This window comes from Balaenoptera musculus, chromosome 7, assembly GCF_009873245.2.
Source record: "Balaenoptera musculus isolate JJ_BM4_2016_0621 chromosome 7, mBalMus1.pri.v3, whole genome shotgun sequence".
Lineage (NCBI taxonomy): Eukaryota > Metazoa > Chordata > Mammalia > Artiodactyla > Balaenopteridae > Balaenoptera > Balaenoptera musculus.
The window spans coordinates 53202788-53346966 of NC_045791.1; the positions used below are offsets into that span (position 1 = coordinate 53202788).

At 42.6% G+C, this 144179-nt stretch overlaps 3 protein-coding genes across 9 annotated transcripts; 2 read left to right on the top strand and 1 right to left on the bottom strand.

Moving 5' to 3' along the window:
* Positions 1-16361: 16361 nt before the first annotated feature.
* Positions 16362-94716, top strand: METAP1D (methionyl aminopeptidase type 1D, mitochondrial). Of its 6 annotated transcripts, XM_036858890.1 has the most exons (11): positions 16378-16432; positions 66055-66186; positions 77307-77464; positions 79251-79400; positions 80805-80953; positions 81490-81532; positions 84802-84965; positions 91702-91799; positions 93128-93175; positions 94069-94147; positions 94278-94714. In XM_036858890.1, the coding sequence occupies exons 2-11, from the start codon at positions 66093-66095 to the stop codon at positions 94354-94356; spliced, it is 1062 nt and encodes a 353-aa protein (XP_036714785.1). In that variant the 5' UTR covers positions 16378-16432; positions 66055-66092; the 3' UTR covers positions 94357-94714. The 6 variants fall into 6 exon arrangements, with proteins under 6 accessions (XP_036714786.1, XP_036714785.1, XP_036714791.1 ...); XM_036858891.1 differs by lacking the exon at positions 66055-66186 and having other exon boundaries at positions 16362-16432; positions 94278-94716; XM_036858896.1 differs by lacking the exon at positions 94069-94147 and having other exon boundaries at positions 94278-94710.
* Positions 94717-99627: 4911 nt separating this feature from the next.
* On the top strand, positions 99628-103584 carry DLX1 (distal-less homeobox 1). Of its 2 annotated transcripts, XM_036858734.1 has the most exons (3): positions 99628-100322; positions 100988-101187; positions 102315-103584. In XM_036858734.1, exons 1-3 carry the CDS (start codon positions 100010-100012, stop codon positions 102567-102569), a joined length of 768 nt encoding a protein of 255 aa, XP_036714629.1. In that variant the 5' UTR covers positions 99628-100009; the 3' UTR covers positions 102570-103584. The 2 variants fall into 2 exon arrangements, with proteins under 2 accessions (XP_036714629.1, XP_036714630.1); XM_036858735.1 differs by lacking the exon at positions 100988-101187 and having other exon boundaries at positions 100010-100322; positions 102315-102521.
* Positions 103585-114077: 10493 nt separating this feature from the next.
* Positions 114078-117373, bottom strand: DLX2 (distal-less homeobox 2). The gene is made up of 3 exons (XM_036856969.1): positions 116711-117373; positions 116032-116216; positions 114078-115521 (listed from the first exon to the last, which is right to left on the bottom strand). The coding sequence occupies exons 1-3, from the start codon at positions 117114-117116 to the stop codon at positions 115114-115116; spliced, it is 999 nt and encodes a 332-aa protein (XP_036712864.1). The 5' UTR covers positions 117117-117373; the 3' UTR covers positions 114078-115113.
* Positions 117374-144179: the final 26806 nt, after the last annotated feature.

The window sequence follows — 144179 nt, forward strand, 5'->3', positions numbered from 1 at the left end:
TATTATTATCCTTCTATGGGGAAACAGATATAGAGGGCTTAAGTAAGGCAAATATTAAATGTATAGAACTGAGTTCTATAGGATAAGGTGCCAATAATGCTTCTCCCTGGGTACAGAGAGAGAAGCATAGGTGTAATTAGTATAAAATTACCAAAGTTTATGGGGGGATGTGAGTTTCAGGAGGCCCAGAACCCTTTGTGAAATTACTTTTGGAGATTATGTATTAAACTGAAGCTCCTGGTTAAAATAGAACACACATTTCTTTAAGGTCTTCCTAGTAATCTTGGTCTCACTATGTGAGTTTTCTAAGTAGGAAATGTTCCTAGTATAGAGTTGTTTTAAATAAACTAGTAACCACTTGTTGGGAGTAGTGCGGGTAATAGAAGGGAAACTAAATACAGCCTAAAACCTAAATGTTTGGCATCAAATATTAATTGAAGATAATTTGGAGGTTACCATAAACATTTTATAAATAATAATATAAGATAGAAATCAGTTCATAAATCCAGTTTACACACCATTGTTGAAATATATCTTGTGTAAAATGAGGTATATATCTGTTGTGATTTGATATAAGGTTACCAAGATGTTGAAGTCCAACAAGGAAAAAAACAAAGTAATGATAAATTGCTTAATATAGTCTTTATTTTATTGAAGTAGAGCTAAATAAGTTGCTTGATACAGTCATTAAAAGTAAAAGCTTGATTTTTTAATGTGTGCCAGTAAGCCACATATTGTATAACATCAAAAATGAGATGTAAGTTGAACTTTACTTTTAAAATCTGATGTGTTCAATGCTCAAGGCAAAATCCCAACTTGGACAAGCACTGTCTTATCCTTAGATCAGCTTTCCATCAGTAAAATCTGTCAAACATAGGAGAAGGAAAGTAACTAGTACCCTCTGGACACAAAATATCTGTGGCCAGCAGCATACCAATGGCACTAAACCATCCCCTTAAAATGAGAGTGTTGCAAACGTTTCAGGCAATCTCATTTCAGAAGCTTACATATAGATTAAATTTGTTGATTTCTGAAAGTGTATGCATGTACATAACTTGTACAGATAGAATGAACCCGTTCAAAGTCCTTCTGAAACTATATGAAAACAGTTTGTTTTCCATCTAAATTAGCAGATTTAAAATTTTTTTATTGAAAAGTTACAATTGATACCTAAAAATGAGCTCGGAGGAAGAAAATCAGTACAATCTAAATAAATTATCTTTCAACATCCTTTTTTATATAGAAACCAGAAAAAGCCAGTGTGATACCAATTTCTGTACATTGTTTTTAAACAGTGTTCTATGTTCCATGGTTAAAGATCTCGTTTAGCATTAATCTTTCGGACTTGAAAGGCTGTACCTTCATTGTGAGTTAGAAGAGTACGTCTGTTAGATCTGTACCTTGTGCAGGCTAATTAAATACCAGCATAGATGTACAGGACCGTGTGTGAAACCTAACACAGCCACCTTCTAGGTCTTAGCCGTCACTTTTCACCCTGTGGTAGTAGCCTTCCTCCGCTTTATCACCCACATACACATTGACTGTATTTACTTGCTGCCTTTACCTTTTTCCCTTCCCCCGTCCACCACTCTTATTTTTTTCCCCTATCTTCTCCAAGTTTCATTTTCTCTACGTGTAATATCATGTTTCCTTTTGAAGCATCAGTGTTTTTCATCTGTAAAATGAGGTTGTACTAGAATTATCTCAAGGCTCCCTCCCTGTTCTAAGATCTGTGCTTAATCCTTTCTACATCTTTTCTCATCACTCTTAAGCTTTTCTACTCAGATGTGGGTGTAGGTGTAGTATATGTCTAAAAGTATTTTTATAAATCACACAAAATTCAGTTTATACGTTAGTTTATGTGTGAGAGGAAAAAAAAAAAAAACCCCACTATATGTCCCTGTCTCCAAATTGCTGGGGCCTCAGCTTGCTGTACCAGAGTCTTGTCTATTCTGAAGATTTATCTGATCTGTTTTCTTGCCTACTAAAGGAAAGCTCACAGCAAAGCCTCCAGTGCCATATCAGAGAATTAATAGAATCACAGACCTCAGAGGTCAAAGTGATTTACTTCCTCAAATTTATTCTTAAGTTCTTTTTATTAGAATTGAAAAGCCAGTTCGAGAATATTAAATACTGATTAAATAATAAGGTACCCATAGTTCTTCCTTCTAAATGAAATTATTTTATATTTATATATTATCTCTATATACATTGAACATAGTAGCGTTTTCTTTTTAACAAACATTTCTAGTGTTCAAAATGGTTCTTATAGACGTACAATATTTCATGTTGCTGTGCCCATATTAAACCATTTGCCTAGGTTTTTTTCTTTTATTATTACAACATTCAAATGAATTAGTGTCTTCATGTATATATATTTTTGTATTTGTTAAGTATTCCTCAAGATAAATTCCTGGGAAATGCAGTTACTGAGTCAAAACGTAGGAATATCTCTATGGCTCAGTTATATAAACATGCCATATTTTCCAGAATGCTTTGTAAATTACTAACAGATATTAATGTGTATACTGGTTTTAACAGAATTCAGTGGTATGGGATGTTGATTTTGTTGTTGCCTCAATAGGTATAAAGTCTCAAATTTATATTCCTTTTGCTTAATGGGAAGGCTGAATATTTTTCCATGTTTTTGTGAAATTTTTTCCCTGATAAGAATTATCCACTTGATTTTTTCTCTCTTAGAATTACTTATTCAGTCTCCCAAACAGAATCTGTCACTCCCTCTCCTTTCTACTTCTTATTGCACTCCTGTAGTGACTTGGAAGCCGTAGACAAAACACTCTTATGTTTATTTATTAAGCTCCTTTGAAATACCTTAGCATATCAACAAAATATTTCAAAATGTTATAAGGTATATTTTAAAACAGGAATTTCATAAGTTGATTTAGCTTGGACACAATTGTAGTTACTAATCCAACCTTTCCATTTGATTTTTTAAATTTGTCTTTTAGGATCTACACTCTCATTTTATAGATGGACAATAGATCCAGAGGTTCACTTGCTTAAGGTCACACTGTGAATTAGTGGCAAAGCTAGGATTATATACCCTAGGCTCCTGGCTTCCACTCCTCCATCTCATCTTCCATCAAGTAGGCCAACCAAGTCTTAAGCATGCCAGGAGGGGCTTTTCTTTCATCACCATCTGGGAAATACCTCACTTGCATGTTTGCCCTAGTCACTAGACAAATACCCCAACTGCCCTCTTGTTTTTATAACCTATAGGAAGAAGTATTAGGAAAAAGGATGTTTATTTGTAATGACAAATTATTGGTGCCTCATTTGAAGTATGGCTTGAAGTTCCTCGTTTCCTCTCAACATTTTCAATTTTTCAACATCTACAACTTCTCTGTGTTTCCATATGCCTTTACATCTTTATTGTAATACATATTTCATTCTCCTTGTATTATGCATTGCAGTGGTGTTACACAGTGCATTAATTCATTGACTTAGGCAGAGCTATCTATATATATAAAAAGTAGTATGTGGGCTTCCCTGGTGGTGCAGTGGTTGGGAGTCTGCCTGCCGATGCAGGGGGCACGGGTTCGAGCCCTGGTCTGGGAGGATCCCACATGCCGCGGAGCGACTGGGCCCGTGAGCCACAATTACTGAGCCTGTGCGTCTGGAGCCTGTGCTCCGCAACAAGAGAGGCCGCGATAGTGAGAGGCCACGCATCGCGATGAAGAGTGGCCCCCACTTGCCACAACTAGAGGAAGCCCTCGCAAAGAAACGAAGACCCAACACAGCCACAAATAAATAAATAAATAAATTTTTAAAAAGTAGTATTCATACAGTACAAAAATGCAAAAGGGCATACTGTGAAAAGTTCCTTGCCCCAGTCCTCTAGAAACAACCACTATTTCTGAGAGCTTGCATATCTTTCAGAGATCTATGCATAAATGAGCATATATATATATTTTTGTGTATCATATGGTAACCTCCTACAGATATTGTTCTCTAACTTGCTTTTTAAACTTAATGATATCTTGGTTTTGGGGGTTTTTGTTTTTTTCTTTTTTTTTTGGCTGTGCCATACGGCTTGGGGGATCTTAGTTCCCTGACCAGGGATTGAACCTGGGCCCCCTGCAGTGGAAGCTCAGAGTCCTAACCACTAGACCGCCAAGGAATTCCCTAAACTTAATGATATCTTGGAGATCATTAGAGCTATGGCTGCATGGTATCCGTTGTATGGATATACCATAAGTTACTCTACCAGTCCCCTATTATTTAGGTTGTGTCAGTATCTTCCGTTACAAACAGTGCTGCAATGCATGCATGTTCTTGTACATGTGCTGTGCATACATGTGCAAGTATACTTACAGATTAAAGTCTAGAAATCATGGACTTTAGTCTGACCTCATTCTTAAAGTGACCATACTACTGTTCACAACAGTTAAAATTATTAACACCAACTAAGGTTACAGAAGCATAATACTGTATCAATCTGGAATCAGCTATGCAAACAAGAGCATATTGGACTTCTCCAACCATCCTCCTAAACTACTATAAATATGAAGTACCTTAAAGGCACGATGATAATGCTTAGGCATATGCACATGACTTTCTTTTTGTTTATTCCTTTAGTCTTGCTTAGCTCTTCTCAAACCTTATCACGCAGAAGAATTGCTCTACAGCAGGGTTTCTCCACCTCAGCACTATTGGCATTTTGGGCCAGATCACTCTTTGTTTTGCCAGGCTGACCTGTGTATTGGCTGGTTAATAGCACCCCTGGCTTCTACGCACTAGGTGCCGGCAGTACTATCCCCACCTCCAGCTGTAACAACCAAACACGTCTCCGGACATCGCCACATGTCCTCCGGGGGACAAAATCACCCTTAGTTAAGAACCACTGCTATATGGGATTGAAGATTCACCCACATTAAGCACTGACTGTTTTTTATTATGTAACATGGACATAGTACAAAATTCAAAATGAGTATTTGATAAGAAGTAAACTGCCCTCCCTTCCATGCAGTCACCTAAGTCACTTATCCAGAGGCAATTACTTTTCCCAGTTTCTCTTTTGTCCCTCAGAGTTAATTATCAGTTTGCAGACAGCCATCATTTTTTGTTTTAACACAAATGTTGATATACTACATGCAGTACTTGGAATCTTTTCCAGTTAAATTTAACTCATATCTTTATTAGTGCATATCAGAACACTTCAATTCTAAATACCTTGATTCTAAACAGCTGTTGGATATTTATTCCATAGTTTGGTTTCAATGTGTTTAACCCAATCCTATACTGATGGACATTTAAGGCAGTTTCCTATCTTCTGCTCTTACAAGCAGTGCTGCAGTGAACGTTCTTGTGTACACCTCATTCTGTACATGTGGTGGGGGTATGTATGCAAGACAGTGATGGAATCGCTGAGTGAAAAGGCATGAGCATTTTTGGGGGCTTCCCTGGTGGCGCAGTGGTTAAGAATCCGCCTGCCAATGCACGGGACACGGGTTCGAGCCCTGGTCCGGGAAGATCCCACATGCCGCAGAGCAACTAAGCCCGTGTGCCACAACTACTGAGCCTGCGCTCTACAGCCTGCATGCCAGAACTACTGAAGCCCACGTGCTGCAACTACTGGAGCTCATGCTCTGCAACAAGAGAAGCCACTGCAATGAGAAGCCCGTGCACTGCAAGGAAAGCCCCTGCTCACCGCAACTAGAGAAAGCCCGTGCACAGCAACGAAGACCCAATGCAGCCAAAAATTAATTAATTAATTAATTAATTTAAAAGGCATGGACATTTTACATTTTGGTACATTTTGCACACATTTGAGACAATAGAGAAATTTGAATATGGACTCTGTATTAGATGATATGGAATTTTGTTAATTTTCATCGTTGTGATAATGGTACTGTGATTGTGTAGGAGAATGTCTTTATTCCTAGAAGTCACATGCTAAACTATTTAGGAACAGAGTCATGACATCTGCAACTGACATTCAAATGGTCCAGGAAAAAAGTATGTTTGTGTAAATGGCACACACATGCATACATAGACATATGTACATAAACAGAAATGAAGCAAATATGACAAAAGTTTTAAATTAGTGAATCTAGGTGGGAGGGATATACAGGTGTTCACTATGTGATTCTTTCAACCTTTATGCTTTTATGCTTTCAAAATAAGACTTGGGAAAGATATTGCATATGTGAAATAAAAACAATACTATGAAAAAGGAACAATCAGTGAATAAGAAAGAGTTCTTAGAAATTTAAAATGATTGTTATAATTCAAGCAGCAGAAACTTGGGGTATAAAGTTGAAGAAATTCCGCAGAACATCAAAAAAGAGAAAATATGAGAGAAAAGAGAAATCAATGTGGGAAATCTGATAGCTGGCTTATTTTCAGACAGGAAAAGCAAACAGAAGGACATTATCAAAGAAAGGGAGGACAATTCCTCAGAGCTGCAGACATGAATCTTCAAATGAGAAGAGTTCACTGAAGGTGGAGCAGGATTAAATCATCACTAACATTTATGGAGCACTTACTATCTGCTAAGCACTTGTAACAGTCATCTCAGTTCGCACAACAACCCTCAGAGGCACACGTGGTATCCTCCTCGAGTGAGGTCGAGGGAGATTATTTCGCCCAACATCACACAGCTAGTAGGTGGCAGAGATAGGATTTTAGCCCAGGCAGTATAATTCACTTGCGTTTTTAACCACTATACCACTTATCTAAAAGGATCCACGTGTAGACTACATTATTATTATTTTTTTAAATGAATAGCCCAGTTTGCTTTTTTTTTTAAAGAAATTCACGTTCTTTTATTTATTTATTTATTTATTTATTTATGACTGTGTTGAGTCTTCGTTTCTGTGCGAGGGCTTTCTCTAGTTGCGGCAAGTGGGGACCACTCTTCATCGCGGTGCGCGGGCCTCTCACCATCGCGGCCTCTCTTGTTGCGGAGCACAGGCTCCAGACGCGCAGGCTCAGTAATTGTGGCTCACGGGCCCAGTTGCTCCGTGGCATGTGGGATCTTCCCAGACCAGGGCTCGAACCCATGTCCCCTGCATTGGCAGGCAGATTCTCAACCACTGCGCCACCAGGGAAGCCCTAGACTACATTATTAAATTTCAAAACACTGAGCATAAAATAAAAGTGCTAAAAGCTTTCAGAGGGGGAAACTTGGGAGAGGAAGGGGAATTTAAACAGCACCAGACTCCTTATCAGCCATACTTCATGCTAAAAGACAATGGAACAATGACTTCAGAGTTCTGATGGAAAATGATTTTGAATCAAGAATCCTACACGCAAGTGTGAGAGAAAAGAAAGGTGGTTTTGGAAATCTATGAAATCAGAAAACTTACTTCACACACTTTCTGATGAAGTTACTAGTCGATCTATTTCAACGGCATGAAGGTGAAATCAGAGCATGTAAGATGTGGAGTACAGGAAATAGTAAAACTATTCTGATTCCAATAAAAAAAATCTGAGGATGGCAACTGAATAACATGTCCGCAAAAGTAATTGGTCCAAATTAGAATAGGAAATTACAAAAAAAGTGTAAAGAAAGTCAGAGTCTAAATATAATAAACTATAATTGGCATGGCTTTGAGCAGTAACTAGAAACGAAAACAGTTCAAATTGGTTGAGTCGGGTCAAACTAGGAGACAGTAGGATGGGAGACTATTGCTTTTTGTTGTAAACCTTGTTATAATTGCATGTTTTTTAAAACCAAATATGTGTTACCTTGATATAAAATTTTGTTTAAATAATATTGTTCAGCAACTGAAGCTCCATATAATTGTCAAATAAAATACAACTGTAAACTAAGGAAATTTTAAAAACAAGTTTATCTGAAGCAGGTAAGTGGCACCTTTAAACAGTGAGATTGTGCTCAGCCTGACTTCCACAAAGCAGAATTTGCCAAAAGAAAAGACAGTAAAGAGCTTTCTTTAAAAAAAAAAAAAAAAAAAAAAAAAGGGCTATACTCAGTTCTTTTCTTTGGAAAGTGATTCTCCAGGGAACCATAGTTTACCATATACTTTATTTGGCTACCAAAAGCAAACTGTCCCCATCTTTGACACACTGGCCCTACGAATCAACAGACACTAAATGTAAAACCAATGCTTTGAAATTTTTCATGTCATAATTTGGGGGGCTTTTCATTAACCCTGTGGAGAAATATGCAGTAAAAGTGTAATGCGGTCTCATGAACATCTGAAGAGCTTTTGTGTGTAAAATGCTACAAGAAATGCCTCATAAATGTCTTATAAAACAAAAAATTTTTAAGACCTCCGGTGTTACAATGTACACAGGCTGGAAAAGGGGCGAATCTTCTCTCCTATGACCTTTCCGGGCCTCACTAGCTTTACCTTAAAATTGGAAGGGGTAGGGTTCTAGTTGGATTAGGTGATCTTTAAAGCCCTTTCCAGTTCTTCAACTGTATTCTCCCTCTTCCAACTCCATAAAAGACCAGTTGGAAAACGTGCTTTGGTTAGACTCTCAGTTCACCTGGACAGTTCTTTAGATCTTTAATGAATAATACTGGCAGGTGAATCTGTGCAGAAGTCTTGGGCTGCGCAGTGTGTTTGCCTAGCTCTCTGAATCCCCTTTGTGAAGGCTGTGGGGCCACCACAGTGAGGCTTGTTTGCTCTCTGCTCCTGGAGCAGCTGCCGCCTTTCTTCCTTTATCCTTTCTCCAGCAAAGGAAAACACAGTGACGTCTGTGTGTGCCTCAGATGAGGAGAATGCTCTCCAGACAGGTTATTCTCGGGTTAAAGTGGATGGGGGAGCACAGAGGGGCTCAGCTCAATGGGAAGAGAGGTCGAGGCAGCATCTGCCCCCTTGTTTGTTTCAACAGCTTCCGTCCTGAACACAGAATCTGTTGAGTGAGAGGCGAGTAGAAGAAGTTAAGAAATGCAATTTAAGCAGTAGTGCATTTCTGCTTAGTTTGTCAGCCAGTTTGGGGAGTGGAGGTGGAGAGTGGGAGAGGAAAAAGGGACACACAGGCTAGTTTTCTTTTTCTATTATTAAATCCCTTGTTATTTCATAATCTCCACTTTGGAGATTCTTACTGCAGTGTAGTCTGCATAACTGTTCACTGACCAAGGAGTACTGCTTCATACTTCTAGGTAGGAAATGTCAAAATCACAAATATTTTCAACCTCTGATCTTAGTGGTCCAACTGCTTTCTATATGAACTGGTCTCACATAACCCTACAGGACACTGTTTACTCAAACACACTACAGTAAACACAGAACCATAAACCCAGCAGAAGGGTAAGCAAAGACGAAAAAATAGGAGAAGGTAACCAGGAATGTACCATCATTTCAGGAGGGAAAGGGAAAAAACAGTAAGAGGAGTAATCTTATAGAAGGGTGGAAACATTGGAAGAAGAGAAACAAGGGCAGAGTGAAGGCAAAAGGAAAAGAGAATGTACAGTAGACAGCAACAAAGACATAGGTAATACTATGCATTCCTGTCCTCTCACATGTGCTTTGCCTAGTCTGTCTTTTATTCTATATAGATGTGTGACTAGTCACAGTAAAACAGGTAACTTCCCTTAGAAAGTTCAGCAAATGGTATATGCACAGAAAGAACTCTGGATGAATACATATCAACGTATTAACAGTGATTACCTGGGAAGAGCTTTTCTGGGGAACTTCTACTTTCTGTATTTTACACTTCCGTATTTTTTAAATGTTTTTAAAGAGCACATATTACATACATGTGTAAACAAAAATGAAAAACCAAAACAGACTTAAAAAAATTCTAACAATGAGATCGAGAGCGTTTTCCTTTCTCTTTTTTTACAAGTGTGGATTAGAGATGGTAAAGGAAGCATTATTTCCCTTTCACCTTCATCTTTGCAGGAAGGATTTTAACAGGTGCAAGTTCCTGGGAATTTATATAATTAGAGTTCAGCATTTTTCTCAGTTCTTGGCAGCCAGGGATAGCCAAAATCTGTGACCCCCTCACACCTGGTGTTGCTCCTAAGAGGCTTATAGTCTCAAGAGTACTTGGTCTTTCTTTATGGACAATTTTGTGAGCATGTTAGTCTCAGCTTTCCAATTGGCTTCCTAAGAACAAAAGTAGTATCACATCTCCTTGGAGCCTAGAGTAGGCACTTAAGTATTTATTGATTGGCTGATTGATCACTAAATTCTCTTGGAAACTTTTTGCCTTTCTTCCTTACTCTGCATGGAATTCTTCATTCTCCAGAAGTGTGTAAGCAGGTGCTACTTTTCCAGGGCTTACTAATTGAGAATGGATGATAGTCGATAACGGTACACGTTTTTATTTAGATTTCATGGGGCAAATACACCACTTCTGCTTTAACCCAGCTTCCATAGAGCCAGTGCCAAGAAATGAGGTCAGGGAAGCCCTGTCCCTCAAGATAAAACTCAACAGCCACTGTGGAAAATAGTGCGGAAGTTCCTCAAAAAACTAAAAATAGAACTACCATATGATCCAGCAATTCCATTTCTGAGTATATATCCGAAGAAAACAAAAACACTAATTTGAAAAGATACATGCACCCCAATGTTCATAGCAGCATTATTTACAATGGCCAAGAAACAACCTAAGTATCCATCAACAGATGAATGGATAAGAAGATGTGGTATATGTACAACAGAATACTATCAGTCATAAAAAAGAATGAAAGTTTGCCATTTGCAACAACGTGGATCGACCTGGAGGGTATATTATATTTAGTGAAATAAGTCAAACAGAGAAAGACAAATACTGTATGTTATCACTTATATGTGGAATCTAAAAGATAAAACAAACTAGTGAGTATAACACAAAAGAAACAGACTCACAGATACAGAGAACAAAAGAGTGGTTACCAGTGTGGAGAGGGAAGGGGAGAAGGGCAAGAGATAGGCGTAGGGGATTAAGAGGTACGGGCTACTATGCCTAAGGTAAATAAGCTACAAGGATACATTGTACAACACAGGGAATACAGCCAATATACTATAATAACTATAAATGGAGTATAATCCATAAAAATTTTGAATCATTATGTTGTACACCTACAATTAATATAATATTGTAAATCAACTATACCTCAATTAAAAAAAAAAAAGATAAAACTCAGATGCATCAGTGAGTGAGGTCTGGGACCACCCTCATCCTCTTCCTTATGGTCTTCCCATCTCTTCCCTCCCTTGGCCCCTGCCACCATTCCAGGTGGCCTGCTGCTCCAACAATGTACAGGCTGTTATGCTGAAGCACTATTTCTGCCTACAAATCTCCCATAATATCTTTCAAGCCAAGAGGTTGGAGCGGCTTTAAATGAATGTGGGCCAGACTGTGCCTGAGAGCAACAACTCCCTTGGGACAAAGTTTGGTCTTACCCTACAGCTAAGTTAGCCCTATCTGATCCCATTCCACTCTGCTTAATCACAGTGACAGGCTGCACGGGAGGGTGCAGCATGCTACTTGCTGAGCCCGCTTGGATTAGGCCTATAAATGGCTGGAGAGCCACAGAATCTTCAGAATTTCAATGTAGGAGGGGCTCAGGTAGGGCAATCTTGTTAGAAGGGGGCGGAACTTAAAGTTTCATTTGCCTAGGAATTACATGGTCTAGAAAACATCATTATACAAATCAAAAATGGGGGGTCAGGAGGGTCACACACGATGCCAGCCCCCCTCCCCTGCCTCCTGGCTTCCTCTTGACACCGCTAGAGACGAAGGAAGCAGGGCACAAACAGCACGGAGAGATCCTCTTGCACGTGACACTACTTTTCCTCAAGAAAACATGGAGCATTTACACATTTTCTCTAAGGGTCCCCCTAGGTTACCCAGGAACATCTCCATCATTATCTCAAGCGATTGGTATAGGAAACAACATTCTACCAGCAAGTTGGCTGAGAGTGCCCTAGAAACTTTCTGCCTGAACATAGAATCATTTGAAGCTGGACCTCAACTTTAGAGGGGTCCAGTCAGCTAAGACAGCTCCTTGTTATATGTGCAGATTATGTTTATGCAGGACTCCAAGTTCTTGGAAAGAACGTTCATTTGACTTAAAAAAAATGTAGAGTAGCCCCCGCTCACCGCAACTAGAGAAAGCCCGCATGCAGCAACAAAGACCCAATGCAGCCAAAAATAAATAAATAAATAAAAATTTTTAAAAGCTTTTAAAAATGTAAATAAATAGAAGTATTTCCTCACAATAAAATCGAACACATTGGAGGGCAGGATGGGAAATATTCTTCTCAAGCCATAGAGTAAACTGCTAAGAAACGATCCTGATATTAAACCAAAAGGCTAATTTTTCTGATTCAGATGGCAAAACTGAGAAGCAAGCTCAGGAAGGGAGAATGAAGGCACCTGAGGCTAAATGACAGCCCTACTGAAGCTGTGCAGGCCCCAGGGCACCAGTTTCCCCAGCAGGCACAGAACCTGCTTTGTGCCTAGTAGGAAACACCACTTTATTTCAGTTAGTCTTATGTGTTCATATGTACCAAGCTTCTTCTATAGATATGTAAGCACCTTAGTCTTTATTTTATAGTCTATGTTTTTAAGTACCTTGCATTATAAGTAATCTTCATAAGTACTTTAAAATCTAGACTGTGTAACAAGTTACAGGATGATGTATTACAAAGCAAAATTTATTTTTAAAAGGATTTACTGGGACTTCCCTGGTGGCGCAGTGGTTAAGAATCCACCTGCCAACGCAGGGGACATGGGTTTGAGCCCTGGTCCGGGAAGATCCCACATGCCGTGGAGCAACTAAGCCCGTGCGCCGCAACTTCTGAGCCTGCGCTCTGGTGCCCTCGAGCCACAAGTGCTGAGCCCGCGTGCCACAACTGCTGGAACCTGCGTGCCTGGAGCCCGTGCTCTGCAACAGGAGAGGCTGCCACAGTGAGAGGCCCGTGCACCGCAACGAGGAGTGGCCCCTGCTTGCTGCAACTAGAGAAAGCCTGTGAGCAGCAACGAAGACCCAACACAGCCAAAAATAAATAAATAAATTTATTAAAAAAAAAAGAGATTTACTTCATGTAGCATAATCCCTAGAGCATTTTAAATTGTTAATCTGAATTACAAATTCAGTTTCTACATTATAGAAACCAATATAATTTCAATTTTATCACAAACTTATATACAGCTTTTGAAAAAGTTATGTAATATAAGTCTAAAATAAACTATCATTAAATAGAAGAAGGAGGAAAGAAAAAAATGACTTTTTAAAAATGAGAATGTCGGAATTTATTTCTGATTTATTTCTTTAATAAAAGAAGATTAGATTTTAAAAGATGCTAATAAGACAATCTTTTAAAAACCAAGGTAAAAGACCTATAAAGCAATAATTAATCACAATTAATTAAAATATTTTAACATTTAAGAATGAATTTCTGGACACAGAAACTGAAGGTATTAGGAAGTTATACTTTATTTCTTGAACCCTGGTTTTGAAAAATTATTCAACTTTTTTTTTCAAGAAACACAAGTACAAAATCTGAATAATGGTGGGAGTTCAAATCAATGAAGTGCCACAAAATAATTAACCTTCATTTCACAGATGGGAAGATGGGCAGAAATGGAGTAGAGAAGTGAGTCAGTAGTAGTTACTCAACTAAATGAAAGCAATCTAATGCCCTAACACCCAGGATCATAGATGTTAGAATTGCCAGGGATCTTAGATGTCAGGGGTCCAGCCCTTTTTTATACCGTTGATCAGTATGCATATATCTCATAAATTGATGATTTTGGAGGACACATGCTGGCAGTTCTTAATCTTTCTAAGGTCAGAAGGATGTGATGAAAGAAGCTAAATCAAGAATCGGTGCACAAGCTATCACCTGTGCAAGTTCATATCTGCTTCATTTCTAGCTCATCCTGCATATCCACATCCTTGCTGAACTTATTGGAAATTTCCTCACTGGATTCCACTATGGTGGTGCCACCTGAGTTCTCATAGTGTTTCCTTTTCCTTTTCCTTCTAGTTGCAGGGGAATAAATTGTGCATTGGTTTTCCAAGGATTGGCTGAGCTGAATCACATGAACATGTGTTCTATTTCAGATGTGTTTGAAATTGGGCTTAATGCCTTCTGACATTTCTCTAGGGACGTCTAGGTTTCTTTTTTTTGCACACTTCTTGAGACTCGGTGTTCTGCTAACTCTCAGGCTCCTTTCCTGAACTCAGATTGTTGGCTTCAGTTACACTGAGGACAGATTAGCACGTTCAAAAACCTTCTCCTTGGAATTGATCTGCGTTTGAAAAAGGTGGGGCTTGAAGTCACCTGAAAGAGTACTTTTCATTCTCATCCTTGTGTATTTTATTTACCTCAGTGGAAAACATCTTTTCTTTTTATCTTTCAAGGTGACCCAAAAGCATACAAAACTGGGTCTCCAAGAAGTATAGATGTGTCCTCTAATGAACTACCCAAACTCACTCTTGTTTTTCTCTTTCTGACTTACTTCACTTTGTACGACAGACTCTAGATCCATCCACCTCACTACAAATAACTCAATTTTGTTCCTCTTTATGGCTGAGTAATATTCCCTTGTATATATGTGCCACATCATCATTATCCATTCATCTGTCGATGGACACTTAGGTTGCTTCCATGTCCTGGCTATTGTAAACAGTGCTGCAATGAACATTGTGGTACATGACTCTTTTTGAATTATGGTTTTCTCATATTATGGTACCTACATACCCAGTAGAGGGATAGTCTGTCATACAGAGTGAAGTAAGTCAGAAAGAGAAAAACAGATACCGTATGCTAACGCATATATATGGAATCTAAAAAAGCAGTACTGATGGACCTAGTGGCAGGGCAGGAATAAAGATGCAGACGTAGAGAACGGACTTGAGGACACGGTGGGGGGGGGAGGAAGGGGAAGCTGGGATGAAGTGAGAGACTAGCATTGACATATATACACTACCAAATGTAAAATAGATAGCTAGTGAGAAGCTGCTGCATAGCACCAGGGAGATCAACTCGATGCTTTGTGACCACCTAGAGGGGTGGGATAGGGAGGGTGGGAGAGAGGCGCAAGAAGGAGGGGATATGGGGATATATGTATATGTATAGCTGATGCACTTTGTTGTACAGCAGAAACTGACACAACATTGTAAAGCAATTATACTCCAATAAAGATGTGAAAAAAAAGTAAAAACATCAGGACTATGTAGTCATTAAAAAGAATCAGCTCTAAGTGTTCTAATATTTGATGTTTATGAGTGGAAAAGCAAGTTGCAACAGTAAGTATGTGATTCCATTTAAAATCTTTACACATATTTGCCTGTAAAAGGCATGGAATGACACACACAGTGGCTGACTAAATAGTGGGATTGTGGTGTGTAGAGAGGGTGAGGAAGGGGATTTACCCTTTCTTTAAAAAAATCATTTCTGAATTGTCTGGGTTTTTCACTGAGTGTGTAGTTAAATTCTTAAATATTAATTAGGAGACATCACACATGTTCACCAAGAATCCTTATCAATCTTTACTGCATTTGGAGACTGTTACATTCTTGGTTTGACTGGGTCCATGCAGAGTTCAATTCCTTCACCAGACATTCCTTGACTATCAGGTTCTTTGCTGGGTACCAGGCTACCAAGATGATCAATACCTGGTCCATGACAGAATGGAAATCTGCCCCAGAATGCAGATAAGAGGAACAGCGAGTTTGGTAAAAATGGACACTGTCATCACTAGGGATACATCAGCTCCCTCACTTGATTCATAACTGGCCTTCTGTAGGCTTCATCTTTCGGCAGCGCAATTGGCAGACGTCATCCTCTCATTGTTAAAAGTCAAATTTAGGATTAAGACTCCACTTAATACCGCTGAGCTCGAGGTGTCCTTGGGGAAGGAGAAGTCCCCTGAATATACCCACTGTGGTACCCAGAATAGATTTTGCAGCTGCACACAGATCCTGTCTTGTCTGTTGTCTCTGCTGAGTAATGTAGATTCTGGGACAGCAAAGGGGCAGCTGGTGACTTTGAACCAAATTTTACCTTTCAACTGAATCCAGGGAAATAATTTGCAACAAAGAGCAGACGATGCAAAGTGCTATGTTGAACGCTAGATTGTGCTTTATTTTTTCCTCCCAACTTTACGTTTCCATGCGCCAAAATGTTGATGCTACAAATATTGGATACCACGCTTACCTGACAGGCTTCTTCCATCCCACCTGGGCGCGGGGGCTCAGAGCGAGCGCGCGAACCGCGGCTGGAGCCCGTCTCTCGCGCCCGGAGCGGGCTCGGCCGGCCGCGGGTTCCCCTACTGGCCCCGGTGCCCGAGCCGCTCCGCCGCCTGGGCTCCTGCAGTCAGCCCCCGGCGCGCACGCGCACTCCCCCTCTGGCAGCCTCGGCGCCTCCGGTCTTCAGCAAGGCTGCGACTGGACGGCTCCAACGAGCAGGGCGGGGCGAGGGGGCGAGACCTCTCGGCGACGTGACCGACGCCAACATGGCGGCGCCCAGCGGCGTACACCTGTTCGTCCGTAGAGGTAAGCACCTGGAGGACAGCCCCGCGGGGCTTCTCACTGTCGCTCACTGGGTACGCAGTCGGGTTCAAAGGAATACACGTCCGCGATCAGACATCTCGGCGCACACGAATGTGCTTTCAGTTCTGCGGACACACGCAGACACACTGCCACAGGAACATACCCACAAGTGTTCATTTGTCACTTGCCCAGATCACGTCACTGCGTGGCATCTATTTGCAGTCCCTCCTTGAGATTTATGGGACATTGTCTGAGGTTTTCTTCGCCCACGTCAGTTGTGTGATTGCTGTAGCAAACTTTTTTATTCCTGCTGCGGAGCAATGAACCTACTGTAACTGAAATGCGCCTAGACACCCAGTTGCCGCAGAGAAAGCAACTTGTATCCGTTGGCATGATACAACACGTCTTTTGGGGAACTTGCAAAATGTGATTATTCTCTTCCATTGACTTAAAGTTAAGAAGAGGAGAAATTTTGTCTGGCTAGCTTTCAGTAGGTGTTACTCTTGTGGGAGTGGTGAGATTTTAGTAAATGTGCAAATACTTTTGCAGGTGAATCTTTGTTGGATTTGAACCGGTTTCTGAATCTTTGTTGGAAAGAACTAGGAAGTTGTTTCAAGGATGGGGGAAGAAGGGAATTAAAATATTTTCAAGGACTATTTAGGTGTCAGGAATGTAGGAACAACAGTCCTGTGAGGCAAATATTATTTTCACAGTAAATAGCTACCGTTTATTAAGTGCTTTTGAAGTACCTGATACTGTGTTAAGCACCTAACATATGCTAGCTACCTTTTAAAACCCAGTGAGTTAGGCATTATTCTCTGCTGATGAGAAAAGTGAGACAAAGAGGTTAAGTAATAAGACTAAGACTGCACAGATTGTAAGAGGCAAAATGGGCATTTGAACATGGCACTGATTTCTTTCTTTTTTTTTTTTTTTTAAGTGCTCATTCCTCTGCCCTGCATGGCATGGTCTCTTCACAGACGTCAGTGTGCAAAGTTCAGATGAGACAGGACAAGTATGATGAGCATGTGTGAGAAGTAAAAAGGAAGATGTTTCTAGAGAGAAAGGAGGTTGGTAGGCAGTTAGACCTCAGTCTTTCAGTGTAATACAGTGTTAGTGGAGATGACTAAGGAGCCACAGGAAGATATGAGGTGAGAGATGTGTAAAGGGAAGGTGATGTAGGCAGTATTTTGGACTGGTTGGAAGGGAGAGTGGAGGCCAGTGTGAGAGTACAGCCTTGTGAAAAGAGCACCAATTTACATCTCTTAAGATCTGGGTTCCAATCCAAACTGTTTACTAATCAAGTTACTTTTTTTCTGTTTCCTCTTTTGACAAGAATTAATGGCGTTTAGACTTCTTTTTTGTGCACTGCAGGTAATGGTGAAGAGGATCTGGGCAGATAGTCAAGGCAGAGGAGGAGCCAAAACACACACACACACACACACACACGTGTTATATACACACACGTATATGTATGCATATGTATATAATCTCTTTGCAGAGTATAGAAATAACATATTCATCTTTTTTGTCACTTATGATTTTGACAAATGGTGGTTCAGACAATCTTGGAAAAAGCTATTACAGAAATAGCTATAGTAACCCATCCCACTATACCCCACAAGAGGGTTATCTTCTGACTAGAAGAGGGGTATCTTCTGATTACAAGAGGGAGGGAAAATATGTCATCAGGAAGAGATTTAGTGATAGGGAAAGGCCCCTTTATGGGCTATTCATAATTAGTTTTATTATGCATTGCAGACAGGTTGTCCTGTACCACCTGCTCTCCGCCCCCCAGGGTTGAAAATGAAGGGTAAATTTATGAAGGGTCCTCTCTTTTCTCTCTTCCTCCTTTTCACCCTTTTAGATTGATGTAAATTAATCCACTATAAGGCTTTATGTGCCAGGATTTATCATCAGCATCTATGTGCACCTTTCCCTCTTGGAAAATGGGAAGAAGAGTTTTTTTTTTTTTAATTTATTTATTTTTGGCTGCGTTGGGTCTTCGTTGCTGCGCGTGGGCTTTCTCTAGTTGTGGTGAGCGGGGGCTACTCTTCGTTGTGGTGCGCGGGCTTCTCATTGCAGTGTCTTCTCTTGTTGTGGAGCACGGGCTCTAGGCGCGCAGGCTTCAGTAGTTGTGGCACGCAGGCTCAGTAGTTGTGGCTCGCAGGCTCTAGAGCACAGGCTCTGTAGTTGTGGCGCACGGGCTTAGTTGCTCTGCGGCATGTGGGATCTTTCCGGACCAGGGATCGAACCCGTGTCCCGTGCATTGGCAGGCAGATTCTTAACCACTGTGCCACCAGGGAAGTCCCAGAAGAGATTTTTTAACCTCTTAAGAAGGGCATAAGGTTTCTCTCATGACTCTCCAGCTCATTGTAGCTTTAATCACAGTACACCCTCTATATAGTAGTTACCTACTTCCTCTCTCCATCCCCACTCCTAACTAGATTGTTAATTCTTGTTGAGCAGGAACTATGTCTTATCTATGTGTCTGTCTTAATAAGCACAGTACCTGGCTCAAGAGCTTACTGAATTGAGAGGCTGTTAAGACTTGTTCTCTTCTGAGGAATTCCCTGGCGGTCCAGTGGTTAGGACTGGGCACTTTCACTGCCGAGGGCGTGGGTTCAGTCCCTGGTCAGGGAATTAAGATCCCGCTTAATATCCCGCAAGCCTTGCAGCTTGGCCAAATTTGTTCTCTTCTATCATGGGCTAAGGGATGGGTGGAAACTATAAGTAGTGACATTGGAAAGGGGAAAGGATGGATTAGTCTCTTGGAAGGTAGAGAGAAGGTAACAAGAACCTTTTAGGGATGAAGGTACTCCTGGTATTAGCACTGACACTAAATCCCTGATCATGGTGCAAAATCCCTACCCTGGGGCCCCAGGAGCTCTCTCCTTGCTTAATCTCTCACTCCCAGTTCCCACTTTATTAGAATCTTTGTTCCAGCTCTCGAAGCTGGCACATAAGATCCTTTACCCAGTGAGTATGGGAAGGAATGGTGAAGGCAAAGAAGGGGGCATATTTTCTCTTTTACACTCTTGTTCCTTTTATGAGCCAGTCTCTCCTGGCTTGCCTCCTGTTTCTCTGATTTTCCCAGACTTCCACTAGGCTCTTCTTCTACTTCTAGGTTTATAAATATTAGTGTTCCCCAGGATTCTGTTCTAAGCCCTCATCCCTGTTTCCTCTCTTTGTTGTCAGCAATCAAATTTACCTACCTCAATGACTGTCAAATCTATACAGTTTTTAAAAATCAACAGAGTATCCCCTGGAACTGAGCACCAGGTCTGAATGCCAGCTGTCTGTTAGGTATCTTTTCCTAGATGTCTCACAGGCCCTTTAAGCTCAACAAGTCCAATATGGAAATGAATATTTTCCTGCACATCTGCTTCTCCGCATATATACTCTGTCTCCATTAATGGCATCGCCATCCAGGCAGTACCTAAGTGTAAATATTTAAGGGCTTTTGGTCCCCACCACTGCCTTCAGTGTCTGTCCAGTGAGTCAGTAAATCCCATTTCTTGGATACCTCCAGTTTTCTGCATGGTTTGGGTACAATTCTTTACCATCCCTTGTAACTGGTCTCCACCTCAGTCCATCTTCTTCCCCACAACCAGCTGTCTTTCTAAAATTCAAATCAGATTATGATGCTTCCCTACTGAAAAAACCTCTGGGGACTCTTCATTGCTGGGATAGTCTGAATCCCTTAGCATCGAAGGATAGCACCATCTCAGTCTGGCCTCAGTTAACCTTTTCAGCCTCAGGTCCTGCCAGTTTCCTAACCTCATATCTCTGCTAAGGTTTACCATTGTGTACCTCCTTAATTGCTTTGCCTGCAATGTCTTTTTTCACCCAGCAAACCATTCATCCTTCAAGGCCACACTTAAATGCCATCTCTCCTTTGAAGCTGTATTTGCCTCTGCCCAGGCTAAACTAACCCAGTCTGCTTACATAGCACTCAGGGCATGCCTTTATCACAACACTTATTACCCTGTATCAGAGTATGCACACTTATCTGAAAAGTATTTGTTTACACCTCTATCTCCCTTGCTAGAATGGGAGCTTCTTAGAGACAAGAATCTTATCTTCTTCATCTCTGTCTTCCCAAAACCTGGCATACAATGTGTGCACATAGTAAGTACTCAGTTTCATAACCAAATGAAAGACCTTTCAGACTGCAACCTCCTGTAGAAACATTTGTTCACAAAAGTTATATGGTAGGCCTAAAGAATAATTTATCTCAAAATGTCAGTTTTTGTCATATGACCGGCCTAGTTAGTGACTTTATTCCCTGCCCCCCCCTTTAATAGTCCATCTCCCTCCAAGATTAATTTAAGGCAGTGTTACTTCTGTATACCTTTTTGGGCAACTGTGAGAATTCCAGGTAATTTGAGTTGTGAGTCAGACTTACTGGAGATAATTAGAAAAAAGAGGTTGGGAGGAGGAAGGGAAGAAATCTAAAAGAGAAGTGCTTAAGGCTTAAGCAGTGTAGTCATGGGAGAGATGAAGGAAGCTGATGGAAGTAAACCCTTGGACCTAATCACTATCCTGCTGTCCTTCCACAATCCATGTGGAGGGAACTGATGCCAGTGAGAGGAGAGGGGGCAGATTGTGGGCAAGTGCAGCAGAAAGTCTAAGAAAGGCACAGTTGGTGGGTGTGTAAAATAGTTTGGCCTTTCCAGAGGGCTGTGTGGCAATGTGTATCAAGGTGTAAGGTATACATACTTTTTACCTAACAATTCTGCTTTTAGGAATTTATCCTGAGAGAACAATAGGATGAATGTACAAAGATGGATAAATAAGAATGTAACTTTATAATCATGGTAATTGGGAAATATTCACCATAATCTGAAATGTCCATTGGTAAGAGAATGACTAAATAAATTATAGTTTATCCATGCAGTGGCGTGCTGTGCAGCCATTACAAAGATGATGTAGATATACTGTAGACTTAAAAAGTCATGGACCTGCATGGAGGAGAAAAGGCTGGTATAGAACAGTAAATCCCACTTACATAAAGTTTGTATCTTTGTTTCCTTATATGCATATATGCCCAAAGAAATATCTAGCATGATGCTCACCCAAGTGTTCATGGCTGTTATTTCCAGATGGTGAGATTGTACTGATTTTTACTTTCTTTACAATTGATGTGTTTGAATTTTATACATTGAGAAGATAGCATTTTTATTTTCCAAACCTTTTTTTTTTAAACTGTATAAAAGAAAAAACCAACCAAGCAAATACAAAAGATATCAAATGTTTGAATGGGACAAGGCCCAAGGGAAAAATTTCTTTCACTGTGCATATTCTCTGCAACAAAGCAAAATGTCTGTGTAATTTATAATATAGGAAAGGAACACCTTTAAGATTTCCATGATCAAGGAATGGTAACTGGAAATTACTTATATATACTCATTACTGTAATTTAAGATGCATATAATGCTACTAATATTTTATTATTCTTGTCTTTTTTTTAACAAATGTACAAATTTTTACAAGTGCTTTTGTTCATTTGTGACTCTAAGGCCATAGATTCTTCCACTAAGAATTTTCTTATGATAGTGGTTTTTCAAAAATTTAACCCCAGGTAGGGGAGGGGCTATTTTACATCATAAATTAGGTACTTTAAACTTTTGTCAACTGACCTGAGAACCTTACTGTTTTGTATAGCTTCAGTAGGAAAATGTATCCTCAGTTTCATCAAACCAACTTAGAAATCAGCTTTTGGGATGCAGGCCATGGGTGATTTGGAAAATATCAATACTATTAATAAGGAGCTTCCTGTGACTTAAACTCTTTTCATGTTGATAGCTGAGAATGGAGACGGATTTTTGCTATATGATTTTTTTTAACAAGTACCTTAATACAAATAAACTCTGTTATGATACGGCTTGTTACTACATAAATTAAAGCATACTTAACAATCAAATCATGGCCCTGAATTCCCTAAAGTCAGACTTGTCCCTCAAGCTATGTGTGCTCTTATGTTTTCCCTCTGCTTGAAATAGCTTTCTATAACACATTATAGAAACACATTCAATGGGAGACATTCATTGTCTCCCATTGAAATTATGAACTTTAATACACAGTACAGGGCATGTAGACCCTCAATGATAAATGCTGTACAGTCATTAACCAAAAAAAAAAAAAAAGTTGACCTCTATTTGTTGACATGGAATGATATTCACAACATATATTATTTGGAAAATGCAAGTTACAGAACAATTTAATACAATCTCATTTTGTGAAATCAAATACTGATATATCCATATGTGTCAAAGTGTAGCACATACAGAGAGAGAGAGAAAGAGAGAGAGAGAAAGAGAGAGAAAGATAGAATGGCATTCACCTACATAAATATTCACAGTTTTTATGAAATGTTCACTTTCCCCAAGCATTGAGGATCTTTGAAAATGCAGAGTGGGTGCTATGTATCTTTGGGAATTTGGCAAGATGGGAGGAGAATAAGATATATGCAAAGCTTCATTTGAACATTATCTTGTTTTTCAGTTAAAACAGTTTTTTCTTGTAGAGATTGGATTTTCTTTTTTAGCTTTTGAATGTGCAGAATTTCAAACATACAGAAAAGAGGAGCGAGCAGGACATACCCACCACCTAGTTACAATAGTCATCAATTTATGGCAGCTCTTGTTTCATCTTTACCCCCAGCCACTTCCCCTCCCCAAGCTGGATTATTTTGAAGCACATCTCAGATATATAATTTCATCTGTAGATTTTTGATTATGTATCTCCAAAAGCCAGGAGCCTTTAAAATTTTCTTCATATATTGCACTTATCAGTTCTAGAATTTACATTTGGTTCTTTTCTTATAGTTTCCATTTCTGTGTTGAGGTTTCCCAGCTGTTTACTCACGTCCATCTTTTCCTTTAAGTACTTGTACATGCATATTTATAACAGATGTTTTAAAGTCCTTATCTGTTAATCTGTCATCTGGGTGATCTCAGGGTCTTTTTCTGTTTTATTGCCTTTTTTTTCTTGACTGTGGATCACAGTTTTCTGTTCTTCATATACGTAATTGTGTATTCTTCCCAAGTGGATAATACCTTGTGGAGATTCTGCTGTTCTGCCAGGCGTGGTTTTCTTCTTTGGTAGGGCGGATCTGTTTGTTTTGCTCTTAGTCCTAGAGTGTGGCTCTTACTCTAGTGCAGAGTTCAGCAAACTTTTTCTATAAAGGGCCAGATAGTAAATATCTTAAACTTCTGTGGGCCCTATCGTCTCTACTGCAGCTACTCAAGTCTGCTAATATAGTACAAAGGCAGCATAGACAGTATATAAACAAATGAGCATAGCTATATTCCAATAAAATTTTATTTATAAGAAAAGACAGTGAGCCGGGTTTGGCTCACTGGCCTTAATCTGCCCACCCTTGCTCTGCATTTGCGTGGTTCTTATTCCACTGAGGGCCCAGTTGATCTTTCTGGTCCCAGTTGAATGCCTGTGGGGCTCAGTGAGGTCCGTCTACTCGGGTTGGGCTAAGACTTCAACTTCTCCCAGCCCTGCAACCTCTGGAATCTCTATTCAGCAGCCTTGCACCAACCGCTGTCCGGTAGGGCTTGTGCCTCTCTGTTTCCCAGAACCCTCAGTACCGCACAGATTCCAGCTGCTTCAGCAGCCAGCCCTCTGCTCTCTGCCTCCCTAAGTAAACAGTGAGGGGCTGTGCTTGGCTTGGACTCCATCTCCCAAGGCCACATTTGGGACGGTTTCCCCAGGCAGAACACTGGAGCCGATCTGGGCTCACCTTGTGTACTTATTTACCCTCAAGGTTCACTGTCCTACATTGTTCAGCAGCCAATGCCAAAAAATAGCTCCTTCACGTTTTGTCTAGTTGTCTAGTCATATAAGGCAGGAAGGAATTCTAGTACCAGTTATGGCAACATGGCTAGAAGAGGATGTCAGTTTTTTTTTTGTTTTTTTTTTTTTCAGTAAGTTTATTTTCCCAGTTTTTTTTTTCTTGAAATTTATTTGTTGAAGCAACTGACTCGGCAGTCTGCCCTAATGGAGCTTTCCGCATTCTGGATTTTGCTGATTGTATTTCCAGTGGAGTCATTTAAAATGTTCCTCTATTAACTGGCAGTTAGATCCAAGGCCTGACTTGATTTAGGTTACACTTTTTGTTGTTGTTGTTGTTTTGGGCAAGAATACTTCCTAGAGTGTTGCTTTTTGTGATGTTAGTGGCCACTGGTGATCATTACTTGGCTCCATTAGCTCATTAAGAGTTTGCAAAATGGTAATATTTTAATTCAGTCATTCCTTCTGCGTTTATTAGCTAGAAGATATCTATAGAAAGAAACTTCCTCATCAAGTATTTGACTACCCTGATAGACCTCATCCTGAAAAGTTAAATGTTTGCTTTGTTCTCTGTATTTACCAGTTTTTAAAATAACAGGTTTATCATCCAAAAGTGACCAATGAGTTGTGTTTAGAACTGTGTGGATTTATGTTTAATTGGGTATCTACTTCCTTCATTTTCTGAAAGTATATGAAAGGATCACGCAGTGTGGAAATGTAATCCTAAAGCAAGATTGCAAGATTATAGAAAGAAGAGCAAAAGCAATTGACAGAAATAGCATTTTAAAAAATGAATTTAGGGAATTCTTACTATAACAATGTTAAAGTGGGAGATTATAGAGTAAGAAAGGATTGAACATCCTCCAGTGTTTGTTGCAAGTTGAGTCCCACAGTGTTAGTCCTTCACATTGCAGCAAGAGGTTCAGTTTTGTATCTAGTGAAATGTCAGATCTTGTGCTTAGAATAATATGCTTCTTAATATCTAGAGAGTGATTATATATCAGAAAAAGCAACTGGTAAAGATCTGATTTTGGATCCTGTCTCTACAACTTATTATCACATGAATTTAAAAAGTAACGTAATTTTCCACTCAACTTTTCTGTGAACCTAAAGCTGCTCTAAAAACCATGTCTATTAAAAAAAAAACTTAACCTTTCTGAATTTCACTTTCTTCACCTGTTTTCAAAAAAAGAAAGGGTATAAAATTATCTAAGTCAAATGAAAATTAACAAATTAAGTGGGAGAACCTGTGAAAGTATCTAGCACAAGAAGTGTCCCTTTCCTTTTAGCAGATGTTCTCCATTGGTTGAAGCAATTACAAGGAAGCCCAGATTCAGGGAAGGGGATATAGAGTCCCTCTTGATGGGATACGTGTCAATGAATCGAGACAATCTAAGGCTGTTTCTTGAATACAGTGGGAAGGAAGAAGATGAACTCCTCAAATACATGCAAAATTTTGTCTATATGGGCACTTTCCTGAAGGAAAATATGCGTGACTTTCATTAATTTCTCGAAGTAAGATGATTTGAAAAAAAATAGCATCTCCCTTAGAATATCAATATTCTTTGATACCCCTCCCATTGAGAAGTGGGGTCTCACTTAGTTGCTCCACAGCACGTGGGATCTTCCGGACCAGGGCTCGAACCTGTGTCCCTTCCCCTTGAGTCTAGACTGTCTTGTGACTACTTCAACCAAAAGAGAATTGGGGAGGTGATGCTGTGTGACTTTCAAGGCTGTCATAAAAGGAGATGCAGCTTCTGCTTTGTTCACTAGAACAGTCATGCTGGGAGCTTCAGCTGCTTTGTAAGAAACCCAACTACCCTGGGGCTGCTGTGTTGTGAGGAAGCCAAGCCACTTGAAGAGGTTCTTTGAAAGTTATCCAGTCAGGAGACCTAATCTTTGAGTCATCCCATTGCAGGCACCAGACATGTGAATGAGCCTCCAGATGGTTCCAGCCCTCAGCCCTAGAGTCATCCCCAGCCAAGTCTTCTTTACTCAGGGCCTCAGATATCATGCAGCCTCAGACATTCATTTCCAAATTCCTGACCCAAATAATCCATGAGCATAATAAAATTATTAGTTCTGTTAAAACACTGTTAACTTTTGGATAACTCATTGCACAGCAGTATTAACTAGAACACTATATAATATCTAAGAGCCAGCAGCAATTAATTTTCAGTGGAAAACCTAAAGAACAACTTATAGGTAGTACATGCAGGCAGGCAGTCCCAAAATGTCTCCCACAAAACTTGGAGTCACCACACACAACAAGTATGGCTTTTCACCAGATATTTATTTATTTATTAAAAAAAATTTTTTTAGACTTCCCTGGTGGTGCAGTGGTTAAGAATCTGCCTGCCAATGCAGGGGACACAGGTTTGAGCCCTGGTCCAGGAAGATCCCACATGCCGCGGAGCAACTAAGCCCGTGAGCCACAACTACTGAGCCTGTGGTTTAGAGCCCGCAGGTCACAACTACTGAGCCTGCGTGCCACAACTACTGAGCCCATGCATCTAGAGCCCATGCTCCACAACAAGAGAAGCCACTGCAATGAGAAGCCCACGCACCACAACAAAGAGTAGTCCCCGCTGACCGCAACTAGAGAAAGCCTGTGTGCAGCAACGAAGACCCAACACAGCCAAAAATAAATAAATAAATAAATTTATTAAAAAAGAAATTTTTTTTTGGCTGCCCACACTGCTTTTGGGATCTTAGTTCCCTGACCAGGGATTGAACCTGCACCTCAGCAATGACAGCACGGAGTCCTAACCACTGGACCGCCAGGGAATTCCCTATCACCAGATGTTTATAATTTATTCATAGTCTAGATGAAGTTTATCAATCTGGAGTCATTTTTACCATAAGTGATATTACTCAGTATCATGGCTGACTTTCCACATTTGCCAGGTTTCCAAGGAGAACAGAACTAGAAAGTTAACCCAAGGTCAAATGTGTCAATAGAGAACTATCCATTGAGAAAAACAAAGTAAGAATATTAATATTTGACAGAATAGAATTTAAGGCAAAACGCATCAAAGAGGACAAAGAGGTTCATGGACCTTTTCTCTTTCTACCCTCACTATCCCCTTAATGATCTCATTAGTAGTCATATGACTCTAATAACCCATTAAGCTGTTGCCTCCCATGTTTATGCCCTCAGCCAAGACCTTTCTTGTAAATTCCAGACTCATACATCCATCTGCTTACTTAACATTTCCAAATGTCGAAATCAACATGTTCAAAACTCCAAAACTGGACTTCTAATCTCTTCCCTAAAATTTGCTGCACTCCAAAGACTTCCCTACCTTAGTTGTTGGTAATTTTATCCTGTCAGTTTCTCAGACCATAAGCCTTCAAATCACCCCCAATTCCTTTCTTTCTCTCATGTATCCAATCTGTCAAGAAATCCCATTGAATCTACCTTTTAAAAAAAATTTATTTATTTATTTATTTATTTATTTATTTTTGGCTGTGTTGGGTCTTCGTTGCTGTGTGCGGGCTTTCTCTAGTTGCGGTAAGCGGGGGCTACTCTTCGTTGCAGTGCGTGGGCTTTTCACTGTCGTGGCTTCTCTTGTTGCGGAGCAGGGGCTCTAGGCGCACAGGCTTCAGTAGTTGTGGCACGTGGGCTCAGTAGTTGTGGCTCGCGGGCTCTAGAGTGCAGGCTCAGTAGTTGTGGCGCATGGGCTTAGTTGCTCTGCGGCATGTGGGATCTTCCCGGGCCAGGGCTCCAACCCGTGTCCCTTGCATTGGCAGGCAGATTCTCAACCACTGCGCCACCAGGGAAGCCCCAAATCTACCTTTAAGATATACCCAGAATGCATTTTTGACACCCCACTGTCACCACCTGAGTTGAGTCACTATCATGTCTTACCTGGATTACTGCAGTAACCACTTACTGGTCTCCCTGCTTCTACCCTTGCCCTCTTATACTGGATTCTCAACACAGCAGCCAGACTGAACTTTTAAAAATGTTGTCAGATCATGTCATTCTTTCGCTAAAAACCTATTTCACTCAGAGTAAAAGCCAAAATCCTCATAACGTCCTGTAAGGCCCTACTCATAGCACTTAACACTTTCTAACACACTGTATGACTTACTTATTTGTCATGTCGTCTGTTGCCTACCTCCCCACATATATAGACTGTAAGTTTGGCAAAGAGAAGAATTTTTGTTTGTTTTTTTCCCTGATGTATCCCAAGTACCTAGAACAATGCCGGGCACATAATAAGCACTCAATAAAGATTTTTTGAATGAATGAATGAAAAGTGGCTAGTTAATAGTGATACCATAAAGTTATTAATAATGAATCTTTATGAGTCAAATAACATGTTAAAATACATAAAGCAAGAGCTGTTAAAAATAAAAGGAAAAATGGATAAAACCACAATCGTAATAGGAAACTAGCATGCCTCTAATTTGTCAATTTAAGTAGACATAATAAGGTTATTGGATTTCAGAATGTTATAATTAGTAAATTTGATTTAATATTAAAGTTGATACCTTGGATTAGGATTTTTTTTTACAAATATACACGAAATAGGATAAAAGATGGTTAAGTTTTGCCACTGAAAACCTCAGTAAGTTCTAGAAAGAAAAATTGTATAAACTACATCCTCTGATCACAAAGCAATAATGCACAAATTAATGGGGAAAGAGGAGATTTGACCCAAGTATTGTGGAAACACAAAAGGAAACTAGAGAGCAGGGGATGTGCCATTTACACTGTACTGGCCTTGGAATACACAGTTCTCGTCCTCCATGAGTTCACAGTCCTTGGTGGAATCAAACATGTAAATCAATTTTGCAACGGAATAAGAAGGATGCACAGATAGAGGTAAGCATATGATGCAATGGGATCATCCAATAGAGACCGAGGCGCCTTCACCTTCACAGAGGAGAAGGCTAGGCTGAGTCCTCCAGTGCAAGGAGGGCCTGGTCAGATGAAGGAGTCTAGAAACAGAGAGGCCTCTTGTCCAAAGGCAGAGAGAGGGGTGAGAGCCTGTGCAGCCTTCTGGGAGCTCTGCTGGTTTAATATGGCAAGCAAGTAAGTGAGAGCTAGGGAGTAGCCAGTTGGAGATGCTACTTTTGGCAGTAAATGTATAGGATTTGGGGACTACCTGAATGGGACAACTGAGGCAAGTGTGTGAAAAGGGGTAAAGATACCAGACTCCTGCTCCCTTAGGGATGGAGGAAATGATAGATGTGCATGTAGATAGTTTTTCACCTGGGAGAGGAGACAGAAAATTGAAGAAGCTCCTCGTCCCCCAATTACTTCTGTTTCTTTCTGTACATTTTTGCAGAGAGTAGAGATGAAATGACGTAGGGGGTTGGGAAATAGGAGGAAAAAATGATAAGGGATAATAGAAGGATTGCCCAGCAGTGTTGAGATCCAAGTGAAATTAGAGACCGTGTATCTGTAGTGACCCCATTCATTGCCACTGTGTGATTTTCTCCAAACGGGCATCATCCTGTGTGTATAAAAGAGTGAAGGTAGATAGTTGGATTGATTGGAATTTTCCAGATGGATGCACTGGAAGGACCAGGGCGTAAGAGAAAAGGGGAGTGGGGGGTTAGCAAGAGGGGGGTTGAACTAATGCATTCTAGAGTCTAGCCTAGGCTGGAAGTTTCCCAAGGTCATGGACCTTGTCTATTTTGTTTGTTTCTGGGCTCATTATTATTACAGTGAATAATCTAGAGCGTAGAAGTAAAAAGGGAAGAGACTGATAGTTTGGGGGGAGGAAGGAGTTGTCCTAAGACGAGAATTTCCAGCAAGAGCAAAGAACAGGTATAATGGGAATGAGAAGTGAGAATCTGGAAGATTTGGGGGTAGTAGTCTGGAGTTTTACCACAGAGGTGACTTCTGAACTGGGTTAGATGGTTTTTAGTTTAATTGGAGAAAGAAGCCTAATACCTATAACAATGCAAAACAGTATGATAGTGCTCTGGGAAAAAGAGGAAGGAAAGATAATTTGGGGCTGGAGTGATCACTTCACAGAATTGGGCCTTGAAGGATGAGTAAGGTTGTCAGCAGAGAGGCGGAGGGATGAGGGAGGGGCATTTCTAAGGGGGTAAGGCAGGGCAGCGGTGGGGAAACCATGTGAATACAGGAAAAGTCAAGACCTGTTCAGAGGGTTCTGGAATGGAGGGTTTGGCTGGAGCTGAGAGTTTGCGTAGAAGAGTTATGAAGAGGAAGATTAATAATACAGGTTAGGGCCAGGTGGTGAGAATGTTGAAGTTCGGCTTAGGGTTTATTTTATAGGCAGCAGAGACTGATGAAGGTTTTTGACAAATAAGTGAAATAACCTGCAGCTGGTGGTGCCCTGGATGTATTGAAGAGGGAAAGCTATCATATCATTTGGGAAATATTGGTGGAAACAAAGTGATGGGGGCCTGAATTAGTGCCTTGTCTGCAGGATGGAAAGGGAGAGATGGATGCCAGAGAAATGATACAGAGAAGGAGGAATCAGGACCTGGTGGTTAGAAAGGGGACCTGAGGAAGGAGAGGAGCTGTCAGAGCAGAAGAGAGGGAGTAGGCAGAAACAGAGAACCTAGTCAGGAAAAGAGGCTCAGGAGGAAATTTCGGGATGACTCAGTAAGGGTCAGTGAAATTGGCCACTTGGAAGTCATAGAGATTTAGACCAAAATTTTAGCAGTGGAAGGAGAGATGAAAAGTGATGGTGGTGGCTGCAGAGAAGTGTGGAGGTTCTTGGTTCTCTTTTTAAATAACAACTTCATCAAGATATAATTCACAGACCATGCAATTCACCTATTTAAAGTTTACAATTCAGTGGTATTTAGTGTATTCACAGAGTTGTGCAACCATCACCACCATCAATTTTATATTTTCATCACCCCTGAAAGAAACCTCTTACCCATTAGCAGTCACTCCCCAATCCCCCTATCCTCACCAGCCCTAGGTAACCACTAATCTGCTTTCTGGCTCTATAGATTTCCTATTCTGGACATTTCAAATACGTGGAATCACAGAATGTGTGGTCTTTTATGACTGGCGTCTTTCACTTAGCACTGTGTTTTCAAGGTTTATTCATGTTGAAGCATGTATCAGTACTTCATCCCTTTTTTAATTGCCAAATAATATTCTACTGAATGGGATATCACATTTTGTTTATCCATTCACCAATTGTTGGACATTTGGGTTATATCCACTTTTTGATTCTTACAAATAATGCTGCTGTGGACATTTGTGTACAAGTTTTGTGTGGACATACATTTTGTTTTTGACATAGAGGTCCTGGTTATGTTTAGACGCAGAGGGAAGGAAGGCAACTGGTAAGGAACAAGGACCACGGGAAATTTGGAGAGCAGGGGGCTTCCTGGAGAGAGAGCAGACCTGAAAGAGGTGAAAAGGAATAGAAGGAGGAGAAGGGGGAAAAGTCCCCTTGGAAGTGGTGAGAGTATCTCTACTTCTACAACAGGAGTGAAGGACGAGTGGGAATTTCTTTTTCTATGAATGAAAATACTTTGAAAATATATTTTCTGATTATAAAAGTAATACAAGGAAGGCTATATAAACAGAGGCTAAGAGTGTGGGTTGTCATATCAGGCTCCTTAGGTTCGAATCTTGATGCTGCTGCTTACTAGTTGTGGAACCTTGGGCATGTTAACCTATCCAGGCTTCAGTTTCTTCATTTTTAACATGGAGTTGAGACAAGTACTTACCTTACTAGGCTATTATGAAGATTAAAGAAATAATACCTGTGCAGCTGTATTAGTTACCTACTACTGTGTAACAAATTACCCCAAACGACAAACACTTACTATGTCACAGTTTCTGAGGGGCAGGAATCTGGGTGTAGCTCAGCTGGGGACCTATGGCTTAGGAACTCTCACGAGGTTGTAGTTGAGCTATTGGTGGGAGCTGTAGTCATCCCAGCACTTGACCGGGGCTGGAGGACCCGCTGCCAAGCTCACTCACGTGGTTCTTGGCCGGCCTCAGTTCCTTGTGAAGGCCACTTTCTTGCCACCTGTGTCTCTCCATCGGACTGCTCACAACATGGCAGCCTGCTTCTTCCAGACTGGTGATCCAAGGAGGGTACCAGAGTGCGCACTGTGGCAGAAGCCACAGTCTTTTATAACCTAATTTCAGAAGTGACATCCCATCCCCCTGCTCACACAGACCAGCACAGTGTGGCAGACCAGGGTGTGGATGCCAGGAGGCTGGGTCATTGGCGACCATCTTGGCTACCACACAGTTCTTAATAATAAGCCCTTAATAACTACAGTTGGCCCTTGAACCACACGGATTTGACCTGCATGGGTCCACTTATACATGGATTTTTTTTTTGATAGTAAATACTACAGTGCTACATGGTCCACAGATACTGAAGGCTGACTATTTATTTGCATATGTTCTCCTTCGAGGAGGGTCAGCACCCTTAACCCCCAGGTTGTTCAGTGGTCAACTGTATTCATAGTGGAAGTATTAAGACATTATAAAAGTGGGGCTTCCCTGGTGGCTCAGTGGTTAAGAACCCGCCTGCCAATGCAGGGGACACAGGTTCGAGCCCTGGTCCGGGAAGATCCCACATGCCGCGGAGCAACTAAGTCCGTGAGCCACAACTACTGAGCCTGTGCTCTAGATCCCACCAGCCACAACTACTGAAGCCCACGTGCCACAACTACTGAAGCCCACACGCCTAGAGCCCGTGCTTCGCAACAAGAGAAGCCACTGCAGTGAGAAGCCCACAGACTGTAACAAAGAGTAGCCCTCACTTGCCACAACTAGAGAAAGCCCGCGTGCAGCAACAAAGACCCAACACAGCCAAAAATAAAAACAAATAAATAAATTTATTTTTTAAAAAAATATATTATAAAAATGTATAAAGAAGAGGGAATTCCCTGGCGGTCCAGTGGTTAGGACGCGGTGTTTACACTGCTGTGGCCCGGGTTCAATCCCTGGTCGGGGAACTAAGATCCCCCAAGCTGAGTGGTGCCGCCAAAACAAAAACAAAAACAAAAAGTAGTATAAAGAAGAAAGTAAAAGTCACTCACAGTCCACCATTTAGGTAGAATTGGCATTTCTAAAATGACTTTTTCCCTAAGGAGGGCTACTAGTAATAGGACCATGATTTCTAAAAATTCCACATCCACAAGAGAAAGCTTATTAATTACTGAAATATTAACTTAGGAAAATTAACATTTGAGATCCTTTTATCTCTCACATTTGGAGTCTGCACATCACACTTGTTCATCCTTCTATTCAGCATTGTGATAATTCTGAATTTGGGACATCACATACCCTGTCTTTGTCATCAGTAAGATTGTGACTTTCCTATAAGATCAAATAGAAATAGGTCACGGATGAAAAGAACACCCTCACCGGACCCCCTGCCAACTGGCTGGTCCAGCTGAACACCAGCCCCTCTAAGAACTGATGTTACAAAAACAGCTCCCCTCTGTCGTCTTCTGTCATTTCTCCCCTACTTTATGCTCCGTGAATAGCAGCTGTTCAGGGTATTGCCGAGTGAGCACAGGGGTGCTGCAATCAGAAATGTGAGTGAGCGACACAGCAGGAGGAGGCTGGGGCCGAGGGAGGTGTGTTCTGGTGATACAGTGAGTAAGTGGGAGACACGACAAACCGCCAGACAGCAGTACGATGGCCCACTGGGGAGCGTGTGAAAGGTTATCAATTACCTCGATTAAAAAAAAGCCCCCAGAAGTCTCTTTCACCAGTAGAGAAAAATCACAGCTGCTGAGGAGAGTCTTGTCAAGTCTCTTAGGTGGATTGGTGCTTTGTGCTAGCTTCTTCTATAAAAGTCAGATAAATTTTCTAATACTGTTTTCTACTTTAATGTTATTGCTTTAATCATTAGACTATCACCAATTCCTTCAGGCAATAGGAAGCGATTGAAGATTTAATGAGATTCATATTGCTTGTCCTTAAATGTTGATGACTTCCTTCATGCATATTAATCATTCCTGACCTTGATCTTAAATTCCTTCCCAGCACAGATTCTCATCAAGCATACCTACTAGATCCCTCAGCGTTCACCAGGCACCTGGTTTGTTTCCAAACGTACATTAACTCTAATGTTCAGTGTACATCAGATTTTTCAGTACCCTTGTCTGATTTGTCTTCTAGTTCTTACTATGATTATAAATCTGGAAAAATTAGGGGGAGAAAAATCAGCATCCCTGAAGAGGGGATTTAGCCTAGTTTAAAAGACTGTTCTGTTCAGCAGACCTTGAACGTGCCTTAATTGGTTGTCTAGGTCAGTATGTCCAACTGGCAGCTCTCAGACCCCATCCAGGCCACAGAGTGTTTCTGGGTGGCTGAAGTGTGTGTGCTCCGGCTGGCGAGCAGCAGGACTCGGCCTTTGTCCCCCTGCTTTGGCGGCCCCAGCCTTTAGTTCAGGCCTACCCCCTCCTGCCACAGGGGCCTGGGAAAACCCGGCTGACCACCTGGTCTCCTCACGCCCAGCATCCGTGCGTCTGCATCCCCACCCTTGCCCCAATTATCTCCTCAGCCACCTTGGCAGATTTTCTAACCAACAGTCCTTGCCCGAACCAGTACCCAGGGAAGGAGTCGTTGGAGTGTGTGAGAGGAGAGAGGAGAGGGCTGAGGAGTCGGGAGGAAGATGAAAGTGAGAGCGAAGGGGTGTGGGGGAAAGAGGGAGAAAGGATCACATCAGTTGAAGAGAAAATAAATATGTAAGACCTTGAGGGTGAGGGAGTCTGTATACAAGGAGACAGAAGGAGTAGGAAGAACTAGGTAAAGAGGTGAAAGAGCTTGCCTACGGTGATGCTGAGATGAGGAACAAAAGAGGTAAACTTGCGTGTGAAAGAGGCCACCTGTGAGAGAATGGGAAGAGAAAATGGAGAGAGCAAAACAGCTCTGCTCCACAGAACCTGACCAGGCGCATCACTGGGAAACACGGTCTGACAAAGCATTTTTTTCAGATTTGTGAATATATTTATAACAAAAAAGTATTGTTATAAAAAAGTTAAACCACAAACAGACCCTTAGGAGATTACATTACATTAAGGTTATTTTAGGATGTCCCAAATGCTTGCTGGCGTGTTGATTGTTTTAAATGTGGCTCATCCCAACCAAGAAGTTGGACAGTATCGATTTTGATGATGTTAAGTGCTTAGCATTTTTAAAAAACAAATAAATGGAGTGCTTTTTACATACAAATGGAAGTTTTTCAGCTTCTTAAGTAATCTTCTGTTGATATCATTTAACTGAATAAGTCGGAAGATATCCATTTTGTGAAGTAGGTTTCTCATATTTAATGATCAAAATCTTTCTCTTTTAAAGATAACTTTTAAAAAATAGTCAGAAATTTTCATACCTTTTAACTCAATTATTTAATTCCACTTCAAGAAGTCTATATTCAGAAAATAACTAGAGATGCTGGCAAAGATTTCGTTTTAAGGATGTCTATTACAGTATTACTCATATTAGCGAAGAACTGGAAACTCCCTAAATGTCTAATAAAATAGAGGAATGATTAAATTATGATACATCTGTAAGATGAGAGAGACTATTATATAGTCGCTAAACTACTTGTTCTAATTCATCTCCACACTACACTCAGGTGGCCTTTTAAATAGCACATTGGATCATTTCACTTCCTCTTAAACCTTTCCTTGGCTTCCCATTGCACTCACCATGAAAATCCTGACCTCCAAGGCTTTGTCTTATCACCCCAACTCTCCAGTCCCTCCATTCCTGTCTACTGGCCTGCTTTTCAGGTGCTCTCATTCCCTAAGCCCTTTCCTCCCCAGGACCTTTGCACATGAACTTCTCTTCCCCAGCTGTTGTCTGGCTAAGTCCTGCTTGTTCTTGAGGTCTTAGCTTCATCAAAAGGATTTCCTGACCCTCTTTACCACCCCTGTACTCCACCCCCCAGTATACTCACTCATTGTGGCCTAGGCTTCTCCTTCATAACACATATCACGTTTTAAAATCATGTTCATTGTGTGGTGGTTCTTTTAATGCCCAGATCCCCTCTGAACTTTGTCATTTTGTTCTCCTTTCTGAGAGAGATCCTCAAGTTTATTCTCTGCCCCTTCAATTGAAGTTTTCCTTTCTGTTGTTGTATTTTTAATCTCCCAGAGTCTGTTTTGTTCCCTGAAAGTTTTGTTTAAAAATAGTATTCTGTTCTTGTTTCATGGTTGCAACATGGTTTCTTGAGTATATTATTAATATACTCACCATGGTTTCTTGAGTACATTATTAATAGTTTTCTAGGAATTTTCTTCTCTATATATTGTTTCCTCTGAGGTTTTTGTTTTTTTTTTTTTGGTGTTTATATTTTATATAAGAGACTTTCTCAGACATCTGGAAATCCATGGTTGCTTGCTTCTGTATAAGAATGGGGGATTTAAAAATCTGAGTGGGCTCATGAAAGACAAGGAAAGACTGAGAAACTGTCAGAGACTGTAGAAGACTAAAAAGACTTAACAACTTAACAACTTAATTACATTGTGGAATACTGGATTGGAGGCTGGCCCAGAAAAAAGGACATTAGTAGAAAAAATGGTGAAATTCAAATAAGATCCATACTCCAGTTCATATTAATCTACTAATACTAATTTCCTGTTTTGGATGGTAAAACTCTGGTTATGTACAATGTTAACGTTAGGGTAAGCTGACTGAAGGATGTGTAGGAACTTTTTGTACCTCTGTTTCCCTTTGTACTATTTTCAAAATAAAAACAAGACAAACTGAGTGGAAGCTCCGAGCAAGGGGTGGGGACAAGCTGCTGCGGGTCAGCTCGGCCGTGGGGTGACCTGATGGGGCCACTGAATGAGAAAGGGAGAGACGATAAGCAGGGAGGAACAGGTTCAAAGCAGCATGGCATAAAGATCGCCCTGGCTTCAGGGAGGAGAATGATTTGGAGGAGGACTCTAGAAACTGAGAGAACAGTAGGGAAGCATTTGTAACCATGTGGGGCAAAAGATGACAGTGGCTTGGACCAGGGTCGTGGGCGTGGAGAGAAGTGAATGGTTTTAGGAGCTGTTGGTGAGGTAGACTCACAGAATGGTTGTTGCTTGGATTTGGGTATGGGGATGATGGAAAAGGATGAGTGGTGGGTGACCCCCTGATTCCCAGGTTCTGGTTTAGGCAGTTGAGTGGGTTATGGTACCATTCATAGCGAACACTGGAGGGAGGACAAGGTTTGGAAGAGAATATGATCAATTTACCATGGAGAGTGTTAAGTGTGAAGTGCCCAGAGAGAGCCAAATGGAGATTTCCAGTAAGCGGAGGAGATGAACAGGTCGGGAGAGTTTGGGGAAGGGATCTGGGCTAGAGATGCAGATTTGGAAGTCATGACCATGTGGTGGCTATGTGACGGAACATATGTAAGCTCCCTAGGGGACGGTAGTAGCTTGAGAAGAAGAGGAGTAAGGACAGAACCCTAAGAAAAACTGATATATAAGGAGTGATCAGGGAAGGGAAGCCTACGAAAGAGGCTGAGGAGTAGCTAGAGAAGTAGGAAGGCTTTATGGTTACTTACCTTTTAGTTAATACTTTAAAGTATCATCAGATTCTGAGGTAAGTTTCCAGATTCAGTATGGTTGACTTCTCTCCTCAGCACCAACCCTGCCTTTCCAAATACCTTCCAGATACCCTCACATAGAGTCCTGCTGCTACTTGACATTCAGTAAATCCAAACTAAGTCTTCCCCAGACCAGAACCAACTTATCCTCTATTCTTTCCCCTTTCTGTTAATGACACCACTGTCATCAGAGTCATGTTTGACTCCTTTCCACTAATCTGTATGTGCTTAATCAATTATCAGGTTATATAAATTATACCTCTGCAGTCTCTGGTGTCCATCCCCTTTCTTACATTCCCTAAATTACCACAGAGGTTTAATCCCTCATTACTTTTCATCTGTCCTCTTGTAATAGCCTCTTAACTGTGCAATGTCCTGATTCTCCATTGCAATCCATTCTACCCTTTTAACTTCCCTAAAGAGTAATTTTTTAAAGATTTTATTGAAGTATAGTTGACTTATAATGTTGTGTTAATTTCTACTGTATAGCAAAGTGACTCAGTTTTGTATATATATATATATATTCTTTTTCATATATATATTCTTTTTCATATAAGAGCAATTCCTGATATTGGCATTAACCTACTTAAAAACTTTAATAATTTGCTTAATTAAATCTAAACTGAGCTCTTTAAACCTTTCAGAATATAGTCTTATTTTACTCTTCCAAATAAGCATACTCAATACTTTAGCAAAAACAAGACCACTCGACACTTCATATACTCCGGCCTTTCATAACTCTACACTTTTGTTCATGCTTTACCCTCAGCCTATTATGCTGTTCCTTTGCCCTTCATTTTTGTCAAAAGCCTCTCTGTATATCAAGAGCTACATCAAGCACCACCTTCTCTATAGAGCCTCTCTTGGTCTTCCCTAATAATTGCGATCTTGCCTGCCTGCCTCCCTTCTTCCTCTCTTCCACCAATATTGGAACCCTACCAGTTGGGGAAGTTGCAGGAAACCGAAGTCATTCTGGCTATTTCAAGCAGAAGTGCCTTTAACATGGAAATTGGGTGTCCATAATTGTTGGGAGGTTAAAGAAACAGCCTGTTGGCGGAGCGTGCCGGAACGACTTCCAGAACGGCTCCTCCTTTCCTCCAGAGCCAGCCCACCAGGGGAGCTAAGCTGCCACCACCTCCAACTGCTTCTGGATACTCACGAAGCCAATGTGGGATGCTAGGATGCTGCTCAGAAAACCCTTACATTTCCACATCGTGCTCACCAGCAGAAGAAAGAATAGCAGAAGCAGCAAGAATGAGGCCTCCATCACACTCCCCACTTCAGGTCTCCCATGAATGTTTCTAACTGGTAAGGTGAAATTCAGATGTAGAACCTTGATGTTGGGGAGTCTGGGAAACATAGTTCTCAGCTATTGAGTCTCCACAGTACAGAAGACAACTGAGGAGGAGGTTGGAATGCAGGCTGAGACGATCATTTTTTCCACGGACACTTACTGTGAGCCATGGGCTGTTATATTTGTAATAGTTTTCACACTAACCTTGTCACACCAGTGGATTATCAAGTCTGCTAGGATAGGAGTATGAATAATTCCTATACCCCCTCACAGTAAATACACAAGTTTCTATAGAGGGTAAGAACTAAATAACTATTTGCTATATGAGTGAAACGGAGTCATCTTGCCAAGAGTAGCATCATTACTTGGATATAAGGGAAAACTTTTTAATATTAACCCAAGACAAGACAAGGGAGTAATTAAAAGGAAGTCTAAAAAACTCCAGGGGAAATTTCAGTTTGTTTATGTAAAAAACAGAAGTTTAATTGAGATTCTAGCTACAAATTACTTCTTTTTTCTAACACTGAAGAGAAGAGAGCCTGTAGATGGTTCTAATGTCATTGAATAAGAAATGTCCTGTGGGGGAGGTGCAATTGCCATTGATGTTTGAAATGAGAAAACTTAGGGTAGTAGATGGAATTGAGTCCTGTAAACTTGTGTCTGCTTATTAAGAACAGAAATAGATGACTTACTGTGATGATTAAAAGAAAAAGAAAAGAAGTAAAAAAAAGTTACTAGAAAATAGATGCCTCTGGAAAATAAGGAGGACTTTCATGTCATGGATAGCCAAGGTGATCAACTTGACTTCGTGTCTATTGACAGACTTATGAGGATGTAAGGACTCTAATAATAAATTGCGGTCAAGGTTTGAAGGGTAACTTATTAAGATACAACAAATAAGATAAATTGTATTAGAAATCTTTTCTTTATCTGAGATAAGAGGCTCACTTAAGAGATACTTCCCTAAGTAGTGCAGAGGTAGGACCATAAAACTAAATGAGGAGTGGTAACTTCAGCTCTGGGTATAACTTACCATGTGACCTTAGGCAGGTCCCTTAGTTGGCAGCCTATGGCTTCAGCTGCCATTCCTTTGCTGATCGATCTCTCTGTCTATTCATTCCCCAAAGCTCACTGTCCTCTAGAGTTAGAGATAGGCTATCCCAGTGGTTCTAACTGTATTGTGCGTTTAGAATCACAAGAGTCTTTAATGTCTTCCCACAGTTCTTTAAACTCCTTATTTTAGAACACAAAGCTCTTCATATTTTGACCCTCAGCGTGCATCTCTAATCTTGTGATGGGCACTCTTCCCTCAAGCCATAACACCTATAGATTTTACAAAGACTACTCTTTGTGTGAAATGCATACACCACGACTATCTTCATCTGGCACTACATTTATGCTCATTCTTTAAAATTCATCTCAAGTACACTTTGATTGACATGCACCATCTCTTGGTTCCAGCAGCATCCTTAGCGTACCTCTAGTGCTGTACTGTAACCATGGGTTTATCGGTCTATCTTTTTTTCCCTTCTAGGCAATAAATTACTTGAACATGGGGATTCTGAGTAGTAGGTATGGAGAGGGGCCTGGGAATCTGCATGTTCAACAAGCTCCTTGGGGAATTCTGAAGGCTCAGACCTCAGTTGTTTTTTTTTTAACTATATCCTCTGTATATTTTATTTTATTTTTTTAACATCTTTATTGGAGTATAATTGCTTTACAAGGTTGTTAGTTTCTGCTGTATAACAAAATGAATCAGCTATACATATACATATATCCCCATATCCCCTCCCTCTTGCGTCTCTCTCCCACCCTCCCTATCCCACCCCCCTAGGTGGTCACAAAGCACCGAGCTGATCTCCCTGTGCTATGCGGCTGCTTCCCACTAGCTATCTATTTTACATTTGGTAGAGTATATATGTCAATGCTACTCTCTCACTTCATCCCAGTTTACCCTTCCCCCTCCCCATGTCAGACCTCAGTTTTAATTGGTTTCTAAGATCTACTTCAACTCTGAAATGTCAAGGCTTTTCTTCCTTGCATTTTTAAAAATAAATTTATTTATTTATTTTTATTTTTAGCTGCACTGGATCTTCGTTGCTGCGCACGGGCTTTCTCTAGTTGCGTCGAGCGGGGGCTACTGTTCGTAGTGGTGCGCAGGCTTCTTTCTCATTGCGGTGGCTTCTCTTGTTGTGGAGCACCGGCTCTAGGCACGCGGGCTTCAGTAGTTGCAGCACGCAGGCTCAGTAGTTGTGGCTCACGGGCTCTAGAGCGCAGGCTCAGTAGTTGTGGCGCACAGGCTTAGTTGCTCCGTGGCATGTGGGATCCTCCCGGACCAGGGCTCGAACCCGTGTCCCCTGCACTGGCAGGCGGATTCTTAACCACTGCGCCACCAGGGAAACCCTTTCCTTTCATTTTAACTGGTGTTGAGGAGGGGAGAAAAAGCTTTTGGGTAGCCGATTAAAAAAAAAAGACTGCCCATGCAGTCTTCTTTCATGCCCACTGTAAGATTGCTTATTATACTGAATGTAGGATAAGGTAGATAAGTAGAAATAAGATAAATTCCCTGATTTCATTTAAGAGTGTTGGCTTAATCTGTTCAACTTTTTTTTTTTTTTTTTTTTTTATTTATTTATTTATTTTTTACTGCATTGGGCCTTTGTTGCTGCGTTCAGGCTTTCTCTAGTTGCGGCGAGCGGGGGCTACTCTTTATTGCCGTGCACAGGCTTCTCATTGCGGTGGCTTCTCTTGTTGCGGAGCACAAGCTCTAGGAGTGCGGGCTTCAGTAGTTGTGGCACGCAGGCTCAGTAGTTGTGGCTCGCGGGCTCTAGAGCACAGGCTCAGTAGTTGTGGCGCATGGGCTTAGTTGCACCACAGCATGTGGGATCCTCCCGGACCAGGGCTCGAACCCATGTCTTCTGCTTTAGCAGGCGGATTCTTAACCACTGCACCACCAGGGAAGTCCCTGTTCAATTTTTTATTCATTAATTCTGAGACTGTTTGTTGAGGACTTGTCATGTGTCACTATTCTAGTCGTTTGTTGAACATCAATGAACAAAACAGACAAAAATCCCTACACTCAAGGAGCTTGCATTGATAGGCAATAAATAAATATGTTAAGTAAATCACAGAGTATTTTAGAAGGTGATAAGCAATGTGGAGAAAATGGAACAGGGAAGGAGGACTTTCTTTTACTTTGTCAGTGCTTAGTAATAAGTTACTAGAGAAAATAATTTACTTAATTTGAGCTGTTTAAATAAGCCATACTTTAAAAGGCAGAATTTAACCTGCACCCAATCAGAAGAGAGCTTGGGGTTTGCAAAATTCAAGTCTGGTTTCCGTTTATAAAATTGACAATAACTGTCTTTCCCATTATGTTATTATATGTCAGTAGGAGAGAAATAATTTAAGGAATTGCTCCCAAGGAGTCCTAGTAAATTATGTGATTTTTTTACCACTATAAAGAAAAAGGAAATAAGGAATTAAGCCACAAAGCAGTAAAAAGAAGTTTGTGTTTTATACTAATCTGCAAGGCTGATTTAATTTTATTATTTAAAAAAAAAGAAATCCACTTCATTGCAAAGCCTCTTTTCTTATCTCTCCACTTCCCCTTTTTAATTTTTGGTTTGGATTTTCATGTTTAGATAAAAAGTATGGGTCCTTCTAGAATTTATAGGGAAGCCTCATCATATGCATGAGAAGCACAGGACTTTAGCTTCACCTGTCTGGGGTGCTCAGGAGTAGGCTAGTTTTGTGGGGAGAATCACGTATCCATCTTTACTTTCAAATAACTTAATCAAAAGATCAAACATGTCACTGTAAACAGTCTCAAAAGTCAAACTAATGTCACCGGCAGAGTCAACTAAAAGAGTGATGAGTATTGTTTTGCACAGCAGTTGAAACTGTTTTCAAAGTCCTTCCACAATGAGGTAGAAAATGACTTTTCTCGCACTCCTTAAAAACTAGAACTGTGTGGTAATTCTGATGACTGTCAGTTCCTGTGGGGTGTTTACACAAAGGTACTTTTAAATGAAGAGTCATTTTTAGAGCAATTAGAGACAAGGCTAGACAGAGAATAGCCGGCTCCGGGGCCTGGCAGGTCGGGGTTAAGGTTTATTGACAGGACAGGGTCAGGCGACTGCTCAGCCACCACTGCCCCTCCTACCTGCCCTCCGGATACATCCAAGACCTCAGCCAGCCGGGGCTCCCTGCTGTAAGCCAAACCCCCCTGCACAACGTGGGAAGGGAAAGAAGAAAGGAGGAAGAACAGGCGAAGTTCTGCAGAAACATTACAGTTCAGTCTTGAAACACAAGTTTGAAAATATTTATGTCTATTTTTCTGGCCCAGATGTTGTGTCACTTTAGGAAGAAGAAACTTTAAAACATACAAAGAATTGTCTGTTCTTTCAACTTTGTAGTTTGCAGTTATTGCATCCTGCAGAAAGAAATTGCCTGGCCAAAGGAGTCTTTTAATTTCATTTTTCAGTTTTGAGTTACAGGTTTCTGGCAAGCTCCCTGACCACTACTGTTACCTGGTGGCGCCTATATTTCATCAAATTTAGACGTGCAGACTACCTGGATCCAGGCCCAGATGAACTGTTGGGACTGATAAACATGATCCCACCCTGCCCCCATGCATGCTCCTGCTTTTCCCTTTAAGGGAATCTAAAACTTTGAGTCCTTGCGTCCCCAAGGGAGTTAAGAAAAAATGTGTTCTGGTATTCGGGTAGTCGACTTTGCGCTGTGGTTTTCTGTGCTGCATCTCTGCTTGCCCAGAGGCTGGTGAACATCCCAGCCGTGCCCCACTTCTCCAGTGTTGGTGATTAATGCAGGGAAAATTTTTTGTTTTTAATAAAAACAAGCAGAGACATCTGTCAGTCAAGGCAGAATTTGTTTGACATCTTGTGATTGCTGCTTACAGAAAGAATGACAGCAGTTGTTAAACAAATAAGAAAAAAACTGCTGTTTATGGGTAGTTTGCAGATATCCTAAGGATATCCTTGTAACATTACTGCCTTCGCTCGTATAAGTAGAAAATAGTAGAATGAACAGAATCATTAATTTTTGAAATCTGGGTTGTATTAGATTTAAAGTAATAATAAAAATGGAAATATTAAGCAAATGTATTATTTTTAGCTGTGTAATATACTAGGGGCTTTTCCTTTCGTTAGAATATATTTCAAACATTTGTTTTTATGATTGCAGGGGGAGTATTAGCATTCAATGTAATTAAACTTAATTGCATTTCCTATATGAATTATTTTTAGTCTCTTTTTAAAATGCATTTATGATTCTTTTCCTCTATACTAGCTATTCCCATACGTTTGCCCTGAGAAAAGGTTATAGAAAATTTGTGTATTTGCTTGGAAACAGTCAGAAATCACGAATTAGATTTTAATTTAATTTAGAATTTTTGAAATGAAATTTTGCGATATAATCAAGTGGGAAAAGCATGAAACTTTTCAGGGTCTGAGGTTTTTGTTCTCATGCCATGTTCATGTGATCTAAGGAAAATACTTAATCTCTGTCTGGCCCAAGTCACTCTACTTGGGAAGTGTTACAGTAATTTCAGTCCCTGATGATGTGGAAGTATCAGATCACGTATTTCCATAGGTACTGGGTGAGAGTAGGGTTTGCTGGGAAGAGCAGAAAAGGAACTTCTGGAATGTTGGAAATAGTCTATAATCTTGATAGGTATTTGGTTACACAGGTGTATGCATTTGTCAGAACTCATCAAATGATATACTTTAAGATTTAAAGATTTGTTCATATCACAGTATGTGTATTTTACCTCAAAATCCAAAAAAAAAAAGGAATTCTAAACACATATTGAAGTTTGGTTAATGTTATACGTGTTGAAATATGGGGGAGAGGGTTACTGTCTTTGAAACTTACTTTGAAATGCCTCCAAAAGAAAAAAAAAAAGATGGATATAGAATGTTTAGAAATGTGATAAAGAGCAAATATAGTAAGGTGTTAATTGTAGGATCTAGGTAGTGTGAATATTTACCATAAAATTCTTTGAATATTTTTATATGTTTGAAAATGTTCATAAAATGTTGGGGAAAAAGTGAAGGTAAAAAAAGGAAAAAGTGAAGGTACTGGTTATTGCTCATTAAAGGATTTGTATACCTCCATTTTTTTTTTTAAATTAACTTTATTTATTTATTTATGGCTGTGTTGGGTCCTCGTTTCTGTGCGAGGGCTTTCTCTAGTTGCGGCAAGCGGGGGCCACTCTTCATCGCGGTGCGCGGGCCTCTCACCGTCGCGGCCTCTCCTGTTGCGGAGCACAGGCTCCAGACGCGCAGGCTCAGTAGTTGTGGCTCACGGGCCCAGCTGCTCTGCGGCATGTGGGATCTTCCCGGACCAGGGCTCGAACCCGTGTCCCCTGCACTGGCAGGCAGACTCTCAACCACTGCGCCACCAGGGAAGCCCATACCTCCATTTTTAATTCTACCCCCCGTTCATTCAAAATTAAGCCACTTGGATTAATATCAAAAGGGGGGAGGACTGTGAATGTGAGCCATTTAGATAAATAGAAAAATGTACCCACCTCATACTCTAGTTACTTTTGAAAGGCCGTTACCAAGCATGGAAGCCAAGAGTGTCTTTACAAACAAGAAGAGCTCTGAGAAACCCACATCATGCCCCCAACCAATGACCTCTCTGGGCAGATAAAAACTGGCCTCCAGACCCCTAACCATGGAAAGGGACATGGCCTCCTGACACATAATCTTCACCATTGGTAAGCAGGTAAACCCCCTGCTGTATACCTTACACTAAGGCCCTATCAAATGAAAATGGGCTTTCGGTTTTCAGCCAAATCTCAGGGATTTGGCCATGAACACCTCTACTTTTATCAGAATGCCAAGCTATCTCTTACATCCTGATAGAGGCCTCTTCTTAAAGATATCTTATGTGGGACCTCTGTGATACTTATGTTGTGTGATACTTTTAATCTTGAAGGGTCAAAAGGGTAAATTGGTTCTGGTGGAATTTGAACCAAACTTTTAAAAGCTAATGATAATACATTTTTAAATGAGGCCATGTTGCTCAGTTGGTGCTTGAACAGTAAACTGGAAAGTCAAGATTTGAGAGGCTCAAAGATCTCAATTCTTTCAAGGTCTCAAAATGAACTCTGGCCAGTTAATTATCTACATTCATTGATTTTCTCACTTGGAAAATGAGAAATGAAACCTGGCACAAAATGTCCAGTCAGGGGTTCTCAAACTTTATTGTTTGTAAGAATCATTTATGTAAGAAACTTTAGTGTGTGTAAAAATCATTTAGTTTGTTAGGGATTCCAGCTTCCAACACCTGGGTTTTCTGAATCAGTAGGTCTGGGGCAGAGCTCAGAAATCTGCATTTTAATAAATGCCTGGTGTGATACTGATGTAATTATTGGACCACGTGAAAACCAGCGTAGGTGTGTTTTGATGGGTACTATGTTAACTGATAGAATCTTGTATTATTTTAGCTTTTTCTTAGGGAGAATTTTACACATACAATAAAGTAGAGAGAATGGTAAAATGAACTTCCATGGACCCATCACCCAGCTTCAACAGTCTTAGTTCACTTCTACCCCTATCTACTCCCTATACACTTCATCCACGGATTATTTGCAGAAGCAAATCTTAGACATATCATTACATCCATAAATATTTTAGTAGGCAACTCTAAAACGTTAAAATATAAGTACTCTAAAAAATATACCATATTAAACCTTACAAAATTTGAGAATAATTCCCTAGTATCAAATATGTCTGTGTCTAGATTTCCTTGATTCTCTCTTTTTTTTCCCCACAGTTGATTTGTTGGCATCAGGAACCAAACACAGTCTACACATTGCATTTGATTGATGTGTCTCTTTAATCTTTTAATCTAGAGGTCCCCCTTCCCTCCTTTCTTTTTTTCCCTTGTGATTTATTTGCTGAAGAAACTAGGCCATTTGTTCTGTAGATTTTCTCAGTCTAGATTTTCTGATTGGATCCCCATGATGTCATTTATCATTTTTCTTTCCCCTGTATTTCCTGTAAATTCCATCACTTCCATCCTGAAGTTTGATCAGATTAAAGTTCAATCTGGGGGCTAAAATGCATCATTGGTCGTGTCATATACTTCCATCAGGAGGCACATGTCTGGTTATCTCTCTTTATGTCATGTTAGCAGCTATTGATGATCATTGCTGAGATCTGTTCTTACCTAGGGAGAGCCCCATATTTTGACTATAAGTAGTTCATGGAAGAACCTTCTCCCTCTCATCATGGATTTTTCCTTTTCTAAGTTAGGCTTTTAAAGCTTTCACAGCTTTCACAGTGAACCCATAGCTGCCTACTTAGACATTGTGTTTGCTACAAAAAGCAGAAAGGCTTTCTTGCTTTCACATCTTAGTCTCATTTTCACAGTATAGTAATCTTTAAAATTTGTCCTAGTGCCTTCAACATTTATTTCAGTTTCTGAGACATATTAAGATGAATGGATGACCACACAATTGAGCAGAAATTTGGGGGCCCTATAATGAAACCACAGTTGCAGGCAAGGTGACGTGGTATAAGTACAAGTGAGTAACAGCCTCCAGTTCTGTACCATCATCCCATCCTGAGGGGAAGGTGATGAGTTTTTAATAACTATATTTATTTACTTTGTCCTGAAAGCAAACATGAGGTTTCTGGATCAGGGGCAGACAATTATTACTTATAACAGTAACCATATTGGTTCCCTATACCCCAGTTTTCTCCTTGAGAGCAATGTGAAGGGGTCTAAAAGAATGAATTGGATATGCCAAGATCTCTCCAGGAACTGGGAATGAATGGGTTCATTCCTTCATTCAACAAACACGTACTGATGGTCGAGTGTATGCAGACACTGAGCCAGCTCTGGAGAGGATGGTAAATACTAGAGTACTCCCAACCTAATGCATAAAACCATATACCTCTGTGCCTAGAATTAGCCATCGAGTCTCATCCTATACTTATAGGTGATCAAATATATATATTTGTACATATGTGTGTGTATTTGATGTTATATATGTATGTGTATACAATTTTATACACATATAGGCACATGTGTGTGTGTATTTGATTTTATATATGTGTGTATATAATTTTATACATATATAGGCACATATAGGTGTGTGTTACTTGATTTTCCCCTCTGACTTACCTTATCATTTCAAAAATCATTTCCTTAAATCATAGAGTGGCTCATCTTATCTTTAGTTCTTCTCAGCCGTTTCTACCTTAGCGATGAGATCCGTATAAACCCAGCCCAGAATCCTGCCAAAGTGTGTTCTTAAGTGTTTGTTCTATCCTGAATTCTGTACCACCTGGAATTAAACCAACTCATTTGAAATGGCAAAAAAAAAAAAAAAAAATCTTTTTCTTCATTTGTAATTTATCTACAGATGTCATTTGCACTGACGTTTGCGTGAAGTCTTCTCATCTCCAGCTTCTCAGGTAGCAAGTGAATTAGCTACACTTTATACCCACTTTGGAGTTTGCTCATGTGACTAGCTTTTTTGAGGAGAAAGTGAAATCCAAATTGTGAAAATTAGACCCTGAGAAGAAAATCCCGGTGCAAAGTACTAAATATTTCCTCAGGCTGAAGAGACCTAAGGCAGGAGAGGGACAGACCCAACAGCTGCGGTAGGTGCTGTGGATTAGGTCTGGTGGAGCTGGCATCCTGATAGGGGAGACGCAAAGACACAATTAGACAAATGCGATAATTCCGCAACGGGAAAGTGCTTGGAAGGAAATAAACAAAGTTAAGAGGTAGTGAGTAACTGGGGAGACCACTTTAGAGAGAGCGGTCCCAGAAGGCCTCTCCGATGAAGTGACATTTGAGCTGAGGCCTGAAGGATGTGAATGAGCCAATGACCTGAGGAGCTGGTGAAAGAGCAGACGCAGAGACGAGAAAGGACTTAGTATGTCTGAGAACAGAAAGGGGGCCCGGTGGCTGGCTGGCCGTGAGTGACAGGGAGAGTGGAGTGTGAGAGGTAGGCAGAGGCCACACCACGCAGGACCATGTCAACTCTGAGAAGCTGGAATTAATGTTCTAAAAGCAGTTGACAAACATTGAAGAATTGTAAGCAGGAAAACTTAGTAATTATCTTCACGTAGGCTTTTTTCCTACACATGTGCAAACCTCTATGTGTGTGTGTTTTGTTTTGTTTCTTTTTTGGCCGCTCCTCGCAGCTTGCAGGATGCGGGATCTTAGTTCCCCAACCAGGGATCGAACCCATGCCCTCTGCAGTGAAGGCGCGGATTCCTAAGCACTGGACTGCCAGTGAATTCCCTATGTGTGTTTCTAATGGTAGCTTGCTGTAGGTGATCTGCAGTTTGCTCTTTCATTTACCAATAACATCATGGGCATCTATGAAAGGAAGATTTATAAGGAAAAATAAGTTTGATTTGCTGTGAACGACATGACAAATAGATGTAGATATGTAAGAACTTGAAGCTGTGGCTAAAAATCAGTTTCCTAGGGGTAAAAAATGGACCGTGCTTGCTTTTAATGTCCATTATAGATACAAGTTCACTTCAGTAACTTAAGAACATTAAAGACATATTCTAACTTGATTCTTGATTTTCTCATAAGCTTATCATGATTAGTATGTTACTTTAATCATGTATTTATTGTTAAAACAACTTTATAGGCCATTTTTAGTCTTCTAGATACAGCACAGCTTGAACAAAGAAGGAAGATAGAAGAATAAGAATTCAGCAAGAAGTGTGTGGTCAAACCATAACAAACCAAGAGATGATCAATAAACTCCACAGAGAATGTGTCATCTTGAAAAGTATGGTTTACTATTGTCAACAATTATAAATGTACATATTTATTCACTTTTAAAACATATTTAATTTTTGTAAAAATAGACCTAAAAATCCTTAAACTGTAAAAACTCCGGCATCTTTTAGTTCTTGCCCATTTGTAAAATCTAAGCAAAAGCTTAAACAGGAGAAACTGTCTGTATTACAGTAAAGCAAAGGCAAGGATTATGTTTTCTGGTCTTAGAGTCCCCTGTAGTATGGGCTTTATGCCAAACATTTTCTAAAATAGCAAGTGAATGAAAAAACTATAGGCTACAAAAATAACTGCCTCGAACTCATGAAACCTGACGTAGCTAATTTTAAGCCTACATTAAAAAATATATATATATATATTGCAGAGGTGGAAATGAACTAACGCAGGCAAGAAGTAAGGGGCCTGAAGATGTGTGACACAGCACTGCTATCACATTACAGGAGGGATATCTCGGACAAAACCCCTGTCTGCATTCTTAACCCATGAACCCTGGCCCCAGCCTTCAGCATTTGGAAGTATCTTTTTAAATTCAAATCGTTGATGTGCTTCTGGTTTTGTAATAAAGTCACAAGCAATAGTTATGCACTCATCAGTTACCTTTCTGCCTTTTATGGCAAATTGGAGACCCTGGAGCAACATCGATTAGTGAGAAATATTCTGTTTCTTAATAAAATCTTTCATGTAACTTTCTTCTGTACTTAAAAATTGAAATATAGGGACTTCCCTGGTGGTGCAGTGGTTAAGAGTCTGCCTGCCAATGCAGGGGACACGGGTTCGATCCCTGGTCTGGGAAGATCACACGTGCCGCAGAGCAACGCTGCCTATGAGAAGAGTAGCCCCCGCGCGCAGCAACGAAGACCCAACACAACCAAAAAAAAAAAAAAAAAAGTAAATATATTTAGCTTCTCCAAATATTTAGTTGTATGGGACGCTTTTGCTAAAAGGTATCTTTTTTTTTTTTTAAACTTTGGGTTTATTTATTTATTTATGGCTGTGTTGAGTCTTCGTTTCTGTGCGAGGGCTCTCTCTAGTTGCGCCTAGTGGGGGCCACTCTTCATCGCGGTGCGCGGGCCTCTCACTATCGCGGCCTCTCTTGTTGCGGAGCACAGGCTCCAGACGCGCAGGCTCAGTGATTGTGGCTCACGGACGTAGTTGCTCCGCGGCATGTGGGATCTTCCCAGACCAGGGCTCGAACCCGTGTCCCCTGCATTGGCAGGCAGATTCTCAACCACTGCGCCACCAGGGAAGCCCTAAAAGGTATCTTAATTCCACAATTAAACACTCACCGACATGTATGTATGTATGATACCTCAAGAAATCTTCCTGTTGCTTGCTTTTAAGAAATTGTTTTATGGAATAAGTACTCAAGATAATTTAGAAATATTTTATTGTAAGTGCTCATCATTTTCAAAAACTCATAATTCAGAAATATTTCACTGGAAAGGGAGACTAAAGACACTTATAGTTTTTTTTCGCCCCAGAGCTTCATGTTTATGAAACAGATTATTAACAGTGGTGTAACTGAAAACACTGGAAGGGTCCGCTGGCCCCCAAATATCTCCACTCTACAGCCTGTTTGAATCTAAAATTTCCTACAATTAGAATCATTCCTTCAGATTAAGGGAATATCCACACAAAGCCTTTGTTTAATAGGCGTTATCATTCCTGTGTTTTGCTAAGACTGGATTCGAAAGAATGAGTTGGTATGTTTTTAATAGTCTTAGTGAAGAGGTGGAGGGGAGGGCGGGCATTCTTGGTGGGAGAGAAGGGAAACACACCAGTACCAAGGGCTCCAAAAGAGGGCTTTAGGCTGTGGGAAAGGCAGAGCCCCTAGTTCCTAAATATGAAATGACTGCTTATGTGGGCGCCGTATTTAAAAGTAATTGTACCGTATTCATCTAAGTTGTAGAATGGGTATAATCAGATGGACTGTGTCATTCGCGAACACTTCTGTCTCTTTTGGAGCAGGATGCCACAGGGTGTGCAGAATAACTTGGCACCTTCACTGCCTCCACCGTCTGGGGGGAAAGTCCAGAAAACAGTCTAGTTGAATTCTTAGATGGGTTTTTGGCAAGAACACAAGGTCACTTTATACAGCTTGTCTCCCATGTTTTTCACTGAGTGTCTGAAAGAAAAGGGAAAATTTGTGGACCTGATTAAAACAAGGAAGTAACCCAGTGACTTAAAGAGGCACGCTGTGGAATTTGAATCCTAAAATACAGCCCTCCCTCGCTGACTTTTCAGCCATGGGAATAACCAGTTGCTTCATTGTGTGTTTTGTCAAAGTGCCTCAGCCATTTGGCCGGCCTGATGGTTACCTGCTGCCTCTTTTTATAGCCTCTGTGTCCTTTGTTGTTGCCCCGCTGGTCAAACATGTGTAACGGTGCCCTAGGGCACCAAGTGTGCCCTCAGGGAGCTAAGTGCTGCCAGATGTGGGGAGCAAGGGTTGATTCACATGGCCATAATTTCCAATAGCTAATTTTACCTGTTTTCTTTCGGTTTTGGGTTTCTTTCTTAAAGAAAAATCCATTTGGAGTTGGGTCCCCCCCCCCTTTAAATTGCAGTCTTGTTACCTCTAATCTTCCAGCTCCACCCCACCCCCCAAATGAAAGTGTGAGAAGAAAAGGATGGAGGAGATATGTGATTTATTAAGCCTGGGTGACTAATGTTTTTACTTTATGATAAAAATTAATAAAATGTTTCTGTTTCACTGGACTCTGACCAGTATTTTTACTTCAAAGTGCAATTAAGTTTCACTGACTCAATCTTTCATATAGAAATTATTTACACAGAAATAGATAATATTTTAGATCAGAATCTTTTAGATAGAAATTTTATCTAATCTCTGATTAAGAACACTGAATTTATTGTTCAGAGCTCTGAGTTTTTAACTAGCTATTCTGAAAACTGGTTAAGTAGAGAGACAGAATCAAGCCTTTAGCTTGATTTCCTGTATGAACTGAACATCAGGACAGCCAAATATGTAGTCTAAAAAAAGAAAGGATTTCTTTATAGAAATATTCCTGCCAACGAATTAAAAAGGACTGATGAAATATTACCACTTGGCAAACCCCTAATGAATGAATGGATCTAGGCACTGACCATCAGTGGCTGCTAACATCACAAAAAGAGAGACATCTGTCAGAGACCTCCCCTTAAATATTCTTGCTAAAAAAAAACTGAATTTGAATCAAAACAAGTCCCTGGGTTTAATATCAGTCTATAGGAAATATAAGGGACAGAGACACCACTAGATATAACTAGGGAATTCCAGTATGAAGAAGATGCTAAGGACAAAGAAATTCATTTCTTTAACAAATAAATTACATGGAAGAGAAAATAAAAGAGAGAGGAATTGATTAAACAGGCATAAGAGACATGTCAATCAAATGCAATGTGTAGATCTTCCTTGGATCCTATTTTAACAAACCATTTGTTTAATAAAAAATTGAATTATATATAATTATATATATATAATTTTCATATATATGACAAAAGGAGAGTACCTGAAGACTACAAATATTTGATATATTAAGGAATTACTATTAACTTTTTAATATGATAAGGTTATATTGTTAAATCATTAAAGAGTTCTCATCTTTTAGATGTACATACTGAAATATTTACAGATATGATATCTGGGATTGGCTTCCAAATAATTCAGCAGGAAGGGAGAATGGTTGTAGATTAAACAAGATCAGCATGAGTGGATAATTGTTAAAGCTAGATGATGGGTACATGGGAGTTTGTTATAGTAATCTGTCTACTTTTGCATATGTTTCTAATTTTCTATTTTTAAAAAAAGTTTTAAAATATAGGCTTAGGGACTTCCCTGGTGGTGCAATGGTTAAGAATACACCTGCCAAGGCGAGGGACACAGGTTTGATCCCTGGTCCGGGAAGATCCCACATGCTGCAGAGCAAATACCCCCGGGTGCCACAGCTACTGAGCCTGCGCTCTAGAGCCCGCGAGCCACAACTATTGAAGCCCACACTCCCTAGAGCCCACGCGTCACAACTACTGAGCCCACGTGCCGCAACTACTGAAGCCCTCGCGCCTAGAGAGCCCATGCTTTGCAACAAGAGAAGCCACCGCAATGAGAAGCCCACGCACCACAACGAAGAGTAGCCCCCGCTCGCCACAACTGGAGAAAGCCCACGCGCAGCAACGAAGACCCAACGCAGGCAAGAATAAATTAAAAAAAAAAAAAAAAAACTCAAAAAAAAGAAATAGGCTCAGGTTTGAAACTCAGATCTGCCACTTGTAACTTTTGTGATCTTGTGCAAATCCCTTAACCCTCTTGAGTCTCAAGGGTTTTTTTGCCTGTAAAATACATACAAGAATATCTTCCCAGTTTACCTTACACAAGTTGTTGGACCAAATTAAATAATCTGTATGAAGTTATTTTGTAAATTGCTACAAACATGTCAGCTATTTTATTATTGTTATTATAAAGCTTCTGAAAGGATACAGTTTTCCTGCTAAGAAAGTTTGGTAGGTTTTTCTGCTTCAGCAAGCAGTATAGTTGTCCCATGTACGTTATATCAATTAAAAAGCCCTGGAATAAGAATATAGTTATATGGCCATCGAGGATATTTATTAACTAGTTTGTAGTAATAGAATAATTATAAGAATTCATTTTAAATTTTTTCAAATACAAATTTCTAATAACCTGGTCAATTAAATATAATATAGATAACTATGCTATTAATTTTCACTGTATAATAAGAATTGTGAATTATTTCTGATTTTCTGTTTTACTTGATTTTTAAAAATTGCTTGAATTTAACATATTAATATTTTGAATTACTTGCATCATAATATACAGAAACCCGATTGTTAGAATGCTTTCTCATCTTTTTTTTTGGTTTATTTCGTTTTCTAGTTCTGGCTTTATCCCTCCCTCCCTCCTCCTCTTCCCTCCTTCCCTCCTTTCCTTTCTTCTTTTCCTGCCTTCTTTCCTCTCTCCCTTCTAGCACTTTATTGTGAAGTATAATATATAGAGAGAAACATGTGTAAAAGGATTGGGCAATTTAACGAGTGATTGTAAAGCAAACACCTATATTACTACTGTGCCAGTTAAAACAAAAAAAAAATCAGAATGTTGCCTGTACCTCAGAAGAACTCTCATTGCCTTTCCCAGTCCAAATCTCTTTCATCTCCCAGGTAATCACAATCTTGACTTTAATAGTATTCACTTTCTTACTTTTGTTTATAGTTTTACCCCCATGTATAGATTCTTTTCTTTTTTTTTTTAGTTTAAATATTATTTATTTATTTATTTTGGCTGCATTGGGTCTTCACTGCTGCGCATGGGCTTTCTCTAGTTGCAGCGAGCAGGGGCTACTCTTCGTTGTGGTGCGCAGGCTTCTCATTGCGGGGACTTCTCTTGTTGTAGAGCATGGGTTTTAGGCACATGGGCTTCAGTAGTTGTGGCACTCGGGCTCAGTAGTTGTGGCTCGTGGGCTCTAGAGCGCAGGCTCAGTAGTTGTGGCGCACGGGCTTAGTTGCTCTGTGGCATGTGTGATCTTCCTGGAAGGGCTCAAACCTGTGTCCCCTGCATTGGCAGGCAGATTCTTAACCACCCCCCTGCCCATGTATAGATTCTTAAAGAGTATGATTCAATTTTGCCTGGTTTTGTACCTTTATATAAATAGAATCACAGATTCTGTTTTTTCTGGCTTCTTTGACTCGACTTTATATTTTAAATATTCATCCGTATTATTGTCTGTAGCTGTAGTCCATTTATTTTGGTTGCTGTATAGCCTTCCATTTTATGAATTTATCATAATTTATCCATTCTACTGTAGATGGGCATTTGGGTTAGTTACACTTTTTTTCTATTACAGACATTCTTGTATGTGTCTTTTGGTGCATCTCTGTACCTCTGTATGCATTTTTATTGCATGTATACCTGGGATTGAACTAGTGACTTCATTCTGTTTTTCATTGTGGTTGTACCAATCGACACATTCTCCAGTAATATTTGAGTGTTTTTGTTGCCCCACGTCCTCACCTGTACTTGCATTAAGTTTCAAAATGCTTTCTTTAAAACATTATTAGTGGGACTCCCCTGGTGGTGCAGTGGTTGGGAATCCACCTGCCAATGCAGGGGACACGGTTTTGATCCCTGGTCTGGGAAGATCCCACATGCTGCGGAGCAACTAAGCCCATGTGCCACGACTACTGAGCCTGTGTCTAGAGCCCACGAGCCACAACTACTGAGCCCGTGTGCCACAACTACTGAAGCCCATGTGCCCTGAGCCCATGTGCCGCGACTACTGATCCCACGTGCTGCAACTACTGAAGTCCGTGCACTTAGAGCCCGTGCTCCCCAACAAGAAAAGCCACCGCAATGAGAAGCCCGTGCACCGCAATGAAGAGTAGCCCCCACTCGCCACAACTAGAGAAAGCCCATGCGCAGCAATGAAGACCCAATGCAGCCAAAAAAAAAAAAAAATTTATTAGTAAAAACAACATGGATAAATAAGTTTACTGTTGTCTGTTACTCATATGTACTTGTAATTTAAAAATCTGGGTTTTATTTGAGGAGTGTGTGTGTGTATGTGTGTAGAGGAGTATTTTACTTTTATTTCTTTTGCCTTGGAAGACTGATCTAAGAAAGTATTGCTACAGTTTATGTGAGAGAATATTTTGCCTATGTTCTCTTCTAGGAGGTTTTTTTTTTTTTTTAATTTTATTTATTTATTTATTTATTTTTGGCTGCATTCAGTCTTTGTTGCTGTGCGCAGGCTTTCTCTAGTTGCGGCGAGCGGGGGCTACTCTTCATTGTGGTGCACGTGCTTCTCATTGCAGTGGCTTCTCTTATTGGGGAGCACAGGCTCTAGGCGCGCAGGTTTCGGTAGTTGTGGCACACGGGCTCAATAGTTGTGGCTCGTGGGCTCTAGAGCACAGGCTCAGTAGTTGTGGCCCATGGGCTTAGTTGCTCCGCAGCATGTGGGATCTTCCTGGACCAGGAATTGAAACCGTGTCCCCTGCATTGGCAGGCGGATTCTTAACCACTGTGCCACCAGGGAAGTCCCCATTTATCAGTTCTAATAGTTTTTGTGTGGAGTCTTTAGGGTTTTCTATTTAGAATATCATGTCATCTGCATATAATGACAATTTTACCTCTTCCCTTCCAATTTGGATACCTTTTATTTCTTTTTCTTGTCTGATTGCTGTGGCTAGGACTTCCAGTACAAAGTTAAATAGAAGTGGTGAGAGTGGGCATCTTTGTCTTCTTCCAGATTTTAGTGGGAAGGCTTTCAGCTTTTCACCATTAAGCATTATGTTGGCTGTGGATTTGTCATAAATAGCTTTTATTATGTTGAGATATGTTCCCTTTATACTCACTTTGGTCAAAGTTTTTATCATGAATGTATGTTGAATTTTATCAAATGCTTCTTCTGCATCTATTGAGATGATCACATAATTTTTCTCTTTTCTTTTGTTGATATGGTATATCACATTGATTGATTTGCATATGTTGAAGCATCCTTGTGAGTGTAGAAGTATTTTAGAGGTACATAAACTGTTTCTGGGCATTAATGTCCACTTGCTAAATTACATCTTCCTACCTAACCACTACTGCTCTGGAGACCAGAGGGAAAAAATAATATAGCTTTAAAAAAGGAGAGTGCATTTATGTACCTTTTTCATTCAGAGTGATACTATACCTATAATGAATGATAGCTCAACTTCTTGATTGCTATGTGCCAGGTGCCATAATGATAAATACTTAATACATATGAACTTATTTAATCATCACAGTTTTTTAAATTTTCCCTTTTTATTAACAGATAGAGAAACTGAGGCACAGAATGATTAAGTAACTTGCTGAAGGTTGGCAGCTAGTAAATCTTAGAGCCAGAACTGAAGTTAGACAATCCAGCTCCCCTGGCTCCATCTAAGTTATTATTAACCAGACCTCCTGCCCATACTGGTGAACTCCAGTTAGAGTGACAGTAGTCCCACAGAGCCACCATGTTTCCTCTCAAGGTGGCTCTACTGGGGCTTGAGGTGTTCATTCTGGTGCTAAGGGTCAGGGAAGTGGGCTTGCTTGAACTTCAAAACAGACTTGCTTCCTTTCACTTGCTCTAGACGTTGGAAGAAGCTGAAGCAGCATGAGGATCCTAGCTCTGGGGCTGGTACAGGTTTTACGAGAAGGAATGAGACTTGGCCTACTCTCCTCTCTAGCATTTACAGGGCCATTCGGCCTCCATCCCCTTTCCAGTGGGAGCTGGAGAGGAAGAGGCTGAGAATGGGAGGTAGAAGGCCATAGAGAGGACATTTCACTTTCCCTCATTGTCCATGTAGAACATGTTTTCCTCTAGAAACCACACTGTAAATAGCAGCAACATTCCCAGAAAATCCATAATGTAGCTAAAATATCAGGTGTTCGCAGCTGAATTGTTTCCTAGCTTTTTCTTTTCATTGCAAATGTGTAGTATTTCAGTAATATTATGGGCAAATGGGCTAGCCTAGAACTTAGACACATTGTTTATGTAGGAAAATGCTTTCCTAACAGCTAAGACCACATATTTATCTTGGTGTAGAACTAACTTCTTCCATAGTATGGATCACTGACTACCTGAATATCCTGCTCCAAGCAAACTGTACAACATGCATTTGTTTGATAGTAAAGTGAAAAACATCTCTAATAGGATAGGGAAGCAATTTATATGGACACACTGTGATGGGGACCAAGCTTTAATAAGCTAAGATATCTTAAAATTCTAGCAATACAAATATCCATGTGCTTTTCATTTGTCATATGGGCTTTTATTTACCAGTCTACATAGAACATTGAAACATTGATGTTGCCACCTGAACCACTTTTAGATCTTCAGATTTGTATGGCAAAAGGAATGATAATTATAATCTGCTTCAGGCTACAGGCTAGAATAATTCAAAAGGAAATGTGCATTACTAATATGGCAAAGCTCATAAATTCTCAATGTCAGTTTGCCACTTGTGTCTGAAAATTGCAGTCAGGCTGGTTGGCTAGAGGCAAAAAGACTAGAGTTACATAATATTTATGAGGTCTGAATTAGCCGTCACCAAACCCAAATATTGCCAGCCTTTCAGGTTACTCAGTGAGGTCAGCATCGTCTAGTCATGGCAATGGAGTTGAGAGCAGAGTGGATTTGGTAATGATGACACATTAATTCTAGGTGTAAATTCTGTCCATGTCAGTCCACTGCTACCCCGTTTACAGGATTTATGGTCTTCCTGTTTTATATATTATCCCTGAAATACTTACCTGAGGGGCCCCGTACCATTGTGCAAAAATCTACTTGCTGCCTAAGGTTTTATGACACAAAGGTGGAAATGGAACTTCCCTCACTGCAGTGTTTCTCCAGCACTTCCAGTGTTGAACTTCCATGAAGACTTCCTGCCTCTCTGTACATCACCATGATGGCCAAGCCCCAGACACTTTTCAGATCCCAGCCAGCACCTTATATCACACTGTGCTCAGAAAGAGTTTGGTGTCCAAACCTGTGCCCTCTTGTGCTATAATGTACTTTAGGAGTTTTACTTGCGTAACATATGAGCAGTTAAAACTCAACCGCAGGTTTACTCCAAAGAAGCATGCGTGGCTGTGAACTGCAAATTAGAAATGTGTGAATAACTCTGCAGTTTCTACCATCAAGAAGCATCAGTCCTGGGGGCTGTTCCTAACAGGAGCAATTGCAGATCAATGCTCATTTTAAATACTTTGTTTTTTCATGTGTAAACAGCATGCTAGATTTAGAATAACTCTTCCATTTCCTACACTTCTTTGAATTCTTTTTATTTTATTTTTGGCTGCGTTGGGTCTTCATTGCTGCACGCGGGCTTTTCTGTAGTTGCGGTGAGCAGGGGCTGCTCTTCGTTGCGGTGCACGCACTTCTCATTGCGGTGGCTTCTCTTGTTGTGGAGCACAGGCTCTAGGTGTGCAGGCTTCAGTAGTTGTGGCTTGTGGGCTCTAGAGCACAGGCTCAGTAGTTGTGGCTCACAGGCTTAGTTGCTCCGCGGCATGTGGGATCTTCCCGGACCAGGACTCGAACCCGTGTCCCCTGCATTGGCAGGCAGATTCTTAACCACTGCACCACCAGGGGAGCCCTCTTTGAATTCTTTAGGAAAGCTATTTTTCTTTTTTAGTGCTAGACCAAATGCTCTTTAAATTTTTTATTATTGAAAATTTCAAATATAGGTAAAAGTAGAGAAAAGGGTGTAATCCTCCATGCTATTACCTGTGGGTCAGATATTTATAATGCAAAAAATTAGTCATTTTTTTTTGCCAAATATATGTCATAGGGATTTTCCAAACTTGCAGGTGGAGTTGGAAGTAGTATTCTGAAACTCATGGAAGAGAATACGTCAGGAGAGCATTTGCTCTAAGAGAACAGTAAGGAGAGGATTTTCCCCACACACACCCTGGCCCCCCTTCTACAACTTTAAGGAATATTTGTCTTCCCAGGGAGAAGTCAAACTGAATATGAGAGGATCCTGGCAACTAGAGCTATACAGAGACCTTGGTCGGAAAGCTGGCAGATTAGTTTTAAATTTATTTTTATTTAAAGGTCTTGATTCCTTTCACTGTTATAAAATGAGGGGAATTTTCGTAATTGTGCTGCTTGCTCAATGCAGTCAGACCTTCTTGTGCCTACAGGCACAGTTACAGCAGCATAAAGGTTGAATTAAGATGGAACCCTACCACTGGAAAGATTATGGTTGCCCCATCCCAACCCAGACACACAATTCAACACAAAAACAAGACTAAGCTGTAAATTTAGGTAAGTGTAGAATAATAAGTCCTAAAAAGTTCTAACTCTTTCCCCCAACCCCTCATGATTAGGTCGTTGCTTTTGAGGGGGAATATTTTAAATATCAAACCTTTCCCAAAAATCTATCCTTCTTTTTTTTTTTCTATATCCTTCTTTTTTGGTGCCTTTAATTTACTGGCACTTCCAGCACCTGTTAGCCTACCTCGTTTAACACTTCATATTTGAGAAGAGGGAGGGTAACACTGGGGAGAGACAAGGTAAGAGGGGGTGAGTTGGCAATGATGGAAAGGAAAGTCTAGCTAACCCCAGTCAGTCCCAACTAACTTCTTTCCAGTGGAAAAAGCATGTGAGTCTGTATGTCTGTTTGATTTTTTTTATATATTAAGGAGCATGAAAGTATGACACTGGAATATTATATTTCAACTTTTTAAAACTTAATGTTTTTTTAAAGAAAAACAATTATTGTCCTATATTTAGGCAGATAATATAATGGAAAAATCCATTTATGATAACAAACAAGAATATAAAATATCCCAGAGTAAACAAATAATAAGGTATATACAGGGCCTATGTGAAGACATTAGATGTCTACTGAGATATAGTAAAGAAGACTGCAGTAAATGTAAGGACATCTCTTAAATAAGACAACTAAATATTTTAGGGAGTCATAGTCTCCCTAGATTAATCTATAAATTCAATATAAGCCCACACTTTATTTTATTTTTTTATAATATTTAATTTTATTCATTTTTGGCTGCGTTGGGTCTTTGTTGCTGTGCACGGGCTTTCTCTAGTTGCAGCGAGAGGGGGCTACTCTTCGTTGCGGTGTGTGGGCTTCTTGTTGCGGTGGCTTCTCTTGTTGGGAGCACCGGCTCTAGGCGCGCCGGCTTCAGTGGTTGTGGCGCACGGGTTTAGTTGCTCCGTGGCATGTGGGATCTTCCCGGACCAGAGCTCGAACCCGTGTCCCCTGTATTGTCCCCTGTACAACCCCTGTATTGGCAGGTGGATTCTTAACCACTGAACCACCAGGGAAGTCCCTAAGCCCACACTTTAAACAAATTTGAAATGCAAATGGCAAACTGAAAAAAATTTTGAAACAATATAGTACACAAATGTTTAATGTTTCTAATTCACAGAGCACACTTAAAGTAAATCCAGTAAAAAAACAGCCCACAAGGCCTAAATGGGGATTTCACAAAAGAATATAAATACATAAATAAAGAGATCTTCAACCTCAGTAGTGTCTGAAGAAAAACAAGTAAAAGCGAGATACCGTTTTTCATTTATCAGACTGACAAAGGTTTCAACATTAATAATAGTGGTGAGGGTGTAGGGAAATAGGCACCATTGGGAATATAAATTGCGCTTTTGTGGAGAGAAGTTTTGCAGATATGTCAGAATTTTGTATATTTTTTAACCCAAGAATTCTACTTCTGGGAATTTAAGCTAAAAAGAATAATTACAAATACATGTATTTGTAAAAGGTATATTGTGCAGGGCACAAAACAGAAGAACTCACCTAAATGCTCATCATCAGTTAAATAAAGTGCTATGTTACCCATCCATATGAAGGAATACTATGAAACCAGTAACCCAAGAGGATAAAAAGTATCATGTAGATCTATAGTTTTTGTTAAAGACAGGTATCTTGGGCTTCCCTGGTGGCACAGTGGTTGGGAATCTGCCTGCCAATGCAGGGGACATGGGTTCCAGCCCTGGTCCGGGAGGATCCCACATGCCGCGGAGCAACTAAGCCCGTGCACCGCAACTACTGAGCCTGCGCTCTAGAGCCCACGAGCCACAGCTACTGAAGCCCACGAGCCACAGCTACTGAAGCCCACGTGCCCAGAGCCCCTGCTCCGCAACAAGAGAAGCCACCGCAATGAGAAGCCCGTGCACCGCAACGAAGAGAAGTCCCCACTCGCCGCAACTAGAGAAAGCCCGCATGCAGCAACGAAGACCCAACGCAGTCAAAAATAAAATAAATTAAATTAATTAATTAAAAAAAAAAGACAGGAAACTTCTGTATATTGTGGAGAGAAATTACTTGCTTTCAGAATAGCAGTTTATAAAACTACATGTACAAACAGAATATTTATAAAATATAAATTAATATACTATTAAAAATATAATAAAAATATATTAATGGGTACATAGAGAAATGGTCTAAAGTGTGTTTGCTGAATGTTAACAGTGATCATTTGAGGAAGCTCTTTACCATTTTTTACTTTATACTATTTATACTTTCTCAGTATTGTTATAAAAACGTTTAATACCATGCATATACCATTTTCATAATCAGAAAAAAAAAAAAAAAGTAGGCTTCCCATGAACTCTGGCTCATTCTGTGTGGTTTCAGGCAAGGACAGAGCATATCCACTTGGCAGGGTGACCCTTGCGAAGTGAGTTCAGAAAGAGAAAGCTAATGCCGGACACTGTCTTCTTCACAGCTGCCAAAGACCCACTGAAGAGCTTCTGGTGGGAGGGAAGCGATTGCATGTGGCTTCCATACTTTTATTTGAAAGCACCTAATTCATATGGAACAAAGTGGTAGGATGGTTGTCCAGGATGGTCTTCCAGCATATTGCCTAGCCATGTAGACCAGAGCGTCCCTCGGTCAGACTCAGTGGAGAGGTCAGTCATGACAATGAAGGGAAGAGGAAACTGGAGTTGCTGTTCATGGGTTCACATCTGTCTCTCTCCATGTTCCTTATCAGATTCTTTCTTTTGATGCAGCTGGCACAGATGATTTACAGCTGTTTCTCAAGGCCAGTTCTGCTTTTTCTTTTTCTTCTCTTCTTCACTTCCTAGGAGCCATCAACGGGTGAAGACATGATGGTTGTCCAAAGTGAGTGCTGTGTCCTCATCCATGCTGCGGTATATTTGTATAGATACCATTTGCCTGATCATACCCTTGGGGCCCTGTCTCATTTACAGCTGGGCTCCCCAAATTTTATTCTTTCTTCTCAAATGAAAAAGTTTTCATAGATTTCCATCTAATGCTTTTTTTTTTTTTTTAACTACCGTTTGGTATCTCAGAAATCTGTCCCTGTGGGTGTTCACTTAGATTCTGAAAATAGAGAGCTAGGGTCTTGAAGTGGTTTCCGAGTAAATAATGAAACATGTGTTCAAAGTCTGTAACTCTTCCTTCTCCTTAACCACATCCTAGATAACCCGCCAATGGTGAGTGTCATTATGTGAATAGATTCTCTAGTTTTAGTTTTCAAGGCCATTTTTTAAATTCTAGCTGTCTGAATGATTAATGTGACTAGGAAAATACTGTTGACCCATTTAGATCATGTCAAGCAACATCCATTGCTCATCTACATAATGAAATACACACTAAACATTACATCTTAAGTGTGGTAGCCAGTGAACTACAAAATAATGTTTTACTCCTGTAGCTTAGGAAATAAAATAAAAGACATTAGGACTAACTGTAGCATTAAATATTAAACTATTCAAATGGTAATTGTCAGTGAAAATCACCTATAAACTGAAACAGCTGATAGCAGTACTGCTTTAGTAGCTAATTAGAAGTAAGGGGGGGTGGTTACATGCAACAGTGTGAGTTTAAGAAAAGTCTTTATGTCAAAGCATGTTTTAATATTATTTGACTATTATGAGATTTATTGTATATAGCTGAGTTTTTCAATTGTTAATCGGTGGTTGTGAAAATAGTTTGCTGAAAAATTAGAAAAAATTGTTTGATATTTTTATCATGGTTTCATTAAATTGGGCCATGAATAATTTTAGACAGCTGATTTATAGTTGAAACTATTTTGATCAATGATCAGATAACAAAGATAAGCTTTGACTACTTTTGAAACATTTAAATTTTGTAAGGACATCAGTTTGCATAGTGTTTAAATAAGTGCAAATTTTAAAGGCACTCAATTTAGGCTATCACGTTACCATGGTTACACCTTTGCACGTTATTTTGTGTATCTCATGTAAATAGATCTGTGAGTCACTGATAATTATTTGTTTTTTTGTTTGTTCTGTTGGTAGTTCTGTGTTTAGCTGAATTTAATACAGTTCACACGGCTCGCTTTGGTTTTTATATTTTAGTGTTTGTGATTGACAGTGATTGAGCATTTCTTATGGAGTGCTTGCCTTTTTTGTCATAAATTATGTATGTTGGTAGTGCTTGAAATATAAATAAGTTCTTGTATTACTGTTTAATAAACAGGAATTTTTATGCAAAGGAAACTTCTTGGTACATTTAAACAATAAGATTCGGTGAGCTCTAGAATATTTCTATTAAATAGTCAAACAAATGTGTTTAAACTTACAAACTAAGTTACTGAGGTTACCAAGGACAACGTAACAGTTTATGACTAAGCATAACATTGACTGAACACTATTTAATAACAGAATAAAAATAACAACATTCTGCTCTCAAAATTATTTGTGGTAAGGAGCTTTACAGGGGATGTGTTCACTGCCAAGTAGAATGTTTCTAGAACATACTTCTCTCATCCCACCCTTTGCACAAATATAAAATCTATTCTATATACTAATGTGTTTGGAAGGATATGATTCTTGAAAAAAGCTGGGATCGTTTATGCTTCTAAATGGAAGAAGAGACTTTCCTTAGGCTTTACCATTAGCTTTCTAGCAAGGCCCCACCAAGAACTCTCAGAAAAATGTCAAAATTAGGCTGTACATAATTCATCCTACTGAATTTAAGCCTTCTCTCAATACACTACAATCATGAGATGCCGTATGGTTTATAAAGTGTTTATACATCTGCAATGTCATTTGATGGTCAGGGTGGTCCTGTGATAAAGGCAGGAGACGACCAGTGCTTTGGATAGCATGGTTTTTAAGTAGCAGTTCTGGGACCCAACCTAGGATCTCATGAATATTTTGTGAAGTACTTACTTTGTGAATTATCCAAAACATATTTTGACGTTCAGGCTGGTTTCTACCTACTGATTAGTCCATTTTAGAGTGACCTTCTCCCATAGTCAGGCAACCAGTGATAATAATTACCACTTATCGAGTGCTTACCTTGTGCCACTCTCCATACCTCATGTCATACAGTTATCATAGCAACCCTGTGAAGAAGGTATTGTTATTCCTGTTAACGGGTGAGCAAACTAAGGCTTAGAGAATTTAACTAACTTGTCCAAGTAAACCAACTAATGCTCAGAGAAGGGAAAACAATTTAAACAAGAACTCAAGTAAATATAATTAGGAAGGGACACCTTTCAGAGGAAGATCCCATGGCACTTTCACAAGCAAAATATAAAGTGTTTGAAATTCTACTATTTCTTTTTACCTCCAAATGGGCTATGTTTTGTCTTGGCATTTTTGTTTTTGTTTTATAACACTCTGGTAGAACTATACTTCAAAAAGTGTTCACATTAGACAATAGCATGCTTCAAATATTGTACACATCAAATATTTCAGGACTGTGGCTCTACTGAAGACTTTAATCTAAAAATGAGATGATTGAATTTGTCATTCCACCAAGTGTGAAGAAGCTACGGATTTCAAGTAATATTGTGTTTTCAGCTATGAGAGGCAGCCTGCTTTATACAGGTAAAGAGTACACATTTGGGTAGTGGTGGCAGTGGTTTTCATTTTTAATCTTTAGTACAGAAAATAATGATTTTATAGCTGAGCATCCATATCTGAAAAAAAAAATACAAGAGCCAATTTGTAAGCAGGCTTCTGTGGAACTCCCCTTTTAAGCCTGTACCATTTTAATACATTGTACTTTTTGCATTAATTCTTAAAGCAATGGAGCTGTTATTTATTCATGTGGTTAACTAAGGCTACATAGTTGAATTGAATATAAAGTTATTTGTGGCAACATAACTACATCACTTCAAAAAGCTGCCTTCAGATAATTTGGAACTTTTTCTTTTGCTAAAGAGGCTACTGTGTATTTTCTCTTTATTTTTTGTGAAAATGACTCCTTGATGAATGATCTTGGCTTCTATTGTCTTGAATCTGTGTAATCTCAACTGCAGAAGCTGAAAATATATTGTTTTCCTGGAGCTTAGCTTTCTTATTTTCGGTTGTGATTATTGACCTACCGAACTACCTACCGCTTCTATTGCCTGGTTACAGGGCAGAACTCCCACAATTGTCAAAATACCACCGTAGGATTTATATTCAAATGGTTTCTTTTTGTTTCATGCCTTTCACTTGGAGCTGTACAGTGAAAGCATTCTCAGGAAAATATTAAGATGTTTTTTGGGTTTTGTAGGGGTTTTTTGGTAATGATACTGTAGTTTGGGTCAAAGCTCTGAGTTATTTTATACCAATTATTTGCATAAATAACTTTAAAGGGCTCATAAAAAGAAGGAAAAAAGGAATGCATCCAACAATATAACTAGAGCATGTTGCATATAGAATTCAGTTGACCCTGTTGTGAGAGGAAGATTAAAATTACAGTCTTTTCAAAGGCTTTAGTACAATTGAAAAATATTCATATTAAAGCTGTGCCTTTGATCATAAATTATAAGTCCCAACATCTTCTATTACTGGATATTTTTATCCAAATAACTAATATTTTGAGTAGTATTTTACATGACAGTAGTATTTAAGAATAGTCTTTTTTAAAGAATTAAAGAAGGACTTTCTTACTATGTCAGTTTTTTGTAAACTCATGATATTTTTATACAGACTTTCTCTAAAATTGAATTCCATGTGTTATTTCTGTGAAACTGCTCTTTCTGATGCTTACTTGTGTGCTTTAATATAAATTTTTTTCTATTTTTTCCTCTTCTTTAACCCAAGTATGTGAGGTAATAGGAATGTTTTTTTGAGAGACTTTGGAAAGTTGAAGTTTGCCAGATGTTCTGTGCTAACCTAGAAGTGTGCATTCTCTGGGTATCAGGACTGTGTGAAATTCTTTCCTGTTACTTTGACAGAATGAATGTTTGCTTTTGGGTCATTTTGGTGTCGTACTTCTACTCTGATCACAGCTTGACTTTTATTCTGTATTTAAATGATACTACGGCATCCAGAAAATCTGGCAAAGAAAATGATATTTTGATGACATTTTTCACAGGGCTCAACTGGAATGAATTATTACATTTTAACCACAGCCCTAATAAACAGCTTCTTTATTTCCTGTGAAAGGATACAATATTTCTTTGTCCAAGAAGTTGCCTGAGTATATGTATTGTTGAAGTGCTAAAAAGCTGCTTTTCTCTAAACTTTAGCTGAGACACAATGGGATTTTCTAAGCATATACTATTTCAGTGTGACTCAATATTTTATGATTATAAAGATGAATTTAAATTCAAATTTTGAACTAAACATTTTTCATCTTAAATGGAGAAATTTCATACAGTAGTCCTCGTTCCTTTTACAGATTAATCGTTGCTATGTAACTTCCACTTACCCACCAAATGATCTGCTTTTAGATTTAGATTTTGTGTTCTTACTATAATCTTTGACACTCCTCCCCCGGCTATGATTGGGCCGGCCTAAAGGAACTTTTTTCTAGGTTCACAAACATGAGTCTACTTTATTAAATAAGTATGTTTATTGATCTGTGTTTCTAGAATAGGTTGGGTTGTTTTTGTCACCCAAGAAGAGGGGAATGCTTTTTGTTTAAATCACAGATCCCTAGGTGCTAGTGATGTAAATTAATGAATAATAACATATTATCCAATTAGCTTTTGTTAAAAAGCAAAATGAAGTATTTTTCCTAAACCCATTTCTGAACTTGTCATTGACATTATACTCTATCAGTTGCTATTGATACATTTTGTTAAAAAGGAAGAGGGATGTAGCGCAGAGCCAACTTCCTGATGGAGCCTTGGGGAAGGTCATGTTTTGCCATGACCTGGGCATCATTCTTGAATGTTGTTATTATTGGTAGAGGGTGCCCTCAGGCCGCCACCCTTCCTCTTCCCAGAAGTGCTCTGTGGCTGGCTTTCCAGCTCATCTTCTTTAGAACCAGGACTCCCAGGCTCTGGTTTATAGGCTTGATGATGAGTTACATCCATAGCCTCATATGTGTGGTGAAGACTACTATCTCACCTTCCTTTGACTACTTAGTGTTATTAGTTGTAGTGGCCCAATTCTATTTTAATATGAGTATGATAAAGTCTCATAGAAATTGCAAACTTAGAGCTTTAAGCAACTAGGACAAATTTTTATGTCTCAGCATGAAAGTGACTTGTGATTTTTTGTCACTTAAACTACTTTACACATTTCTTTTTTTTTATTTCTGTGGAATCTTTGTTACTGTTTTAGCAATCTTAGCTATAAATAACTTCAAGGACAACCCTGTTGGATGTCGAGTAGAATCTTTATTTCAGATAAGTGTTTATGCCAGCATACTTTAGACTTGACTATGTGCTTTATTTTGAGCATTAAAGAAAATGATCTGTTTTCCAACACCTGCATAACAATTGGCCTGTATCCTCTTGAGAAATGTTGTTTAATAAACACTGTAGCTTTATCGTCCAGAGGCTGTTGCCAAATGCTGTTGCCAAATGCTGTTAATTAAGGGGAAAAAAAAGTTTTTTTTTACAGGTTTGTGAAACAGAGCCACTCTTCTCCTTGTAATGGCATCTTAGCTTGAAATCCAGGAAGTAATGGTGTATGGTGTCCATATCCATGATTTTCTGAATTGGAGAAAAAGTGTGGAAAGCATCTGGGGAGAAGGAGGCTCTTTACCAGCTTGTTTCCTGTAAGCTCAATTGGAAGACCTTGTCCGTGCAAATAGATTTCAAAATAGAGCCTGCCCTTTGACTGTCTCCATAATTACATGGCTTGCTCTGTATTTTATTTGGCAGTCAGAGCAGTTAACCCCTGGAAGGAAGGGGCTGATGGCATGGGCAGCTTAGCTCCCCAGACATGTCCGTGGGAATGAATAAAGCACTGTTTGGAGAAGCTCATAGCTAAAAACACACCAGAACTCAACTGAAACTTTTAAAAAACAAGTTTAGTAATGTCTGTTATGATTGGTTTAAAAACTTACTTTGTCCTTATTGTGTAGATTGTAGAGAGGTATTAATTGTTTTTTAAAAAATGCGAGTTGGGGGAGTTCCTTGTTGCTTTGATGTAATCAACATCTGTCAACAGAATGAATTTGCTTTTGTTTAGTTCCAAGGGCCCTTGTCCTTAAGCTTTGCCCAATCAGTATCTGCTTCAGCCTGAGGCATTCCCCTAGCTGTTTTGGGTTTTTTTTCCCTTCTTCTTTTTCTTCTTCTTCTTCTTCTTCAACAGATGCACAGGTTATTTCTTGTGAAATGTGAGCTTCTCTTCTGCGTTACAGTCTCCTTGCTATGGGAAGGAACTTTCTTTCTCATTTACTCTTAAAACATGTACCTCTTACTACTAGATTATAAAAATCAATGGGAGTTACAGAGAGTGAGGCAGACTATTTAATTTTCCTTTCACGACGTTTGTGCAAGTTATCAAACCTATCAAGCGGACAGTCAATGTTTTAGGTCAGGAAATATGAGACATGGCTGCATTCGCAGTGCTGTAAGAGCCTGTGCTCCCACCCTGGGTAATTGGTTGGAGTTCATGAACTGTGATCTTTCTGTGGTTCTAAATCAGCACCTTGAAAATGTATTTCTGTGGTACAGTCCCTCCTGAGCCTACTGTAGGAAGCAGTATTTCTAAACAGTTAAAAATATCTCGAACTGCTGTCACAAAGTTGCTTTTTTTTAGAGTTAACGTATTATTGTAGCAAATCCTTTGATTTAAAATTAAAATCATCAATGAGTGTAAGAGCCATATTTGAAAATGAATTAGCAAAACATTGTTGTTTTCTCTTAGTAATCATAAATCATTTAAATCTGGCAGGCATTCCTCCCTTCATCCAAAATAATTGCCTCCATTTGTAAAATCAATTAGATGTTGATATGCTATAAATAATAGTTTTGTTACTAGACTTTGACATTTGCTAATCATTATGAAAAAATACATTCAGCAAGACATTTTACAGGGTGTCTTTTAAATTACATATTATCTCTGGTTGACATTGTTGGCTAATGTAAAGTGATACAGGCTACTTTATTGTGTTGTTTTCTACCCAGATACTTGAAGCCTCTGAAACATAACATAACTGAGGACTGATGGCACTCTGGAGGGTGAAAGTGCTTCCCTGGAAACGTACAATGAAACATAGAGGTGTTGGTAGCCCACACTTGAGTACAAATGTACTTTGTTCAGTTTTACAACTGCTTAAGATAATAAGCATTAACAGGCATTTTAAATGTCTCTTTGGAAGTTCATTCAGAACTCTCTCTTAAAAATACTTGTTGACCAAAAGAAAACTTGCATTTCCGAGGGTAAAATCGGCTTAATTAAGGGTCATTAGTAGAGGTGCACATAAAAACCCAGGGCTCAGTGGGTGAAATGGAAGCTTTTCATTATGTGGTATAGAATGCACGCGCAGATAACAATTAAAATGAACCCTGAGTAAGAGGCCAGTGAATATAGGGCATGTCATGTGCAGCAATATTAGTTATTTTAAATGCATTCTTCTCCCATCGTACTTGAATTCTGTAGTCCCACCTTTCAGACTTAATCTGTAAAGGGAAATAAAATGCAGCTTTTAGAAATTGATGTTATTACCGAATATGAAAATATTTAAAACTGTAACCTAGATTTACATTTCAAATACAAATTTAGAATATGGAAAATGTGCTGCAGGATCCAAGGGTCATATAACAATTTCAATAGACATTCAGGCCCCACAGTGTCCTCCTCCGTGGAAGGAAAGAAGCAGTTGCTTATAATTTTTGACATTCAGCTCAAACTAGGAGCTGATAGAATTTTTATGACACTGAAAATAAATTCTTGTTATTACCTGTGATAACAGTAAGTATTCTAGTATTCATAACAAATAACGTATAGATTTACTGCCTAAGGAAACCTTTTATAGAGTTTCTGTTACATAATTGACAGTAACAACACTCGCTATGATCATGTCTTTTAAGATCAAATTAGTCCAAAGCAGCTCCTTGCTGATCTGGGGCTCTCCTCTTCTGAGGTTTCTGATGATTTCCTACTGGCATCTCCTAAACTTCAGATTAGTCAACTTAACCCTTGTTTCCTAAAAATAGCTTTAACAAAAGAGGGTTTGCTGTGGGTCCTGGGTGAATGATGGTGCCCAGAAGACCGAGGAGCCAATCCCGAGGCTGATGGAAACCTGCCTGGTGTCCCTGCCTCTGAGGATGGACATCATGCATCAAATTAGCTGTGTAACATTGACAGTAGCAAGTTGGAAGTTACATGTAGTTATTAGAAGGTATCAGCAGTTCTTCTCGTTATTTTTTAAATTGAGGTATAACAGATGTGTAACATATGTGTTCATTTTGGATGTACAAAGCAGTGCTTTTATAAAGAAAGGAAATATATAGGAAATTCAACAAACCTTTTCTAGGGTGATCTGTAGCAGATAATGTAGTTTGTGACCCCGAATATAATTGGGATGGAGGATTTTAATTTTACTCACTCTGCATTTAGAAAATTTTTAAATTGCTATTTATGAATTACACTATATGATAAGCAAAGTTGAGGATCTCCCCCCGCATTTTTTGTCATGTTAATTGGAGAGCCATTATCTTCTAAAGGCACATATTGATGTAAGACCATTTCTTCATTTCACCTGTGAAAACACTAAATTGTTTTTTTTTTTTTTTTCTGGTTTGTAATGAATAGTTAGTAGAATAAACACGGTATGGTACCTTATTATCCTGTTACTTTGTGACAACATTTATAGGGTGTCTTTTATCAGATTGAAAGAAAAGATTTTGCTTCCAATAAAAATGTATCTTATGAAAGTGGAGTTGCTGAGAACACTACAAAACCATAATTGTCAACAGATTGGATATGTTCAGGCTGTGTTCCCAATGTTTAAGTCATGTGTGGAGGTGCTTGCCTCTTTCTGGCAGTGAGCCCATTATTTAGCAGAACAGGTATGTTGGCAACACTGTTCATTCTAGAAGTGAATGTCTCAGAAGCCTCATTCAGATCTCCTAGTAGAGGCCTGATGACTTCATGCCTTGACTTTAAGAACATTGGAAAGATTCCCCCTGTAATGACTGTGTACTTGAACTTGATAATACTGATAAAGATGGTCTCTCTTCCGTGTTATCAGCTGCATTGAAAAAAATCTTCACGAGTTCTAAAATTGATCAGACTCTACATCGTCCCATTGCCTGGGACATAGCATGACAGTCAGAAGCTGCTGAATGAAGGCACACATGTCAGAGCTGAAAGAGACCTCAGGGACTTCCCTGGTGGCGCAGTGGTTAAGAATCCGCCTGCCAATGCAGGGGACGTGTTTGAGCCCTGGTCCGGGAAGATCCCATGTGCCGCAGAGCAACGAAGCCCATGCGCCACAACTACTGAGCCTGTGCTCTAGAGCCCGCGAGCCACAACTACTGAAGCCTGCGCGCCTAGAGCCCGTGCTCCACAACAAGAGAAGCCACTGCAATGAGAAGCCCGCGCACCGCAACCAAGAGTAGCCCCCGCTCACTGCAACTAGAGAAAGCCCGTGCACAGCAACAAAGACCCAACGCAGCCAAAAATAAATAAATAAATTTTATATTAAAAAAAAAAATAGACCTCAAAGATTATGAAGTTCACGCCCTCATTTTACTAAACCATCTGTAGCAGTTGATAGTGTCTGTGAAGTGCTCAGCACAGAGTTTGGCACCGGTAGGCTCTCAGCCAGTGTTTGCTGCTGTTGTTACTGCTCGAGGTCACACAGTTAGCTCCTGGCAGGACCAGGAGCAGAACCTCTAGCTCCAGTGCGGTGTCATTCGGGCCCATTTTTAATCAGGAATATCACCATCTGATATAATCGAATGTATTTGTTTGCTTCTTGTCTGTGTCGCACCACGGAATATGAGCTCCATGAGGCAGGGACTTTTGTCACCTGGTTCACCTCGTGTCCAAAGCATGGCATGTAGGAGGAGCTCAGTAAGTAATTGTCAAATAAAAGAATAAGTAAATTTCGAGGCCCACAGGGAAACATGTAGAGTGTTGAGAAGGGAAAGGAAAAGACATTAACATTTATGGGGTGCCTACTTTTTTTTTTTTTTGGCCACACCACGTGTCTTGTGGGATCTCAGTTCCCCAACCAGGGATCGAACCCAGGCCATGGCAGTGAAAGCCTGGAATCCTAACCACTAGGCCACCAGGGAACTCCCCCATGGAGTGCCTACTTTTTTTTTTTTTTTTGGAGTGCCTACTTTTAAAAGATGGTTTAGGGATATGTGTTATCTCAGCTAATGTTCACAACAACCTGGTGGTGAGCAAAGCACTACTATTCCCATGTAATGGTGAAGAAAGTGGGGCTCAGAAGTTTTGGTAATTCAGATCTGACTTCAAAGCTCGTGTTATTTTCATGACCACAATGCCTCCCAGTTACATCAGTTCTAAGACTTTTCATGAAAAATACCTTCATTCTGAATGTTGGCTGGTTCCATGATGTTTATTTCTTTTCATGATTAAAAAAAGATTTCTTTGAAATTGAATCCCTGAAAAAACACATGCTATAGCAAAGCATGCCAGCTACTAGAGCCCGTGCACACTGTTGAAAGGCAGCTTGGAGCGGCAGACACAACCCTGGATTTGGACTTCGAGGACTCTAGCTGGGGCCACCAGAGGTGTGAGCCTTTGTTCCTCATCCATAAAATAGTGACATCAACAGCTGCCCGCCTCCCTAACAGCACTGGTAAGACTTAGTGTGTGTGGAGCACCTAGCACTGTGCTTAATTCAAGAAACTGGCTATTAAGTGTTAACCACTATTATTGTTTTCTATTTCTATTAGTGTTATCGTTATTAATAGTCATCATAATACATGCTTTTCTCAGAAGGGAAACACTTGGGAGCTTGTCTTTGGTCCTACCTAGGGATGCAGTTAGGGAGCCCAGAATCATGGATTGATTCCACCTGAGCCTTTTCTTGGCTTTAACTGGGACCCAGATTTTCCATTCTGTGTCCACAGACTGCCCAGCCAAACCTCTACAGCATGTATTTGGTCAGCAAAGGGAGTTTGGCTTGAGAAAGAGGATGGATTAGGTCAACCCATCACCACTTTTGCAAAAAAAAATAATAATAGTGGTAACTTTTACTAGTTTTGTGAGGCCTTTTACATTTTCAGAGTGTGTCCTTGTGTGTTGTTAGCTCATCTTTTTCTCACGCGTGGGAGAGCAATATACTTCATGAAGGCAACTGGACCTGCTTCCCTGCAGCTTTGGCACTCTGGCAGAGTTACTTACCTTTGTGTGCTTCCGTATCTTCAACTGTGGAATGGAGTAATAACAGTTTACAGTTTACAGGGTTCTCAGGAAGATTAATGAGCTACCATATGTAAAGGGCCTAGCATAGTAATTGACGCACAATAAGTTCTCAGTATTAGAAGCTACAGTGAAGCCGAGGGTTTCTTTCTCATTTTACTTTTCAAGTATTCTTGAAGGAACTACCATTTTTTGAGCATCTACTCAATGGAGGGCACTTTCACAGACTTTATTCCAATTAATTCTCACTTGAGACTCAAAACAAGACACTTGCTCAGGGCCACACAGCTAACAATTAGTAGAGCTGAGACAAAAGTCCAGGCTTCTGCTTTCCAACCATCTGCTTTTACTAGGAAACTACCCTGCCCTTCATAGACAGTTAACATCCTGGGGCTGATGGTGTTGTCTTTAGGGAAATATTGTACTTTACAAGCTTTAGGGAATATGTACCTGCCTCTATCAAGCAACTTTTTTTTTTTTTAAGAAGTGATATTACTGGCAGCATTTTGTCTGGTATTTGGAATTGTTTAAAATAATACCTGAAACACCTCTGTAAGTTTGATTCAACAATGTTACTTCCAGCTTTCTGGAAGAACATAATTGAGTGAAACTTAGGACACTGAATCAATGACTATTGGGGTTTGTTTGCATCTGTGCCTTTTTCCCATTCACTTAGAGATCTTGAGTTTTGGGGCTAATACTCACCTGCAATTTGTGTTTCCATTATGTTTCACAGCTGAAAGATTACTCTAGGCCAGTAATTCTCAAACTTTAGTGTGTATGAGAATCACTCTGGTGAGGGATTGTTAAAACACAGATTGCTGACCACATCCCAGAGTCAGCATTGAGGGGGGGCCCAAGAATTTGCATCTTTTCCCCACGTGATACTAATATGCTGGTCTGGGTACCACATTTTGAGAACCAGTGCTCTAGACCGGGAGTCGACAAAATTCTTCTCTAAGGGGCAGGTAGTATATATATTAGGCTTTGTGAGCCATATGTTCTCTGTCACAACTACTCAACTCTGCCACTGTCACTCAAAAGCAGCCATGGCTAATTGTAAGTGAATGAGTGTAGCTATGTTCCAATAAACCTTTATTTACAGGCACTGAAATTTGAATATTGTATAATTTCACGTTACAAAATATGATTTTTTTCAACCATTTATAAATATAAAAATCATTTTTAGGTTGGGGCTGTATAAAAATAGGCAGCAGGGCAGATTTGCCCTTTGGGCTGTAGTTTGCCAACCCGTGACATGCAATTATGGTGTGTTGGGGATTTTTAAAACTATTGTTTTAATTATAAAAGTAATGCAAGTGAATGTTTTTAGAAGTCAATCAGTATAGAAGAAAACAGAAGGAATCAGGAAGTCTTCCTCCCCACCCCAGCCCCAATCAGATACCCCAGAAATAACCACTATTGATGAATATCAATTTTCAGAAATTTTATAGGCATATACAAGCCTGTATAAATGTATAAGTTCTTTTTACATGAGCTTTTTACATAAGCTCCTTTTAATGAGCTTTTAATATGTACTGCTCAGCATTTGCTATTTTCCTAACAATATATTGTGACCTCTTTCCATGTCAATACATAGAGATGATTTAGCCTATTCTCTTTAATACCTCTATAGTTTTCTGTTGTATAGATTTACCATAATATATTTAACCAGTCCCCTACGGATGGACATTTGGATTATTTCCCATTTTTTTCTACCACAAACAGTGCTACAGTTCATCTTCAAACATCCATCATTGCACACAGTAGAGTCCTAGGAGATGAATTGCTGACTCAAAGGATGTGTGCATTTAAAATTTTGATAGATATTTCTAAATTCCTGTTGTGGGTACTTTAGGACCCTACATTCGTTTTCTTTCAGGGTTACACCCTACAGTTTTGCTATTTAGTCTTTATCTGACTTGAGCATTCATTACAATGAATTTCAGTATAATGCCTCGCTGCACATGAACTTAACACAGAGTAGTAATCCTATCGAGGGCAAAAAGTGCAGCTGGCAATTTGTCCAGGATTCGTGAAAGGAAAACGGCTTTAAAGAATATAAAGCCACCCAAACAGTGCCCTGAATCTAGGGTCATCCTGGACATGGCTGCTTTTAAGGTACCACAGCAGAAATTGCTCTTTTTATAGACCTGGTGTTTAGCAGATGTTTCTATATGTTTGTTTCCCATTAGAATAGAGTTTTCCATTGTCAAACATTTATGTAAACATACTATTAGCTAATAAATATGCTTTGCTACTATTGTACTAGAACTCAGAATACCACTGCTTTCCTTTCTATTTGGGGCTTTTTCTTTTTGAGCCAATAAAGGATTATAATAATGATTTAATAGACAACAATGCAACATCTTAAAATGTAGCACTAAGTAGGTTTTTTTTACTTAAGATATGTCTATTTCTGCTTCTAGGTTGTCACAGGATTTTCTCTTCACCACTCAATCATATCTACTTACACAAGCAGTCAAGCAGTCAACAAAGAAGAAATTTCTTTTTCCGGAGACAAAGAGAGATTTCACACAGTATAGTTTTGCCGGCTGCAGTTTCTTCAGCTCATCCAGTCCCTAAGGTACTGTATTGCCTATTATTTGCTGCTTTTTCCAGCCAAGATAAAGGTTAACTACAGAAGCGATCAAGTGTTTTTGCACCTTTGATTTCTGAGCTGTCTGAATTATAATTTTTAAACTTGGTCTGTGATTTAAAACTGTGGTTTGGGAAGTTTTAACATCCTGCAGTTCTATAATATTCATTTTTTTAAATAAAGCACTGAGTTATAACTGCTTAATTCACTTAGAATTTAAGTTTCTATCATGAAAATTTCCATATTAAATTTCTACCATGAAGATAAGATTATAGACAATCTGTCCATTTTTCCAAAATGCAATGTAAAGGAAGTGTGGGGATCGTTTAGGAAGAACGAGAACAGGTGAAAGAAATATAGATTTGTCACAAAACTCACCTGCTTTCCCTCTTTTTCTGTTTTTGTTTTTTGGTTTTTTTTTTTGCAGTAAACCCACATTAAGTATACCATACTCCCTGAAGGTGAGTGGCCCATTTTTGTGACAAGGGCTGACAAGACAGGCCACCAGAGCCCAGAGTATGTTTCTGGTATTTCCTTAGTAGAAAAGAAAAAAGAAGTCTCCAGAGAGGTGAATGTATTGTTTTAGAATTTCAGTGACAAGCCAACAGCCCTTCTGCCTGTGGTTGTAACCTGGCCAGATTGCAAAGAGAGAGGAGGCGGGGCTGTGGGAGACCGGGTGTGCTTTGTGGGTGCTGGTGGTAAAGCTGTAGCAGAGAAGATACTCACCCCGAGCTCGGCTGCTGCAGCCCAAGCAATGGCGTTACTTGTGTCAGAAAGGCCCATCTGAACACGAGAATAAGTGAAGGTCCTTAAATCCTGCATGATGCAGTTCACAAAGTGCAGAGCCCTCACCTCAGCCCTTCCAGAGATGCTGTGATGTCCACTGAATAGCGTTATCTCTCTCAGCTTCCTGTCCCCAGCTGCTGTGTAGCCTTACTGGGTACTGTTCAACAAAACTTATGTAGCGGTTGCCATAAATAGTTTGTAAAGAACTGTGCAAAACCTTGGGACCGAAAGGAGCTCTGTGTGTAAGGTAGTATTTATTTTCTGAATACTGCCCATGGATTTAAGTTAGTGGTGCAGAATGTTCTCCAGGGGTGATCAGAGTTGAACATTTTGAGTTTTAGAGGAGGGGGGAGTTTGTTTGTTTCTGACAAATGATGGAAGTGTTCAAAGTATTTTTTATGTACTTGTAAAAAAAAGAAAGGAAAAGGAAAGAGAGCTGTTTCGTTTTGTCCTCTAGTTCCTTCTTAGTTTGGGTACAGTTGCAAAGTGTAAGAGAAGTGCATATGTGATAGGCGTCCGTGAACTTGACAGTCAGCCTTTTACATATATTCATTGGGAGAGGGTGTTGTGAGCTATCCTTTGCATAAATTTTATCTTTGTGTGGAGGAGATGAAAGTGCTCTTAATTAACCATTTGGCAATTGGGAAGCTTGGTGCTATTTGTTATCAATGGCAGTAGGCTTCTAACGGGGCTGGAGAAGGAAGAAAACTCCTGTTTGTTTTGACCAGAAGTCTCCTTCAGTCCAGTGTGACTCAAAGCACAGAAAGGTTAACAGACCATCCAGAGGCAGCACTAACAGGCCATGTTAAGTTCAAAAGGGCAGGGGAAGGAACTGGGGGCAGCCTGGAGGGTCTGTTGTGCTGGCTTCAGAGGTCGGTGCTCCGGCAGGAAGGGCAGAGCTCCATGAAGCAGGAGGCTGTGTCCGAAAAAATGATCCCATTGTCATGCACTGGGTTCTGATCTTCGTTTTCAATCCTTTTTCCTCAAGCACATAAAGAAGCCAGACTATGTGACGACAGGCATTGTACCCGACTGGGGAGACAGCATAGAAGTTAAGAATGAAGATCAGATTCAAGGGCTTCGTCAGGCTTGTCAGCTGGCCCGCCATGTCCTCCTCCTGGCCGGGAAGAGTTTAAAGGTGGCGTCTCACCAAGCCTCGGAAGACTTACATAAGGGGCAACAAACCCTCCTCCCCTTTTTTCCCTTTCCCTTTCCCTCTCTTTTGTACACATCTAATTTGTTAAAATTAAGTAAAGCCTTGGGATAGGGGAAAGGGATCGTATTATTTCTGTGTTTATTCAAGAGATAATTGAAAATATAAATTTGATGTTAAGTAGCAGAATTCTGGAGATACTTTGAGCACAATCGGCCTATCCAAGTTGATCCATGGCAGATGGCTTTGACTTTTCCCCTCTTACTCCTGCCTGTAGTTTCTGCTTTTATTCCCCGCGTTATTTCCCTGTGCCTGAAGAGTTGCTTTGCCTCATCCTTTGTCTCTTATTTTCTTACATTGGCTCTGCAAAGAAAGATCAGACCAGATACACTAAGCTATAGGTAATTCAGCAATGTAATTATGTACAGCTATCTTACTACAAGATTTAGGTCTTTCGGGATAATCTGAAACTGAATCTGAATCCTGCTATGTAAGGATCATAAAAGAAAACACTGTAGTTTCCAAAAGGTGGGCAGAATTTAGGAAGTGAGACTCAAAGATGAAACACTTAGTGTATCATTTGTGTAACAGACTTGTTATAGCAACACAACTAACCATAATGTGAATATAAAATAACATACAGAAAACTCTCGAAGAAATACTTTCTAATAAAAGATTTTGTTTTAGAATTTTGCTCATGATTTATGAGTTTATGGAGATAGTCCTCATGTGCCCACAAAACTTGATTTCAGTTTTCTTCTAGTTTGGGAGCAACTGGATACCTTCTAGTAAGGGAAAAATATTTTTTGAAAACACACTGATTTATTTAGGCATGAAAGAAATCAAGATTACTGAAGCCGAATCTCTACAAAATGTATCAGACTTAGTTTTTTAAATGATGAACCATAACCTCCATGCCATTATGGCGAAACCCATGTAATGTTTCGCTGAGATAAAAAGGTGTGGTTTGACCTACTTTTCAAGCTTTGTCATCTAAATTGAAGATCCTTTTGAGAATTTATATGCTTCGGTTAGCCCAGGGCACTAACCATTGAAGAAGAGGAAGGAATTGCCACAGAACATATTTTTTAAACCTTCAGGCTAAAAAGGAGTCATGTCATTTAATGACTCACAAGTGATTGAAAGGATCTTAGATTTTAAAATGTCCATTTCCTAATAGTCCATAACACCATCATGTACCGAAACAGTTGTCAGAAAAGCACAATAGGATTTTAAGGTTAATCATAATTAATTAAAATGTTGTACCACAAGTTTATCACAGTAAATTTATACAGCCTCATCTGGAAGTGCTGTAGCTATAGGCATAGTCAATAAATACAGGAAGTGTCTTCAACTGTCACTCCACAATTTCTTTATTTAATATTTTAGGTTGACATGACAACTGAAGAGATAGATGCTCTTGTTCATCAGGAAATCATCAGTCATGATGCCTATCCCTCACCTCTAGGCTATGGAGGTTTTCCAAAATCTGTTTGTACCTCTGTAAACAACGTGCTTTGTCATGGTATTCCTGACAGGTATTCATTGCTTAATAACATATTGTTCCTTTGGAAACTAAAACATGAAACTAAGATCTATAACATATGTTGAAAGACACTATAGTTTAATTGAAACCTACCTGCAAACTTTTGAAGCTGATTATGGTAGAGCAACAATTTTGAAGTATTTTGCTTCTAAATGGACATAATACCACCATTTAATGTTTGTTAAAGCAATATGTAATACAAAAAAGTGGTTGTGCATTAAGTGTTTCTTTTACCATCTACTATTGCTTTGGCTCTTTGTAAAATTAAGGTAACTATTAAGTATATTTTGTTGAGAATAAGTAGATTTTTTACCAGTGACAATACATGTTCATTTAGGTATTTCTAGTAAAAATTGATGTGACTAACATAAATTAAAGATTAGATATAGTTATTCCATTCATTCCTTCTCCACTCTGAATTATCATCACAACTCATTAGGCTTGTGATAGTAGTCATTAGATATTTATTTTTATATTCCTTTTATTGGGATCTGTCTGTCACCATTTTTTTTCCTGTTTATGTTTCAGTCGACCTCTTCAGGATGGAGATATTATCAACATTGATGTCACGGTGAGTAAATCATATAAAAAATAGTCTTTGATCAACTTCAGAATTGCCGGTAGCAACAAGAAGAAGAGTGGATTGAAAATGTGAACTGCACCGATGGAAGTGCTGTTTACTTCTAGACCCAGACACAAGCAGCTGGTTTCCTTTTTTGTCTTTAACTCTGTGTTTATTCCAAGTAAACCCAGGCCTGACTTGAATTTAGGGCTGGAATCAGATGCACTGAGATCAATGTTGGCCTAAGTGAAATGTCAACCCAATCCTGCTATGTGTCATGTTTTTGAGAAGGTGTAATTGTTATTGATCCACTGTGTAGTTAATGCAGAGCCCACAGCACTGGGCAGCTGCTGAAGCTAGATATGTATGAGATGAGCTAACGCGAAGAAAGCCAGCATTTTTCCTTCACTCTGCCAAGATTGATCTTCCTCTTCCTGCTGATTTTGAGTGGGGCCTGTCATTATCTTACTCTGTCATTAGGGGCTACATTGGCCTGTGTGTGTCAGTCTATTTGGACAGCAACTCTTTTGCTAGCAGTGTTCCTTAGATTTATTAAAATCCCTGAAGGTAACATTGTATTCCATTTCTGGTATAGAGAGCCTTGAACTCAAAGCGTACAAGCAGAGTGCTTTTCTCTCTGAACTTCAGTTTTCACCAAATGGTTAACAGCCTTTCTTTTAAATAACAGCCCCAAGTAATTTAATACAGGAACTTCAAACTGTACAAGCTCTAACCTTTCTAATTTCCTTAGCCTTTCACTATTCTCAGACTTGGGTTATTTGTGCTTTGGCAGTTCGTTTTACTAAAAAAATTTGTAATGGTACCTTTGGATTATGGAGATTGTAAATAAATTCTATACATCTGATGATTAATAAATACATTTTAAATAAATAAATATAAATTAAACATCTGATGAGAACTAGTTGAGATAGCATTCAAGGAGTACAGTTTCTATTAATGAGGAAATATTCTTAATAATAGTGATTTCATATCCAGACCATGAACCTTAGGTGGGAGTGGGAATGTGGTGGAGATTGGCATCCAGTAGTTTAGTTCAGTCCAATTTTTAGTTGTTTAAATTAATTCAGCTTTTTTTCTTCATATCAATTTGTCTGAGGATATAGCCAAATATTCTTTTATTGCTGATGTTCTTTCCTATATCATTTTGTCCTACTTAGAATACTTGAACATTTGCTCTACATATATTGTTGCTATCGTTCCAACTCAGAACATGTAGAAGGAAGTATTTTATGAAGTGTACCTGAAATGAAGTATTTTTCATGATGCACTTTTCTTTTGGATTGTACCTGATTTGGGGGCTCTTCGTTTATTATCTCACCTAATCACCCCCTAATAAAATATTGCTTCTTTGAATGAAATCAGCATACTCTTCCTTCCTGTTTCCAATGTGTCCAAAGAGAATAGTCCATGCCTTTTCTAAGTTTCCTGAAGACTTTCAATAAACAAGTCCATTTTTAACATTAAAATGGTCAAAGTGAAATATTTTCAAGTGTCTAGAAATGTGAAGGGACCAAGAAAACATACAGGTCAGTATCTTAAATTATATTTCTTATGAAATATTTTATTAAGTGAAAGACTCCATTATTAGATCCTATACTTTTATCAGAAAATACTCATTGCATTTTGTAATTGTTTACATTAGTATATATCACAAGAAAATAGGCTTCTTTCCCCCTTGAAAGTTGAATGTTTAAAAAAAGATAATGCGATACCCATATTAGTTGCTCAATAAATATTTGTTAAATAAATGAAGTATAAAACAAGAATAGTTTGTGAGTAAAAACAGTAATTATAGATAACTGCCACAGACCTTCAAAAGTATTATTTCCATATATATTGAATCTTTCAAGTAGTCATTTTACAGGCTAGCAAAAAGTAATATGAAAAGGCAAATAAAGATTTTTTAAAATACATTTTTACTTAAATAGCAACTATACAAACATTCAGAGTTACAATTTTGTTTTAATAATTACTCTTTATTAGTAAATGTTATATACTTGTGTATAAAATCAAAACTTGTACTCTCTTGGATTACAAATGGGAATAAATATATAAAACACTGTTTTATTGCAAGGTAATTAAGGTAATTTGATGTAGTAGCGAAAACACTTGATTAGAAGCCAATAATCCATCATATTAACCTGGTTCTACCTCTGTATTCTGCCACTAACCTTAGACAAGTTACTTGTCTGTGCCTCAGTTTCCTGACTTATAAAGTGAGGATAAAATAAAGATTTCTCCTGCCTCCCTCACAGAGTATACAAGAGTATATTTTTTAAGCAGAAGAGTATACATATTAATTTGGTATTAAAACAGAAAGCTCAGATAAATCTCTTTCTTATTACAGTTTCTGCATTCTATTTCATGAGAAAGAGAAATGTGAAAAATAATTACATAGGACACGTTTATGCAAAATAGCAAATTCCATGCTATATCAAAGGATCAATGTTCAACCAGTCTCCTCTGCCTTCTATAGTTATTACAGTGTTTGGTAATTATTGATTTTTATAATGAATCTGGTGTCTTTCAAGATCCTACAGGGCCTTCTGAGTCATTGAAGACAGATAAAATGCTATTTTCTGTAATTTTATTCTTAAGCCTGTTTTGTTACATTCTGATTCTTTAAAAATCCACGTATAGTGTTTTCTGTTAACATTCTGCTATCTGGAACATTTGATTAAGATTCCACTTCCAGACAGGATTTTCCTATAACATTTTTCATTCCGATATTGAGCCACTTCAGTTCTTGGAACTGAATTCTCCTTCTGTCTGTTATAACACCAACATGTCTATCTTATTTCTTCTTGCCATTATCTATCACTTCCAAGTGTGGGACTGGTAAATAAAAGATAAGTATCTTTATGACACTGAAGAAACTTTTCACTGTGTTAAATACTTCTGGATTCTCTAAACCTATTGTAGTAATCGTGGGTCAGTGTCTTTGGTCACTATTTCTGCATATATAATTTTGTCTCAGAAATAAAATGAGGACTCAAAATGTTAAAGAACATTGCTAATCCTAATGCTGAAATAGCCATACTAGTCACGAAGTTATTTTAAAATTTTGCAATATCATTGCATGTCTTCCTCTTCGTAATTTCTGTAAGGCTATTTCTTCTTTTTTTTAGGTAAACTTGACAGTAATTCTGGAAGGGTGAAACACATGAATCTACTAAATACATAAATGAATGCAATGTAGACTTTAGGAGTGTAGATTTTTAAACAGGACATACTTTTAAATTTCTGCCTGTGTTTAGGTTTACTACAATGGCTACCATGGAGACACCTCTGAAACATTTTTGGTGGGCAATGTGGATGAATGTGGTGAAAAGTTAGTGGAGATTGCCAGGAGGTGTAGAGATGAAGCAATTGCTGCTTGCAGAGCGGGGGCTCCCTTCTCTGTAATTGGAAACACAATCAGGTAAGCCTTACACTGACAAGTAAAGGGAGGGTTGGCAAATGGTACAAAGGTTATTGGTGGCTTGGTATAAAGTTGATGACATGTTTTACTATTCAGAACCATCATTTCAGTCTGATATCAGTATGTGAACTGCCAGGCTGCTGTGTTGTTCCCTGAGTTTAAAAAAAAAAATTTTTTTTTTAAAGTGAATTATATCAGGTCAGCAAAGAAACTTATAGAAGCAGCAAGCAATATTTATGTGACTGCTTTAGTTTTAGCTTGACATGTTGGTCTGTAGTGTTCCTATATTCAAAATCACACCAAACATGGAAGGAGTAACTAAGAAGGGGTAAGTATCCCAGCTCTTGGATAATGACACAGGAGAAAAGCTAGATTTTATAAAGGCATGAAGTGAAACATATTCCTGTGATAGAAAGATAAAAAGCATTAGCTCAAGCAAGCCTTACCTTTCAAATTGGTGGATTAACAAACAGCCTGAAAAGGTGATCTTCTGTCTTTTTTTTTTTTTTTTTGGTCTGGTTCATTTTCCCTATAAACCATTGTTTACTTTCCACACAGCCTTCTATGCTTGCTTTTTGAGAGTATGTGTATTTTCCAAATTCAAGACTTTTCTTTGTAATGTGTTACCTACTTTAGATCTCTTTTTTTTCCCCATAACTGTTTTGAAGTAGACATACAGAATATGTGTTTTCATTTAACAGTAACATATTTTATTAAAGATGATCACATCAGTACCTTTTAAAGTACTGTTCTCATTAATATGAACCATTGAATACTTCCCATTTGTCTGAAGGATGGAAGGCTTAGTCACCTTGAAAAGATGCTGCCTTTTTTCTTCGTAAGCCTTCAAATACTTTAAGAAAAAAGGCAGTAAAATACCAGTTAAATGTATTTATGGCTTTAAAAATATTGTAACAGTGTCTGAATCAAACTTTAGTAAAATCTCTTTGGGTTATATGCGAGAAGCTTTTATTGAAGACTTTGAACAAAATTGTGTTTTTGACAGTTTTAAATTATAGGCTAACTAGCCTGGGAAAAAGGGATAGTGTCTCTCTGTTCTTTCATAGGAAATGTTGAATCAGACCCCTACTGGGAAAAGAAATTTAATGCATATCTCACTATCTTACTGTCCATGAATATAATAGAAATGAATTCAAAATGCAGTTTTTATTTTTGCAAATGGGATGAGTCGATAGATGTACCTCATATTTTTGAACACCTAGGGTTCAACAAATTTACTGGTGGTGCTCTTGCATTTTAACAAAATTTATTCTTCAGTAGAAGGGGGCAGAGAACACTAGATTCTTATTCAAGCATTCTATCGAGCTCTGCATTCATGGCTGTGTCTAAAGGGCATGTCAGCCTTTGATTCTCTCTGAGAGGTAATTATCCTTTTCCTGTCACGGAACAACAAATGATAGCTAACTACAGAGGCACATTTGCAGTAGTCACATTCATCAACTGCAGAAAAAAAAATTCAATTTAATTGTGCAACACAGCTGCACATGGGCTTTTGAGCATTTCTGTTGTTCTCCCTGTCTCGCTATTCCTCCCTCCAGATCTATTTTTTAAACTTTTTTTCTGGTTATTTTTTCCCTTTTTTTGTCTCTTCTTCCATTTTTACTCTCTGTACTTTCTTGTTAAAGTAATTTTCCTTTGTGGCTCTCATTCTTTTTTCCCCATTGAAGGCTATGAATGTAGAAAATTATCACAATTACTCATATAATTGAGCCTCTTTGTAGCAAGTGCAACTCCAGTAGCCTTTCTCCATCATGAAAATGGTTTCATTATAGGGTTTTTCATATTCTCTGACACCATCTACACAGAGGAACAGGCGTGCAGATGAGATGTACTAGGAACAGGCTAGATCAGTAAGGTCACAGTAGGAATAATTAGCTCTGCTATGGAAAGAGCATCTAGGCCTTTTACTGCTACATAAATGTACTGTCCGTGGCTTTTAGTCACAAAAAAACTTACTAACAAATGGAGCTCCCGCCTACTACTTTGAAAAAAAGATTTGTATCAACACTACAATTTTCCATCATTAAGACTAATAACACAGAGCCTAGTATACATCAAGGGGAATAAAAAGAAAAATCTCACATTCAAGTGGCGGCTGGGTGCTGACCTTTGTTCCCTTTTTTTGTGTACGACTTAACTCTTTACAAAAAAGAGCCACACGCCACACCAACATGCAGGTGAACTCCAGCTAGTACTAGCAAAGCATAGCATTCAGTCGGAAAATCTGATAAATCTCCATGCAGGATAATGCATTTCATTACATATTCACTACATTAATTCTGGCTACATAAAAAAAAAAAGAAGAAGAAGAAGAGTAAAATTGAAAGTGACATTGGATTTTAGCTATCTGGATACAAAGGTCAGTTTTCGCAGAGGATGAATTTGCATGTACAAGCTCCTTTGAAAACCAGATCAGTCCCGACAACTGCACTTACGAAACTATGTGAAAAATAACAGACAATGAACTTTTTCCTTTACCCTAATGCATTTCATTATTTAGATGGTCTATGTCTGCCACTGAGGAGGAAACTGGCCCCAATTCTAACAAATGTTTGTTCTGATGTGTTAAGGCAGCGTTTCTGGACATCTATTATTTCGCCTTTTCTCATTCAGGCAAAATCTCAAGGGAGTAAATAAACAAACAGTCTCCACCTTTAAGCCCAAAATACTCGGAGTCATTACAGACCGAAGGTTGACAAACATCTTTCAACTCAGCCTCGTTTATTTTAAGATACTCACCATCTTTTGCATAGCCTCCCTCTACTGATACACCATGAAAAGAACATTCAAGCATCTTTCAGTAGTATTATGTCACCAAAAACCTGGTGATCTTTATAGGAAATTTTGAAATTTTCTGAAACCTAAAGGATAGGATGGTATCTCTGAAGAAGCACTGGCTAAAAGAGTTTAATGAAAAGAGTTCTCTCTGTGCCCTTCTGCTTCGTGAGGGATAGCTAGTGATCTTTAGGTTACAGTGTTATTATACTCACTGTACTTGCATTTGCTTTAAAATATTTCTAAATCTGTATTTTTGTTATTACCTCTAGATGATATGAGCTGTACATATGAAGATATTGTGAATGTGTAGATTCATGCATCATAAATATGTGACAGTTCAATCAAAAATAATTTAAACTTATACTTGTAAATGTCATGATGAAAGTATCAATGAATGGTTTTTAATGTTTAATTCATAAGTATATGTTTTGATATTAATTTAGAAGAATATAAAGCAGATTTTTAAAAATAATCTCTTTCTATTAGATTATGCACATTTAAACAATAAGTGGCGCAGGCAAAATAAGTCATTTTAATGTCATCTGTGATGGATTTTTCTTGACAGCTACTGTAAATTACAATTACACTGCTTCTCTCTGCACATGAAAGTAAGCATTGCAATAAATTATCTTTTATTTCAATCCATCATGTCTGCTTTTCAGAAACAGAAAACCTCAAATAAAAGTTCAGCACTATTGTAAGAAAAATACAGTAATTTGTGATCCAGTTTGAAACAAAAAAATGTACCACTCTTTTAGAAAACAGTTGTTGGCTTTCAAAAATATTACTAATTGTACTTAAACGTTCCTTGTCATTAAAGGGAATCCTTGAATTTGTGCATTCCTGCATTCAAAACTACTGCTTAAAATAAAAATCTGGAAAGATTAAAGTAAAATTCCATAACTTAGAAAATCAGGTGCCGTTTGAGATCCTTTAATTAGAGATGTGACCATTTGGAAATCAGTGCTGTTTATAGAGTTCATGAGAAAATGGTAATAAAACAATTTTCATGTGTATTTTTATTTCTTTAGAAGAGTATGTACTTAAATATAGTACTCCTCTGCCCTCTTGGGTAATGTATTCTTAGTCATAAAATGTAGTTAAAGTGTATCAAGAATTTTAATTTATCTGGACAAAACTTCAATTGAGGAAAACTATCTCATGAAAGGGAATTAAATTAAGAAAATGATCACAAGATGAAATTCCTTTAGAGAGATTTTTCTTTCAACTCTAAACCATACCTGAAACATGAACTGTAATAATACAGTATAATTTTCAGGTAAGTTCATTAACTACTTCTATACATCTCCTTCCTCCTCTCCCCTCCTCTCCCCCCCAAATATTCCATCTGAAGGCCTTCAAATCATAGATGTACTCAGGCTCATGTGAGTGGCTGTCTTAGAAAATTTTTAATTAGAGAAAATCAGAACAGAAGAGCTAATACCAGGAGCGTTCTTTTGGTAGAGTTTAACAAAAAGAAGGCAGATTTCATCTGTGAAATGTCCAAGGCAAGAAGACCCTCATGCTCAGAAATGGGTCATCCCCTCAATGGCTGGTGTTGGGGAGCAGTTGTATACTTCTTGGGCACCCCTGCCCACCCAGCAGCTTCCATTTTCCCCAACACACCAGTCAAGAGAAGCACGTGTACTCCACTTTCCCATGCCACAACTAGGGATCCTAGCCACTTGATTCCATGTTAGAGTGGAATTTGCTACTACAAATTGCTTGGATTGCCTCCACAAAGTTAGATTTAAACCCTGGAATCAGGTAAATAATCTTGTGCTTCCCTTATATTCCAAAATAGAAGAACAGTATATAGTAGAATAGTAGAAGGGGTACTCTTTTCAACAGTAATTAGAAACATTAATGAGATTTTATTCCATTCAGTCCCAGGAAGTATGCGTTAAAAAGCGAACTACCAATCCAGAAGGAAAATACCCTAAAAAGCAGACAGGTGTGTTTACTTAGTTCCTGAGAATCAAGCACTGAGATGGGTGCTCAACCAAGGAACTGAGGGAAATTTGTCCTGTTCTTTTCCTCTTTCCACACAGCTGTGAAATCCTCTGACCTTTGCATCCAGGACACATACATTCTATGATCCTCCTATAACCAGAAGTTCCAGCAGGATCCAGGCAGTAAATTGTTGTAGAATGCACTCAGATATCTTTAGCCACCTAGTAATTGCACAGCTTCTTTTATGAAGAGGAATGAGAGGTATCGGGGGGGAAGGGACCCCAGGTGTTTTTTCAGAGTGGGCTTTCTTCCTCTCCTCTCATCGGAAATTAAAATGAAGATTGCCACTGTAACACACATTTACGATGTAGCTGTGATGGCTGCCAATCAGTTAGAGCCTTAAAAAAGAACAAAAACAAAAAACTAGTTTGGTTTTTTAAGAAAAGAAAATAGAACAGTTTATAATGAATCCTCTTAGAATTATTGAGGTTTGTTGGGACATAGATAACATAATTTACAGGTTTAGATAGAACCCCTTCTTGTAAAAAAAAAAATACTAGATCAGTTTATCTTACTAAATAATCTCTCTTCCACCCTCTATCCACTCTCCATCCTGAGTTTCTATTCAGAAATTGTGTGGTACAAATAGGAACATCTTGGAAAAGTTGTTATACCTCCTGTCCAAAGTGCAAAGACACACAGAAATAAGTATAACCATAAAGAACAACTTAAGAGATAAGAGCATTCACTTACCATTCTTCCCAACACATGCATAGCTCACCTATTTCTGAACTGTTACATGGAAATTAAATCTGAATGAGAGGCTGCCCACCTGCTATTTATAGTGATATCCTGGCCTAAGTGAAGACATTTTACAGGTCTGGAGATGAAGGTTAAAAATGTATAGAGCAAAGTATATCGACAGGAATGCTCATAAAGATGCTGGCTAAACGCCTTTGAGTTCATGTTAAACTAAACCGAAGGGCTGTTGGAACCTCTAGTTTGTGATCTAAGAACTTTGGTTTTGTTAAGAATTTAAAGAGTGGGCCTGTAAATCCCAAACCATTATTATGGTTAGGGTTAAGGCACTTTGCCCTTCATCCACATGAAAATATAAATTGTTAATGATATGTATGTTCTTGTCTTTCTGGTGCTCCCAGAAATGAACATGTTCACCTGATTGCAAAAATGACTTCTTAACCTTGCAGGTGAAGATTTTAGGGTTGGATTCTAAGATTTCACTTATATGTGGGATAGATGGAACCCAAAAGATTTGCATGTAGAAGTAACTAATGAAGCATTAAGAATTAGGAATCACAATACTAGCTTCACTTAAGCATCGTAGCGATTAAAAAGCATTTTTTATGGATTTTGTTAATGGTGTAAGTCTTTAGTAGAAATCCCAAATAATCACAAAGTTTTGGAGTGTTTCAAGAATACTGACAAAGTAGATGTGACCTTTTGTGTGAGTGTGTCTGTTTGTAAAATGTTTAATGTTCTGAAATAGACCAGAATAAGGGAATTATAGAAGTAGGAAGTCACATTTCAGATTGCAATTTTTTCGTTTGGTTCCCAAATCAGTGGTAATTTGCACAGCCTTTTTGTGAAACTCCATACAAATCAGGCAGGTTTTTATGACCTGCCTTACCTGCACATGTATCTTCGTTATACTGAGCTATATATGTGTGCATGCACACTCATCATCTAAAAGTGGCCTTGTTTGAATGCTGTACTGAAGTAAATGAAGCAAATGACTGTGTTAGATACATACCTGTTTTTCTTCATTTATCCAGAGGGAGTTGTTACAAGCTGTGACAAAATTTAAAACTTTTCCAGAATAATGAAAACAAGTTGTTACCATCCGACTCTAAATATAACTTATTTTTTTCTTTTCAGAGAATATTTTGAAGTGACTTTGTCTTATCTGTGTATGCATTTAAAATGATCCAATTTAATTAAGTATTTTGTTTGGTCACTTTTAAAGCCAGATAACTCATCAGAATGGTTTGCACGTCTGTCCACATTTTGTGGGACATGGGATAGGATCTTACTTTCATGGACATCCAGAAATTTGGCATCATGGTAAGAAAGTTAGTTTGGGAGCTGTTTATTGAGTGTAATCAGGATAAAGCAGTTTTGCTCCTGAATCCCTTGCTGCAATTTTGAATCCACATTGTCATCCTTTCCTATGAGTGTGTGGGTGGGAATGGGGGGGGGGGGTCCTACCTAATCGTAACCAGCACATTACTATGTTATTGAATTAGAGCCCAGCCGTTTCAGTCCCAAAATAAGGTTTATTTTGCTTTTTGTCTTCTGAAGGGTGATGGCTGGAAGGCACAAGGGATATTTGTCTAGAAAAAGTTACTGAAAACAAAACACCACAGCATCAATGTCCCAGCAGCATGCACATATGACTGTTTTCTGTTTTTCTTTTTCTGCCCCCTTCTCAAACCGCTGACTGTTGTGGTTAAACTTCATTACATCCTACACAGCGTTGACAGCTGATGTATTTAGCAGCGTGTACTCTTAGTGATTTCTAGATTATACCCACCCTGGTTCTTTCCCCAGAATCTCCTGTTTTTCACTGCCTAGATGTGTACCCTACAGTGAGAAAGCAAGGGTGGGCCAGAAAGGGTGGGGTATTTGGGTTAGGGTAGGAAGCAGTTCTGTGGAGTGCCCCCAAGGGGGGGTGCACACCTGGACAGGGAACAAAGGAAAGTTGGTCCTAGAGCCTTGACCTGTGTGCTTGGGGTGGGAGCAGCCCCTGGAGGAACTACTGGCTGGAATCCATCCCCTGGAAGATCCCTAGAGACTCAGCAGGTCAGAACTCCCTTTGGGCCAAAGAGCTCCACCAGAGGCAGCTCATAAGAGGCCCAGGCTGGAGTGCAGAAAGGGCCTCTCAGGCATGTGCCCACCCAGCGCCAACACCTGGAAATATTTCAAGTCACCCCTGTTCTTGCCTCCTACCAACCTGCCTTCCCTTTGACTCAGTTCCCAAGATGTCTTACTCTTTGGGTTGGAGGTGTGGAGGGCAAAGTCCAGGACCCAGCGAAGCCAGGAGACCTCAGAACAAGTGGCCAGGGACAGTGGAGAGGGGGAGTCCAACAGGTGTCTCAAGCACCCAGGCTGCTTTTGCTCAGCCTTGGTGCACCCTTTCTAGGGGCCCTGACCCCAAGCTCAGAAAATGCAAAAGCTGAGGCCTAGGAGCCCTGTGCTTATTAACCCATGGGTGGTAGCTACCACCCAGGATTCTAGAAACCTCCACCCTTTCTTCCTAAAAGAAAAAATAAATAAAATAACCATGTTTTTCAAGCAGCCTAACCCCTCTAATTCCGTTTCTCTCTGTCCTCTCCATTTCCCATTCCCGCTCCCCACACCCATTGTCTTCTGTTTTTGTCTTTGTTTTACAGCGAATGACAGCGATCTGCGCATGGAGGAGGGCATGGCGTTCACCGTAGGTCAGTGCTGAGCTCCTCTTCAGAGGGCAGTGGATCCCCCGCGGAAGCAGCGGCGCTGGCCTAGGCCAGGCAGTCCAGTTGAAGGACTAATAAAGCCAATCAGCATAATGAAATAATTCAGATGCATAGTAAATCTGATTAAATAATATCCTCGAGCCCCATCTTCCTAAATCAGATACTTACCGACACATTTAGGAGACGGCAGCCGTCCAACCTTTAATTCTGTTACCAGCGTAATGTGGTGTTTGGGTTTTTTGTGTTGTTTTGTGGGGTGTTTTTGTTTTTGTTTTTCATTAACACCCAGTGACTAGAGGCGATTACGTCCCTTGCTCCCTGTCAGCTAGTGACATCCTCTCTGGTAACCCATTCCTGGCTGATCATGTGATTGGTGTCACCACCAAACTCCAATCACCTAAGACCCTGAAGGCATCATATTTCTGACTGTGGGGCTTAATGGAGAAGCAATTAGAGTGAAATAAGAAAATTGTTATTTGCTGATTAATGAACATTTTGAGCAGGTTTTAAAAATTCAAATATTTTTAAAAACTGACTGGTATTCATAAGAGGGACTGGTGTTTGGGTGGTTATTATCCACAGGGTCCTAATTAAGGCTTGATTAAAATGCCCTTTTTTCCTCTAAAAAAATTACGAACTAGGCAACTTCATACATTTTTGAATGCCATAGCGTTTCCTCTTCCTACTGTTTGGTTTGTAGCATACTATGTAAGCAACATCAATTATCAGAGCTTGCGAGATGACAACATGAACCCGTGGGGGGAAGCACTTGGAGGGAGGGAGGAGAACCTTTTTATTCTCTTTTTTGATAATCAGCCGAAACAATGTTTGACAAGAATCTGATTAGATCACTGCAGTAAATATTTTCCCTCTTACAGAGCCAATTATAACCGAGGGAGCCCCTGAATTTAAAGTGCTGGAGGATGCATGGACTGTGGTCTCCTTGGACAATCAAAGGTGTTTGCTTTCTGCCGGTTGCTTTTAAATTGTGTAGAGAGGGAAGGTTCGTCCGACGACGCGGGCGAGCTGCTGCTCCCCGCCCCGCCGGCGCTTGAGCGCTTGCTGATCGCTGACTTGTGTGTTTCAGGTCGGCCCAGTTCGAGCACACAGTTCTCATCACGTCGGGGGGCGCGCAGATCCTGACCAAACTGCCCCACGAGGCCTGAGGAACCACCCAAAGGTCGCAGAGACCCGGCGCCTTTTTTCTTAAATTTCTGAAATCCAGCTGGAGAACTTTGAGAACGAAACAGGCTAACGGCAGGTCTCACAGTAACCTACCCAGCACCTAGTAGCGCCTTGGGAAAACGCGGTGGGTATTGGTGGCCGTTGAGAGCTCAGATCCGAGGCCCCGATGTGGCCGTGCGGCTTCGGAAAGACGGGTCCTGGCGCCGGGCTCTGCTTCCCAACGCGGGAAACGCATCTGGTAGGGAGTGGGGACGCCCTCATTTGGAAGACGAGGGATTCCTAGAAATGCATAGCTTTCTCTTTCCCTTGTCTTGACTGCCCGAATAAAAAGCTTTCACCTCCTAAAACCGCTGTGTCTTGTGCTCTTTCGTCTCTGACGGTTTCTAGGGGAAGAGGGTAGGTGGTTAATTTTTGAGTCTCTGAACTTTCGACACGCGCGCGCAGAAAGAAAAGCCCGAGCCTAGCTGTTAGGAATTTTTTTAAAGTCTCTTTTTTACCCCCTTTTGGACCCCCCCATTGGCCAGCCCTGAGGGAGCTCGCGGGGCCCAGCTGCCCCCAGCCCTTCCGGTTCTTTCCCCTTCATGGCCGCTTTGCGATGAAAAGATTAGCCCGCCAGTGGAGGAGTTAGCTACAAATATTTCCTTGCCTCTGGACCCTGGGCCTGGCCCTTCCGCAGGGGTTATCACTCCAAAAACTTGACTTTCCTGGTCCCCTGCGGCTCCTCTTCCCTGCCTTCAACCCGCCCCGCGCGCCCATCCCAAAGGTTAAATTTGAGAGACCCTCCCTCCAACACACAAAGGCAAGCTAGACCGTTTGTCGTGCTAGGAATTGGAGCATCGGTCCCACCCGCCCAGATGTGAGCAGTGTCTGGCGGGTCTCCTCCCTAAATTGATCTCTTCCAATACTGGCCTTCTTCAGACCTGCGCTAATGCGCTGGAGACTCAGAGCATCCCTGCAAGAAGAGACACGGGAACTTTTGAGGGCAAGGGCCTAGTTAGTCGGGATTGGAGCTGGCGAGTTTAACCCTGATTCAGCCTGCCAGCAGCTCCACCTGCTTCAGAAGCAGGAAATCCAAGGGTCCACATTCTGCATCTCCCAAGGCTCATTACCGCCCTGAGTACCCTGCCTCTCTTAGGGCTCGCTCCTCAGGACCTCTTCACACCTGGGCTCAGAGGTGGAAAGGGCTGGGCTTCTAGCAAGCCATGTAGAAAGTAGTCTCCCCCTGGTCATGGTTTTAGGGTGTCCCGCCCATCAGTGCTTGTGCTAACTCTTGTTTCTACTGAAGCGGGTTTTACAAAGCTGCCATGCACTAAATACAAATTGGGCTCAGCTCCAGACCACCAAGGAAATGTGGACACCTGTCATTGCCATGACAGGTGGCCTCTGTGATAGGACTGGAGAGCCAGCTCGTCGATGTGACATTCAGAGTGTGGGAAAAGTTATAGGAAACTGAGGCCAACGAGCGTGCTTGGAAAAGTGGCTAGTTCGAGCTTTTCCCTGAACTCGGGGTTCTCATGGGCATCCTCCAACCTTTCCAGCTCCCTTTCTCTGCGTCCAGGTATGTAGAATTTGGACAGAGGTGATTCCGATTCTAGTGGATCTGAGAGCTGGAAAAGATGAGGGAGGGGTTCAAGATTTACAAGATCCACAGGAAAACTTTAGGGTGCCGGGGAGTTGGCCAAGAAAAGGCCTAGAGACTGAGGCTGCTGCCCCAGAACAACCCGAATTTTCTAGAGAGGAACAAGGCCCAGATGGCCTTGGGAGAGTTTTGCCAGAGAATGACTTCATTTCTCTCCTAGATTAGTCAGATTGCAGCGATTAGCCAGTATCTTATCTACGGATCCGTTTACCCGGAGATTCCCCAAGAATAATTTCATTAGGACCACAGAATTTTACCAGCCACTGGGATAACACGCTGCTTGTGCAGTAATTTTTCCGAGGTGGAGGTATTTATGGGACAGGTTTATAATCCCACTTATTAAAGTGACTAACCTCAAGTTTAAATATGATACGTATATATGTATATATACTAGCACCAGCCAATCATCAGCAGCTCCGTAGGACACAAACTTGAATTAGAACGAACTCCGTTTAACATGCTTTGAAGTTGAAATTTGGAAGCAGATTTTAAAATATCTTGTCCACGTCCCCACCCCCAATCCCGCCAACTCAACTGGCCCCAAACCTCACCCCAGGTTGCAGGGATTCCAGCCACGCGTGACTACTGCTAACACCACAAGGCGCCCGGTCCTGTGGTGTCTCCTACAGGTCCTACTCGGAATCCGGGGCTCTCAGGATAAATGAGAGAGTTTTGTTGCCTCTCTGAGTTGGGACGGGCGAAGATCTAAGCAAGCCGGTGTTTCAGAACAGGTGTCGCCTTAGCGGTGAGGGTTGGGAGGGATCCACCCTGGGCTCTTAGAATAGAGATAAGATCACACAAGGAGAAGCTAGTCAAGGCCGGGCGTCTCAGCGCCCGAGGGCCCCGGCTCAGCCAACCCTCCCCGAACCTGCTTCTCTGGGGCTAAGAAATAATTCCGGAGTGTAGACACTCCCTCGCCCAGATATAATTCATTTTTAAAATAACCCAGGCGGGGCTTCCCTGGTGGCGCAGTGGTTGAGAGTCTGCCTGCTAATGCAGGGGACACGGGTTCGAGCCCTGGTCTGGGAAGATCCCACATGCCGCGGAGCGACTAGGCCCGTGAGCCACAACTGCTGAGCCTGCGCGTCTGGAGCCTGTGCTCCGCAACGAAAGGCCGCGATGGTGAGGCCCGCGCACTGCGATGAAGAGTGGCCCCCACTTGCCGCAGCTAGGGGAAGCCCTCGCACAGAAACGAAGACCCAACACAACCAAAAATAAATAAATAATTAATTTAAAAAAAAAAAAAAAAAAAAAAACCATGATGTGATAAAATAACCCAGGCTCTGAAACCGTTTCCCGTGCGGCTCCTTTGTTCCCTGGAGCCAGCACCGTCCCCTGCGCTGCGGAAGGCTTGGATTCCCCCCTCCAGAAGTGAACGGCAAAGAGCCCTGGAGACCGTCGCAACCTGTGGTCGCCTCTCTCCCTTTCCCCCACCCTGCAGTTCTGTGGAACAAACTGGCCCAGGGCAGCCCAGCCGTCGGGTTTCCTCACGCCTTGCCCTGAGCACCCGCAATCGCCAGCCTTGCTTCCCTCCGTCCCAATCCCTACCCCGCGCCAGCCGCGGCGATCACTTACGTGGGCAGGGCCCATGAGGCGCGCGGGAGACCAGGGGCCTGGGCGGCATCAGCTGCGGTGCAGGGCGCACCGCACTCAGCACCCCAAAACAGGCGCTAGGAAAGAGCAGTTAAAACCACAAGTGCAACACGGAAATCAAGAGGAGTGGAACGGCTCCGGGAGTTGCCTGGTGGCGGAGTCATTAGCTGGTTGTTGCTGCAAAGCCTCACCGTGTGCTTCGGCGATTAAGGGGGGGAAAGAAAAGAAAAAAGAAAAAGAAAGAAAGAAGGAAAAATCTTTTTAATCGTTGGCAAACCCGTTATTGGTTTGGAGGATTGGTTGTTTTGTTTTGCTTGGCTTTTGTTTTTTGCTCCAACCACGCTGCCTGAAATATCTCTGCCCCCCAGTATCTTACCCTTAAACCAAAGGAGAGGAAGTCCCCGGGCAGCAGCTGCTGCTACAGAAGTTAAATGAGAGAAGCCCCTTCCACTAATATCTGTAACGACAGCACCGATGTAATTTGTTTTGAATGTTCATTTTTATTGGTGTTCCCTCTGCCAAAATGTGCTTGATTACAGAGGTTTGTCCTGTGATCACTGCGCACTCTAGAAAGGGGAAGGTGCCTCGGCGAAGGTTCAGCTCAGGCCAGATCAAACCCTGGGCTGTTTAAGGCTGAAAGGCTGCATGTTGCTATTAGTGTTAAATATATGGCTAATTATGCGTATGAAAATTAAACATCAGTGTTATGCTAATGGGGCGCCTTCAGCTGCGGATCCGAGCACTTGAGACTACCATTTAATCAAATGAATCAGTAACTAATACATCTGCACGTGTGAACTTTCACAAGATCATTTCCCTGTTCCCGTCACACCGCTAAATTATGAAAGAAATAATTATCAACACTTTCTAATTACCTAACAAAGTAATTTGGGATTCACCGTGGGGCTGGCGGGATAGGGAACCAACAGCCCCTTGGCAGCCTGCGTGGTGCGCGCCACGCCTCATGGGGGTGGCTGTGTGGCGGTGGCGGCGGGGGCTTTTGTGCACTTTTCTGTACCTAGCGCCCCAGCAGATAGAAGGCGCCGCGGCAGCTTTTGCCTCCACCAGCTCTACCCCAGGCCCAGTGGCGCCCGCTTTGATCCCTGGAGATGAGGAGGATCCTGGGTGACAATGAGAGACGTGTTCACACACAGACAAGCGAGCCTACCACTGGCCTGGTTTTGCTGCGGGTTTTGGTGTCCTCCAGGACTCCTACACCCCGGGTACTCTCGCCAGACCCCAGGAGGCCGGAAAATGACCACCTGGCGTCCGCGGCTCAAGCAGAACTGAGCCCGCCAGCTCCTAAGCTCCACTCCGTGCCGCGCCCTAGGGGCGAGTGAGCCGGGGCGCTCGGCGCAGAGGGAATGGAGAGGGGAGGGGGGGGGGAGGAGGAAGGTTGGGAGGGAAAGAGGAGGTGGGTGTTGGGGGGAGGGGGCGGTGCGGTCGCCTTTCCTGGGAGGAGAAGCGCGGGTTCCTGGCTCTCCGCGCGCTCTGTTTTAATCAGACCGGTGCAGCCTCGAGCTGGAGTGGCCAGCTTGGCCTGGAGCAATGCGAGCGGGCCCCAGGGAGCGGCGGCGGCGCGGCGGCCGAGTGAGTGAGTTCGCCCGGAGGGCCCCAAACCCGCCCCCAGGGATGTGGCAGAGCGGACCCAGGCCAGGGAGGCGCCGCCGGGAGAGTGCTGCGCTAGGCACGAGACTCTCGGGAGGACAGCGCTCTGTTGACTGCCTCCGGCGCCCCCATTGCGCGACTCCGCGTACGGGAGGCCGCGGCCGGGCTCCAAAGCCGCCCTAGCTCTGCACCGGACCGGGTAGCGATTGCTAGGAGAAACTGCCCTGGTCCCCGGTGTTGGGGGCGGTCGGAGGGTGGGGACAGTAGGAGGGGGTGGGCGGCGGTGCCGAACCACTGGTTGATTTCTGGGAAGTAAGACGCGCCGGGGAGGCGGGAGGCTGCTGAGCCGCGGGCCGCGGAGGTCCCGGCGCGGACGCCTCAGCCCATTGTGCGCCCCACGCTGCGTGCTCTGTTGCAGAGGAGCCCCGGCCGGGAGGTGTGGATGCGTCTCTCCCGAGGCCGGGCCGCCTCGCCCGCTCTAGTCCAGCGGAGCCGGAGCGCCTCGGACCAATCCCCGGTGATTATGCAAGACAGCGGACCAATCAGCTCCGCCAGCTCATGAATATTTATGACCTTGGCTGAGTCAAAGCTTTGAAGCGAGTTTGGGGAGCTCGGCAGCATCATGCTTAGACTTTTCAAAGAGACAAACTCCATTTTCTTATGAATGGAAAGTGAAAACCCCTGTTACGCTTAAATTGGGTTCCTTCCTGTCCTGAGAAACACAGAGACCCCCAAAAGGGAAGCAGAGGAGAGAGAGAGAGAGAGAGACCCACACCCAGACCCCGCGAGAAGAGATGACCATGACCACCATGCCAGAGAGTCTCAACAGCCCCGTGTCGGGCAAGGCGGTGTTTATGGAGTTTGGGCCGCCCAACCAGCAAATGTCTCCTTCTCCCATGTCCCACGGGCACTACTCCATGCACTGTTTACACTCGGCGGGCCATTCGCAGCCCGACGGCGCCTACAGCTCGGCCTCGTCCTTCTCCCGACCGCTGGGCTACCCCTACGTCAACTCGGTCAGCAGCCACGCGTCCAGCCCCTACATCAGTTCGGTGCAGTCCTACCCGGGCAGCACCAGCCTCGCCCAGAGCCGCCTGGAGGACCCAGGTACGTGCGCCTGCCAGGGAGAGGAAGAGGTGCGAAGGGAGGGAGGGAGGGGAAGAGAGAGGAGGAGGAGGAGAGAGAGAGAAAGGAGGGAGAGGAGTGGAGGAGAGAGACATGGGATGGGGGTGGGGAGGGCGCCGGAGCAGTGAAAGGTTTTGGGTATCAGTAAATGCATCCCTGTCATAGCAAAGAAATTTAAAAAATATATATCCACGCAACTTGCAACTATCCAGCGAAGGATAAATCCGAGAGCGTCCCCTGGCACTGGCTGGGCCTCTGGGTGGCTCCGTGAGCCGAGCACACAATGCCCTGGTGGAAAACAGAAACCCACATGTGCACGTATTAGTCTCGGTAATTATTTGTTGCGTAGCTCTGTAAACAATGTATGCAATTAAGGGTAATTAAACCTCAACTACTGCCTGTAAAAATAGCAAACTTTCCCTGCAAAGGCAGGAGCTGCGCGCCTGGGAACTGCCCCAGTCCGCTTGCAGCGGCCAGGGTCGGGCCCTTTGGACTTGGCGGGACCTTCCCTGGCTTTCGGAGTTTCTTGAGCGTTCTCACTCCTGGTCCTGCCTCTGCCACCCCTCTGCGGTCACTTGCTCTGGGCTCCCCGCACTAAAGGCAGTCCCTCGCCTTAACTACGGCCCCCACTTCTGCTGTCCCTGCAGGGGCTGACTCCGAGAAGAGCACGGTGGTGGAAGGCGGTGAAGTGCGCTTCAATGGCAAGGGGAAAAAGATCCGCAAACCCAGGACGATTTATTCCAGTTTGCAGTTGCAGGCTTTGAACCGCAGGTTCCAGCAAACTCAGTACCTAGCTCTGCCCGAGAGGGCGGAGCTCGCGGCCTCCTTGGGACTCACGCAGACGCAGGTACCTCGGCGCTGCCCCACTGTGGCGCCACGCAGGCTTCCCGCGGCCAACCTGCACCCGCAGCTTCATTTCTTGCTCTCTGGGCGTCAGGGGTCGGGGTGTGTGTGTGTGGGGGGGGTGTGTGTGTGGGGGGGGTGTGTGTCCCACCCCGGCTCTCGCAACGTCTCTCCTTCCTCCGCAGTTCTCTCTGCCCTGGCTCTGTCGCTGCCCTCCGTTCTTGGACAATCTGATTAGGGCACAAGAAGGATTTCCCTAGGCACTTTGTTTGGGGACTCTGAGGTCACACGTGCCCGAACAACTGGAACAATAGACGCGGGGTTTAATCCCTTCTTTGCCTTTAAAGTGTGTGGCTAATCACTGCAGGCCTGGGCCCGAGCCTCTGTCTCCCTCCTCCTCCGCCTTCTCACCGGTTTGGGTTGGAGGGGGGAATCCTTTCCTCCGCCCTCTCACCTCCCAAGTCCCAGACCCTGGAGGAGAAACGGAACCTTCCTTCCCTGGTTTCTCTAAGATTCCGGGGACCCCTTGGGCGTTCTGATCACTACTGGTGCGGGTTTCCAATGTCCGGGCCGGGATATGGAGCAGAGTTAGGAGACGCTAAGGAAAGGTGGATTTGAGTCCAAATGAAAAGTTTAACAAAACCCTGTGGCCTCCTCAGTCAGCCCGCAACTCGCTCAAGGGCTGAAATGATGGCGCAAAGAGAAGGCGGGTCACACTGGAAATAAATTTCCTCCACTTCTTTTCTCCACTCGGTTCTTTTATTGATGTTCATACTGGAATTGAAGCCTCGATGTTATGCAGGCTCCGCGTCTTCCCCAAAAGATTGCCGGGCTCGGGCTGAGTCCCAGGCAGGCGAAGGCCTGGATCCCTGCACCGCTCACCACCACACTCCCTGGCTCTCAGAGAGCTGCCCCTGCCGGCCACCGGCGGCCCGCGGTGGGGCCTCCCAGCCTTCGGTTCTTACGGGGGAAGGGGGGTGTGTATGCTTCTCCAGCAGGGAGCTGCCAGGTCGCGCAGGGCAGTGGCCCGCGGGGTATCCCCTCTTGCTGTCCCACGGCCCCCTTATCTCCCCAGGACCAAGGTAGGCACAATGGACCTAGACCGAGTCACGTTGTTGTCCGCTCTTGCAGGTCAAGATCTGGTTCCAGAACAAGCGCTCCAAGTTCAAGAAGCTGATGAAGCAGGGCGGGGCGGCTCTGGAGGGTAGCGCGCTGGCCAACGGCCGGGCGCTGTCTGCCGGCTCTCCTCCAGTGCCACCCGGCTGGAACCCCAACTCCTCTTCCGGGAAGGGCTCGGGCGGCAGCGCGGGCTCCTACATCCCCAGCTACACGTCATGGTACCCCTCGGCGCACCAAGAAGCTATGCAGCAACCCCAGCTCATGTGAGGTTGCGCGTCCGCACCCGCCCGCCTCCTTCCCGTCTCCCTCTGCCCGGGCCCCTCTCGCCTCCCGGTCCATCCGCCCCGTCCGCGTGCCGTGGGTCCGGAGGAGAAGGGCCCAGAGGGAAAGAAGAAGGAACAGTAAAGGCAGGACGCCTGCCGCCTCCTCCGAGTGCCGCGCGGTCTGGCTCGGCGGCTTCCCTGGCGCCCACGCCCTTGCCCGAACCCCGGCCTCGGCCGCGCGGTGACAGCAGAGTGGCCTCGAAGCGCAGGCACAGCGGCCTGAGACAGCGGGAGCCGCAGCAAGAGCCCGCCGGACCCGACCGCCGACCCTCAGCTGTATGGGACTATCAGGAAAACAAAACAAAACAAAAAACAATGTAGAAAAAGCAAAAGCTCTTTCTGTCCTGTCCGTCTCTTGTCTCCTTTCGCTCTGTATCTGTGCGCTGACGAAGTCGAGGTTCTCGTCCGTCCGCTGTCCTCGTTCTTCGGCCTCTGAAAAAAGTCACCAGGTCGGAGGAGGCTTGGTCCACCGGGCCACCCAGTTCCGGATACTGGAACGTTTTGTCTTTTCGGACCTTTTCCTGGGCCTGCCTAACCATCTGTGTGGCTCGTTCGGGGATTGGGGGAAATTGGAGGGAGGGGGTTTTATTTATTGAGAAATGGATTTCGCTTGAGGCTGAATGTTCGGTCAATTCACGGTTCTGTGGGGCGCGAGGAGCGCAGGGTCCAAAGGTACCCATTACTTTAAACGCACCTGGAAAAACGAATAAGGAGGACCTGGTGATTTTTAATTTATATAGTAACTTTTGTACTTCGCTGGTATGGAGAGGTTGGAACCGAATGATTTGCATTTTTTACATGTCCCATATTATTTTAAAAAGAAAAGAGAGAGAGAAAGAAATGAAGCCAACACAATTTCCTCATCTCGGGAAGAACGCTTGATCGCTTTGCCTGGTTAAGAAGGAAAATCCTAATTCTTCCCTTGTGGAGAGAGAGGACCGATGGGCGGGGAGAGAAAACGTGCAGGGGTGCGCCAGTGCCCTAATGCCGGTGGGCTTTAAAGTAAGACGAAAGCAGCTTTACAACAATCCCCAGAGGCTCGACCACAGAATAATGCCAGTCACCACCCTGAATGCACAGTCTCCAGTGCAGGATCTAATTGCTGTACATATTATTGTTATTAATTATTATTGTTATTATTATTGTTCTGTAAACATGTTGCACAAGCTTAGCTTTTTTTCTGTTGTGTGTGCCTGTAAAACCCGATGCTTTGTGAAATGAGAATCTTGACATTTTACTTGTGAAATTTGGAAAATGTGATCAAATGAAATCAACCGTGTTTTGTGTTCTCTATGTCAAAGTTTAGTTTTATATTGAGAATGTTAACTTATTGCTTTGTATCTTGGGGGGGGAAAGAACTTTGTAAATAAGTTATAAAGTTTCTCTGAGACAGTAAAATTATGGTTTCGAGAAAGAGTTGCTGTCTGGTGTGCTGTGTGAGGGGTGCTGGGGCCAGGCCAGCAGACTGCCACCTCTGGGGCCAGATGAGGCAGGGGCAGCAACTCCTGTCTCCAGACATAGCAGGATAACGGCGGAGGCATGTGAAGCCCCTGCTGGGACCATTCTTCAAGCTTAACTCCTGCCCCCCCCAAGGGTCTGATCCCTGCCTGGGTTAGAGGGCGGTGGCAAGGGTCCCTGGGAAGGGGAATCATGAACAGGTGCGGCCTGGCAGAGCCAGGGCTCAGGAACCAAAGGGACTGTGAAGGCCGTCTAAAATGAGATGAAAGCAGAGCTCACAAGCAGCCGCCCTGTGAGATGTAAGTGCCTCCTGCGCCCAGTCACCTTGCAGGGAGCCTGGAAGCCTGAAAGTGGAGACACCCGACTATGCCCCTCGAATCCGCCGGGATCCGGCCTCTCGGCTTTTGCTTGCCCGCAGGGCGCTGGATCTCGACGCGGAAAAGACAAGGCCAGACGCAGGAAAGGGGCCGGAAGGACATGTCTGTCAAGCTACCCCCCAATCAATCAGTGAGCTCCGGGGGACAGTCCCAAGGCGCCACCCGGGCCCCTCCACAGCCACTCCCACCCATCCGGGCCCATCCATAACGAGAGGCCCATTCCTGCCTAATGACCCCGGGCTTTTCTCTGCGACTAGGAGAAGCGGAGGTGAGGAGGGAGGGGCAGGTGGGCTCCGCTGACTCGACGGAACCCGAGAGCTTGTCAAGCCAAGCCCCCACCCCCTCCAGCGCAGAAGTCCCAAGGCCAGGCGGTTAAGGGTCACCTCCAGTGGACCGTTTTGATCAGTACACTCCAGAAGAACGTGGGCTCTGAGCCGCTAGCATCAGTCTGGCACCCTCCTCCTGCGCCCCAGACCAGCCTCAGCCCCAGGCCCCACAGCAAGCTGAGAGCTCAGGAAAGCTGCGGGCCCCGACGGGCTGCTTTGAACGATTCCCGCTTCCCTCGAACTCGCCTCCCGACACTGCTTCCCGAGGGGGCTGGCGCTCCGCCTTTGGGGGTCCCTTTGCAGCGCGCGGTGGGGAGCAGAGAGGGGAAGGCAGTGATCTGTGTTATGACAAGCACCCATTTTTCAATTGGTGCTGGTGAAAGATCAGATGCGCCAGGCTTCTCCGACGCCCTTTAGGAAAGGGAGGGGAAGGGGGGAGTGGTGGAGGGAGCAGGGGAGGTGGTGGGGAATGGAGCGGGGAACTTCGAGGCTCCTTCTGGGCCTGAGAGTGGGGCTCTTCCTCTCCCACAAGCCCCCAGAATCTGGAGCGCTAAGGGGGGTGATCGGACCTTGGAGACCAGGATGCATGCGGGCGGGTGTCGAAGCTAAAAAGAGGGAACTGTTTTCCCGGGCTGGGCTCCGGCGCGGGGACAGGGACCTTCCTGGATTTCGTTTCCCCTGCCAAATGTGACTTTGCTAGCGGGAAGGTTTTGGCAGATGTCTTTCACGCATCCAACTCTGGTACCCCAGACAGCCGACAGGGCCCAACGCCTGAAGCCACAGGCAAAATCTGTTTGGTCAAGCGGATTTTAATACTTTGAGATATTAGCTTATACTAATTTAATAATCTCATGCTAACAGTTCAAATAGAGAAATTATTAGTTTTAGCTCAACGAAGGCGGTCTTTAGTTAGGCTCTATTATAATTATAAGCGGTTGTACTTTAAAAAAATGTTAATCTCAATATAGGTCTAATTAATGCTGCCTTGTTACTGACAAGTAGTTCATCAAATATCTGATTCAAAGATTTTCATAATGAGTATATTAATTAAACTATGAATAATCTAAAGGTGGTTATATTTAAACAATACCTCATTATAATGATTAAATACTGATTTTGAATATTATGTCTTAACAATTGTCACTTAGAAAACACAACCTTTCCTTATGTATGAGTCTGTAATGGCAAAATGCAATTTTGGGATTTTTTTCCCCTTGTTCAAAAAATGTGAACCTCATTTTAAAACACTTCTGAAATAGGTTACACACAGCTTAATGATTATCAAAATGACTCTTTTCTGCAAAAAAAGACCCCAAAGTGCGCGTACAGCTGCAAACCCAAGAGGGTCAGCATCATTTCACTGTATTCTCTTCTTGATTACAAGCCGGGCCCATCAAACACAACATAATTACAGTAATTTCAGGTTTATTTATTCTAATGCAGTTTCCCCATCTCTCTGGTAATTATGAGCAATTTTTTCGCCCAGGGAATCTTTTTGCATTAACAAAAGAGATAACGCACTGAAAGCCAAATTTGCTGTGCATTGAGAAAAGAAAAAAAAAAAATCAAATAGGTGCGAGCTGCCATCTCTGCAATTCTCCGGTACCGGAGCCGGCAAATTGCTTGCAGGTGTATGAAGCAAGCTTGTCAATGGCCGGGCCTCCAAATTAGCAAATGCACTGCGTCGAAGTAATGAAGACAGACTTAGCAAAATTGCCAAACAACAGATACCTCTTTAATATCTTCTCTCACACACTCGCTCTAAAAGGGGTAGGGGTGGGGGTGGAGGGGCAGAAGCAACAATCCCCAGCCCCCTCCTCACTGGTCTTGGGTTTCATAAGCTGGGGACTGAGTGGCCCTGCAAGTAGTGGTCTAATTGTGGAAAAATCAAGCTCCTAAATCTAGGCAATATTTTAAAATACAACATTGGAAACATGTTTATAATTCACAGTGTTCCTTCGTTGATTATTATGTTTTATTTTTATTTCTTTCTTTTTGAGATCTGCACTGGGCTAGGTCAGATGGCTCTCCAGACTTGCCTATTCTGCACTAGTTTAAAGAGCCACAAAAAGTTTTAGAATCCCCCCATCTATATGCACAGAAGTATGAATTTACTCTTAGAGTCATTTGATGTAGAAATTAACTAAATCTCTCCCTTTGAAGAAATTGTCAATTTCTGTCACCAGAGGAAAGGTAGGTCTGGGTGCTGGATACAAAACCTGCAAAACTCGATCCCAAGAAAAAGTGGAAGGAAAGAAGAAATCCAGGCCCCTAGCTCTATATTTTTATCCTGCTACTCATGTCTTTCATTCTGTATCTTTAAAAAACCGATTTCAAAAATCTCTAGCTTTTGTCATCCCACCGCCTGGGTTAAACACCGCAAAATCAAAGGCTAAAGCGAACTTTTCTGCTTCTCATCCCTCATGGCCATAGAAACCTCTATCAAATGCAGTAGAGAGGGTAAGGGTCTCTCCCTCTCATGACTCAAAGAAACCCTCCTTCCGTCCCAGCTCCACAACAAACTCCAATTCAGTGTAGACTGGCAAACGGCTCTAAAGGGTGCCTTCCCCAGGTTCAAGAAACTGTCACCCCCCACCCACTCCTTTCCTACCCCCTCCCTCATCCCCCAACCTTCAGGGATTAACACTTCCTGAAACATCAAGTGTTTTTATAAAAAGGAAAAAAAATAATCCTGACATCGCTGACAAGAAGTTTTGATGGAAGAATTAGCTGGTGCATACATAATCACTCCCCCCACCCTGCTATTCCCGGAGCGGGAGCCGCTGCGGCGGGCGCAGCGCAGCCTTCCAACCCTCTGAAAAATGAAACCGGTTTCCACCCTTACCTTCTTCAGTGTCAATTTCAGATAATCTGGACACAATCTTTGCTACATCAAATCAAAAGGGTCGAAGGCGGCTTTTGGCTGGGAGAATGACAGGAAAGAAAAGGCAAAAAAGAAAAAAGAAAAAAAAGAAAAAAAAAAAAAGGAAAAATAGGAAATACAAAACCGACCAAACCAGAGCAAAACAAAATCAGAAAACCAAAAAGTATCCCCCAGCCCCATCCTCCTATCCTGAGGTAAAGAGTGGAAAGAGGTCTCCAGGACCAGATGCCTCCGAGCGCCGCAGGCTTTTTGCAGCGCTGCGCTTGCAGAATAGGACTGAAAATTTCGGCTATATAGCCTCTGTCTTTATAGCTGATGAAAAAAATTGCAGATTATTAGCATAAATGTTTACTCTTCATTACGCTGATGACATTGTGCACTCGAGATCTTGGTAATCTTTGGGAAAATTATGAGTAATTTTTAAAAATTTTAAAGCAGCAGCAGTTACCATGCAATTCAGGCTAATTCTGCGTAGGCTCCGAACGGATATAATTATCGAGGAGTCAAGATGTTATGCTAAAAACTATGCATTGATATTCCCATTTATTATGTACATACAACTTTGACAATGTTGATGCTTGAAATAGCAGGAAATTGTCTTGCGCAAAAATTACAGTCCATATTAGGACATCTGAAATTGCGAAGAATTATATAGTAATTGCAGGCTTTCAGATGGGAGAGCCAGAATGCTCAAACTAGTGCAAATGTGGATAAAATTACAGATCAGAGCAAAAATTAGGGAAAAAGGGGGTCTGGGATTTTTCAGGTTGGCTATAGGATTCCGGAAGTGTCTAATGCCATATGATTGCTGCAGCTTTAGGGGAGACATTCATGCCTCAAATAGCGCCTTGGCCAGGGTGGCTTTAATTGAATTTCTTGGGCTTTTTCTTTTAATAGGGGCAAATGAGAAAATTGGCCACCCAAGGCAAATTTTCACTGTTCTCCCGCAGGAAAAGAGAATCCCTTTTCCCGCGTGCCTGCTGGCCCCAGCTGGGATGCCTGAGAGGCCCAGGACCCCGACCCTAAATGCGGCGACTAAGCAAGAAAGTGCCTGAGCAGGATTCCCACCACCCCCCTCCTCCTCCCAACACGTCTTCTATTTTTTTTCTTTCCAGTTCTCCCCTCCTCCTTCCTTCGGCCCCTTTCCCGTATTCTCGCAAACCCCCTCCAAAGTGCACCCAAGTAGGGCCCTGGAATCTGCAGGCCGAGTCCAGGGGGCGGGAGGAGGGGTGCGGGGGTAGCTGGCTGAGGAGTTGGTGTGAGGCGGTCATCACCCCTAGACAGGGTGCCGCCCAGTGCCGGCGGACACCAGCCTGCTTTTTTGGAAGCTTTGGGAAGAGGAGGGAAGGATCTGAGGATCCTCGGGGCCCGCCCCGCGAACTCCTAGGCGTTTCTTTGATCTCCACCGCAGAGAGATAGCGCCCCCGAGAAACACCCATTCCCCACTTGGGCGGTGCTTCTCTCGGGCACTGAGACAGCCTGCGACTTTAAGAAGCCAAGGCCAGGGCCGCAGAGGGATGGGGCGGGGCGGGGGCTGCCCCGGGGCGGGGTGGGGGGGGGGCGGCTTGCTGCGGCTCCGGGCTGGAGAAGCCTACAGGAGTGCGGCCACCGCTCGGAGCAGCCCGGACTCGGTCGGGTTCCAGGGCCAGAAGTCGCCATTGTTCCGTGAGCGACGATTTCATCTCTAGGGTATTTGAGCCTCCTGGGCCACAAAAAGGAGGGCAGGAGCGGGAGCGGGGAAAGCCCGCCATGTTTGCTCTGTGCGGGCCCGAGTCGGCCCCCTGGGATTACCCCGGCGCGCTCCAAGTCCAGTCCTTCCCTCTCCTTCGCCTTTTCTCTTTCCCCGGAGTTCTAATCTTCTGGCTCGCAGTCCCGACCCACCACAGGGAGCCTTTCTCCACCTTCCCGGGCTCCGCGCCCAAACCTCACCGCCGGCCTCAGCCCTCCAGCTCCTAGCGCTGGCGGGACCGGACCCGGGACGCAGCCAGTGGCACCAGGACTCCTGAGGATTCCCAAAACGGGCCTCCGGAGAATCCTGGGAGCGCTGCGCAGCCCGCAAACTGCTAAGACACTGCAGTGTTTGCGGTCTGGCCCGACCGGGAGGACGGAGAGGAGCGGAGGCGGCCGGAGAAAGAAAGGTCTATCTAGAGACTCTGCCTGTGTTCTCACGTGGAGGTGGAATGGCTGCTCCTCCAAGACCTGCCGGCGCTCTCTCTGCGTGAAGCACAGCCGCCCCGCGGCCCCGCCCGGCCCCAGGTCCCAGGCCCCAGGGCGGAATGTAAAGTCTTGTAATGGGGCAATCACTGCCAAATCCGTCCCAGCGAGGGGAACTCCCGGCAGGGGGGGCCTCAGAGGGTAGCAGGGGCCTCCGAATCCGCCCGCGCCTTTGAGTTTGGGGGGTGGGAGACTGGGCAGCGGGTTAGGCTGGGGGGGGCAGATTCCAGATGCGTAGGGAGGCTTCCCTGGGGCGGTTTTGGGTATCACGACCCTGCGAGAGCCCGCCCGTCTCCGGAGAGCCTAGTCAGACCCGGCCAGGGGCCCGCGTAATCAAGACTGCAGGATCGCGTCCCACCCACCGGCTTGCGGGGACCCCAAAGTCAAATGCAAAAGAACCAGTGTTTTAGGAGGAAGAGAGAATCTGTAGTTTCATTCTCAAAGAAGTCTCTAACCCCCAACAGGTTTAAGCGACTGGTGGTCGCTGTTCCCCAGCGGGAAAAGACCCGGCTTGCGACTTTTGAGCAAGTGCTTGGGACGGGGACGGGGGAGGGGGTGTTTTGGGGAGTGCGGGAGTTGCTCCTGGGTTTTACAGTCAGTGAGGACATCTTTGTTAGGAAGGTAAGGGGTCTTTCTGCTCCCCGATATCACTCTCCTTCACGGGACCTTTTACCCCTCTTTTCCGCCCCCCTTCTGCCAAAGAACTGTTTGTAAACAAAGCTCCGGTCTTCCAGCCTTCTCTCCGCCCCCATCAAACCTGATACTTCCCCCAAACTCTCCCCACTAGTCTCGGAAATCCTTACACAGGACGGATATTCACAATTTTCACAAGTAATCCTGAAAGAAGGCGGAGGGGAAGCCTCCTAAATGGTCCCACATTGCAGCCGCGCTGATTAGGCCCGGGATGCATTCCCTTTCTTTCCTGCCTCCCAACCCCTCCCCCCGCAGCCCGGCAGCGGCGGGGCGGGCGGCGGGAATTCGGGGCCGTGGGAGGGGTGTGTGTCTACACCCGGGAAGCACCCGGGGCGGGGTGGCCCGCGGTGGAGCGCGCGCAGGGCGGGGGTACGGGGGGTGGGGGAGGGGGAACTGCGAGGAGCAGGGGACGCGGGCTGGCCAGGAGTGCCTGCAACTGGAGTTGGACCTCAGTGCCAGTGCTCAGCCGGAGTTCCGAGCAACACTGCCAGGGGGTGGAGCGGAGAGAACCGGGCACCCCTCACTCTTCGTCTTCCCTCCCTCTGCCTCCCTGCTCTTGTCATATCCTGTCTCTGGCCTGATATTTCACGCGAGCAAATGGAAGGGGATTACAATGAAGATTTATGTGTGTTCCGAGCGCGGCTGGTTTCCCAGTGCAGGGAGCCGAGATCGCTGCTTCCCATTTCCATTTTTCATTCGCGCTTTGGGAGTGCAGTCGGGCGCGGGGGGAGCTTGTCTGCGCGGCGGCGGCGGGCTGATCACAGGGCTCCGCGTCTCCCAGCGGGCCGCGAGACTGTGAGAAGGACTTGCCAGCGCGTCGCCCCCGGCGGGGCTGGAGCCTGCCCCCTCCTCCCCCAGCCAGGCTTTGTTTCTCCCCTCGCTCACCCCTCCTCCTCCCCGCCCCCTTACTTCTGGGACCCAGGTGCATCCTTGCTTTCCCTTCTCTTTGCCCTTCTCCTTGTCTGCGGAAACGCCCCCTTCCTCTGGCCCCTGCACCCTTCTGCTCTCTGCTTCAAGGGCTTCCCGGGGAAAGGCGCGCCGTGGCCCGGCCCGACCCCGCCGCCGCCGGGTGCCAGGTTCGGTGACTCCGGCGAGTCTGTGGGGCCTTGGCCCACCCCAGAGCTGGGGCCGCCCGCCCTCCCGGCTCCCAGGCTCGCTCATGCCAAGGCCTGTTGCGTGATTCCAACTTGGGCTGACATTCCCTGCCCCGGGCGCTTCGGCGTAGGCCTCTTAATCATCTTGTCTGCTGCAGATCCTCGACACCAGCCAATTTACTGCCCAGTCTCTCCTCGCTGGTTTCAGGAGGGGGAGGGGAGTGCGCGCAAAGGAAGGGAGGGCACAGTCAACCGCAGAAAGAAGGCTGGCACCAGCTACTGGCACTCAAAGAAAACCACGAAATTTGGAGCTGGGGCGGGAGCGGTGGCAGGAATGGGGGTCTGCTAGGCAGCAACTGCTTAGGGAAGTCAGAATCATGGGGTCAATGAGCTTCATCCCAGGCTTCCCTAGCCTGGGAAAACAATGCAGGAACGCGAACGGACACTTGACTGAATGGCCTCCCTGCCTTCCCCAGAGCCCCAACTCTGTGGACCATACTCTGCTGTAAACTAGATTCAATGCAGGCCTCAAAACAATCTGGCCAGAAAAGTGAGGATTCCTCTCAGTGATGCTTAGAAAGTCACCATTGTCCCACGTCTGTTTTTTTTTTTTTTAAATTTTATTTTTTATTTTTGGCTGCTTTGGGTCTTCGTTGCTGCACGCGGGCTTTCTCTAGTTGCGGGTAGCGGGGGCTGCTCTTCGTTGCGGTGCGCGGGCTTCTCATTGTGGTGGCTTCTCTTGTTGCAGAGCACGAGCTCCAGTAGTTGCAGCACATGGGCTCAGTAGTTGCGCCACACAGGCTCAGTAGTTGTGGCACACGGGCTTAGTTGCTCCGCGGCATGTGGGATCTTCCCTGACCAGGGATCGAACCCATGTCCCCTGCATTGGCAGGCGGATTCTTAACCACTGCACCACCAGGGAAGTCCCCCACGTCTGTTTTTTGGCAGACATTAGTTGAGGACACACAAAAAGGGTGGCCTGAATAGCCATCCTAGAGGACATATGGCAAACTGGGCTCTCTGGCTTGCCCCCAACCTCCTCTCCAGTAGACGCTGGTCGCTTCAGAGGGGATGGCTAAGGTTCAGCCTCTCATATAGGAAGGGGCCAGAGCTCTCCCAGCCCTAGAATGCCCTAGAATGCTGCTCTTCCACACAAGGTGAACTTGGAAAGGCCTCTGGGTAACTCTGGGCCTCATAATTGCAGGCAAAAGTAAAGCCTCACTATTTGGGGGCATTGGGATAAAACTCTATGCTACTAAGCAAAATTTATTGAGTGTTTACCGTATGCCACACACCGTCATTCCCTTGTTAAAGGCTCCCAGCTCTGAGATATCTGTTATTATTGATGCCATCTTACAGATCTGCAAATTGCAGCACAGAAAGGTTAAGTGGGTAGCCTAAAGTCACACAGTTTGTGACTGAAGCCAAGACGTTTCCAACTGTAGGCCCCAGCGCTTTCAAGGAAAAAGACTTTTAGTTCAGGACTGCATTACCCACCTACCCCTGGCCTTTGAAGGGAATGCCAGAAATTAGGGTCACTTCCAAAGCTGGACGCTAGCTATGTGGGACCCAAGGTGGAAAGCAGAGCTGAATCATGTATGGACGTTTCCCCTCCGAGATCGTGAGGTGTTCACAACGCCGAAACCACAGCACTGTGCGTCGGTCTCCGTGCGAATGTACGTGAATTTTTGTCAGTGTTCTGTGTAGGAGTGTAAGTGTGATTCAGTATGTGATAGTATGGATGTGACTGTGCGAGTCACAGTGTGTGATTGCATGTGTGCTAGCGCAGCCCTGTGTGCCCGGGGTCGCCCTGCCTTCCAGAGTCTGGCGAGGGCCTGGGTGGCTCACTGAGTTCTCAGCTCAGCCAGTCCCAGAAGGGCTGCAGGGCAAGCAGTGGGGAGGGTCCAAACTATGGGTCAGACTCCGGCTTCGGCAGGTTCCCCGCGGCGGCTCGAAGGTACTGCCCTGCCAGCACCTCGGGCGCGGGGGCGGCTGAGACCTCCCAGGAGCGGGGCTGCGGCGCCGGCGCCGAAGGGGCCGGGCGGGCGGAGGCCGGAGCCACCCGGCGCTGAGTGACTCACCGCAACGAGAGCTGGCGAACCTCGCGCAGGGACACGGATGCGGGCAGAGCGTGAACTCTCGCTGCGGCCCTGCGCTGAGAGCGCGGGTCCTCGCCTCGCCGCACCTCTCCGCAAGTCGCAGCCTCCGATAGATGTAAATGTCACTCTTGGCTGACCTAGTTCCCCGCCTGGGCAGCGGCTCGAGCTTCCAGGTCGTGACACCAAGGAAAAAGCGCACACATCCAATGAAAACAATAATTTATTTAAATAATCTCTTCATATTGTAAAATCAACATTAAGAGCATGTTGTTTTCATAATAAATAACCCCAAAATACCTTTCATTTCAAGAACAAAGACTTTAGGATAAGATAAAACAAATCCAAATCAGTAGCTTAGTTAAACTGAGAACATTTTTCGAAGGGAAAAATAAAACTGAGGGGTTGCTGAGGTCACTGCTAAACCGCAGTTTTCACAAGTGGGGATTTACAAAAAAGTCTGAAAAGATGAGTATTTTTATACAAATAAATCAGTGGGAAAATCTGCACAGACACCTTTATTTACAAACGCTATATCGAAGTCCAGGCTAATAATCCTGAATAGGTTTTAAAAAAGATAATTTAAACACATTTTTTTGCAGTGTCCACATATTAAAAAAATCATTTTTTCCCCCAACATCAAAATGAGGTCATCCGCAAAGGCACCTAAACTTTTAAAAAAATAAAAATAAAAAAACTCCACTGGTGAAGGATGAGGAGAGAGCTGAGGGAGCGTTCCTGCGAGGAGAGCTAAGGCGGGGGAGGGACGAGGGCTCCAACGGCTGGAAACAGCAGGGCAGAAAAAAAGCGGCGGGCCGCCGGGGTCAAGGGGTCGGGGGGGGGGGAGGGCAGGCCGGCAGGACCGGGAGGTCAATAACCCCAGAGGACAGGAGCTGGGCCTGGGGGCGGGCAAGGAGAAAGGAGCCTCAGAGGGCCCAGGCAGCCTCGCGGGCGGGGCAGGCGTCCCTCTCCGGGACTCTGCTCGCGGCCCGGGGCGAAGAAGGCGCCGGACTGCCTCGCCGGGCGGGGCGGGGAGGGGAGGGGAGGGGAGGGGAGGCAAGTCTGAGGTGGGGCTCAGGTCGGAAAGGCGGCCGTGGCAGGGTTTCTCCCGCGGATGCCGGGTTTCTCCGAGGGGAGCCCGTGGCGCGAGAAGACGCCTTCCAGTCCCTGGCCGCGCGGTGGCCCCGCGAGGGTAGCAGGGCCTGGGGTAGGCCATCCTGGGCCGCCACCTCCGGGAGCGGCGGGTGGCATCATCGGGCCAGCCGGAGGGACCCTATGGCTCTGGGGACGAGCAGTAAGGATAACTGGTCTCTGCTCTCTCAAGTCTCTGGCGCAGTCTCCGGGAGTTAGAAAATCGTCCCGGCGCTCACTGGGGCGCCCCCGCCGCCGTGGTGGTGCTGGTGGTGGTGGTGGTGCGGCTGCGGGGTCTGCGCCGGGTGCAGCAGCGGCGCAGCGGCCTGCAGGTGCGAAGCGGAGCCCGAGGCCTGGTGGTACCACGGGTAGTTTCCCAGGAAAGCCGAGGCGGCGCTGCTCGGGCTGGAGCCGGAGCTGCCTGCGCCGCTGCCGCCGCTGCCCGGGCCGCCGCCGCCCCCCATCCGCTGCGGCGCGCCGAAGTCCCAGGAGGTCGGCGCCGAGGCCGGCGGCGAAGCACAAGGTGGCGAGGCGCTGGCCCCCGGGTGCTGCTCCGAAGGGATCTCACCGCTCTTCCACATTTTCTTGAACTTGGATCGGCGGTTCTGGAACCAGATTTTGACCTTTGTGGAAAAGGGACCTGAGCATTAATGCAGGAACCTCGGCCTGGGGCAGGGGAGGGGAGGAAGCTTAGGAAGACAGCTGGTAAGAGGCGGACACCCTGGGCAGGTAAGCCGATCACGTGCCGCGGCCTCAGAGGGTCTGTCGGTTCCTGCTCCAATGGGAGGTATTCTCAAAAAACCCGAGAGAGCTGATGTGTGTGCACTTCGATGATGGTGACAGCGGAGGCAGTCAGGAGGGCCACTTGTTTTACCCGCTTAATCAGTAGTACGCGGAAGGACAACTTGCTACCGGATTTCTGCCCACCCCTGTCCTATCCTTTTCTCACACGAGGTGGCACCCTGGGGGATTTCAGCTTCGGGCGTGGAAGTTTAGGCCGCCCAAGGCGCGGGCCTCGAAATCCTTAAAAGTACTATAAAAAATACTTTAAAAAACATAGTCCTAAACCTGCCTGCTTCCTGGCCATCCCAGGCCAGCGCCCTCCTCGTGCCTCCCAGGCCGCGAGCCCTCACCTGAGTCTGGGTGAGGCCCAGAGACGCCGCCAGCTCAGCTCGCTCGGGCAGTGCCAGGTACTGAGTCTTTTGGAAACGCCGCTGAAGAGCCGCCAGCTGGAAACTGGAGTAGATGGTTCGGGGTTTCCGGACTTTCTTTGGCTTCCCGTTTACTATCCGGATTTCAGGTTCGAGGTCCTCTTTCTCTGCAATAAAATGGAATCGTGAGAACCGCGCAACCGCGGGAGCCCAGGAGTTCCCCGCCCGCCGGGAGAGCAGCGTGGAACTTGGCCTAAGCCGGGAGGCGGGTTCTTGGAGACGCTGCGCGGCGCTCAGGCACAACTTTGCAACGCGCGGACCCGCGCCGCCAACGGACCCGGGAGTCGGCCCCTCCAGGGAAGGGGAAGACAGGCGCAAACCGGGGGAGAAAGGAGCAGCAGGTGGTAGGGAAATGAGGTTGTCGTGAGGCCACCCGCCGAGGCCACCTGGTCCCACCAGCCGAGTACCCGGGTACCCGAGGGACGTACCCGGTGACCCTCCGCCAATTGAAAGTTGAGGAGGGTAAAGGGCGCGAGGCGAGCGGGAAGCAATCAGTGTGAAAGGCCAGGGCTCCAGATGGATCCCCGTCCCAAACATTTTTATCCCACCCATCCCAGGAACTAGACCGACTTGGCACCCTTGACGCGAAAGTTATGCTTACCAGGTTCGTTGTTGGCCGGGGACGAACTGGTCCCGTAGGGCGCGTAGGAGGTGTAGGCGGCGGTGTAGCCCAGGTCGTAGCCGCTCTTGGCTGAATAAGGGACGTTGTTGAGGCCGCTGGCGTGGTACTGGTAGGAGCCCATGTGCGCGTAGGGCGAGCCCCCAGCGCCGCCGCCGCCGCCGCCGCTGCCCGCCGGGTGTTGCTGGTTGGTGTAGTAGCTGCTGTCTGTAGCTGTGGACACCGGGAGTGTTGGCGACTCCTGAGGCTTGTGGAGGCTGCTGCCGTTGCTGCCGCCGGGGCCAGCGCCGCCGCCGCTCGGGGGCTGCTGTTGCTGGTGGTACGTGCTGGAGGCCGTGATCTGGGTCGAGTGCATATCAGCCACCAGACTGTCAAAGACTCCAGTCATCCTGGCCCGGGACGGGAAAGAGCAGGGGTGGCGGGCGCGAGGGGGGGTTGCGAGGCGCCTCCTCCGTCTCTCCCTGTCCCCTCCAGCAGCCAATGTAATTACAGTGGGGGAGGGGGGAGGAAAACAAGAAATGCGGCAATGGTCTAGGCAACTCCTCCTCCGGGGGAGGCGATCACCGTGCACTGCTCGGGACAGCTGCCTCCGGCCGCATCCTCTCTCCGCCTCTCGGGCTGCTCGGCTCCTTGCCCAGCGCGGGCTCGGGCTCGGGGCGGGCAGTGGAGGGGGCAGGGGTGGCGGGGCCTGGCCAGGGCTCCGGGAGGAGGTGGGAGCAGGTGAGCAGCCCCGAGCGGCTTTACGATTGTCTGTGGGCCGGGCTCCCGCAGGGTGGGCATTTAACACTCGTCACGTGAGCTCAGGCGACGTCACCTAGCAACGGCCAATCAGAAGCGCCGAGCCACAAGGCTTCTGGAGCTCAGGAACGCCGGGCGCGGGGCGGGGGTGCTGGGGGGGGGGGGGGCGGGAATCACAGGGCTGGCGCTGCGGCTGCTGTGGTCGTGGGTGCAGACAGGCTGCTGCTGAATGTGAGCTGCGAGGCGAGGGGCTGGAGGCGGGGGGCGGGGAATCAGGGTGACCGATGGCAGGAGGACAGAAGGCGTGAAGACGGAGACTGTCATTTCGCCTCCGAGGAAGAAGAAATGGGGTCTCCCAACCCATTCTGTGTACAAGTGTCGACCAATTCCAGTGATTCGTACTTTCACGTCCGAGGTCAGCTTTCAAACATTAATCAAAATAAAGTGGTGCCGAGAGCCCGGCCAGTTCTAACTCCGCTTCTCCTCGAAGGGTCTGGCATTTACTGTTGTCAGCCACTCGGCACTTGACATAGTCCATTGATTTAAATTATCCATAAACCACGTATAATAATAATACCTGCTTCCTAACCAACCCACAGGGATATTAGGAAAATTAATTCGATAATATTTAAACTATTTTCCTTGTTCCTTGAGAGAAAAGCTATATAAATACAAAGGTAGTATTGCTAATGATATATTTGAAAGCATTTTCCCTTGTACTTTTCTGACACACCGCGACTCTGAGTAATTACGTGTATTTGATGGCTAATTGACAACCGAAAAACGATCCCGGGGATTTCCTCTCTAGGTTGGACTGACCAGATGGCCTTCAAAGTTCGTTCTAACTTTAAATTCCATGTTTTTACGAAAAAGGAAATGGGATGATACTTTGGTGAGAGTGTTGTCTCGATACTACGAATCTTGCTAAAAATTTACAGAAACAAAAAAGTTTTATCTCATGCACTTAACCCTATTTTACAGATTTTTCATTTTAGGACAATGTTTGGCCCTATCACTTAAATTTCTTCTTCTTTTAAATCTGAAGTGGCGACTTCCTCTATATCTATGTTTCCTGGTGGTTGGAAACCGTGGCCCGGAGTTGAGGGACACTCGCCTTTACCGGAGTCCGCAGTTCCTGCCTTGTGGCGCCACCTGGTGGAGGTGTTCGTGATTGCGGTGGGCCCAGTAGACAGTCTAATCATGCCGAGGCGCCAGCCTCTGAAACCCCCCAAAAGAACAAAATAGTAATTAAAAGCCACAAAATTGTGCTAGTGCGCGCCATCTGAAGCACCCCGTTCTAAGGACATAACACGTCGCTGAAAGAACTTGTTACAACAACTGCCTAATGGAAAACAAGTTAATACTTTGAAAAATATCTTTGGTTTTCTTCCTCAGAAAAAGCAAGTGTGTAATTAAAACTCCAGCATCCACATAGCTCACTCTCTGCGGAATAGTGAGGAAGGTAATCCGCCTTCAAATCTGCCTGGATTAGTTTCCAGCCGTCCTTTTGGTTACAGAAGGCCCCTAGATGGAGAAGGGTGAGCTGGTTTAGAAAGCTTTGGGAGGTGGGTCTCACCAGAGGAGAGGCCGCATTGCCTCGTCAGCGCATTGCGAGCTCAGCCTGCTGCTTTGTGGGCCCCAGTCTCAAACTTAACCTCTTGATATGTAATCAAGATTGCTTTTTGGTGTCTTGACACCAAGTTACAAATCTTTCTGTCACCACTGTGGTAGCTGTTTTGACCTAAGGTAAAAACTTGTTTTCCTATTGAAAACGAAATACAAAAGATCTAATTTCCATAGCCTTGCCTTCTCTCTGCTCCTTTGTTCCCACCCCAAGCATGTACTCCAGACTTGTTCATGGTGGCAAATGTGTTTAATTTTATTAACTGTGAGAACCTGCATGAATGGCCTGAAGTCCAGGTCAGCTAGATCTGGAAAATAGCATCTTCCTGGAAGGAAATATGACCCCAGTTCCCCTTTAACTGCAAAACAAGGGACTTGTGTGTATGTGGGAGAAAAGACCGGAGGCAATGAGCAAAGAGAGAGAGGGAGAGAGAGGCAGAATTTACAATTGCATTTGGAGAATCAAGTAGAGACCTGAGATATTAATTCGGATAATCTGGGCACGAATCTGGGTTTGCCTAAATTATCAGATCACAATATCCAAACGATTTCCTCACTTTGGTCTAAAGTCAGGGAGACAGTACTGTAGAGAATTTACACTCTTGTCCACAGTTCAGAGTAGGGGGATGCCTCTCTATAGTGATTTGAGAGGAGTTTAGGGGGGGCTCAGACCGAGTTTGGGGTAATAGACATGCCTCCTTGCAGCCAAAATTCCTCCTCCACCTCAGGGCACCCTCCTTCCCCTTTTCTGCTTTCAGTTTTCTAGAGAAGGATGGGGGAAGGAAGGGGGCTCAGTGTCACTGCTCTGGTCTTCTATGTTCCAACACCGTCGCTGAGACCTTCCTGTTTTGGATCCCATGCCCACCAGGTTGTCGCGATGGCCCTTTATCTGTCTCCTCCCTTGGGAGCCTCGTGACAAGCCTTGCAGGAAGGACGGAATCATAGTTCCCATTGTACACATGAATAGTGAGGCTCTAGGGCAGAAAAGACTTCGTTTGAGTTAGGTACCCCTCCTTTCTCTGTTGCCATAGTGTAAACCACAGGGTACTTACCGTAAGCCTTGGTCGAACAGAGGCCGACCTCTGGCAGACAGAGAGCGGCTCTGGAGAACAGGTCTGCTGCGCCTTGCTTTCAGGCCTCTGCCCCACCGCTGGCCTGGGTCAGGCGTTTAGGGCTTCCCCTGGCTCTGCGCACAGCCTCTGCCTGACCACTGGGCGTCCTCCATTACACAGAAAGCGGACGCCGAGGGGTGCCGGGATGGGGGATGGGGGGAGAGGATGACCCCTGCCGGCAAGGGGCGCGGGGTGGGCGCCGAAGTGCCGTTTGTGCGCAGCCGGGACAGGCTCATTCTCACTCGCCTACGTCACTCGGGGTCACACGCGCTGCTGCTGGACTGCCCCCTGTTCCCACTCTGCACTCTGCCGTCGAGGGTCCCAGGCTGCTAGTCTCGCTTACCATGCCACGTACTGTGCCAGGTGCTGGGAGTTCCTGTTATCCAGTACCTTACAGTCTCGTGGAAAAAGCAGATATATTGCGACAACTAATACAGTAGTAACGGCCAGCTTTTATTTCTTGATAAATAGTGCCTGCACGGGCACTACTCGCGACCCGGGATGATCCCGGAACAGACTCGAGGGTCACTGTTCGGTGCGGGGAAGGCGGGCGCCCCCTCCCGCTCCGCCCGCGAACCGCAGCTCCGCGCAAGTGTTTTGTCCCCGCTGAGTTGCCGCACCTCCGCTCCCTGCTCGAGTGAGTAAACCCAAAAGGTCTTGGCGAGAGTGAGACGACGCTCAGCGTTCACAGCCCCGAACCTTCCGCGGGTGAGTAATGGCGCTGGGTGGTCAGTTCAACATGCTTCTAGAACTTTAAGACCAATTTCCCCGACTACCTTCTAGGTCTTCCTGACCCAGATCCAGGCCCATTTCGCTTTACTGCCTCTTCAGTGGTTGAAGCAAAGAGAGCGAAAGCGGGGTTTCCTGACCCGCCAGGGCGCCCAGACTGGGGCGAAGGGTCCCCCGGGTTCTGAGGCGCTGCGCGGGGCCCTCAGTGTCCAGCTGGGGCTCCCGAGGCCGCAGACTCGGCAAGGCAGACAAGCTTCAGTGAGCGAGAGGGACGCGTTCTCTCTCCGCGGCTAAAAGCTTCAGAGCTCAGTGTCGGATCAGGCGGGCCAGGAACGCCGATGGAGTAAGTTACGCCCCCGCGCCCCCACCCCCAGCTCTGTACACTGGGACCTTCACTTTGCACTTTCAGCTGCACCCACGTGGGGTGATAAGAGGTGTGCAAACAAATGGCTCTCAACAAGGTTTATTCTTGAACCTGAAAAAAAACAATCTCCGCCCCTTTGCCCTAGGCACCGCATGGGCAGACGCCGCAGGGAACGTTTGCGTCGGGCGAGCTCAGGTGCCTGCGGGGCGGGCAGGAAGAGCTGCGTTCCTTCTGGAACCTCCTGCCCTCTGCGTGCCCAGCCACGGTTGACTGCTGCCTGTCAGGTTGAAGGGTAACTCCTCCCATAAGAGGGGCGGAGGTGAACCCCTGTGCGGACGCCCAAACTTGATGGTCACCCCCTGAGGCTCATGGTGCTGGGTTGTCAGTTATAGCATACTTCTGGAACTTTCAGAGCCAATTTCGCCTTGTGCCTTACAGGTCTTAGACTCTAGTCAGGTCCATTTCACTTTATTGTCTATTCAGTGGTTGAAGAAACCCGCCCCACAGTACCAAACGGGAAAAGAACTTGGAAGGAACCGTTTGAAACTCAGTACCGTTTTGGGTACACGGATTCCTTTCTCTCCACCCCCGCCCCTTCCTCATCACACACTAAATAAAGAGCTGTGCCACCTCCTATGGATGTGCTGACTCCTGGGCTCGGGAGTCAGACTCTTCTGGGTTGAATCGCTGCTCTTACTGTGTGACCTTGGGAAAAGGACTTAATTTTTCTGTGCTTCGTTGTTTTTGCATCTGTAGAATGCGGGTAATAATAATACCTTACTGGAGGGAGTGGCAAAGTAGGTGAAGAGGATTAAGAGGTACAAACTAAGGTATTAACGTATTCAATAATGATTGTGTTAGTTTTTCCCTTTAATTCTGCCAACTTTTTCTTTATGTATCTTGAACTTTGTTATTAGGCACATACATATTTATGTCTTCCTAATTAATTAGATCTCTTATAATTGTGAAATGCCTCACTATTTCTCTGGTAATACTCCATCTTGAAGATTACTTTATATAATAATTATATAGCTAATCCAGATTTTTTATGCTTACTGTTTGCAGGGTTTTTTTTTAAACATCTTTTTTTTAACCTGTATATCTCTGTATTTAAAGTGTCATATTAGTGAAAGTCCAACTGGGGGACAGAAACTACAGTAATTTGAACCGGAAAAGTTTAATATAAAGAATTATTAAGTAAAAGAGGGGATTGGAATAATGAGGGATTGATTAGTAAAAAGCAAAAAAAAAAAAAAAAATCTCAAGAATATAAGAAGAGCAGATATAAGTAGCACCCCTATTTCTAAGGCTGAGATAGGGTGCCCAAGGAAGGGTCTCTCCCTCCACCTCCCTCTTGCCAAAGCTGATGCAAAGCTCCACCTTGTTGGAGAGGGTTGGGCCATAGCTCGCAGTATGGCAGAGAAGTCAATGTGGTGCCACATCAACAAATCTTGCTGGAAATCCACCCTCTGGAACTTGCCAGAAACTTGCCCTCTAGGATGCTGAGGAAAGTTGTTCACACAGAGGTGGTTTCTGTTATGAGACTGCCCAAGGGGTTCTGGAGAACCTGCTGGATGCTGGGTGCTGCTGACCATTGTGCACTTAGGAGTTGGGCACTAAAGAAGCTGACAGTGTTGTAGGTGTCTGGTGAGAGAGCACTGTGAAGCCAGCAAAGAAAATCTTTTCTTCCTGCAGTGTATCTCCAGTGGTCACCGCTGACAAAGCTTAATATTGTGGCAGGTGGCAAAGGGAAAATATTTAGATTCCTAACTCCATTTTTACAGAGCCTGAAAAGAAAGATGAATTTGGGACTGAGAGGCAAAATATTGATAATTGGCACAAGTGTGTCTCTTGAAAGCATGTAGTTGGGTCTTACTTTTGTACTGAGTCTGATAATCTTTGCTTTTTAATTGGAATGTTTGGTCCATTTACATTTACTGTAAATCATTGGTAGATTTGGATTTGGGTCTACCATTTTACTATTTGTTTTCTATTGGTTCTACTGAGTTTTTTTTGTTTTTGTTTTTGTTGTTTCTTTGTTCCTTCCTCATTGTTTTCTCTTAAGTCAACTAGGTTTTTTTAGAATTCCATTTTATTTTCTATATTTTTTAGTTATTCTTTGCATTTTTGTTTTGAATGGTTGCTCTAGTGATTACAGTATACATCCTTAAAGTTTTAGAGTCTACTTAGAGTTTTGGTTCCATTTAATGCAAAATATAAAAATTTTGCAACCATACAGTTTCACTTACCCCCAATTCTTTATGCCAGAGGTCGACAAACCGTGACATTTGGGCCAAATCTTGCCCTGTACCTGCTTTTGTTTTATTGCAACACAACTATACCCATTTATTTTTGTATTGTCTGTGGATGCTTTTATGTTATGATGGCAGAGTTGAGTAGTTGCAACAGAGACCATATGTCAATAGCTTACAGAGTCTAAAATATTTCCCATCTGGCCCCTTACAGAAAAAGTTTGTTGACTCCAGTTTATGCTACGGTTGTCATATGTATTAATGTAAGTATGCTAAAAATACCACAATATTATAATTTGGTTTATATAGTCATATGTATTTAAATATATTAAGAGAAGAAAGATTGTCTTTTATATTTATCTACCTTCTTACTACTTCTGGTCATCTTTATTTCTCCCTGAAGATCTGAATTTCCATCTGGTATCATTTCTTTTCAGCCTGAATTTCTTCCTTTAGCATTTCTTATAGTGTACTTCTGTTGGTGATGAATTCTTTTAGTTGTCATTTATCTGAAAACATCTTTATTTTGCTTTTATTGTTTTTTTAAAATTAATTAATTAATTTTTGGCTGCATTGGGTGTTTGTTGCTGCATGCAGGCCTTTTCCAGTTGTGGTGAGCGGGGGTACTCTTCATTGCAGTGCGTGGGTTTCTTATTGAAGTGGCTTCTCGTTGTGGAGCATGGGCTCTAGGCGCATGGGCTTCAGTAGTTGTGGCATGCTGGCTCAGTAGTTGTGGCTTGCGGGCTCTAGAGTGCAGGCTCAGTAGTTGTGGTACACGGGCTTAGTTGCTCCGCAGCTTGTGGGATCTTCCTGGACGAGGGCTCAAACCCGTGTCCCCTGCATTGGCAGGCAGATTCTTAACCACTGTGCCACCAGGGAAGTCCCTGCTTTCATTGTTGAAGGATATATTCACTGGAGGTAGAATTTCGAGTTGAAAGTTTTTTATTCTTTAAATGCTTTAAAGATGTTGCATCACTGTCTTATGACCTTCATTGTTTCAGATGAGAAGTTGGATAATAAAGGTATCATTGTAGTAATGAGCTGTTTTTCTCTGGCTGCTTTAAATATTCTTCTCTTTATCTTTGATTTTCAGCAGTTTAACTGTGATATACATAGGTGTGTTTTTCATTTCTTCTGCTTGGGTTTTGCTGGACTTCTTGAATTTGTAAATTTATATCTTTCACCAAGTTAAGAGACTGTTTGGCCACTATTTCTTGACATTTTGGAGGGCTTCTTTCTCCTTGATAATTTTGGGGTTCAAGTTATATGTATGTTAGATTGCTTGATATTGTCCTGTAGGTCTCTGGGACTCTTCCGTTTTTTTTTCCTTTGTGTTTTTCAGACTGAATACTTTCTAGTTCTGACTTTCTTCTACCATCTCAATCTGTCCAGTAAGTGCAGTTTTAATTTCATATACATATTTTTTCAATTCTAGGATTTCCATTTGGTTCTTTTTTAGTTTTTATTTTTTGCTTAGGTTCTCTATTCATTCATTCATTATGTGCACATTTTCTTTTATATCTTTGAACATATTTATAATAGTTCCTTTAAATTCCTTGCATGCTAATTCCAACATCTGGGTCATTTTAGTGTTGGTCTTTATTGATAGCAACTCATTATTGGTTGTGAAATAAAATTAGAAAGTTGTGCCTATCATTAAATGATAAAAAAAGAATGAAAATAGCAATGTGCATAGTGAGCACCTTATTTTGTGAAAAAATTATTTATATATGTATATATAAACACATATGTGTTCTTAGTTGCTATGTATAATGTATTTGTTATTGTGGTTATGGTAAAAAAATGTATGAAAGCCACCAGCTAGAAGACAGATATGTAATGGGATCTGTTTCAGAAGAAAGACCTCAAGTTCTTAGAACTAGAGCTTTCCTGAGGGAAACAAATGTGTGTGTAGATCTGGTGAGCTCTTTTATTTCAAAGGAGTAAAAAGAGAAGGTAAAAGTACTTGATTGGTATTTGCCAAAACTTGGCTCTCTCTATTAGAATCTCTAGGACTCTTGTTAAAAAATTAAAATGGTGCTTCCTAGATCTGGCTCAGAGGTTCCCAGGGAAGAGCAGGAGAAATCTGCTTTTAACAAGTTCCCTCAGGTGACCCTTAGTGAAAAGAAAGTCTGAGAACAGAGGTTTACACTAGAGCTTAGCATGTGTGAAAGAAATGATAATAATGGCCACCATTCACTGAGCTTTGACTTGGATAACTGAAGCCAGAGAGGCTAAGTACTCCATCTGAGATCACACACCTTGGAAGTGATGGACCTGGGATGCCAATGAGGATTATCTGACCTTAAGCCCTAACTCTGAACCACTGAGTGGAGTGGGGTCTAGGATACCAAGTCTGCAGAGAGGCAGGGAAGTCAGTTGCCCTAAGCAGTGGTTTGGTGGGGCTCTACTCTGTTAGCTGTGTGACCTCAGATTCCACAAGTTCTTTGGGCTTTGGTTTTCTTCTCTGTAAAATGAGGGTCTAATGACACTTCCCCCTCAGGTTTTGGAGGGGTGTGGGCTGCATTACATGGTGGATGAGTGCTATAGGTCTCTGTGTTCTGTCTTTTTATCACACTCTTCCCTTTCCTCAAAAAAACAAAGTAATGAAGGGAGTGTGAAGGAGATCATGGGTCCTTTTGCAGCCAGACTTGGGGAGAGAGGACCTCAAAGGCTCGGAGGAATGGAGGCCAGCTCTGGGAATGCAGGTCAGCCTCCTGCAGTTGGTAGGCAAGGACAGGAGAATGCAAAGGGCCTGTTTGGGCCTGGAAAGGGCCTGTTTGGGCCTGGAAAGGGCTTCTGGGATGAGCTACAGATGACCTTTCTAAGATTTCCCTGTTCCAGTGGTCTTCATGACATCAGGGCAGTCTGCTTTTGACTTGGTTAAAGTGTATTTCCAAAGCTAGGGACTCCGTTTCCTCATTGGGGTATTTTGAAGATTTGTGTTTTAAAGTACATCAGTTGTTTCAAGTGAAAAGTGTTGTAGAAGGAGAGCAAAGAATCATTTGATTATCTAATTTTCATGTTTACATAGCATTTGTTTTAAAGTAGTAAGAATCTAAATTCCAAATGTGGTTACAAAATCAGCCTCCACTTAAACCAGTAAGTGCATTTTAATGAAGCTTAATTTAAAAGCATGTATTTGCATATTGAAATTTGCTTGAGCCAACTTGTAGAGTGTGATCTCCAGAGCACTGGTTTTCTGGTGTTCTGAGAATGTGGGAATTCTTTCAAATTACTTTTCATGGCCTGGAAATGTTAGCTCAATTGATATAAGGCTTAGTAAAATGGAGAAGGTTCAAATTAAATTATGGTATAAGTTACAATACAATACTTTCCAAATCATTCTTAGAATGCTCTTGGGATTCTTTAGAACCCGAATGTCATATTTTGGAATAGTTTGTTAACTTTATTCTACAACTCATCTGTATTTAAGTCAACAGTCGTGAGAACTTAACATATGAGAATTTGCCAAGTCAGAAATAGATGGCTTCCATTTTGTACTGATACCTTCATCCAAAAGTCAAAGTGTATTAATACACTTATTAAAAGTTTAACAATTTCAGAGGGACTACTATAGTTATATAAAATGAGGCAGATTTGTTTATTCTAAACCTTTATTAATTGTGAAAGATAACACACAGAGAAAAGGTGCATAAAACACAAAGTATGATGAATAATTACAAAATAACTGTAATTAGAAAAAAACACAAAAGCACCACCCAGATCAAAAAATAGAACATTGCTGTTATCCCCAGAACTGCTTCTCATGTGTCCCATCCAGATCACCTCTTTCTCAACCTTCCCCTACACCCCAGGTAACCATTATCCTGACTTTTATGGTAACCACTTCCTTGCTTTTTAAAGTTTTGCCTATTTTTGAACTCTATACCTAGATTGACTAATACTAAGAAACACCAACTTGGCTACCTAGCCTGCCCACATCTGTGTGAACCTGGCTGGGTAACACGATTCCCATAGCTAATCAACCTCACTATGAGGCTTTGTTTTCCTAATATCAGTCCAAGAAAAGTCTTGGTCTTTTTGGCTTTAAATGACCCGCCCCATTTCTTGTCCCTCCAGTTTCATCTTCCAGAGCCTAGACTCTGTGCTGGATTAAATTCCTCAGTTTGGCAGTACTTTTTTTCTACTCAGTACTCAGTCTTTACCAAGAGATGAAATTATTATTTTTTCTTTAACACTACAGAAGGTTTTCTTTGGTATATGTCTTTTTTGCTCAACTTTATAAGATTCATCCCTGTTGTAGGTGTAGCTGTTGTTTGCTCATGTTTACTGCTGTATCATATTCCATTATGATTATGTATATAATAATTTATCCATTCTATTATTGATGGACATGGGGTTGACTTCATTGTCATTAAGAATTTCTTGTGCTTGTCTCCTGGTACAAATATATATGCATTTTTGTTGGATATGTACCAAGGAATGGAATACAGGGGTCATAGGATATGTGTATCTTATACTTTAATAAATAATTCCAAACTACTTTTCAAAGTTGTTGTGGTGGGCATTTGTGCAGTATAGTTTTTTTAAAAATGTGGTCAGTATAGAAAAATAAATGATAAAATAAGTCATTCTTCAATATGCATCTGTTAAATTTTGTCATTAAAAACGGTCTATGAAAAAAAACAAAAACAACAAAAAACAGTCTATGAGATCAGTATAGGTGAGCTCAGGTTCAAGTAAAGTGGTCCACTTTCATGATCGTTCCTGTTCCAGGCACTTCTGGATACCCCTGATAACATGTTGGCCCTCCAAGGGAGACTAGTATACTTGTAGATTGGTAAGACACTGGTAGCTACCCAGGTGGGCGTCTTGGAGTAGGTAGGACAAGATAGATCTAAGGGTTCTTTTCACAGGTCCGGTATTCCACCCAAAGCAAGAGTCCCCTTTGAGGGCAGCTTTTTCTTTTTTTTTTAAATTTTATTTATTTATTTATTTATTTATTTTTGGCTGTGTTGGGTCTTTGTTTCTGTGTGAGGGCTTTCTCTAGTTGTGGCAAGTGGGGGCCACTCTTCATCGCGGTGCGCGGGCCTCTCACTATCGTGGCCTCTCTTGTTGCGGAGCACAGGCTCCAGACGCGCAGGCTCAGTAATTGTGGCTCACGGGCCCAGTTGCTCCGTGGCATGTGGGATCTTCCCAGACCAGGGCTCGAACCCGTGTCCCCTGCATTGGCAGGCAGATTCTCAACCACTGCGCCACCAGGGAAGCCCAAGGGCAGCTTTTTTTAATAGCTGCTTTCTGCAGAGTTGTAATCCCTCCTGTGATATGCTTTTTGCTCTAAGTGTATTCTCTTACCATCTGATGTTCTGGTTACGAGGAAGGGCCTTGTTTAAGTTCCCTCCCGAAAATTACATGGCTTGTTGATTTGCAAATGGCTAAATCAAGAATGAGTTAGGGAAGTGGTTTATCACTGTTTTTTTTTAGCATGACAACCTATTAAATATTTTTTTTATTGTGGACTTTTCTAAACATACACAAACGTATAAAGAACGGTATCTCATGTATCCATCTCCAAGCTTTGATAATTATCATTTTATGGCCAATCTTGCTTACATCTCTCTTACTCCCCTTCCCACTGGATTATTTGGAAGGAAGTCCAACATATTAAATGATTTTATCCATAAATACTTTAGCCTGTATCCCTAAAAGGTAAGGATTGTTTAAAAAAACACAACCACAATACCATTATTACACTTAAATAAAAGTAACAATTCTTTAATATCATCAAATATCTTCTCAGGATCCAAATTTCCCCAGTTGTCTCATGAGTGCTTTGTTATGGTTGGTTTGTTAGAATCAGGGTCTTATGAGGTAGACACATTGCATTTGGTTTCTAGGTCTTCTAAGTCTCTTATTTCCTATTTTCTTTGCCCTCTTCCTTTTCTTGCCATTGAGTTGTTGATTAAACTGCATCGTTTGTCCAGTAGAGTTTTTCTATCTTAGATATTTATAATTTTATTCCTGTGGAGATGCAAATTTTATTTCTGTGGTGATAAAGGCCGTTTTAAACCATATAATAGTAGTTGTAATTTTAGTAGCTTTTAAGAAAATGCATATGGATAAAAGGCTACTAAAAATTCAGTAACACTTTCAAATTAATTTGTTTTTTTCGTGCATGGGCAAAACAGTTGAAAAATTGTAAATCAGTGAGTTCTCAAACTTTGTGGTCAGGACTCCTTTACTATTGAGGAGCCATAATAAAAGTCTCTTGGTTGTTTATTGATATCTGTTGTATTAGAAATTAAAACTGAACAATTAAAATATTTATTTGTTAATTCATTTTTAAAAATAATAAATCTGTTAGATGTTAACAAATAATACATTTGTGAGAAAAATGACAGTGTTTTCTAAAACAAAAAAAATTAGCAAGAAGAGTGATATTGTTTTACATCTTCATAAATCTCTTTAATGTCTTGCTTGATAGAAGCCAGTTGGATTCTTATATCTACTTTGGCATTCCGTCTGTTACAATATTACACACGGAGTTGCCTCTGGAAATTTTGCTGTATATTTTTGAGAGATTGACAGTGAAAAGGGCAAATAAAGTGTTAGTTTTATTATGAAAACAATTTTGACCTCATGGAGCCTCTGAAAGTGTCTAGGGACCCCCGTGGGTTCCTGGACCACACTCTGAGAATTGCTGTAGAATATTGATGTGTGGAAGACATTATTATCATTAGTAGTATGTAGACAATGCTTAGGGAAGGTGTGTATTTGAGCATCCCTTGCAAATATTTCTCAGCTCCCCCTCTCTCCCAGATCTCCACGATTTCTTTCTCCTTGCCCCAAGTTTGGGACTGGCAATACAAAAATATTCTATAGATGTGGTAATGGCATTTTAATTATGTTTTATGTTCTTTTAACAAAATGTTTACAATTTCTCCACACACTACCCACCCCTCAATTCCATAGCAAGCTCCATAATTTTTTCCTGAGAGTGCAAATGAAGTAGTGGAGCAGAAATGTACAAATGTGGAAGAAGCTGGAAACATGGGTTCTAGTCCCAGGCCTGTTTCCAGAGAGCTGGGTGACCTTGGGCAAGCCATTTACCCTCACTGAGCCTCTGTTGCTTTAGCTATAAAATATAGGTGTTGGAGCAGGTTATTTTAAGGTCTTTTCTGGGTCCCAAATCCAATAAATGCTACTATGGCTCATAAGTAAGTCCATCCTGATGTTTACTTTAGCTCAGGGTTGTAACATTGGCCTAATACACAGAGGAACCCACAGCAACATGAGAAAAGGGGATTAGGACCCTATTTGGTGAGTCAGAGGGAGAGTGAGGATTGAATATGCTGAGACAGACTCAGAATGGAAGAGTAACAAGGTGTAGGAGTTCCTTGTTAAGGAGTTTTGCAAGATTTCCCACACCAAGAGGTATCCTCAGAAAAAGAAACAAAGCCCAGCATTTTTTTTTCTCCTAAGGTCTTTACAGCCTTCTAAACTTCATTCCCTAAGGAAAAGTGTCAGTAAACTACAGCCTGGAAACTAAGAATGGTTTTTACACTTTCAAATGGTTGAAAAAGAATCAAAAGATGAATACTATCTTGTGACATGTGAAAATTATGTAAAATCCAAATTTCAGCGCCCATCAGTAAAGTTTCATTGGACACAGTCATGCTCATTCATTTATGTAGTCTATGGCTGCTTTGTGCTATAATGGCAGAGTTGGGATGATATGACAAATACAGTAGAGCTTGCAAATATTTATTATCTGGCCATTTCCAGAAGTTTGCAGGCCCCTGCCCTAATGCAGACCTATAATTTGCATTTTATGGCTCTCTTTCAAAGGCTGACCACAGTGAACAAACACTTCTAAAGACCCATTCACACGCCTTCTCTGACTTACATTTGGTTCAACTTTTATATTCTCTTAGGTTTCTAATGACTTCTGCTTCAAATCTTTCTTTTATATAAAAACTCCACTCTGACACCTTTAATTAGGCATCTCAATCCCTTTTCCAGAATAGTTTGAGGGCTGAAGCAGGTGCTCTTCTGTGATCCACCCCCTTCAGGTCTAGCGGAAACCCCCCATCCTGGCTTCCCCTACAGACCTCCTCACATTCAATACCACCTTCACCCTTTAACTTTCTCCTTCTAAGGCCTCCTTACCTATAGCAATTGTTGAGAGTGGCAGGAGGAAGATGTGATTTTGTGTTTTTGTTTTTAACTAGGGCACAGTTTGCTCAGCTAAGTCACATTTGTAGTTTTGTCACTTCATGGTTTTCGGTGGTCTTTTCCTGATTCTCAAGGACATAGGCTGAAGTCTGAATGAGCTGGGGAAAGTTAATTCAACAGTTAAAATGAAAAACAAAACAAAATGATCCCTCTTCCTCTCTACCTGGAAATCCTTGGAATTTTTAAAGGCACATAGCTACCTATTCTAAAATTATTCCCAGGATTTAATTTATAGAGGTTTGATTGAGTGACGGCTTGGATATGTCAGTGCTGTTCTTTTTTTAAAATTTTTATTGACGTATAGTTGAATTACAATGTTGTGTTAATTACTGCTGTACAGCAAAGTGACTCGGTTATACAGATAATATACATATATATGTGTATATATATATATATATACACACACACACATACACATTCGTTTTCATTTCTTTTCCATTATGGTTTATCACAGGATACTGAATATAGTTCCCTGTGCTATACAATAGGGCCTTTTTGTTTATCCATTCGTCAGTGCTGTTGAATGAAGATTTTACACCACATCACACAGGACCCCAGGGGAAAGGATGGCCAGGAGGCAGAAGGGGCGGGGGGCAGGAAACATTGGACCAGAGCCTTTACTGGGGAAAGGCAAGGTAGGGCAGAATGAACAGTTTAGAATTGGCTGGCTTGAATAACTGCATTGTGCCTTGGGACATAGGGGCTGTCTCTAGTTGCCCGGTACCTGGCTCTGGGTTTCATTTAGGGTGGGGGAAACATTGGCTCGGTTGTGTGAGAGTTAGATAAAAAGATAGTTGGGAGTATAGACTGGGAGATTGATTGGTTTGCACATGAAAGGTGTGTTCTTTGGCAAGTTGTTATTACATTTAGGAATTAGCAAACTCTGGGAGGGGCAGTCTCTCTCTGGGTCTGTAAGGGCCCCAGAGTATCAAGAATACAGAAAATAAGAAAATATAGTTAACATAATTGGCTCTGTGATGAATGGATGCCAAATAGACAAATACAGAATCTAAGGAAACACAGACCACTACAAAAGCAGCAAATTAATTGAATTTATGTATTTATTGGAATGCTGATTTTTACCATTAAAAAATAGAAATCTTGAGTTTGAACTAGTTTAAAAATTAATAATAAAAGGTATAGAAACTCAATAAAAATTTAAAACCTGTATAAAAGTATATAATGTGAAAAGTAAAAAGATTTTTCCACACCTATTCCTAATCCCATTTCTCAATTAACTGCTAATTAACATTTTTTTCTAAGATGCTTTTCTTTGTAGGTGTATCCGTCTCACTTAGGGTAAAAGCAGTGTTCTCACAATGTCTACAAGGCCCTGTTACTCCTGCTTGCTCAGTCCCTTCTCCCCCACCGGCTCTAACCCTCCAGGCAGGCTCCTGCCTCAGAGCCTTTGCTTCTACTTATTTCCCTGGCTCTTCCTCAGGACAGCAGCCTGACTTCCTCCCTCACTTCCCTCCATTCTTTACTCAAATACACCTCCTAGAGGTCTAGACTAGATAGTGGTGTCAAAAATCGCAACCACCCCACACTTCTGTCCCCCTTCTCTGATGTCTTTTTATCCTTAGCACTTTGTACATGGTACCTATACCTTTCGTTTATTTCTCTTGTTTATTATGCATCTTCCCCATTGGAATGTAAGTTCTGTATGGACAGAGATTTTTGTGTAGTGCCTGATACACAGAAGATGCTCAATAAATATTTCCTGAATGAATGGATGAATATCAAGCACAATTGTACAATATATATTTATTTGTATAATTTTTTTTTTTTTTTTTTTACTGAGTGGGATCACATTATATATATGATCTCCAGCTTGTTTTTTTTTTGCCCAGCAAGGAATCTCGGACATTTTTCTATGTTAGTACATCTGGATGCAGTTCATTCTTTAAAGTAGCTGCATAGTATTCCAGAGTACAGATAAACCCTAATCTATTTAACCAGTCATTTACTGATGGTTATTAGGATGTTGAGAATTTCACCATTTCCTGCAATAACAACAAGTCAAGGAAAAGAATGCAGATCATTCAGGTTCAGGGTATGGGACTTGTTCTAGAACTGAGTAGGAGACTATTGGTCATTTTCTGACTTTCTTGTGCTATAATTTTTATTTTTCTTTAATCTTTGCTACTCAGTTGGGAAAAAGGTTGCTCCATTGAGGTATGGGCAGAGATGGACGTTGAAACCATCACAGGTACCTAACAATAATTCTATGTTAATAGTTACTAGAGCCAAGGGCAGACCTCTGTGCAGGCAGGCTGTAAGCATATGGTGGGAGGCCTGTAGCCCGCGGAGGTCTGTGGTGGGGAAATGGAGGGGAGGATCCCTTCATTTCCTTTGACCTAAGTCACCCCATTTATCCATACCTGCATCTTGTCTTATATGCCCCTTGCTGACTTGTCCATTCATCTACCATGTCCCCTCAAAACTAATACCTGACACTCCATGTGCTGGCCAATTTCTCTTCTCTGCAGTCATATCTTTCTTCTGTTTTCTGTTCATTTAAACCACACTTCTCAGTCGTTTCCTCTGTAGAGCATAGTCACGTACTCTCTTTCCCCATTGAAATCTGCCCAGCCTCTGACATCTTCCATACAAAAGTTCAAGCCTCATCTCTCAGTGATGCTTAATGATACGGCCTTCATCTTGCCTTTCATTTCCTCCCTGGCCCTGGACCAGACCATCTGTTCCTTCCTAGCATCTCTGTTGCTTTAATCTGTTTCTGCCTCTGATCTCTGCTTGTTACACCTGCAAGCCCAGCCCATGTAATATGCTCTTCCTCGCAAACCTTCAGAAACCTCATCTGCTTCCCTGACTGATTCCAGCCTTCCAGGCTTCCCTGAGCGATTCTGCAGGCTACTTGAGCTGTGTTCTCTTGGGGACTGGGTGTTTATTCTCCATGCTCTATCCCTTTTAGCTCTTTTGAATGTTCCCAGTTTGGCTTAATTAGGGTGCTGTGGGATCATACTTGGCCTTCCATTGTGGAGGAGACTAGGCAGGGGCACAGGAATGATAGGAAGGGCTCGTAAGATGGGCTGCCAAGCCTGGTGTCACTGAGTTCCTGGCACCCCCCAGCTCCTCTAAGGTGCCACTGCGGGGAGAGGTCACTATTTTCAGGAGGGAGGGGCAGTTGGGTTTTAGAAAATACTGCTGGGTTATAGAAGAGATTTATTTTTACTATAAGTTAGTGGTTCTTAGTGGTTTGTTTTTTTCCCCCCAATAGTGGGCCTCTTGACGATAGCCATGAACCCTCTTTCCTGAAAAACACACATATACACAAATTTTTGAAGGAGCTTCCAAGATGTACCGGGAGCCCCTGAAGGCCACTAAAGATTCCACGGTCCCAGGTTAGAACCCACTTCCCTAGATCATGTTTCATACTTGTTCTTTGCTGTCGTATTCCCCCTACCCCCTCGACCTGTCCATTGGTTGTGGCTGGAAAGCATTGTCTTAACAAGATAATGAAATAGACACAAAATGACTCTGATGGCATCTTTTGCTTTTTTTCCCCTTACTTTTAAAGCAAGTTTTGCTTCTCTTTGGAAATGTTCTATATTGGGATTTAAAGAATTAGATAGAGTTCTTTCCCTGCACTGTGCACAAATTTAGGATTACAAGGTTCTGTCTTGTATCTTAGTTATTTGTATTGCAGTATAGGTTGGTGGGAATTCCCCTCTAAGCTGCACTGGGGATTCTTTAACACTGGTTCTTTGCTTCCTTTCTCACACAACTCTTTTTAGGACTGGTGGACTGACTAGTAAGAAAGGGAATAATAGAGCCTAGGTGTTAGGAGCATGGTTCCGCATAGGCAGGCTGATTTGAGTTAGGTAACTCAAGGATCTTAAACTGGTGACTCAAAGGCCAGAGAAACCAGTGGGTCATTTTTGTTTTGCCTGCTTAGCATTTGCTAAAGCAAAGTTATCTTGATCTCAGTAAAAGGCATTATCTTGATCTCAATAAAAGGAATGTGTAATTATTGTCTTATACTGACCCTGTTAAAGTGCTATGTCAGTTGCTTGACCTGAGGCAATTGAGTTTAGGATTTAGTTTCCCCATCTGTAAAATGGGCATAATGCCTGTCTCAAAGCACTAAATGACTTATGAATGTAAGAACTAAATGAGTTAGCCTGTAAATTCTGAACAAATTGTACATCTGGTTATTAATAATAATCCACAGTGATGAATGCCTTTAAGACGTGCTAGAAGTGTGGGGATGGGGGAATAGGGGCAGATGGAGCTGAGAGATGTTGAGTCAATTTGAGAATAAAACTAGGCATGTTTGCTGGGAAAGTCACATAAAGTGGGAGAGCACAGTTTGGTCCAGAAAGCTGCAGAACAGCAGCCTGGAGTTGCTGGCACACAGCTCAGAGAAGTCAATGCCCAGGGTTCCACTAGAATGGCAGTGTGTGGGTTCCACTGCTGTTTCTTGCAGGGGAAGTGAAGGCCCCTGCCCAGGCCTCTTTCCTGTCGACTCTCTCACCCTCAGGCCTTCTGTTCTTCCCACAGCTGCCTTCTTCCGCTGCCCACAGATTTCACAGCCGTTTCCAGACACAGGAATGCTTTTGATGCGGCAACATCCTCCACAGCCCTGGAAGGTAGGCCTGAGGTGCCATGGCCGCATCCTGGGAGTCCGAAGCTCATTTTAATCAGCAGCTGGGAAGCTCCCTAGGACTTCCATGAGCTGACCGCCATGGCCTGGTTCAGCACTGACCTCTCACTGACTTGGGCTCTGTTGTTGTCTGTAGGAAGGGAAAGGGTGTGTCAGGAGAGCCCTTGATGGGGCAAGGTGGGCAGACTCTGCCTCCTGACTTTGGGTGGCAGGCTGTGGGTCTCAGCTGCATTATTAAGGAGCCCCGACTGCCATCAGATCTGGAGAGCCTGAGGGTGGGACTGAGGTTGGATTGGGGACAGAGAGTAAAACTTTCAGTGTTGGCATGAGCTCAGAGGTTAGGATTGCAGATCCTGGGTTCAAATCTCAGCTTTGCTGTTTACAAGCTATGTGACCTTGGGAAAGTCACCTAATCCCCTGGAGCCTCAGTTTTGTCATCTGTAAAAGGGGGATAATAACAGTACCTACTTCAGAGGATTGCTATAAAGACTGAGTGTGTGTGTGTGTGTGTGTGTGTGCGTGTGTGCGTGTGTGCGCATGTGTTAGCTTACAAGCGTTAGCTACAATGATTTATTATTAGTGTGATACCAGGGCTTGGATTTCTGGGCTGGGCATTAGGGGTGGGCACTGGTCGGGGCTGGGGACTGGAATGAAGCTAAACATGAATGAATGAATGAAACATAGCATTGGGGACAAACATTAGAAAAGTTGGGGTTAGGGTTGGCTGTGGAATATAACTTGGGCCAGCACATTTGCTGCAGACTTTCGTCAAGGGGTGAGAGACGGAAGCCGGGGATGGGGGCAAAGGCAGCCTTCCCTACCCCTAATCCATGAGCATCAGTATGGACACACATATATACTCTTGCCTCTCCTACTAGACCAGGGAGCCTGTAGCCCTGCAAGAGGCTAAGAAGGGGGAAGGAAGGTTCTAAGTTATTTGAACATAGCTTGAGAGTGATGGTGGCAGTAGAGCCAGTGCCAAAGGCTGGCTGAAGGGGAGATATAACTGCTGTTATCGTCCATCTCCCAGGTCTCTTCCCCATAATGACTCTCCTGCTGCCATAGTTGGGAAAACCCAAGAGAAGTCTTGAAAGTAGTCTTGAGTGCCCAGGACAGTGGAGATGACACCAAGCTTCCCCTATGGCTGCTCTGACAGCAGCAAAGCTTGGACAGTGGGCTGGGGAGGATGGGGTTCCCTGGAGAAGACCTCCTTGCCTAGGTGGTGCATCAGGTCCATACACTTAGGTCCTGGTGCCATTGCACCTGACGGTGTATTGCCCTGTGTTTGTGACCGTGACCTTCATCACCTGGAGGCAGCTAGTGGCAGAGCTTGGTTCTGAAAAGGAGGAGATGTGTGCAGGAGATGGAGAAGGTCTGAGACCAGAGAAGGGCAGAGTCTCTCCATGAGCTCCAAAATGGTTTCCAGTTTCAGCCTGCTTTGAATTAAGTAGAGGGGACGGAAAAAGAATTTGCTCAAGCGTGGATGGGTGGTTGGACCAACGAAAAGAGCCAGAGTCCACCAGAGTCATTGTTTGGGGCAGGAGCAGAAGTAATTCGTTTTATATTGTTTCAATATGCTGTTCAATTTTGTGCTGATTAGGACAAACACACAGTTAATATCTGCTTATTCATATGGCGCTGCCAGGACTCACCATGGGAATGCGCATGTTTATGCCAAGGGTGCCAATTCTTGATGTTCTCAGAGCTGCAGGAACTGCCTTAGCCACGAGTGCTGTGGATGTGCTGGAGCCCTTGAGGCCTCAGTGTTGCTCCACCGCCCTCCACAGCCCCTGAATCCCTGAGGTGGCATAGCTTGGACATGCTACATCTGCTGTGTGTGTGTGTGTGTGTGTGTGTGTGTGTGTGTGTGTGTGTTTAACAGAGGCAAAGGGATGCCCTCACATTGTGGTTTAGGGGCAGAAAGGAGACTTCTTTGAGAGCTAACCACCCTGGTGTTATTAAGACTTAGATTGTTATATTAGGCTTATTTTAAGTTGTCTGTAATAAGAGTAAAGTGAAAGGAAGTGAGCACATGGGAGGTTGCTGGGCTCCAGTTGTGAAAATCAGAATGAGGAGACACCAGAGGCCTTCTCATTAGAACCATGAATGGGTGATAGAACACGCACCATTACCATCATTATTTGATGTCTTTCCCAGTTTGTCACTAGTGCAATTAAAGATGAAACAGAAACAAGATTTAGATTGTTGGAAAGGAAAAGACGAAATGTTATTATTTGCAGATGATATGATTTTATACCTAGCCTACTAAGAGAATCAAGCAAAATGAACCCCCAGCTATTGGATTTAATAAGAGAGTTTAGTGCGCTGGCTGCAAGCAGGATAGACATACTCAAATCGAAAGTTTTCCCACATGCCAGCATTGGTGGGCTATAAAATATAATGAGAGAAAGAGAGATTGCATTTTTAAAAACAAATAAGGGCTTCCCTGGTGGCACAGTGGTTGAGAATCTGCCTGCTAATGCAGGGGACACGGGTTCGAGCCCTGGTCTGGGAAGATCCCACATGCCACGGGGCAGCTGGGCCCGTGAGCCACAACTACTGAGCCTGCACGTCTGGAGCCTGTGCCCCGCAGCGGGGGGGGCCGCGATAGTGAGAGGCCCGCGCACCGCGATGAAGAGCAGTCCCCGCACCGCGATGAAGAGTGGCCCCCGCTTGCCGCAACTAGAGAAAGCCCTCGCACGAACCGAAGACCCAGCACAGCCAAAAATAAATAAATAAATAAAAATAAAAGTAGCTATAAAATTAAAAAAAAAAAAAAAAGAAGGGTAGGTTTTAAAAAAACAAAAAAAACAACAACAAAAAAACAAATAAAACTCACAAAATACCCAGGAATAAGCTTAGTGAGAAATGTGTTCTGTGATCTATATAAAGAAAACTTAAAAATCTCCTGAAAATAAAGATGTGAATAAATAGAGAACCATATCACATTTTTTCCTTATTACAAATGTTATATTTATATCTTCTTTATTGCATTTCACTATATGCTACGGGTTGGGGATTCAATGGTGAAAAACACAGATACCTTTATGGAATTTACATTTGAAAGGAAGAGATGTTGATAAAAGAATAAACAAAACAAATTATATACATGAATACAGCTCACAATAAGAATCGAGAGACATGGCCTTTCTCTTTGACTTCTGTGAGAGAGCTCCCTGACAGGCCCCTATTAGCTCTCTGAAGTACCCAAGCATTTTTTTTTTTTAACTACAAATACACTGACTATAGCAAATTTGTTGAATAAGCAACAGATGACAAATCTAATTTAACTAAGAAAATATGCAGACGGGTCACTATAAACCACCTCAGCTCTCAGTTGTGGCCAGAGCTCACTGAGTACTGGGTTCTTTCCTTTAAAAGGAAATCTTTTTTCTTTTCTTTTACTTTGTTTAAACGCATCCTTGTGGGAATTCCTTGGCGGTGCAGTGGTTAGGACTCTGCGATTTCACTACTGAGAGGGTGCCGGTTCAATCCCTGGTCAGGGAACTAAGATCCTGCAAGCAGTGCGGAGTGGCAAAAAACCAAACCAAACCAAAACAAAACAAAACTTGCCTATGTCACGTGAAAGTCAGGAGGGTTTGATTGAGCCTGTGGCCCTGAGAGGTAGGGCAGGCCCACTTCTGGCTTTCACGGTATCCAATCTGAACTCTATTAGCTAATCATAAGGAGGTAGTGGCTTCTTCACTCTGGAGACTATCACAGTTTTGTGGACTGCTGCTTGGCTTGAATGGTTAACCAGGGAAGGATGCTGTTTAAATAGTTTTGCATCATTATTTATTATAAAAATGAACAGGTTAGAAAATACCATTGAAGCATAGGGTGGTGAACTGAATGTGGAGAAAGAACCAGTTTCCAGTATGATATTTTCTAAAATTTTTTCTTCTCCATTTATTACCGATCTCTTATACTTTTCATCTTCTTCATCTGCCCTGGTCACACCCTGGATGAAAGTTTACTGGTTTCCTTTGCAATTTCTGCCCAGATCTTCCATCATCTTCTATCCTTTGGCCCTGTCAGAATTTTCCAAGGGGGCCTATAGCTGACAGATAATGTTCAACTTTAGAGAATAAAGAAAGCCGATAACCATATTCCACACAGAGTGTCCTCCTTTGATGCTCTCTTTATATAGCATGCTAAGTACATATGGAATTAATTTCTTTCTGAGGCTTACAAGTTGCCAACTGACACATTTGTTTCCAGAAGGAAGGTAAGTATAGACCAGGTGCGGAGGTAGGTTAGTTTTTGTTTGTTTGTTTTTAAAATTTGTATTGGAGTATGGTTGATTTACAATGTTGTGTTAGTTTCAGGTGTACAGCAAAGTGGATCAGTTATACATATACATATACATATATCCACTCTTTTTTAGATTCTTTTCCCATATAGGCCATTACAGAGTATTGAGTAGAGTTCCCTGTGCCATATAGTAAGTCCTTATTCGTTATCTATTTTATATATAGTAGTGTGTATGTGTCAATCCCAATCTCCCAATTTATCCCTCCTCCCGTTTACCCCCTGGTAACCATAAGTTTGTTTTCTACATCTGTGACTCTATTTCGTTTTGTAGCTAATTTCATTTGTACCCATTTTTTAAATTCCACGTATAAGTGATATCATATGATATTTGTCTTTGTCTGACTTACTTCACTCAGTATGACAGTCTCTAGGCCCATCCATGTTGCTGCAAATGGCATCATTTTGTTCTTTACTTATGGCTGAATAATATTCCATTGTATATATGTACCACATTTTCTTTATCCATTCCTCTGCTGATGGACATTTAGGTTGCGTCGATGTCCTGGCTGTTGTAAATAGTGCTGCAATGAAAATGTTTCCGTTTGGGGAAGAGCTGAGGGTGCTACTTCACCATGGCAGCAGCCAAGAATTTGAGGACTGTTCTCAAGGAGGAGACTTAGCCCTAGCTTTGCCTTCTGGGCCAGGGAAGCAGGGACTTGAATGATAAACTGTGAGAGCTTGAAGAGGACTTTAAAAACATTCATTCCAATCTCTCTTTTTTTTTTGTAATTTTTTTTAAAATTTATTTTTATTTATTTATGGCTGTGTTGGGTCTTCGTTTCTGTGCGAGGGCTTTCTCCAGTTGTGGCAAGTGGGGGCCACTCTTCATCGCGGTGCGCGGGCCTCTCACTATCGCGGCCTCTCTTGTTGCGGAGCACAGGCTCCAGACGCGCAGGCTCCGTAATTGCGGCTCACGGGCCCAGTTGCTCCGCGGCATGTGGCATCCTCCCAGACCAGGGCACGAACCCCTGTCCCCTGCATTGGCAGGCAGATTCTCAACCACTGCGCCACGAGGGAAGCCCTCCAATCTCTCTTTTAAACTAATGAAGAAACAGAAGCCCTGAGAGGTGAAATGACTTTCCCAAGGAGATTCCCAATTTTTAGCCCAGTAGTGTTCCCAACATACCTTGGCATCTGTTATAAACTTTGGAAGCCACTGTTGGAATCGACTAGTGATCTGAGCAGAGGGCTGTGTGCGTGGCCCCTTCTTGCTACAGGGCAATGAGGAAGTCATATGGTATCTTTTCTTCCAGAGACTGGGAGAATGATTCATCTTTAAGTCACAAAGAGACTGTAACAGATTCCTCAAGCTGCACACATCCATGAGAAAATGACAAACACGTGAGGTGCTGAAGCAGAAAAATGCTCTTAGTGACACAGCTGTGAAGAGGGAAAGCCTGTACCCTCTTGGGCAGTGGAAACCATGTTTTGCTTGGAACAGGTGTGAGTTCAGCTTCAAGTGCTTCAGAAGGGTCAGATTAGAAGGCATTTGAAACAAAAGATAATTTACAAGGACATGGGGAATGCTTTACTGTTCAGGATCATGAAGAAACTAAAAAAACAGACAACTGAGATCATGTTCAAGTCTCCACCCCCTACATTTTAGTTGAAAATTTTCAAATCTACAGGAAAGTTGAAAGGATAATAAAATTAACATCTATACATCCTTTGCTTAGATTGACCAATTGTTAGCATTTGGAAATTGCAGATATTGTGACCCTTGACTTTAGCAAGCATCTCTTGAGAATAATGACCCTTCCCCTATATAACCATAATAGCATGATCATACCTGAGAAAATTAGCAATAATTCTGATGTATAATTTGTATTCAGTTTCTCCCCAAATGTCTTTTTTTATTATTTATTATTTAAAAAAAATTTTGGCCGCGCTGCACAGCTTGTGGGATCTTAGTTCCCTGACCAGGGATCCAACCCGTGCCCCCCACAGAGGAAGCGCGGAGTCCTAAACACTGGACCACCAGGGAATTCCCCCAAATGTCTTTTTATGACTATTTTTTCAGTCTGGGATCCAATCAAGATTCATGAATTATGTTTAGTTGTTATGTCTTCAGTCTCATTTAATATGGAATAACTGCCCCCTCCCTTTTTGATGACACTAGTTTTTTGAAGAGACCAAGCCAGTTCCCTTGTAGAATGTATCACATTCGGCATTGGTCTGATTGTTTTTTCTTGATTACGTTTAGGGAAACATTTTTGGAAAAAATGTTACATAGGTGAGATTGTGTGTCTCTTTTTGCATCACACCAGGAAGCATATAATATGCTGCTAAGTGTGGTCATTCAGTTAGTGATCCACCAGTTAGTGAGGTGTCCCCCATATTCCTACATTTCTCCCTTTATAATTAGTAAATCCTCTGTGCAGTGATACTTTGAGTCCATGTGAATATACTGTTTCCCCTACATTTTTTGCATCCATTGCCTAAATTAATAATTACATCACAGGTTGCAAAATGGTCATTTTCTAATCCTATCATTCCTTCTATATTTATTAGTTGACATTCTTCTATGAGGAAAATCTCTCTTTCTCCTTCTCTCTTTTGAGTATCACCATGGAGCATGGATTATGACTATTTTTTACAAACAATCCATTATTATCATTACTCCATTTCCATTTGCTGCTCAAGTTGTTCCAAATTTGGGTAGCAGGAACCCTTTCAAGCTGCATCCTATAACCTCCTGTGACCTTTTGACATGTCCTGGTTAGTCTTTGAATACTTCCTTGCTTTCTGGCGCAACAAAATATCCTGGGTTCACTTGTATTTTCTCTATCCTAGACTTGGAATCAGTATTTTATCAAAGGATTCTTATGGAGAATGACATTTAAGCCATGGCCCAAGAACCAAGCTCATTGGTACTGTGGCACATTCACATTAAAATGAAATCAACTTACGACAAATTTTAGCTATGTATTTTCTGTTATATATAAATAGTTAAATTTCCTGATCTCAAAATTAGATAAGTCAGGAGTGAATAACCAGGATCAGTAATAAGAATTCTTGAAGAAGTCCTAAGCGTTAAAAAAACCCTGAGTACTGTATATTTGAGGGAAACTCTATTAGTTTCCTGTGGATGCTGTAACAAAGTACCACAAACTAGGTGGCTTAAAATAACAAATTTATAGCCTCACAGTTCTGGAGGCTAGAAGTCTGAAATCAAGGTGTTGTCAGGGCCCTCTGAAACCTGCAGTGGAGAACCCTTGCTTGCCTCTTCTAGCTTCTTGGTGTTTACTGGCAATCCTTGCTGTTCCTTGGCTTCTAAATGCATCACTGCAATTTCTGCCTCCGTTGTCACATGGCCATCTTTTTCCTGCATGTCTCTGTCTTTGTGACTTTTCTTTCTTATAAGGACATCAGTCATATTGGATTAAAGACCCACTCTCCACTAGTATGACCTCACCTTAAAACTTGATAACACCTGCAAAGACCCTGTTTCCAAATTAGGTTACTTTCACAGGTACCAGAGGTTAGGACTTCAACA

Coding starts and splice junctions, on each gene's coding strand:
- METAP1D (XM_036858890.1), top strand. CDS start 66,093: ATGATTGAATTTGTCATTCCACCAAGTGTGAAGAAGCTACGGATTTCA. Junction 66,187..77,306: donor AGGCAGCCTGCTTTATACAG/GTAAAGAGTACA, acceptor TTCTGCTTCTAG/GTTGTCACAGGATTTTCTCT. Junction 94,148..94,277: donor GTCTCCTTGGACAATCAAAG/GTGTTTGCTTTC, acceptor TGTGTGTTTCAG/GTCGGCCCAGTTCGAGCACA.
- DLX2 (XM_036856969.1), bottom strand. CDS start 117,116: ATGACTGGAGTCTTTGACAGTCTGGTGGCTGATATGCACTCGACCCAG. Junction 116,217..116,710: donor CCCGGCCAACAACGAACCTG/GTAAGCATAACT, acceptor ATTTTATTGCAG/AGAAAGAGGACCTCGAACCT. Junction 115,522..116,031: donor TGGGCCTCACCCAGACTCAG/GTGAGGGCTCGC, acceptor TTTTCCACAAAG/GTCAAAATCTGGTTCCAGAA.
- DLX1 (XM_036858734.1), top strand. CDS start 100,010: ATGACCATGACCACCATGCCAGAGAGTCTCAACAGCCCCGTGTCGGGC. Junction 100,323..100,987: donor GAGCCGCCTGGAGGACCCAG/GTACGTGCGCCT, acceptor CTGTCCCTGCAG/GGGCTGACTCCGAGAAGAGC. Junction 101,188..102,314: donor TGGGACTCACGCAGACGCAG/GTACCTCGGCGC, acceptor CCGCTCTTGCAG/GTCAAGATCTGGTTCCAGAA.